Consider the following 144,179-nt stretch of genomic DNA (forward strand, 5'->3'; position numbering starts at 1 on the left):
AGTTACCCCGGCAACCTGCTTAATGAATAGACTGGACCAAGTTCCTCCACTTTAACCGTCTCGAAGTGAAGCGAACCCCCCAGAAAATCCAAGTGAGTATAACCGACGTCTGCTCCAGGTACAGTGGGACCTTCCCTCCACCGTCACCTTGGGTAGAATCCTAGATATTATGGCCACTAAGGTTACCAATCACAACAATTACACCTGGGGGAACAGTCTAAACTCCGACAGCACGCAAGGGCAGAGTAGCAAGCTCCAATCCCCTTACCGGCTCCTTGACAACAATCCAAGGTTTACCGATAAGTGACCCCTGGCTCCTCGACAATGGTTAATCCGAGGTTTACCGTTTGTAATACGTACTGCCTGGCGTCGTTCCCAACGAGGGAGGAATGATCCCCTCACTGGTTCGGACACGAGCTCGTGCTTCTCCTTTAAGAGGAGCTTTCCAGAATGTAACTGAAACAATTGGATTTGTTCTACTCAAGATAGACTATCTGTTTGGTTTTGTAGTCTTGGAGAGTTAAGTACTCACCTACTCCAAGACCCTAGCCTAAGCTATGTTGGTGCTTCAGAGCCCTAGAAAAATAAAGATTACTAGATTGATTTTAATTTAAGCGTTACTTTTAAGGTTGTTTCTTAAGTCAAAAGGTGATGGAAGTGAAACCAGTGGTGTGTTGACTCGACTCGAAACCACTACAAAATGCACCTAGAATGATTTATCCACTACTTTACTTTTTCGATGAATTGCTTAACTAAAAAGTTGAGAGAATGCAATCTTTATAAAAGCAACTTCTTAATTGAAGACAATCAAAGAAACAATTCGTTTGTCTTTTCCAAGCATAAAAACATAACCTCTCTTTACATGCACGAAAAAACTCTTTTCTTCTTTCGAAAACAAAAAGCTACTTGAAACAAGACTTTTTAAGAAGATGTTTTTGTATTTTTCTTTTAATAAAACAAATAAATCTAATATAACCAAAAATCAATCTTAACAACTCTTAAAATCTATGAAAATGCACTCATAAGCAAACTAAGGGCAAATTTACTCTAAGCAATCTTAACGAGGCCAAAACTAACAATGATTATTTCTAAGGTGTTTTACTTGATCACAATCAAATCAAGGACTAGCTTATTGCAGAACCAAAAACTAGCCAAAACAAAACTCTAATCTTTTTGTTCTTTTTGTAAAATGGAAATCAATACTTTATAAACAAGCAATTCGAAATTTGACCCAAAACAACTCAAATGGCAAGTTGCTCACAAAAGGAGACTTTACGACAGGCCCGACTTCTAAGAAGGTTGACTAACCAGAGAGATCTAAGGCTGGACAACTTTCTACTATCAAAGTCACTACAAAGCCTTTCCAAAAATCAAACCCTAGGTCTAAACTTCGTTGAAAACCACTAAAACACTCAAAGCTCACAAAACTAGTTCAGGTGAAAATTCTTGACAGGGTACTAAAGGATCTGGGCAGAAAACACTAAGGAAAAACAAAATCTAAAAGCAATTTAAAGCAAAAATGGAATTTTCTTAAAGTTTACAGGAAGACGCAGGCAACCCGTTGTCACAGGTGCGGCCCCGCTCTGTGCAGACGGCAACAGCGCGTCCAAAGACGCACTGTGCAGTACTAAGAGGGTGCGTCCTTCTGGAAAAATGAAGAAAAACCAAATCTAACTAAATCTAAAGCTAAGCCACCCAAATACTAATTCTCACAGTCAAAAACCAGAAAATAAAAATGATTTTCTCAAAGCAAAGTTCATATAAAGGAAAAGACTCTCTCATTAATGGATTCCCCAGCGGAGTCGCCAATTTGTCACACGGAATCTGTCAAGGGTGCGGACACGACTGACCTTCCTAGAAGTCTAAGACATTCTAATGACAAACAAGACAAAATGGAGTGATCTTTCTCTAAATACACCTTTTACAACATGAAAACTACAAGTGTTTAGGCTTACCTTATTCCAAAACGCTGTTGTTGAAGTCCGTTCTTGACGATCCGGATGAGCTCCTCCTTCAAGTCAATTCCTGCAACCACAAACAATCAAACAATTACCAAGCACTTGCATTTCATATAATAAAACATATATTCAACATGCAGACCAAGGAACACATGAAATAACTCATTAACACAAGCTATTGAGAAAAATAAACCAGTTTGTATTAATAACGAAACAAAGAAACTCTTACAACCTGGCCTTGGTGTTGTGCAAGTTCCTCCCAGGGTCCATCAAGGGTTTTCCTCTACTTTGACAAAGCTCACCCTCTCCCAAGTAGAATCAAGTGAAGACAATCTCTCCTCACAAAGGCTCTAATGGAAGACCTAAATCCTGCAGCATTTACCCAAAGAAAATGTATAGCTCCAACCTCTTCTCCTTCTGGCTCAATGCCTTTATTTATAGTGCTGTAAAGAGGTTATTCAGGTCCACTATCAATGGGATCATCCCCCTCTTTGGGTGGGATAGCTCCCTTATTGATGGGATAAGTTCCCCCTTAATAGAGATACATGAACCAACTGGAGGCGCATCCATTTCATCAAACCGACCTCTAGAATGTTCTAGAAGTAACCACAAGTAACTTTTTCAAGATAAAACTCGCGCATTTTGCCTTTTACAGAGGGACGCACCTGTCCCTTAACATACAGAGCGTCCATGGACGCAGATTTTGTGAACATGGTCAGCGTCCCCGCAGGTAAGGCTAGAGAGAACCTGCGACCCCAGAGATAAACATAGTTTTTACAAGACTTTCTCTCTTCTTTGAGTTTGAGATGGATAACAGAGGCATGAGACTTGCCTAAGAGGGTAGCATGACTGTTGATTTGAGCCATACTAACTGTAAGTAGTCAAGGTGACATTTTTTAGTGTAACACTCCTCCTCATCTTTGGTCTAACATCATTTCTTTCCACTACCTCTAGTGTGTCTGTCAAATCCAGGATAATATCAGACAATGCTCTAATAACCTGTGACTTCTCCATGATTTTTGTCTCTACTGAAGACAACCTCTCATAAATTTCTTCATCTCACTTGATGTCCTCCACATTCATCGCTGTCAATTTACACCCAGTTGACATAGCTGCCACGGTTGGTACCCCCAAAGTTTCATCATCCCGTTTGTCATAAATGTACAACTTCTTCATATGTGACACCATCATAGCCTCATACTGCTTTAAAAATTCCATACCCAATACAACCTCATAGTCATCCATTCACACAATTGTGAAGTCGATCTTCCTAAACCACTCATCAATGTTCACATCCACATTCTCTGCCATGTCGATGACTTTATCTAGTGGAGAGTTCACTGCTTTAAGATGAGGTTGGGTTGGTGAGAAATTCAACCCAAATTTCCTCGCAGCTTCCTCCCAGATGAAGTTATGAGTCACATCACTGTCCACCATTGTGAGTAAAGTGCCTTACCCAACCTTCATGTTAACATATTCCAACTTGTTCCTCTTCAGATCCCGCCTTGGGACAACTTTCGTAGATACTGCAGTGCCCAAAATCTGCATCACCCCAACTGTTGGATCTTCCTTATTCTTCTTCGCATCGGTTTGCGCTTCTTCATCCACCATTGGTCTAGAAGGACAATTCTTCACCATGTGGTTTTCTTCGCACAGCCAACATTTCAAAGGCCTCTTCATCTTCTACTTGTCATTCGATCTTGAATGCTCCTCCTTTGTAGTTTTCTCCTTTGGTTTATCATACTTCTTCTTTCTCTCTTCGGTCCCTTCATCATAATGTTCTACTAGTTGATCAACTGCAACAAATGCTTCTTTTAGAGTTTTTATCTTTTGCCTCTTCACCTCATTGCATGCCCAAGTTTTCAATCCTATGATGAAATTGAACACCTTGTATTTCTCTGCCATGTCAGGTAGTTCCAAGATCGTACTTGAGAATTCCCATTGATATGCCTATAGACTCCCTATTTGCTTAATGTATCTAATATTCGTCCTTGCATCCCAAGTCTCATCTTGTGGGCTAAAATGAGTCTGCAACGCCTTCTTCATATCATCCCAAGTAGAGATGGCATCAACATCACCATTGGAAATATGATCTAACTTCCATCTCCACCACATATTAGCATCCTTACCAAGGAATTGAACAACTATTTTGACCTTGGCTTCATCATCAGGTATCCCCAAGTGCTTCAAGTATTGCTCCATATCCCATAAGAAATTTCCAAGTGCTTTGGAACTCCTCAACCCATCATAATAATCAGGTTCCTTGACTTTCACATGAACAGTCCCTCCAATTGGTCCTTGCCCAATGACTTTCTTCAAAACAACTATTTCATTCCAAGCATCGTCAAGATATTTCTGCAACTTCAAGATTTCATCCAAACCTTGGTCTCTTGTAGCCCTAATGTTCTTGACTTCCTTCAGTATACTCGCACAGAATCTTGAGGTTCTCATGTGCCTCCTCCAACTTCGTGAACTTATCACGAAATTCATCATTCTTGTCTTCCAATGAAGCTACCTTCGAAGCAAACTCCTCCATAAGGTCCAATACCCTATCCATAAAAATTGTTCTGGCATCCTACTAGATTCACCTATCACCTGAGGTTCTTGCACTTGGTTTGCCATCAGTTTTTATTGTGATCTTGTTAAGACCATACACCAATTCGTCCAACTTTGACCCTGTAACCTGTCCCTGTCAAACATCTTCAACTTCAATCAAAGCCCTGCAGAAAGTGGGCTCTGATACTAACTGTCACGCTGCTATGCCGGTGGTAGTCTTTCAACCAATCATAGGCGGGTGCGGTACCGCCATACTTTTTCTTTTCACCAATACTCAAATGTACAGACTACGCCTAACCAAACACTTAGCCAAATTTTACTTCAAGTGTTATAATGCAGCGGAGATAAACTTCAATTAATCTTCATCAAATATAAATGCACAATGGATAAAACATTCACTACATCATCTTAATGGGAGGGGAAACTCCCATAAACTAAAGTTTGCCTAATATCAATATAACTACAAGTTCTGTAATTCAATTGTACATAAAATTACACAAGTTTCGCGTTGCCAACAACCAAGGCCAACACTCCACCACTTCACAATCGTCCCTTGGCATGCCCAACCAAGTTCTGTACTAACTGTACCTTTTCCTTGACCTTCACACACCCTCAACCTTTCACTAGAAGCTCACCCATAGCTTCAACCAATTACGCACATTGTTGTTCCCGTCGTGTAGTGTTTCATGTCATGTCACTACCCAACACACTGCACACCTGCTACCCGAACCAGCTGCACACTCCACCCGGTGCCCTCGTGTCATTCACTAGTCTACCAGCACCTTCGTGCTATTTGCATCAACCCGTGTCGCCCTAGGGTCGGGTCGCACTTATGTGCAGACCCACGCAGGTCTTGGCCCACCCGATACCAACACTCAGCGCTCTAACGCAGGTCTACCTGCATGTCAATGCCGTTGTGTTTTCTACGTGCAGTGACCTGTAACCAGTCCACCCATCACACAAATCTTGCCCTGCTTGCACCTGATGTGCAGTGCAGTCTACCTGTCGGACATGGTCCTTCTACACTTTGCCGAAACCTAGAAACCCCAAACTTCTTCCTAGCAAACAAAGCCCTGTGTCCATGCACTCCACCTATTGCTTTCGGCTCCCTCATTTGTCTTTTGCGTTTCTTCTCCAAGTTTGATGTTTTCTCCTTGCCTTTAACGTCATCTTCCAATGCCTATATATATGCGTTCTTACCCATGCTAACCTTAAGGGTCACGACCCTTCAATGGTCAGCCCATCCAAAGTCATGTCAGCTTGCACATATAATTCATACGTCGACCTTCCATATAAAAATCACATCGCTCTCCATCATATGGTCGCTTGGTCAACCCATGCCAACACTCGCCCACCTCATCAATTTGCTACCTTCCACCACCGCACTTTCCCTGGGTCGCTCGGGTCGACCACCCGCTTACTCGACTCACCCAACCGCATATCGCATGACTCGCCCTACGCCCACACGTCTCGCCCATCCGCTCTATGCTTGCGCCCGCCCGCTATAGGTGTGTGCCCGCTTGGCGCCTTGGACCGACACACTCACTAGACACGTTCATCAAGTCGCACATCCACCCAAGTTGGCTAGTATGGGCACCTATCGCACATGGGCGTGCCCACTACAACTCGGTCACTTTTAATTAAATGTCGCCCCGTGTTGTCACACTTTCCCCGAGTTGGTCAATACGGGTGCTCGTCGCACATGAGCGTGCCCGCCTCAACTCGGGGACCTAAAACTAGTTCTACCATGGTACCGACCTCTTCCCCAGCTGCAAAATACCATGTGAGGAATTTCAAACAAATTCTTGACCATTACACCTTTGTCCCAAGAGTTATTAGACCTTTCAATGGAGGTATCTCATCAATTCCTACCACTGGGGTGGACCTTCCACCAAATCTCTGATATTTATATATACTGGAAATGAAGGTTTCATTGAATGGTTTACAGAAAGCATAGGCTTCATGTTCGACTTTGCACAACAGTTTAATGCCCTGCTTGTTTTTATTGAGGTATATGGGATCTATTTGTTATGACCTAAACTTTTGGAGGCTTCTTGATTTGAAAATATAAGCATGGGAATTTGGAAATTTTGATTCTCTGTAATTTTTCTCATATGGTTTTATAATTTTTATTTCCAACATCACATTGATGATCATTTAATTCCATTTTGAATCCAAAAAGTTGCCTACATCAATTCGAATACCCACAGGTTTCGATGTTCCCCATAGGCTTTGGCCAATTTTGCCACATTGATTACAGATCTTGAGAAAAGTTTGTCAGCAGAGTATTCACATGTAGTTGTATTTGGAGGGGAGTAAGTTGAAATATTTTGTTGAATTGTGATCCTAATGTTTATACCTTCAAGTAATAATGATGTAATAACATTTACAGAAGGAAATTTAATGAAGAATGAAACTTGTATGTAATTTGCAGTGTTAGCTGCTTGGTTTCGATTGAAATACCCACACATTACAATTGGTGCAGTCTCGTCGTCGACACCAATTTTGTATTTCGATAACATCACATCTCCAGAGAGTTTCGACAACACTGTTTCTTCAAGACTTCAAGGTATAAATTTCTTGATTATGAAAAAGTTGCACTTTTGAGTGGATCTTTTAATCTTTTTTAGTTTTTGTGTTACACACATTCTCAATTTTGCATGGTGGAGTGAAAGTGAAAATTGCTTCAAAGTGATCAAAGGTTCCTGGAATGTTATAGATAACTTGACATGCTCCTCACAGCCTAAAATCTCTGAGAATTGTGCTCAAATTTGTAGGTAACAACATTGACTTTATATCAAATTCATGCCATAGTTCCATGTATCACAATACATATGACTAGTAGGACGATGAAATTACATGTAGTATGGTGTATGTTTTAACATAAGAGACCTTCATTGTTACAGATCAAATAACCATAATGATACTATTGAGAATGTAGGTGGGTGGTTCTATGATGCTTACTGCGCCAAAGCCATGAAAGATTATCCATTTCAAGCCAACTTTGTTCAGCATTTACCAGAATATCCTGTGAAGCAAGTAAATGAAGCACCCATTTTACATAAACACTGTATTCGTTTTTTTAAAGAAGTTTTCATGAATTTGAACTATGTAGAATTTGATTATTTGAGAGTTATTGAAATCACTAAATCCATTTATGTAATAAAAAAAAAAATTAAACAAACATTATCTCATCAAAATTTATTTTTTCCAATTCCAACTAAAACTTAAACAACAACTTTGTTAATTTGTATTAACAGAATTAAGAAACAAAGTATGTTTGATTATAATTGATTTATATTGTTTTGTTGTTCCTTGTAATAATAGACCTGCAAGGCTATAGATAATCCCTCTGGTGATATAGACCTCTTAAACTAATTATACGGTGCGGTAAATGTTTATTATAATTACACTAGGGGCAATCGTTGTTTTAACCTTGTGTTGATTGTGCATTTTGGGATCCTATAGTTATGGGCGACATCAAATAATTGACCTGGCCCATTTCTCACTGACCCTTGAATATTCTAGGGATCAACAACTTAGGGGTAATGCTCATGGAGATGATGGCTGCCAATTTTAGGTTGAATATTGTTAAGGGGTTATTATTATTTCTTTTGAAAAATTCTTACAATACCATAATCACCACATGGTATGGAATGAATTAAATGTCTAACAATGAATATGGGATTTAGTTTTTTATAAAAAATTGTTGGCATGGTGGTGAATTGGTAATTTGTTAAAGTATATGCAATGCTAAGTCAATTAATTAAATATATCAATAACTTATGACTGAAACCATAAATTCCAAATCCCAATGAACCCACATAAAAATCTCTATCCAAAAATCCTAAACCCTACTAAGAAGCTCATAGGAAATCTCTATCCCAAGTTTCACTTACTATTAGAAATTAGTTACATAACATAATAGAAACCTGGATTAAAGCATTGCAAGCAAATTCAATCCATTATTTTCCCTAATGTTTAACCTACTCAAAAAATATTCTCAAATCCTACTCATATGAGTGAGGTCATTTTTTTTTTCACTTCACTCATGTCCATCCATTTCTAGAATATTTCCAAAATCGAGAATCTTATCCATGCTTTACCCCCAAACAATCAACTTGTGCGCATTCAGTGATTAATTATATCAAAAGTTCAAGTCATTCATTTCTTTTCAAGATAGGATTTATCAATTTCCGTTTAATGTTTCCTTACATTTCCAAACCATTATATTATAGGTTTTTCCATAAATGGTTATTCCCATGGCTGATGACCCAGAGACCTGTATATTTCTTATTCGACCTTCTGTTAGAAAGACAAAGCAGGAAAGACACAAAATTTCGCACACACACAATAACAAGAGTTGCGAATCTTCTATTGATCAACAAAACTTGATTTGACTTCATTACAATGAACCCAGTGAAGGGTATTTAAAATTTTTCATCTAATGACTCGACCAAAATAACTTAGCATGCACACACACTCTAAGTTAGACTTTACCCAAAATATGACTTAACTAGAACTCACTCAACTTGACTCAGTTAATTGACTCTCCAAATTTAGCCAACTCTTGCATGCGAGAGTAATTACAATTTCCAGAACTCCCCCCTAATTATGACTGTATGACTCAACATAACTCAAACATGACTCAACATGATTCAACTATGCCTACTAGGCTTACAATAGAAATTGACTCAATCACTCAAACATACATGTTGGTCTATGTCTCAGCTAGGCTTACAATGAATCAAAACTTTTACAATTTTGCATTTTCTTTTTCATTTTTTCCATATTTTATATCTTCGAAATTGCTTCATTCTCTGTTGCGCGTTGTTGCTATAGGCTCCATATTTCTTTACTTGTTGCTACTACAATTTTTCTTTGACTTGTCTTGAATTTGATTTGAGTCGGTCTTCTACAACTTCCTCTTCAAAATTCGTTCAACCATGGATTTCTACCACAACATATCATCTTCAAACTATCTTCTTTGCTTTGCTTCTTCTGCTTCATATTCCTAACTTTCTTTTTGCCATATTTCTTGATACTAGAATCTTCTCTTTTCTTGACTTCATTGATAAAAATGGTTTTAATGCATTCTTCCTTGTTTTCAGAAACTTCCATGTCCTTCTCTTCACTTTCATAATCAGGCACTACTGCTTTTTTCTGTAATATGCACACTCAAGATCATTATTCACCATTTAATTAAATTCTTTTATTCCAACTAGTGATTTAAGACTCTCATCAATTTGTTCAATTGGCTTCTCAATCGATTCTTCATTGATCTTCAAATTTGCATCAAACTTATTAGCAACTTTGTTTCGACTTCTGCTCCCATGTTATTCTAAACACCTGCATATTAAAAACAATGTTAAAAACATCTTTATTATATTCTTTAGTGAGAGCTTCCCACTCTACTCTTCCTTCTCTGCCTTTTTTTTTTTTTTTTGGTCTCTATCATTACATCATAATTTTCATTTTCTACCCTTTTACCAACCTTTGTTGCTGCAAATATGTTGTCTTCCACTTGGATTCCATACACAAATGAGTTTCTCTCACCAAATAACAATGTATCAATATGTTCTTTTTGTTGCATAATGTGCAACTAGTAATCACGAGTTAAATTATCTTCATCAAATTTAACATCAACATTTCCAATTGTTGGATCCACCAAACCATTTGATACTGTATTGATAGCTTTATCTATTCCAAACTCAGTTGTTGCTTGTTGACACACTACTTCATGAGAAATTCCAACTTCTTTATAACTTACTGCTACAATGGCAGCTTCAACCTTCAATTCTTCAACAAACATGGCACTTACAATATTGCCACAATCAATCCTTGTTTCACAAATTTCTTTACCATAATGTTCATCTACAATATGGTGGGTTATCCGAGCATGCATTTGTTCATTGACAATTCCAAACCCATCAACTATCGCTGGATTCACCAATTCACATCTCACTTTGCGGTCATCATCCACATGTATTTTGTCATAATGGGATGTACCATCATCTGCACAATCCACGTTACAGTGGATTCCTTGAGCATTTATATGATGTTGCTCTGAGTCACACATAGTGGCTTCAGCTTCTCTCTCTGCAATCTTTGTTACATCTTCTTCATCCATATGCATGTCTGCATAATGGCTTTTAATTTTATGGTCTTGATGACCATGATCCACTTTTGAGTGAGATTCTCCAAGCTTTGTTGTCTAGTCAAAGTTTTTCTCTTCTACTCTCAGATCTACAACCGACTCAATAGACTATAACACATCTTGTTGTTGCATGTTACTCCCCGTTGGACCAAATTCTTCTTCCAAGATCTTCCATGCTTCTTTGGAAGTTGCAGCTTTTGCTACTTTGCACAAACACTTCTTACCCAATGTCTGTTTTATAAAATTCAGTGCTAAAGCATCACATACTTCATCATATGGGTTATTAGACTTGTACTCAATTAACTCTTTAGATTGAAGAAAAGTTAGAATCTTGATAACCCAATGATCAAAATATTTAAGAGTAAACATAGGAGGTGGTAGCAGATCAAAGCTACATCAATCACCCTCAATTTCTTCTTTATCTTCTTCTAGACTTCTCAGTTCCTCGTCTGTGGCCTGAACCTCTCTAAACATGGAAACGATCTTTGCCTCTTCTTTTCGATTCCTTTCTTAACCTTCTTTATGATTCAAGTGTTGTCCTTGATGGCAACTCACTCAGAGGTATGATACAAGTGTTGTCCTTGATGGAAACTCAGATCATAGTGCCGCAGGTCAAGAGAGAGGTATACGCAGGTTGACCGTGATCAAAGTGCGTATACACGCGGGTTAGCGGAGAAAAAGGCTTGTACACGTACACACGCAGGTTCACAGAAGGAAAGGCGTGTACATGTCGGAAACCATGGTTTTGGTCCATGGTATTTGGTCCATGGTATTTGGTCCGAAGTGTCGACCCCTGGTATTTGGTCCATGGTATTTGGTCTGAAGTGTCGACCCCTGGTATTGGGTCCAAGGTATTGGTTCTACATGGTTTTGGACCATGGTATTGAGATAAGCCTAAACCTATATAAGGAGAAGATCATTAGGCCAGAGGAGTAATTCTGCAAGTGACGAAGATCTGATGAAGTGTGAGATCCAGATGCTGGTTATGGGTTGGTGATGCCTTGATTGATCTGAACCAAGGATGCACTCATGTGGAGGAGGATGAACGATGGATCGGGATCTTAAGGCTTGGAATGTTTATCATTATATGGTTTGATTATGGATAGACTAAATCTATTGACGCATGTTTTATTGTATGAAGTTATGATCTGGGTATAACTGATGTCAGGAATAGTTGCAAAGTTATGAGTAAATATTTGCAGATCTGTACGCGGGTTGGCTTTGGTAAAAGCATGTATGTACGCCGGTTTGGTTCATCGTAGTAGCGTATACATTATGAGATATGACCTGGTTATTGTTGCAGAGTTCTGTTGTTTGTTCTGTGTTCTAGTGACTGTGTTGTTGACAGGGTTTTAGTGTTTCAGTATTGGGTGATTCAGAGATTGGTGATTCAGATTATGATGTTGTGCTTCAGGAGTATCCAGTATGAAAATGTATGAAACGTGGTCCCTAGATGATCGTAGGCCAGTGCCTACGTACTGGTAAACATATTGGCCAGTACAAGAGCCAGGGGGTTGTAGCTCCCTTTCAGTAGCAGCTGGAAAACGAGTGAAGGTTGGAGCCTTCAGTAGGCCGGCGCCTACATACTAGTAAATGGATCGGCTAGTACAAGAGCTAAGAATGTTGTAGCCTTCTGCAGGTAGAAGCCTGCGTACTGGTATAAGACTGCACCAGTACTATTGTAAAAAGAAGTTTCTTATTAAAGGAAGATAGAGACAAATTGCAGCAAGTGGTTTTCACCCACATTGGGTTTCCACCTTATATCATGGTGTTCATATGTGCTTATTGTGTGTGATGATCAGTTCTGTTTTACTGCACCTATTTACTATTCATATGGTTAATAATGTTCTGATGCATTCACTGAAGATGAACTAATTGAATCATAAGTTTACTGGATGTACGCTAGTTGCATTTAACACAATTGCGTATATACGCGGATATCCTTAACTGAAGTAGCCTATATGAATCTGAGTATAAAAATGAAAAAGTATATGATGTGCTAATACTGATTCACCCCCCCCCCCTCTCAGTATTATTTCCAACAATTGGTATCAGAGCAGGTCCTTTGTTAAAAGCTTAATCGCTTAAAGGAGATCCATAGAACAATGGGAAAGAAAGCGCGACAAAAGAAGAAGACAGATCAAAGGAACAATGACAGTCTGCCATTGAGTGGAAACAAGTATTCAGATCCTGAATCACCTCAGATTGAAGATGGACAAGCAAATGAAGCATTAGATAGAGTCATAGATCAACAAGATCTACCTAGCAAAAGGGAGAGTGCCCTCAAAGAAGAAATTATCAGCTTAAAAGCTCAAATGGAATGTGCCTTCAGAGTTCGTCAAATGTTGCAGGAGCTGAATGAAGAACAAGAAAAGGAGATTCTCAAACTAAGGCAACAAATGGAAGAAGGAAGAAAGTCTGAGGAAACTTTGAAGAAGCAATGTCTGGAAAAGGAAGAACAACATCAGGTTGAGGTAAATATCTTGAAAGGTAAATTAGAAGAAAAAGATAAGCTATTACGATTTCAAGATAGTACTAAGATCTTGGATGATATTCTTAGTAGTCAAAGGTCTCCTGCTATCAAAACTGGTCTTGGTTTTCATGAATCTATTGAAGGTGAATCTAGTTCACAAAGTAAGACAAGGAACTCTAATGCAAAATCTGAAATGCTCAACAAGGAGATGAGAGGACAATCCCATCAGCGACCAAGGAAAGAAATTCCTGAAAGAAAATCTTTTGCTCCTAACTGTGGAAGTAATAGACAATTATTTCCTTCGATGAATAATGTTGAATGTTATGTATGTCATAATCGTGGACATGTTGCAGCCAGATGCAGAAATAGAATGGTTCAAGGCCATCACACAAAAAGATCATCACGTTCCAAGTACTTCAAGGGATACTATTTTTTTTGCAATATGTTTGGTCACAAAGCTGTTGATTGCTACAGAAGGAATATGAAACATGTAAGATGTTATGCATGTAACAAGCTTGGACACATAGCAAAGGAATGCAGAAGAATATTTTGGACACCATACCAAAAGGAGAAAAATTCATCACAGTTGAAGATATGGAGGAAAAAGAAGTACAACCAGAAAAAGGTGGCATAGTAGAGTACACAGACATGACAAACTCAGAAGAAGCTGAAAATGTGGAACCTTTGTGTTCTAAATCTCATACACCTGTTTCATGAAGACACGTCGCGTATATACGCGAGTTAGATGCTACACAGTCGCATATATGATGTTCTGAACAAAAGCAGCAGTACGAAAGTCTGATATGGTTCAATCAATGTTTGATGATGGCATGGCAGAAGCTCAGGGGGAGCATATACTTAAATAAAGGCATTGTTGGCATTTTGATGAGAAGTTTTTGGTGATGAGGCTTATGTAGCTAAATAATACATCTTGCTACTTATTGTTGGTTGGTCAAAAGAATGGTATTGCAGGTTACAGGTCTGGATGCTAATGACGGATGCTCAAAATACAGATCATATGGTGTATGATAGTTGCTGATAACTATCACCGGTGTGTTTAGGTCCTTGGTCTTTGTGAGTCATATGATGTATTATGTTACCCCACTATGCATGGGATGAATGATGTAATTTGAGTCATGTATATCCCCACTTGGTTGGGTGGATGAGTCAAAATGGTGTATTCCCACTTGATTGGGAGACTGATGTATGTATAGAGTCATGTTATGCTTTTGCAGACCTTGCATGTGCTCAGGGGGAGCATGGACAGATTGGAACATCTTGGCATGTACAAAGGGGGAGCTCGATCAGAGATTTCAGTAGGTACTCAGGGGGAGTATGGACAACAGATGGAGATCAAATAAGAGAATATCTTGGTCTGCCCTTTGCCCTTGATGTCAAAGGGGGAGAGTGACTTGGTATGGTTATTGCCATCAAGTCCAAAGGGGGAGATTGTTGGCATTATGATTCAAGTGTTGTCCTTGATGGCAACTCGCTCAGAGGTATGATACAAGTGTTGTCCTTGATGGCAACTCAGATCATAGTGCAGCAGGTCAAGAGAGAGGTATACGCAGGTTGACCGTGATGAAAGTGCGTATACACGTGGGTTAGCGGAGCAAAAGGCGCGTACACGTACACACGCAGGTTCACAGAAGGAAAGGCGCGTACATGTCGGAAACCATGGTTTTCGTCCCTGGTATTTGGTCCATGGTATTTGGTTCGAAGTGTTGACCCTTGGTATTGGGTCCAAGGTATTGGTTCTACATGGTTTTGGACCATGGTATTGAGATAAGCCTAAACCTATATAAGGAGAAGATCATTAGGCCAAGAGGAGAATGTCTGCAAGTGATGAAGATGTGATGAAGTGTGAGATCCAGATGCTGGTTATGGGTTGGTGATGCCTTGATTGATCTGAACCAAGGATGCACTCATGTGGAGGAGGATGAACGATGGATCGGGATCTTAAGGCTTGGAATGTTTATCATTATATGGTTTGATTATGGATAGACTAGATCTATTGATGCATGTTTTATTGTATGAAGTTATGATCTGGGTATGACTGATGTCAGGAACAGTTGCAAAGTTATGAGTAAATATTTGCAGATCTGTACGCGGGTTGGCTTTGGTAAAAGCATGTATGTACGCCGGTTTGGTTCATTGTAGTAGCGTATACATTATGAGATATGATCTAGTTATTGTTGCAGAGTTCTGTTGTCTGTTCTGTGTTCTGGTGACTGTGTTGTTGACAGGGTTTCAGTGTTTCGGTATTGGGTGATTCAGAGATTGGTGATTCAGATTATGATGTTGTGCTTCAGGGGTATCCAGTATGAAAATGTATGAAACGTGGTCCTTGGATGATCATAGGTTGGTGCCTACGAACTGGTAAACATATTGGCCAGTACAAGAGCCAGGGGGTTGTAGCTCCCTTCCAGTAGCAGCTGGAAAACAAGTGAAAGTTGGAGCCTTTAGTAGGCCGGCGCCTACGTACTAGTAAATGGATCGGCTAGTACAAGAGCTAAGAAGGTTGTAGCCTTCTGCAGGTAGAAGCCTGCGTACTGGTATAAGACTGCACCAATACTATTGTAAAAAGAAGTTTCTTATTAAAGGAAGATAGAGACAAATTGCAGCAGGTGGTTTTCACCCACATTGGGTTTCCACCTTATATCATGGTGTTCATATGTGCTTCTTGTGTGTGATGATCAGTTTTGTTTTACTGCACCTGTTTACTGTTCATATGGTTAATAATGTTCTGATGCATTCACTGAAGATGAACTAACTGAATCATAAGTTTACTGGATGTACGCTAGTTGCATTTAACGCAGTTGCGTATATACACGGATATCGTTAGCTGAAGTAGCGTATGTGAATGTGAGTATAAAAATGAAAAAGTATATGATGTGCTAATACTGATTCACCCCCCCTCTCAGTCTTATTTCCAACAATTGGTATCAGAGCAGGTCCTTTGTTAAAATCTTGATTGCTTGAAGGAGATCCGTAGAACAATGGGAAAGAAAGCACGACAAAAGGAGAAGACAACTCAAAGGAACAATGATAGTCTGCCGTTGAGTGGAAACAAGTATTCAGATCCTGAATCACCTCAGATTGAAGATGGACAAGCAAATGAAGCATCAGATAGAATCATAGATCAACAAGATCTACCTAGCAAAACGGAGAGTGCCCTCAAAGAAGAAATTATCAGCTTAAAAGCTCGGATGGAATGTGCCTTCAGAGTTCGTCAAATGCTGCAGGAGTTTAATGAAGAACAAGAAAAGGAGATTCTCAAACTAAGGCAACAAATGGAAGAAGGAAGAAAGTCTGAGGAAACTTTGAAGAAGAAATGTCTGGATAAGGAAGAACAACATCAGGTTGAGGTAAATATCTTGAAAGGTAAATTAGAAGAAAAAGATAAGCTATTACGATTTCAAGATAGTACTAAGATCTTGGATGATATTCTTAGTAGTCAAAGGTCTCCTGCTATCAAAACTGGTCTTGGTTTTCATGAATCTATTGAAGGTGAATCTAGTTCACAAAGTAAGACAAGGAACTCTAATGCAAAATCTGAAATGCTCAACAAGGAGATGAGAGGACAATCCCATCAGCAACCAAGGAAAGAAATTCCTCAAAGAAAATCTTTTGCTCCTAACTGTGGAAGTAATAGACGATTATTTCCTCCGATGAATAATGTTGAATGTTATGTATGTCATAATCATGGACATGTTGTAGCCAGATGCAAAAATAGAATGGTTCAAGACCATCACACAAAAAGATCATCACGTTCCAGGTACTTCAAGGGATATTGTTTCTCTTGCAATATGTTTGGTCACAAAGTTGTTGATTGCTACAGAAGGAATATGAAACATGTAAGATGTTATGCATGTAACAAGCTTGGACACATAGCAAAGGAATGCAGAAGAATATTTTGGACACCATACCAAAAGGAGAAAACTTCTTCACAGTTGAAGATATGGAGGAAAAGGGAAGTACAGCCAGAAAAAGGTGGCATAGGAGAGTACACAGACATGATAGACTCAGAAGAAGCTGAAAATGTGGAACCTCTATGTTCTAAATCTCATACACCTGTTTCATGAAGACAAGTTGCGTATATACGCGAGTTAGACGCTGCACAGTCGCGTATATGATGTTCTGAAGAAAAGTAGCAGTACAGAAGTCTGATATGGTTCAGTCAATGTTTGATGATGGCATGGCAGAAGCTCAGGGGGAGCAAATACTTAAATAAATGCATTGATGGCATTTTGATGAGAAGTCTTTGGTGATGATGGTTATGTAGCTAAATAATACATATTGCTACTTATTGTTTGTTGGTCAAAAGAATGGTATTGCAGGTTACAGGTCTGGATGCTAATGACAGATGCTCATAATACAGATCATATGGTGTATGATAGTTGCTGATAACTATCACGGGTGTGTTTAGGTCCTTGGTCTTTGTGAGTCATATGATGTATTGTGTTACCCCACTATGCATGGGATGAATGATGTAATTTGAGTCATGTATATCCCCACTTGGTTGGGTGGATGAGTCAAAATGGTGTATTCCCACTTGATTGGGAGACTGATGTATGTATAGAGTCATGTTATGCTTTTGCAGACCTTGCATGTGCTCAGGGGGAGCATGGACAGATTGGAACATCTTGGCATGTACAAAGGGGGAGCTCAATCAGAGATTTCAGCAGGTACTCAAGGGGAGTATGGACAGCAAATGGAGATCAAAGAAGAGAATATTTTGGTCCGCCCTTTGCCCTTGATGTCAAAGGGGGAGAGTGACTTGGTATGGTTGTTGCCATCAAGTCCAAAGGGTGAGATTGTTGGCATTATGATTCAAGTGTTGTCCTTGATGGCAACTCACTCAGAGGTATGATACAAGTGTTGTCCTTGATGGCAACTCAGATCACAGTGCAGCAGGTCAAGAGAGAGGTATACGCAGGTTGACCGTGATGAAAGTGCGTATACATGCGGGTTAGCGGAGCAAAAGGCGCGTACACATACACACGCAGGTTCACAAAAGGAAAGGCGCGTACATGTTGGAAACCATGGTTTTGGTCCATGGTATTTGGTCCATGGTATTTTGGTATTGGTCCATGGTATTTGGTCCGAAGTGTCAACCCCTGGTATTGGGTCCAAGGTATTGGTTCTACATGGTTTTGGACCATGGTATTGAGATAAGCCTAAACCTATATAAGGAGAAGATCATTAGGCCAAGAGGAGTAAGTATGCAAGTGATGAAGATCTGATGAAGTGTGAGATCCAGATGCTGGTTATGGGTTGGTGATGCCTTGATTGATCTGAATCAAGGATGCACTCATGTGGAGGAGGATGAACGATGGATCGGGATCTTAAGGCTTGGAATGTTTATCATTATATGGTTTGATTATGGATAGACTAGATATATTGACGCATGTTTTATTGTATGAAGTTATGATCTGGGTATGACTGATGTCAGGAATAGTTGCAAAGTTATGAGTAAATATTTGCAGATTTGTACGCGGGTTGGCTTTGGTAAAAGTGCGTATGTACGCCAGTTTGGTTCATCGTAGTAGTGCATACATTATGAGATATGACCTGGTTATTGTTGCAGATTTCTGTTGTCTGTTCTGTGTTCTGGTGACTGTGTTGTTAACAGGGTTTCAGTGTTTCAGTATTGGGTGATTCAGAGATTGGTGATTCATATTATGATGTGTTGCTTCAGGAGTATCCAGTATGAAAATGTATGAAACGTGGTCCCTGGATGATCGTAGGCCGGCACCTACGTATTGGTAAACATATTGGCCAGTACAAGAGCCAGGGGGTTGTAGCTCCCTTCCAGTAGCAGCTGGAAAACGAGTGAAGGTTGGAGCCTTCAGTAGGCCGGCGCCTACGTACTAGTAAATGGATCGGCTAGTACAAGAGCTAAGAAGGTTGTAGCCTTCTGCAGGTAGAAGCCTGTGTACTGGTATAAGACTGCACCAGTACTATTGTAAAAAGAAGTTTCTTATTAAAGGAAGATAGAGACAAATTGCAGTAGGTGGTTTTCACCCACATTGGGTTTCCACCTTATATCATGGTGTTCATATGTGCTTCTTGTGTGTGATGATCAGTTTTATTTTACTGCACCTATTTACTGTTCATATGGTTAATAATGTTCTGATGCATTCACTGAAGATGAACTAACGTCTGAATCATAAGTTTACTGGATGTATGCTAGTTGCATTTAACACAGTTGCGTATATACACGGATATCCTTAACTGAAGTAGCATATATGAATCTGAGTATAAAAATGAAAAAGTATATGATGTGCTAATACTGATTCACCCCCCCCGCCCCCCAGTATTATTTCCAACAAGCTACATCAATCACCCTCAATTTCTTCTTTATCTTCTTCTAGACTTCTCAGTTCCTCGTCTGTGGCCTGAACCTCTCTAAACATGGCAACGATCTTTGCCTCTTCTTTTCGATGCCTTTCTTAACCTTCTTTAGTCACACTTTACGACCAATGGTTGTTGTGTTTCCTCTGTCTTATAGTTGCTTCCGTGATTGCATGAGGCTATTTTCCATATCACCTTCGAAAAAAATATGATTTTTAATATGCACCCACTAAAGCACAATCTTCATCCAAAACATTGTTGAATTCAACAAAATACTATCTGCGTAACAAAACACCAAAAACATTTACACATGAATAAACTTTCACAAAACCTTAAACTCCTTCCAAAAAAACTTCCAAAAAAATCCTTTTTTGTTAAATCAATTACACGGCGTTGGCCGATTATTTTGAATGGGCGGACGGAGTTCGGCATATACGCCATTGGATCACCACTCAATATAATGAGATAAAGTGAATCTTCTAATTACATATGGATTAAAATATTTTTTTGATGCAGCGCATTAGGAGGATTCTTAAGAATTTTGCGAGCAACATTATATTTTTCAATGGACTGGCCAGATCCATGCAGTGGTGGACGGTAAGATGATATGTAAATTACTATAAATTTAAGTTTTTTTAAAGTCGTTGAGATCATTTCTTAGTGTTTTCAAAGTTGTTGTAGTGTGAGAATCTATAATTTAAAAAAATAATGGTGAATTTAAGTAAAAAATTAAATGATTAAATTTCAATTAAAATAAAAGAAAATTACCAATAACTTATTTAATTTGTGTTTGACCTTTTCTAATAAATATGAAATTAAGTTATGCTATTTTATATTAAATATTATTATATAAAATCTATTCAACGAATGTTTTTATTCGTTATTTCTTATACTAAATCTCACTTTTAGATAATAAAAAAAATCACGACAATGAAACAAATAAAATGGATAAAGAAATAATTATTACATCACTCTTTTTAAGTCTCAAAAGACAATTAACCATATACAGAAGTAAATTATAATACATAAATTAGCAAATTATAATAACAAAGATTTATATTAAAATATTAAATTTAAAGAAATTTAAATTTATATATTTAATTATATGACCATTTTGAAAATTATAAATTAATTTTTAAATTGTTACTTTGATTATTTTGATTGTTTTAAATTTAATAATAATAAATAGAATATAGAATATCAAAATAGAATATGGTTAATTATGGATGAATCCAGTGAAACATGCTTAACCATGTTCAATTATGGTCAATCAATATCAACCAACATCTACCATGATCAACAATGTTCAACAATGATATTCCATGGTCAAGCATGCTCCACCATCATCAACCATGGTCATAATGGTTAATCGATGTCTCTATGGTGAACCATGATCAACGATGGTTAATCATGCTTGAATATGGCTGACCATGGTCAATGTCTTTAAGGTCAACCATGGTCAACCATGATCAACCATGGTGAACAATGATCAACCATGAATAACCATGGTTGAATTTCATCAACCATGATCAACCTTGATTAAAGTCTCTTTGACCATGATTGACGATGATGGTCAACCATGGACAATCATGGTCAACCATGGAAAACCATGGTTAATCATGGCCAACCATGTTTTACAAAATCAAACATGGTCAACCATGGTCCAACATTGTGCCGTGACAAATATTGTCTCAATATAAGAATCAACCATGGCCGACCATGGTCCAATGTTGCATTGTGACAAAGATTCTCTTGATTTGAAAATCAATCATTGTCAAGCATGGTTAACCATGGTCCAATGTCACATTGTGACAAGGATTGCCTCAATATGCAAATCAACCATGGTCCACCATGTTTATTTTAGTGTTTATAATATTTATTTTAGGGTTTATATACCTTGGCTTTATAATATTAGTCCCTTGGGTTTAATATTATTCAATCATGGTTAACCATGGTCAACCATGGTCCAACATTGCATTGTCACAAAGATTATCTCAATATGAAAATTAATCATTCTCTCAACCATGGTCCAACGTCGCATGATGACACAGATTGTCTCAATATGCTAATCATGGCCAACCATGGTCAACCTTAGTCAACCATGGTCAACCATATTTTATAAACTCAAATATGGTCAATAATGGTTATTCATGGTCAACCTTGGTCAACCATGTTTTAGTATAATCCCTTGGGGTTTTAGTATTAATCTCTTGGGTTTATAATATCAATCCCATGGGTTTATAATATCAATTATAGTCAACCATGGTGAATCATAGCCAACCATGGCCAACCATGGTCAAATGTCGCATTGTGAAAAAGATTGTCTCAATACGAAAATAAACTAAGGTCAACCATAGTCCAACATTGCATTGTGACAAAGATTGTCTTGATATGAAAATCAAGCATGGTCAAGCATGGTCCAACGTCGCATTGTGACAAGGATTGTCTTAATATATAGAGTCAACCAATGTCAACCATGTTTATTTTATGTTTTATAATATTTATCTTTGGGTTTATATACTTTTGGTTTATAATGTCAATTCCTTGGGTTTTTTTTATTCCCTTAGGTTTACAATATCAATCATGGTCACCCATGGTGAATCATAACCAACCATGGTCAACCATGGTCAAATGTTGCATTGTGACAAAGATTGTCTCAATATGAAAATACCATGGTGAGTCGTGGTCCAATGTCGCATTGTGACAAAGGTTGTCTTGATATGAAAATCAATCATGATCAAGCATGGTCCAACGTTACATTGTGACAAAGATTGTCTCAATATGGAAATCAACCATCGTCAAGGATTTTTATTTTAGGGCTTTATAATATTTATCTTTAGGTGTATATACCTTTGTTTTATAATTTTTATCACATGGGTTTATTATTCCCTTGGGTTTATAATATAAATATGGTGGGTTTATTAATCTAAGGGTGCATATTCAACCACATTTATTTTAGTGTTTATAATATTTATCTTAGGGTTTATATACTTTGGGTTTATAATATTACTCCCTAAAGTTTATAGTATAAATCCCTTAGGTTTAATATTAATTAATATATAATAATATAATAATATTTATATTTATTAATACATTACTAATATACTAGTATTTAACATTTGGGTTTATAATAAGGTTTTATAATTACGACTTTTAATATAGGGTTTGATATTATGGTTTATAATAGTAGGTTTATAATATAACATATATTAAGTTGACGCCTACAACGTATATCAACCACATTTACTAATGTGCTTATTTTTACATTTATAAATAAATTATATTTATATTTTTTAATAAATAATAATAATAATAATATATAATTTATTATTTAATTATTTTTAAATAAAAATGAATTAATTATTCATATTATTATTGTTAATTAATTAACTATTATTTATTAATTATTATTAGTAAATTATTATTAACAATATTATAAGTAACAATAATAATAATTATTATTATTATAAAATAAAATATAATAAAAATAGTTATAAAATAATAATAATAATATATTTTTTTTGTTAAGCTTGGCAGGACCTCCTTTTTCTATTTATAAAAAGCAAGTTTACACCACATATATGAGATAGGTGGCCTCAACTTGCCCAGTGGGAAACCAAGTCTGTTGGCCACCTATCCTCATTATAAGCCATCCAAAAACAATATAGTATCAGTCGTTCTAACCAAGCTATATACATATCAGTATCATGATAAGAGTCTATATGTCTATCTATCATAAATATGCACCTTTAAAAGTAAATGCTACTCACAAGAAACAAAAAAACGCCCAAGAAACTGCTTAATCATGTTGTCCTTCTAAGGCAGACTCAACCGGAGCCAGGTCATTGGCTGAGTCACCAGTCATGTTAGCTAGCTCGATGATGCATGGGATGTGCCTTTGGATTCTGTCTAGGCAGATGTCCTTCTTATGCAACTGGAATTGGATCATCTGCAAGTCTTTTTTGTAATTGGGCATGTCTTAGAGAGTCAGAGCCATCCCCACTGAAATTTGCTCCATTGCCTTCCCCATAAGGCTCTTCATGAGCCAGTATAGATAGAGGGTTTCTTTAAATTGGGTGAGTCTGCCTCTGATATTCCCGCGATCTGGAATTACTGCCCGCCAATTCTCCATCTCCTCTTAGAATTCATTCTCCTGTTTTATTTCTCCCTCCCATTCGTCCAGTAGCTTGCGGATGCCTGCATCTGTTCCTTCCCTGTAGGCTGTTGTTGCTTCACTAATGAGGCATTCTACAGGTTTCCTCCCATGTCTTGGTTCTGAAGTGCTCGTGTCTGTTGCTCGAGTTGACTCCCTCCCCCTTCTGCCATGTCCTCTTTCTTGTGAAGGTTGGGCCATCTCTCCTCTATTCCTTGCCTGTTCACAAGAGAAATGAATTAGCTCTTGGTACGTTGTCTCATACCTTTCTAGATTAATACAAGTGACCCACCCCTCATGTAGCCAAGTGCAATTGCCTCTGCCTAGGTATGCCTTCCTTTCTTGAGTTTTCTCACGAGGTTGAGTTTTCCCATACCCCTCTGCCCCGAAATGCTGCGCCACTCCTCTTCCCAGTGTAACCGCACCACTTCTCTGCCACTCGCTTTGCTCTCGCTCTTGCCTTTTGTTTGCCTCACCCCCCACATGGTAGTAACGATTCTCTCGACTATACACAGGAGTGGTTTCATGGTGCCATACCCAGTTAACGCTCATGACTCTCACAACTAGCCCATCGAGCTGGGTCACCATCACTCCCAGTCATGGTTCCTTCTCCTACCCCTCTACCCAGTGCTGTTGCATCACTCCTCTGCTCAAAAGCGTTGCCTCACTCCTCTACCCCTCCCTTGCCCGTCGCTCATGCTTAGCCTCGACCTCACCACCCGCATTGGGATACCGAATTTCTTGCCCGCTCATAGGAGGGGCCTCTCATTCCCAAACCCGGTTATCGCTCATGGCTCTCACCTCCTGCCCAAGCCAGACCACCATCAACCCTAGCTTTTGCTTGTTTGCTCAAACATCCCCCCAATTTCCCTCCCCTGTCATCTCTTGAACCCCCTAGCCATAAATCAACTAAGTTTCCATAGTAAGGGGCTTGAAAGACCAAGATACATACCCAAGAATGTTTCACTGAAACCATTACTGGCAGCTCCACTGCCTTGCTCCTGTGCTCCTCTGTTCACCCAAAATCGTAACAATACTATTCTCACTGTCCCAAATTCCTTCAAATTCCCACTATACCTTGCTCTGTCACGTCACCCGTCCTGCCTTGGCTTCCTCACCTCCTCCTCCGTCTTGGATATACCCGCCACTTCTCCCATCTCCTCTATTAGATTGCATGAGGGAGGCCACTGCACCCATCACCATGAGCGTGTGGGGAGTGGTGGGTGGTACCCTGCCATTAAACTTCATAACTACCATATATGTCCGTTGTCCCCTCCTGCCTCGAGCACGCACCCCGATCGGGGGTATTTTTATTTTGATTCTCAATTTCCTGGTTGTTTTGGTGATATTGCCAAAGGATGTCCTCCAGGGTTTTAAGTCTGTCATCCCTGGGTTGTATTTGCCATAAATTTTCCATTGGTCCATGTTGCTGATTGGAGCCCCAGTTGGCCAAGAAATCTGTTGCTTTGTTCCCTTCCCTTCTTACATGTTTAACCATTAGATAGTTGAACTTGTGTACGAGCTCCCCTATTTCCTAGGTGAGGTGAGTTGTCCTCCAACTTTGGCTCAATTTGTCCCATGACGTGCCATTGTTGAGTTTCCTCATGGTGTTTACGACCAAGCTGGAATCTCCTTCCACCACCACATTTTGATACCGCATTCGTACAACAATTCGTAGTCCATATCTAGATGCTGCGAATTCTGCGTCGTTGTTACTTGCAATCCCACACGAGTTTGCATATATGAGCCACATGTTCGCTTGGGTATCTTGGAATATGCCACCAAATCCTGCTACTCCCGGGTTCCCTTTTGAGGCCCCATCAAAATTCATCTTGATGAATCCTTCACCTGGTATAGTGAAGTGCACCAGGGAATTGATATTCATCCTACCCATTTTTCAGGCATTAGGGGCTACCATTTCCATGGTTAAGTTAAGTTGTCGAAGTATTCTTACTTCTTGAGGAGGAACTTGCCAGTCTTCTGGGCTCCATTGTTCTGCTAGAATCGTCTCCCAGATGTTTCTTACAATTCCTTCCCACACCTAATCTTGTGTTGAGGTTTTGTTTTTGAAAATTCTGTGATTTCGTTCTTTCCAGATGGCCCAGAGGTTGAATCCCAAGTCTAGCCCCCAAGCGCAATTCAGGACTGGACTTGAGAAGATGTTGTTGCACCATAACAAGACTGTTTCCTTTATGTTATGACAGTTCCTATCCATCCTTCCGAAGACTCCTTGCAGTTGGCCCCACTTCTGGTTTGCAAACGAGCAAGAATTCATCATATGCTCTATGTCCTCTCTATCTTGTAAGCACATCCAGCATAAGGACGGACATTGCATTCCTTTCTTCTGTAGCTGGTCCCAGGTAAGGATTCTCCCTTTACATATCATCCATAGGAGCATAAGGACGGACCTTGCATTCCTTTCTTCTGTAGCTGGTCCCAGGTAAGGATTCTCCCTTTACATATCATCCATAGGAAATGGGCTACCTTAGGCCACCATCCTCCCTTCCAAATTTTTTTCCAGAGTAGTGCTTGGCCATCTTGTTCTTGTTCTGATTTTAGCTCGTAAGCTTCTTTGATGGTGAGGGTTCCTTTTGTTGAGTGTCCCCATCTCAGGATATTCAGGTCTGTCCTAATCATTATTTGTCTTGTTCTCATTTCTTTGTTGAATTCTGTCCATTTCTCTGTCTCTATACCCTGACCCCAGTCTTCTATCTTTTTCCATCTTCTCCAGTTTCCTGTCCCTTGCCCTACAGTCTAGAATTGTTCTACATATTGAATATTTTTGTTATTGGTAAATCGAAAAATATCTTGGAGGTCTTTCATGTCTATAAGTCTTTCTCTTTGCTTCCATGAATCCTGCCAGAATCTAGCTGTTATGCCATTTCGAATTTCCCAGAAAGCATGCTGGGTAATGAGATCACGATTTTGTCTTGCTAAGTTCCATATGGCTGAGCCCTTGGGTGGATCTCTGTACTGTATAATTTCTTCAATTCTCTTCAACATATTATAGTTTCTTGTCCATATTTGTTTCCATAGGTCCCCTCCTCCCCCAGCCATCTCCACCATCGTTTTTCTCCCATTACTTGGTTTAAGGTATAGGGATGTCTTAGGCCAAGCCCTCCTTCCATATTTTTCTTTATCAAGCCCTGCCAAGATATAAGAGCCCATTTTTTCTTGTGTTCTACCCCTCCCCATTGGAATTTTTTAAAGATATCCACCATTTTGGTGCAGGCCCCCGTAGGGCCTGCCATACCTGACAACTAGTATATAGGAATTTATTGCAGTACTGCTTTTAGGAGAACTATTCTACAGGCTAGGTTTAGGGATTAGAAAGATCAGTTTCCCGACCTTCCCTGGATCTTTTTAGATGGTTTGTTGCCAACCTTCCATTTTTAGGGAATTTTCTTAGGCGCATTCCCAGGTATTTCGTGGGAAGATTACCCGTACTTAATCCCAGAATCCTAGCCAAATAGGATTTTACGTTCCCTTGGGTATTGAAGAAGATGGTACATGATTTTTAGTTGTTTATTTGGATTCTGGATGCCTTCATAAAGGTGTTGAGGATTTATTTAATTCTTTGGGCATCTCTGAGAGATACTTGGTAGAAGAGCATAATGTCATCCACGAATTACTGGTGTGTTATTGCAAGGTCATTCCCCCAGATCCTTATGCCTTTGATCCTGGACTCCCAAGCTTCCTTCTTAATGTATCTTCCCAATCCTTCTGCAGCAATAATAAACAGGAAAGGAGACAAGGGATCACCTTGTCGCAAACCCCGAGTGGGATTGAATGTTCAGGTAGGAGTCCCGTTTAGTAATATAGAGAATACATGGGTGGATACCATATCGCTTATCTAGTTAATCCATCGGGGGTTAAAACCATAGGCCCTCGGGATACTCCTTAGGTACTCCCAGCTCAATCAATCATAAGCCTTTAAGAGATCCAACTTCACCAGCATGCCTGCGACCTTCTTAGCCTTGAGGGAGTGGACCACGTCTTGGGAGGTGACTAGCCCGTCTAAGATTTGCCTTCCTTCAATAAACCCTGTTTGTTCGGGGGAGATAATATTTGGGAGAAGAGGCTTTTGCCACTTGACTATAAGAGTAGCTATAATTTTATAAATGAGAATGCACAAGGAAATGGGTCTGAATCCCTGAGGGTCTTCTGAATTTGAAGTTTTAGGGATGAGAGCAATAAAGGTGGAGTTTAGACCAGGGCATACCTTTTGGTTTCGTCTTGATTCCTCCACAACCTCCAGGATGTCTTTTCCCATGAATGGCTAAGTGGCTTGGAAAACTTCAGCTGTGAACCCATCCGGGGCTGGGGCCTTATTTTTCTTCATTACTTTGACGATTTCTTCCACTTCATCTTGTGTTGCTGCTCTCATCAGGGCTAGATTTTGCTCTTGAGTGACCTTCTGGGGAATGTACTGGGAGATTCTTTGCGTTTCTTCCGTTCTATCTTCCTGAGGTTCTGTTAGGAGGTCTCTAAAGTGGTTTACGAGGATTCCCTCCATCTCCTCATGTTCCGTGTTGCGATTCCCCTCATCCTCTTTAAGTGAGAATATTCTGTTGCTCTAGTGATGTTGGATCATGGCCTTGTGGAAGAACTGGGTGTTCCGCTCCCCTTCTCTTAACCAATTCACCCTCAAATTTTGTTTCCACATAATCTCTTCTTGCTTACACCTTTCCTCCACCTGGCTAATTATTCGTCCCTCTTATGTCACTGTCTTGTCCAATCTCCCTTCCTGTATATTTTTTTGTTGCACTTCCATCATCTTTTGATTTAATTGTTGTTGATACTTCATGATGTGTCCAAAGTCTTCTTTGTTCCATTTCCTTATTTTTTGTTTCATTTCTTTGAGTTTTAGTTGGAACGTATGTATACAATTCCTCCCATGTTTCTCGCTCTATGTCCACCAGAGCTCGATTTTTTTGATGAGGCCTGGGTCTCTAAGCCAAAAAGCTTCAAACCTGAAGGGTCGATTTTTCGGGCTGGCTTTCAGATCCACTTCCAGTCAGATCGGTCAGTGGTTTGAGCCCATTCCAAGAAGAATCGATGCTTCGATGAATATATCTCTGCTAATTACTTGTTCCGAGATTAGGAATCTATCCAATCTGGATGAAATTTGGTTGTTCCCTCCTCTTCTATTGTTCCAAGTGTGCACCCCATTTATAGTTGTGATGTTGACTAGTCTTTGCTCTTCTATATTGTCCCCAAAGAGCTCCATATCCATGTTTGTTCTCCTCATTCCGCCCCTTTTTTCTGCTAGTGAGGTGATCATGTTAAAATCACCTCCTACCACCCTTAAGTCCTTCGGGTACAGGCTGCTCATTTTTAGTAGGTTCTGTTAGTGCCTAGATTTACCTCAGGCTGAAAAGGTAGGATCCAGGGCCAACGTCAAACCACGCTCAGCCTGGTAGCTAGCCCTACCAGGTTAGGAGAGGGTTCTCTCCAGGTGAATCTCAGCAAATTATGATTGATGAGGGCTTGAGATGACTGATAGAAATACTGATCTTAGGCTAGGTATAAGTGCAAAAGAGTTTGATTTGATAAAATGATGATTTTTTTGGCTTAGATGGAAAGATGGCTTTTGGGTGCGGGGATTGAGGCTCAGTCCTGCAAAGATCTCAATGGGGCAAGGTAGGCAATTGTTTTTGGCACTTAAAATTGAGTGAGATGGAAGGAATATACTGGTGAGGTGTTGAAGAGGGCAAGAGCAATCATGGATCCTCCCCAAATAGCTGAAAACATCAAAGACTAAAGTAAACCTCAAGTAGAGCACTACAATTTCAATGGATTCTACTTACACTCTTGTTTGATTTAGCTGAGAAGAAATAAGAGAGATAATGGCATACAATCACATAAATAAATTCATAATTACAAAGGAAAGCATTGTACTAAGACAAAATTCCACATGGATCCCAAAGAGTGCTGCAAATCCTGGTCTCAATTCCTTAGCCAAAAATGCTAATATGAGTGTACAGTGAAGCTCAAGGCTTTCTCAAGAGTCCAAACATGCTAATGACTGAAAAATCACAAGATATAGGCAAAAAACAACTCATCCTAGCCTCTAGGGGTCGAGCTCACACGTTTAGGAGCTGATCCAACTGATTCTAAACTCAGAACTAGAAACTAGGCAACACAATAACATGCCTCTAGAAACAAGGGAACTGATTCATTCAGTTTCAAACAACCTTTAAACTGATGAATCTACCTCTACAAGTGAAAATATAACATATTTACATCATGATCCATCAATTTTCATCAAATTACATCACAAATTTGCCATTAGGAAAGTAAAAAAAATCAAACTAGGCAAAACTGGGCAAAAAACAGAGCAAAACTTGGTCAAACTGGCAATTTTTCCTCTATGCGCCGCCCCTGATTCTCTATGTGTCGCGCCTGTTTGGACCCACTTTTGGAGGCCTTCCCAATGTCCAAATGAGCTCCAGGTGTGCTTGCTAGAAAGTTCTATCCATCTACTTTCCAACCCAAGTGGAATTTTTCAATTTGGCCTCCATTTTCCCCTCCAAAAGTCCATTCGCCCAAAACTACTTCCAGTGTGTCAAAATAGGGGCAGTGAGGTCATTTGTTGAGTGTTTTTTACCTTTTTGAGGGCTCAAAACCTGCCCAAATTTCTTGGCCATAGGTAGGCAAGCATAATTTTCCATGAAAAATCCAAAAATGCTGAGTTTTTGTGATTTGGAGGCCCCTAGCAAAAGCGAGCGCCACGTGGCGCGACACATAGGGCAGAAAAACCTGTTTTTGTGCCAAAAAATTTCCAAAATGCAAAAATTGCTCCAAATTTCTTGAAATTTGGGCTGAGTCTTCTCTATCAAGCATGATGTTGAGCCAAGGAAGCCTTAGCCAATATCTGAAGTCCTTCATCCTCTTTTCCCCTCCTTGATGCTCTCTTCAACTTTGCTTTCAAACTCCTAATTTTCGCTTGGCACACCAAGTTCCATGACAAGTAATGATATTACAGGTTTCTAAGCATATTCTTTTCATTGATGGCCTTCTCCAGCTTCCTCTCCAAGTGGATATTGACTCTTTCAAGCCATGACTCCCTATCGGCATTGATCTCTTGCTCCAATGAAGTGAACTCCACCCTTCTCCTTTCGGTAGCTTGGCGATTCTCCCGAATGTTCTGCAACTCCATAATCGCCTGCTGGTCCTTAAGTTGCTTATTCCTCTGCTCTAGGTACTGTATAGTCCATTGGGCTCTATCCAAGTTGGTAGACAAGGCATCAATGTCCGCCTGCTTCTCCTTAATGATTTCTCTAAGATTTGTGCTTTGCGGGCCCATATCGGTATCGTCACCCTCAATGAGGATGAAATCAGTCTCCTGCTCACCTAATGGTCCTTCCTCCTGTAGTGGCCTCTTACCTTGGTCTTGAACCTATTGTGCTGATGATGGAAGCGAGGCCCCTTCCACCCCGGGTGAAGATAACACTCGCTTTGTTACTGCAAACAACCGTCTAGTGCCCTTCGGATAGGTGATGAACACTGGCACACTAGCGGTTTGTGTCTCATGGCCCTCATGCTGATAGGAAGGTCCACTTATCTCATGCCCAACCTATGAAGGTCCCTGTGAAGCTTTGAAAAACTCACGAGAGATGAAGTCATCCCAAGTGATGCCCTGTAAACCAAGTTGATGAACGACCACAATTTTGATGAGAGAAAAATGATAAATACTATTGAACTGCTGCTGAGGAGTCTTGTGCTACACAAGGGTGGTCATCTTCTCTATGTTTCGGCACATGAATTAAGGGATGTTCATCATCCGTACCTGGGTAAAATGCATCAGCATCCTGATATGATAAGCATATAAGCGGAAGAATCGGCCCTCACAGCTGAAATACTTCATGATCAGTTTCATTAAAGGAGCATATTCATCCTTGAGGTACCGAAAAGGAAACACTCTCTTGAGCTGTCTCAAAAAGCCAAGCTTAATGTATGGTTCATAATGCTGCCGGTCAATTTTCTGCCTCTTGTTCCATGGCTCTCCAATGTTAGGTATGCCAGTTGCTAATGAAATGGATTCTGGTGTTAATGTGAAAGTGACACCAGCTAGAGTGGCTTGATCACCATGTAAATGCAGTACAAACAAGCGGGCCAACTCATGATGAAACTGAATATTAGCAACCTTCTCACAAAATTCATAACATGACTGATGCTGGAAACAAAAGATGGTAAGAGGGCAGGCCTGTAATTCAGCAAGAGTGGTTGGTTCTTCTCTGATATGTTTGCCACCTCTATGAGGCCTCTGGGGTGCATGTCCCTCTGTAGGTGAGTCACTTTGGGTCTCCTCTTCATAATCATATGAAGGATCAGATGCCATGGCTACTGGTAGATAAACTGTCTTGGAGAAATAGGCATAGATGTGTTAAACTGTCTTGACCTGTCTTTGATGATGTGTTTGACCTCTGCCACCAAGGGAAAATAGTGAAATGAGGGACTGTGGAGGGGGAATTTAGAGAAATAGGGAATTAGGGAATGATTTAGGAGGGGCTAGGGTTTGGGATTTTAAGTATGAGACTAGGGTTTGGTGCATTTGGGATTTGGGAAAGGGAACTTGGGATTGAGGATTAGGGGATTAGGGGTATGTGAATTTGGGGAATAAGGGAATCAATGGAAAAATGGGGTAAGGGAGTGATGGAGGAATTTAAAGGATGAATTTGATGGCAAAACAGTGAATCAAAACCCTAGGCAACAATTTTTCTTTGAGGAATTTCAAATGGTAAGGTTTGATTTCTTTAAGCATTCATCATTCATAAACCACCATGACATAAACACCAAACTTGGATAAAAAACAATGATGAAGGCTCTACCTACTTGTACCAAGGAAAACTCATGCGTTTTTGGGCAATTGGAGTAAGTTCTAGAAGTTTTCGGGCTCTCTGGCTGTGTTCGCCATGCATCCAACCCAATGCGTCGTGCCCAATGTATGCGCCGCACCTGTGTTGTTTTGCACTGTGAAATGCAGCCCAATGCGCCACGCGTGGTGAGTGTGTTGCGCCTCCTGCCCAGTGCGCCGCGCTGGTCAACTTGGAGCGATTTTCACCCAAACTTCTCACTTGCTCACCACAACCACTTTGCTTTGTTTTCTCTTTGCTCTTGGAGTGCAAATGAGCTTTAAACATTTGGAGAAATGATTTATACATGGAGCTTTTCAATTTTAATTTTGCCAAACCCACTTTCATAATGTTTTGCAAATGACTTTATTTTCAAACTCTGTTTTTTAGACTTTTTCACTTCATTTTAACTTTGTGATGAACTAAATGACCTGAGATTTGTTTTTTTTGCAGGTGTTGGAACTACTGGGGCTAAGGAAAGAAACCAGGATTACAGATGAAGGAATTTACAATGAGGAAAACAAAATTTCATGATTTTTGTACAATAAAATGTTATAGACATTTTTGGGCACTGCAACCCCAATCATACATGTCCATAAACCAAGGGCTCCTAAGTCCCTAAAATTGTTGCTTCACACCCTAAAAGGACAAGGTCAGCTGATTACATCATCTCCCAGAAGTTCTCCATAGAAAACTGCTCAGAACTGGTCAAAGCTGGACCATACAGACTGCCGAGTGCAGAGGGTGCGATGCATCTCACCTGCCCAGTGTAAAGGGTGCGATATATATTGGAAAGCCCTTCTGTCGGGTGCGATGGGCAAGAGTAGACAAATGGTAGAGACAGTTTGCAAGGTGGATCGTCATGGAATCTTCCAGAAACTTCTCCTGTGACACTTGCCTCTCTGAATTTGCCCAGGGCTGAGTAAGAGATCATCAATCTCCAAGTGGAATCAAGAACTATCAAAGAGAGGACACTAATCAAAATCCCAGAAGTTGACTCACCCCCCTACAATCATCTATATATGGGTCCCTCATCCCAGAGATCCAGAGGCTGGAATTTTGTATCTTGTAAGGAAGTGCTGTTGGTTTCTTGGTGGAATATCATAGTGTTGGGTGATCTAAGCTTTTCATGAGGTGAAGAAGGGCTTTCATGCTGGGAGGATGATGTTGGGTTAGAACAATTGGTTGTAATCCTCTTTGCTGTTCTTGATATTAATAAAGCTATTCAAGTTTTCCTCCACATTCTTGTATGTTTGATGATATATGCATTTGTGTGGTCAATATATATCTGGTCCTATATTGTTTATGATTGTAGATCTCTGTTCTTCGATAGTATTATGCTGCTTTGATTCCACAGGTGCTCTTTGAAGCTGGGTAGACGAAGGAAAAGTGGCAAGGATCTGTCAGAAGGGAGAGGAACCAAGCAAGGAACTAAGCGCGAGATTGAGGTTGGTGTCCTTTGTTCCCCTCTTATCTACTTCTCATAAAGGAAAGTGAAATTAGTTTTAGTTTGTTTGTTTCTAAGATAGGTACCAGTCTTAGTGGGACTAGCAGCTCCGAGTGGACACTAGATTTCTCGATAACAAAATGGCGACTTTGCTGGGGAACAAATAGATTGTTTGCTTGTCTATATTTTTTTGTTTTATAAACTTACAGACGGAGCCTGAAGTCAAGCCAGCTAGCCTTTGAACTGCATTTGCTATGCAAGTGCAAAGTAGATCAATGTTGCTTCAGTCTATCTCCGGGTTTTGTTTATAAACTGAACAATCGATTTGAAAACCTTCTAATTGCCCTTGTGGTGGCTCTAGTAACCCCATTAGATCAACCTCTGTGATTTATATTTACTGAACATCACTTGCTCGACCTAAATCCCTAAACTAAGCTGCAAACTATGACTCGGAACCCAGTTGAAGTCTCGTCCCTAGACCATCGCACCTTCTCCTCTTGGGAATCTGGATGCATCGCACCTCCCGTGTGCAGTAGGTGCGGTGCATCGCACCCTCCTTGTGTTGCAGGTGCACTAATCAGACAAGACCTCTTCTGGTCTCAGATTTTGGTTTCTGTGTTCACTCTCTTCAGCTTTATTCAGGAGTTTTGTTGTCTGCGATCAGTATACCACTGTGGAAACTCCCTTCCTTTCCATCATTTGACCTCCATTGTGCAAATAACTGTGAATGTTTTTATGTATTGTGCACCATTTTCAGTTCTATTTTACAAAGAAGTAGCATAATCAAACTGTCATCTTTTGATTTGAAAGTGTCGCAAGTGTTGTTTTCAGTCAAAGAAAAGAATTCTATTGTTCTTGATGGTCGATTATACAATTACTCTTGTATTTGATTTGAATTAGTAGTTTTTTAAGTGTCGAAAGCAGTTTTCAATTCAAAATAGCAAAGTGTCGTCATTATCTTCCTTTCATTTTTGAAGAGAAATTTTTTAGTACTGTCGCTTTGAAAAGATAATTCAGATTTGTACTTAGCGTTCTTCTTGTCATTCACACATTAAGAAAGCTAAAAACAAATACATGCATGTGCATTTGCATTTAGACTGATTGTTGGTTTGATTTAGGACAGTGCATATAGTGTGTGCTCTCTGCTCTATGTTGAAAGAATATCATCTCTCTTCCTTTAGTAGCTAGGATTTTCATTGCAAAAAGAAGATTAAATGATTGTTTATCATCTAAGATTGCATTTTAGGAATTGTATATCTCCATCACGCGGTGAACCTGAAAGGCAAATTTCTTAAGAAAGATCAACTATAAAATAAATTCAATGAACATAAAAACGCTTTGGAACCTAACGCACAACATCTAGAAGTTTAGGCTAGAGACATATTCCGGTGTCGTAAACCCTGGTAACGGTCACTTTCACTGTTGGTTGGGTGGTTCCTCCTCTTTGAGACGACAAGTGCCAGTATGGACTTGTGCTCCCACGTACCGTCGAGTATATATTGGGAGACCACAATAGGCTATATCCTTTATCCATAGGAAGCCATGTCTACCGCCCTATCGATCGCAATGCACTGAACACAGCATTCGGGAAGATTGACTGCCGTACCGTAAAAAGTATTCTGCAGTTTTGCGATTGGTTTGGTAATCCCTCTGTCTAGATTTCTAGAGTAGTCTCTTTCGTTCCTTTTCAGACTCCTTAAAAGAAAAGGTCCATCTGAGCACTTGTCACTTCAGGCTCATTAAAAATCGAAGGCGACTAGAGTCATCTTTTGTTTTTTCTCGACTCTTAAAAATTGAAAAAACAAGTTGTGTCAAAGCATCTAAAATTTATTTTAATTGGAATGATATCACCATTCCCGCGTTGGTCTTAGGTTGAGAAAAATGGAGTCCACCAACCAAGGATTTCCCCTTGGAGGAAATCATAGTCCTTTCTCCTCTTGGGGAGATGTTGTTGCATCTCATATGACCATAGTGTCACTTCCAGGACTGATAATTGGCTTGCCAATATGGCTCTTCTCGACCTCCATCGTTCAGAACTCCATAATTCTTGAACAATCGAGTCAGCAAATAGATGATACTAAAGTTACCCCCCGACCTTCTACTTCATCTGATTCTCCCTCTCCTCCTTCCTCTTCACTTGATGAAGCTGGTAAAGCCAAAAATAAAGTAACTAAGAAGGAGAAGAAGCGGAAGGAGAAGAAAGAGAAGAAGAAGAAGGAGCCAAAGGTGAAAAGGGGTAACCGGGCATTGTCTAGTGAAAATCCACACATTGCACCATCCAAGCCTAAATCTCCATGTGTCATTTGCAAAGGAGACCACTATCATCGAGATTGTCCTTGCATCCCTCGGATCTTAAGGGACTGGTCTCCTCGTTTACACAATCCGGTGTTATCAACCTCTGAAGATCATGTTGAAAGTACACCATCAACTAGTGAAAGCGAAGCATTTGGATAGAAAAGGAAATGTAAATTTCCTTGTAAACTGTGTGAAGGCGATCACGTCGTCCACCGTTGTCCCTTCCTAGAAAAAGCTAAAAGAGTCTTGGATAACCGTCCCGCTTCACTGCTATGGCTTCCTCCTGGATACAAGAAACTCTTGCCGAGTCCATCACTAGTTGAAAATCCGACCAATACGCCATTGTGGTTGGTCAAAGCATCTGTAATTGAAGATAAACCCGCTGAATCCATACCAGACAAAATTCAAAAGGTTGAGGCGGCAGTCGACCCGGTCTTGTCTTCAGAAGGTCCATCTTTAGATGATACAATCATCGAAGAGAATGAGAACGACACCGTTCAAATTCTTTTCGTAAACACAGACTCCAATGAACATGGGGGCAATCTACCCGTTCCTTTACTGCAGGAAGGAAGTTCGTTAGAGTCATATCCGGCCGTCTATTCAGTCCCACCTCCAAGCAACCTAGTCGTTTCCTTCGATTGGAATCTACTAGGCAAACCCCGTTTACTGGCTAATGTACCATTCCGAATCATTGTACAAGCTTACAAAATGATCATGGTTGGTACCATCATAGATGAAGGGGCTTTTGTGAGTATCCTTTCTTCAACTGCTTGGGAAGCAGTTGGTTCACCATCGCTTCTGCCTGAGATGAGAAATCTGACAGGCTTCAACAAAGGAACCAGTCGACTATTAGGGATCCTTCCCAATGTGCCCATAACGTTGAGAAGGAAAACCGTTTATATGAACGTAATGGTAGTCCAAGGACCTATAGATTATAATCTACTCCTTGGGCGCGACTATATTTATAGCATGGGAGCCATTGTCTCCTCACTCTTTAGAGTAATGTGTTTTCCGCATGAAGGCCGAGTGGTCCAGCTCGTAGACCAGCTTTCTTTCCCCGGCTCACACATAGCTAATAGTCAAATGCCATCCCTAAATGGTCTTTTCACATAAGAAATGTGTCATCAATCTCCAGTCCGTCCACCTGAAGAGCGCGACTGATTTGGGAGGACATGACTGAAACCCAGGGGGCATGCACCTTGGTCTGTTTCGGCAGGAAAACCTTGGGTATAGGGTAAGTTTCCATGAAGGATTTAAGACTGGTCTGATGCCCGTCCATATAGGAAGAGGGAGTTAGACCGGGATAAGATTCTTTCTTCAAGGTTAGGTGATTGGAGCCTTTGTCTAGATGGACTAAGCCGAGGAAGCGTTTCTGTCTGCTGTGCGGATGGAAACTATCTTGCGAACGTGAAACTTCTAAACGGTAACCTGGAAACTTTACTTCACTATACCGGGGGGCATGCAAACCTTTTTGCCTGAAAGTAAAGAGCAACCATTTATTTTCTTAGTTTGTAGTTTCTCAACCCTTTAAACTTGTAGGATTGGTCGTTCCTAGCTTACATAATGAAAGGATCCCAAGCAAAGTTTCGAATTGTGCAAGCTCCCTAAAAATTGAACCTATCAATGAGACATCCTTATTATACGACTGGCATGAGCAGTTTTTATGAGAAGTTCAAGCTCGTTAAAAATTAAACCTTAGCAATGAGCAAACATTCCCCTAGAGTTTAAGCTCATTAAAAAATGAACCAATCCCCGGTAAATAACCATTGTGAATGCATTCTCATCAGCTTTTGAGCCCTGGTCATGTTCTTACCATCACCTCCACTCTGTTTTAGCTGATCATTCACCTCCATTTGATTGTTTACCCCTTTTGAGGAACAGTTGCGAAGAGTGATCCTGTTAGCCATCCTTGTGAGATTGCTGTGATTGGAAAATTCCAAACCTTACCTGGAATCAGCTGCTACCCGAGATTATCACTCGTTCCTCAAAAAACGAGTCTCCTTTAAGCTCTTTTCACCTAACTCATAAAATATGAAAAGATTACTGAGCAATTGGCCTCTCCAGCTCGTTAAAGCTACCGGAAGTGCTATCCCTCCTCTAGATTTTTATCTTTTTGGACCTGAGGGATTATTACACAAAAATATCGAGCGCTTGTTTTGTTCGGCTCGTTAAAATTACTGAAAATTCATCCCTTTCGTATTATTTTATACTTTTTCGGACTTAAGGGATTATATGACGAAAAAGGATTATTGGAGTTTCCTTTACGTCCCTTTTAGACTCTCTAAAATTGAAAAGGATCGAGTTATCTTTGTCGTTAAACTCATTAAAAGCAAATAGCAACAAACTTGTCCATACAGACAAGAACAAGTTTCACTGTCGCTAGGCTTGTTAAAACATAGCGACGGGTTTGCCCGAAGGGCAGATTATAGAACAAGCATATGTTATCCTCCTCAAGCTTGATAAAAATAAAGAGGTACTGGTCAGCAATGACTGGGGAAAAATTGGGAAGAAAACTTGAAGAAACTTTATTGGTAGCAAGTCGCTCTTGAACATGACACTTTCACTCCACATTCGAGTCGGGTTGGGTTATTCCATTCACTGGTCATATCACCATTGGTCCATCGCACCATCCATATTTGGTGTTAACGCTACCAATCCATGTCAGTGTCTTCGGTATGTTCAAGAGAAGTCGCTTAGAGAATTCACCTGTGTCTCATCTGCTGCAATACATTCATGCTCCATTCTTTCATGACCGCCATCCTGAACCCTGTATCATCAAATCGTTTTCACCTCCAAAAATCATTTACTCCGTTCCGTGTCGTAGATGTAGGATTCATTAAGGCCTTCTTACATCGGGTCACTTCTTGTCGACATCAGCTCATTATCCAAGAAGTCGACTTAGGAACAACCCTTTCAATACTTTGAACCTTGCATGCCTCAATAGCAAGTTTCTCACTTCCGGCAATAGGTTTACATCAATGGCCTTCGACTGAAAGATTTTGCATGGTGTTTGACGCCAAGTCCCCTTTCACACCACGCGAATTGTACTGTAGTACCTTGAGGGTCATCATCATTATCAGTGATTCCTCTCACGCTTGTTAACAGCTTACATCATTAGCTGGTAATCGGCGATGTCTTTCCATGTTCGACTCTAGAACATCTTTCACAGGGGTCGACTTGTACTCTGAGTGAAGATTGGACGAGTTTGAAGACCCCGGATCTAGTTTCATCCATCCGAGCTGCGATATATTCAGGAAAACAAAGACATCAAATGTACATCATTGCTACACAGTTCAAAGGATGATGGCTCTACCAGAATCATCAGTCTGCCACACAGACGGTTGTCTGTCTTATGTACATGAAAATGAATTTATAAAAGCTAAGCATGGGAATGCCCGCCTCAGCTAGATCATGAAAAATATTATGAAGATAATGTGTTGTATTGTATCTTATTACAGGTCGCCTTCCAGCTCGAAAAAACTTCGGATCCTCATGATAAAGCATTTCACCCGACATCAAAAGATTAACGACCTCATGCTTTAGGGGGCAACTGTTATAGACATTTTTTGGCACTGCAACCCCAATAATACATGTCCATAAACCAAGGGCTCCTAAGTCCCTAAAAGTGTTGCTTCACACCCTAAAAGGACAAGGTTAGCTGATTACATCATCTCCCAGAAGTTCTCCACAGAAAACTGCTCAGAACTGGTCAAAGTTGGACCATACAGACTGCCCAGTGCAGAGGGTGTGATGCATCTCACCTGCCTAGTGTAAAGGGTGCAATGCATACTGGAAATCCCTTCTATAGGGTGCGATGGGCGAGAGTAGACTAATGGCAGAGACAGTTTGCAAGGTGGATCGTCATGGAATCTTCCAGAAACTTCTCCTGTGACACTTGCCTCTGAATTCGCCCAGGGATGAGTAAGAGATCATCATTTTCCAAGTGGAATCAATAAATATTAGAGAGAGGACACTAATCAAAATCCCAGAAGCTGACTCACCCCCCTGCAATCATCTATATATGGATCCCTCATCCCAGAGATCCAGAGGCTGGAATTTTGTATCTTGTAAGGAAGTGCTGTTGGTTTCTTGGTGGAATATCATAGTGTTGGGTGATCTAAGCTTTTCATGAGGTGAAGAAGGGCTTTCATGCTGGGAGGATGAGGCTGGGTCAGAAGAATTGGTTGTAATCCTCTTTGCTGTTCTTGATATTAATAAAGCTATTCAAGTTTTCCTCCACATTCTTGTATGTTTGATGATATATGAATTTGTGTGGTCAATATATATCTGGTCCTATATTGTTTATGATTGTAGATCTCTGTTCTTCGATAGTATTATGCTGCTTTGATTCCACAGGTGCTCTTTGAAGCTGGGTAGACGAAGGCAAAGCGGCAAGGATCTGTCAGAAGGGAGAGGAACCAAGCAAGGAACTAAGCGCGAGACTGAGGTTGGTGTCCTTTGTTCCCCTCTTATCTACTTCTCATAAAGGAAAGCGAAAGTAGTTTTAGTTTGTTTGTTTCTAAGATAGCTACCAGTCTTAGTGGGACTAGCAGCTCCGAGTGGACACTAGATTTCCCGATAACATAAAGGCAAAATACTCTGTTTAACACATTTCAAACACTTGGTGATGAATTTTATTGATGTTGAAACCTCCTCATGGCTTGCTGGTTGTTATTAGACACTTGGAAACATTTTTTGACGAAACCCTAATGAAATCCTAGACCTATTTGACAATGAAACCCTAAAGACAACCTTTGCAATCTTTGAGATAAAAAGAAGACTATATATGCTTTTTAATGAACAGACATGAACTAGCAGGTAAATGACATGAGGGAAACTGTAGGAATGCCACTACTGTCAGATGATCCAAGCGCCTAATGGAATGCAAATGACTAGGCGGGACACCTAATATGCAATGCAACAAGAGGATTTGATCTCTGATGGAGGGATGAAGATACCAACACTAACAAGTTCTGTAGAAAATCCCTTCGTTCTCCCAGTATATGGGGTCCGTATACTCCTGTGAGTAACACCCAATCTTCGGATCCTATGACCCTGAATCTTCTAGAGAGGATTCGCAGAATGTCAACCCAGTCTTCGAACCATATTTCTCCTGGGTTCCAAATGATGGCCAATCCTCCTTCACTGCCATTAGCATCTTATCCAATGACTTGGTACTGGGGTTTGTAGTTTTCCAAAATCTCTTTCAACTTTCTTTCGCTAATTTTCATTTCCTGAAGGATCATAATACTAGGTCAATATTTTTTCAATCTCTCTTTGAGGTATCTCTGTTTGCGTCTACTATTGAGGCCTCTTATATTCCAAGTTGCAATAATCATTTAAACAATTTTGGGGGTTGTTGAAAGACCTCTGATAATGGCACCACTCTCCTCGAGTTTACTAATAATTCCCCCACCATCTGTATGGATTCATTCATAAGCCTTCTTCCTCTTTTCATTCCCCCTTTTACCAAGGATCTTGGATCCTGCCCTTGTCCGCCATGAGATCCTGAGTGTTCTAGTTGGGCTATGGTAGTCAATCCTTGTTTTATCTTGTATTGCTGAAAGGTTTCTTTATAGAGTTTCTTTTGGTCCTCTGGAATGAAGTGTTCATCCAGGTGTCTCCACTCCTGTGGCAGTTGTTTCATCACTTTCTCTTCCACACTAAGGTCTTCTTTTTGGGAGTTGATTTCCATTGGATTTTGCTCCACCATTTGCATGTTATTCTCCTCTCTTTGTTTTTCATTTACTTCTTGTCTCTTTGGTTTACTTCCCTCATTCTCTTTCTGCTGAGTTTCTTCCATCTCCTTATTCGTTTCCCTGCTCATCTCCCCCATCTCATATGTTTGAAGGGTAGAAAATCAATTGAGGTTTCGTTGCTCTACCTCATTTTGGTGCACCTTTTGGTTTCTTGGTGATTTCTAGTTTCTTCTCTTTATGTGCAATTCTTAGAAACTGTCTCCATCCTCTTTTCCCATCGCCTCTCCTGCCTTCTTTCATTGCGACTGATTTTTTGGGTTGTTTAGCGGGCAAGCTCGGTACAGGTTCCTGTATTCATGGTATCGCCTGCATTTGAAAGGGATATGCTCATAATCCGGGGTTTGATGCCATACCTCATCATGGTATTCTAGTTCTATGCAGTCTATTAGCGGCTTAGTGATATTCATGTAAACGTAGATTCTTGCATAGGATGTATACCTACCTTTTCTTCTCAAGTCTGCCACTTTGACAAAAGTGCCAATCGAGTTGCATATTCCTTCCAGTATTTTCGGGTCCCAGAAGTCCATTGGGAGGCTGAAGAGTCGGACTGAGATGGGTGCCGCTAGCAGCTTCTCTTGATTTGGGTTATAACACTCCTCTCAGTGTTGCATGAATAGGCTTGCATTGTTGAAGAAATATGGTCCATCTTCAAAGACGCTCTCCTTGTCTTCTAGGTTAGAAAAAATTACCGAGAAGAACCCTTTCGCCCCCAACTTCAGATCGATATGTCCCTTTCGTTGCCATTGTTGCTGGATCCATTTTATCAATTCCTTCTCAGTTGGCCAGGCCCTAATAAACTTGAAAATCAGGGCGTGGTCCTTCATACATCCTCTGTATTCCTCCAGCTTGTTATTAGGTATTACAAATCTGGGTTTCTTGGTTGCTCTAGGCAAGCAATTTCCTCCCAGCCCAGCCTACCATTTTGCTCCCAATACTAGTAAACCCTTCCCGCGATTCTTGTTTCCACCAGCTGTGCCCTGAAGGCTCGTCTCACCTACGACAACACTTCGGTATGAGGGGATCTCTCCCCCCCTGCCATACCACTCATTTCTCTGTCAGCCTTCTCCGATGTCGTTTTGCCTCTTCCCTATTGCAGTCAGTGGAGATGCAGATCTGGCAAGCGTTACCCATGAGCCTAAACCCCAACCGCTCCTGCTTCCAGGGTTTGTAGGTCTGTCAAGTACTAACCGTGTGCTTGAACCGTAGCCGCTCTCGCCATCATCCGTAAAAAAATACAAATGTTTTTCAAAGTAACACCATATATTATTCCTTAAGGAAAGAAAGAATTACATACCATAATAATAATAATAATTATTATTATTATTATAAAATAAAATATAATAATTTTTATTTTGATTTTTTCTGGATTCTATCTCGTCTTTTCTTTTTTCTTTTTTCCCGTATCCATGTTTTCTTTTTCAAGCTCTGTAAGTTTCCTTCTTTGAATTATTTTCTTTTTTCCTTTATTATGTACTTTGTAATTTTTTAATTAATTAAATAATTTTAATATATATATATATATATATATATATATATATATATATATATATAATTTTTTTTAAATTTATTTAATTAATCCCTTAGTTCACTTTCTAACTTTAACTCATGTTTTGTTTATAATTTATTTCATCTATCCTTTTGCTAATATCTTTATGATAATTAAAAAATTCTATAACCCTTTAATTTTAATTTATGTTTTATTTGTTTTATTCATCCTTTAAGTTGTTTTCTTTTGTTTTCCTAATAGAAAAATTATAAAAAAAATAAATTGAATCTTTTCTTTATAATATTTATTAAATTAGAATATTTGTTTTTTTTTTTTATATTATAAGATTTATAAGAATATTAATATTTGTTTTATATTATTTATATATTATTGATGCTCTTTTTTTTTTTTTTTTTTTTTTTCTTGCTTTCTTTTAATTTTTTGTTAATTTCTTTTTGGCTTTATTATTGCTTTTGACAGTTTCTAATTAATTGATTCATTTACATTGATGATGATGACCACGATGATAACAACAACATATTTTTCTAGATGTTTCTTTAACAAATATTAATAATTTATTGTTAAAATAAAAAATGAAATTAATTAAAAATAAATATTTAAATTTACTATAACGTACCTTTTTATATTCTATTATTTTTCTCTGTTAGGATTTTAATGTTGCATCTCTGCTATAATTATGTGATTTGTTGATCTCACTATTCATCTTTGTCATGATGATGAACCTCAGTAGAGGTTCACCCTAAATCATTGATGTGATTTATCTAGTTTTTTTTCTTAAATCATGAATCACAAAAGCCTCCATTATGATATTTTATTTATTTATTAATTTTTTTTATTGTTTTATTATTATTAATTATTATTTTATATTTATATTTAATTTAATATATTTATTTTAAAATATTATTTTTATTATACATTTATCAATGCCTTTTGTTATAGATATAAATGAAGCGTGACCACATTTACTAAATTACTATTATTTTTATTAATATTACTACTATTATTATTAAATATTTAAAGTATATTAGATAACTTAAAATTAAATATTATTTTATAAAAATAATATTTAATTTTAATTTAATTTTAATAATAATAATAATAATTTTATTGTAATAATATTATTTTTATTAATATATGTTTAACAATGGTAATACAAATGAAGCTTTAGGCTATATCAACCACATTAATATTTTAAATGTGGTTGTGCTAGTGTTCAGATTTGTGAAGTTTAGTTTTTCCTTGATTTTAGTGATGTATGGAAAATGTTTTGTATAAACATATTTTTATTATTGCTATAATTATTTATTTAATATATTTTATATAGTTGAAAGATGGAAGTTGGTTGTTTTTTTAATTGGAATGACTTTGGTTAGATTAAATAAATGACTTTAAAAATAAATAGATGATATAATAAATAAAGTAGTATAGTTAGCATTATGGCAAATGTTATAAATGGTATATATGGTTAATTGACTTTGTAAAATAAATCATAACAAGATATTGTTCATTATAAAAAATGTACAAGTCAAAATACATAATAAACAACATTTCATATTACAAATCATAACAATATTCAATAGAAACAAAATAAAATATATTTTTCTTTAGAAATTTAAATTTTATATATATATATATATATAACAAAACAAATCTACATTTTCAACAAAACATAATAAAATAATTAAAAAATATTCTAAATAAAAAATAACATAATACATTTAAACCATGCTCAAGTTTTTCACATTGAATTTGGAAACAGACGGGGATAACAAATCCTTGTACAATAATGGCTAAAATAGTTAACCTGAATTCCTATAGACTCTTTCAAAATACAATCTGAGATGCAAAAGTAGTTAATTTATTTCGGAGAGGATAGAAATAAAATGTATCCACGAAGTCATAGTAATTAATTATATGTAATTCATAAAAATAAATTTAAATATATGTTTATATTTGTATTTATTTTAATTTTAATTTTAATTTTATTGAATTTTTTGTCAAATTGTATGTAATTTTCTAGGTTTGATTTTTGGCTTGAGTAATTGTGACTCAGAAACATTTAATTCTTTAAAATTCATCTAGGAGATCGGACGTGGGTGTCTTTTCTCCCTAGCAGAGATACAATCATCCTCGTAAGATTTGATTCTGTGTTGCCCCGGTTGTACTAATAAAACTTGACATATTTTATCGAATTATTAAATATTTATGAAATTTATAAATTAATTAATTAAAAAAAATAATTTTCATTAAATTTTAAATTCAATTCATAATTTAATAAGGTAAAAACTATTTGTGTAATGAAATAAACTATGAAAAGGAATCTTGAAGTGGCCATAATAAACTGGATTCTAATTATTATATAAATTATTTTTTAGGAATTAACTATGTTGGAAACTTCACACGAAAGCCATATGTGATTTTTAAAATTTATTTGGATAAAAATCTATGAAGTTAATTAAAGTGGAGATGATGATCATGTAATATATGTTGGCACATCAAAGCATTGTAATTATTATATAAAGATGTTAACTGGACTTAGAAATTAACAAGAAAACAAGATGCTCTTTAAAGTTATTTGATTTTGCAAATCTATAAATTTAACTATAGTTGCAACGATTTATATTATCAGTAAAATTCTATCTGGTCTTGTAAAGTAAGAAAACTGAAATTTAACTATCATCTGGGGATGTTTTCTGCTAGCTATACATATGATTCGTTAAACCTATAGTGTAACTACCAATTGTTGACATTGTAGCTTTATAGTTTTCATCGGGTTTTCTGATGCTTCCTACAGTGGGGAAATAGTCTTATTTTAGGTTTCTGAGGGGCGAAGCAAGGGGTATTTATCCTTATTTTTGCATTTTCAGTATTGTCAATTGCCAGCTAGAAAGGTTGTATTTCAATTATTAAATAGTTCCGGCCAAAGCCTTTTTTCTTTCCCCCATTCACTTCCTCGAGTCCAAAAGACTAGGTGCAAAGTTTGTTGTTTGTTTGTTTGTTTTTTTTTTTCTCTTTTTACAAATTCAAGTCACATCAAGTCACATCGAAATTAGTCAAATCCTTTAGTGCATGGACACACTGTTTGGGGTTATATATAGAGAATTTTAGAATAGAGATTTATGGAGGTATTTACAAAAATGCATGATTTATTTATTTATTTTTTTAATTTAAAGATCATAATAGACATTTTTGATATTTTAACTAAACAAAATTTAGTGCTTAAAGCAAGAGTCTAATAAAAAAAAAACATCAGAGTATGACATAAATTTGCATTGGAGGGGTTTGAAAGAAAACTTGATAACATATGTACTTAAGTTAGAATGTAATATGTTTTAAAGACAATGAAGAAACATAATCTAACAAATCACAATACTTTGAAAAAACATAATTCAATACTTATAAATCTATTTAATCCATTGATAAGTGACATTTCTTGTGAATGAGTGGAACAATTAAATTTTCAAATTAACAAAAAAGCAAAACTGAAGCATAACACGAAACAAGAAAATTGCAGAGAGTGTTTCAAAACATTTATGCAATTTAAAAAGTAAAAATATTGTTACGATAATATCACTATTAACAAAAAAGGGGAATTCTTTTGTTTGACATGAATGTTTTTTGAAGCATAAATGTTTTTTGTGCATCAACGTAGTAATGTTCATTCTTATTTCGGCATTAGAATTTAAGATATATAATAATTCACAATACTGTTTATTGACTTTGTTCATCCCTGGATGAGGAAAAAATAATACAAACTGTTTTTTAATGTTTGCATGAATAGAAAATTGTAGCATTTTGTTATATGGCCAAAAATTAAAGTTGAAAGATTGAGGATGATACCTGAGGAGGCAAGACAAACTTGCTAGTTGGAGCTTTGGCTCATTCTATTTTGTTTGTTGTTGTTGTCAGCATCCAAAATCTCATTGTCTTCATTGAGAGTAAAAATTCCATGAATCTGTAAATTGCGCATCATATAAATTATTGTTGTTTTTTTTGCAAATATTCATGGTATGACATTTGAGCTAATTTGGTTAGTATTTTCTTTAGAACTATCCCGTTTCTAAGGCAACAATACAATATGGTATTATTGGGAGTTCTTATAATGCAATTGATAAAATATAGAAAGAGAAAAGGGGTTTGATGTTTGCATTTAATGCAAAATATTGACGTATCTTCTATCGTTGCAGATGATGGCATTGGGAAACTACAGACTACATAGACATGTTCAAATGGTGTAGAGTATGCATTTTCAATGATAAGTATTCCTTGCACCTGTTAGAATCGAAGACTAGTTAACAAGTGTGTAATTAAAAATAAGTAAGTGTGGAATGAAACATAAATAGATTACTGGATATGTACTTACCTGGATTTGTCCGTCGATTTTTTTTTTGAGGTCTTGTTGTATCTCAGTGTCGAAATGTGTTATGAATGTGGCCTGTGTTGTACAAAATGTTTTTTTCTTGAGGTATTTTCTTTTTGTTTAGTTTTTGAAGAGTATAATTGGCATATCTCCATTTTGCAATTTTTGTTCCATTTCATTGTAACTAGGTGCAAAATTTTAATAAACTTGTAGCTGTGATATAAAATACAAAAAAAAAAAAAATGTAATTGTTGATATTGCATACAAACAAAAAGTTGAAATGCATAATACTAATGGGTGACAGGTGCAAGGGTGAGCATGCTACCAATGCCTTATCATCTTCAAAGCTTTCATCTCTAATTTTCAGTGTATATTGCATTCCAACTTTTTGAATTGTTATTACAGGTGCTACAATTGTTCCAATTGGGAATGTTTTTATGCTTTCTCCCAACTGTTTTATTGTTGCATTGGTAACAAATTTGTATTTTTCACAAACGGTGTCAATATTTTCTACAATGCTTGTATTATTTAACAACAGACTATGGTCATAGTCACCACGGTCATAGTTTATTTTTGGCACAACATGGAAATCTGTTACTGTAATTCCTTTTCCTGGTAAGATCTTTTGATTATGTTTTTTTATCAGGTCACTTGGAACAACCATTGTGATTGTCGTCAATCCTTGTTGATTAGTCAAATCAATGCATAGTATTTGACGCGTTTTTGTTGCATTATCCAAAAATCTGTTGTAGACAACTATGGCATCGCCATGAAATAATTTTCAAGATTTGTAGATATTCAATTCTTTAATTGATATTTATAATGGTTGAAAATGCATTTGGGTTGTGTATAGGTCATGGAAATCAAAGTTAATTACAACAAGACAATGCTGATATGTATATTGTAGATGTGATAGATGCAAATAAGAAATGGGCATAGATTGACTTGCCTTGTTGCTTCGTTTTGTAGTTGTTTATGATGTTGTATTGCTTTGCTACTTAGGGTTGCAGGGTATTCATTGCAGTGAAAACGAAAATGGGTGGAGAAAATGAAATTATCAATAATGGACACATGGAAACCAATCTATATATGAAAATAAGGAACCAAAGAGAAGTAGAAATAGTATTTGTAAATACTTGCCTTTTTTATTTTTGGTCGTTGTATCTTTGATCCGTTTTGCTTCTATAGCAAAAAGGAAATTTCATTAGAAGCTTCTTTGCATGTGGATGCAATGGATGCTTCCAAAAGAACACCAATAAATGTTTAAGCTTTAGTGGCAACAAAAAGGGGAAGAAAAATGATTAATTGCAAATATGGAAAGAGTTCAATATGTTTTATAATTCATTTGCATATATATGGTCCATTGTGAGACAAAGTTTGTCATGATATGACCAATATGTATCTAGCTTGTAGATCTTGTAGTTGTTTGTTATGTTAGACCATACATGATCAATGAGCGATGTGACCACATAGTTATTTTTATCTAGAAGGAAATGGAGGTTGTAGCTATGCATATGGTCTGTTAGTGTCTTTTTTATATTGCTACATTAGTGCATGTTAACATTGAAATCTCATATGATGACTATTGGTTTACCACTAGGTATATTGCATAATGATTTTTAAATAATATTTAATATATTGGGCAATGTGGCATAGGGTGTTGCATAAACATTGAAAATTGTATTCTACATTCCATGTAGAATGGTAAGTTCGACATCAATGGTTCTACATGTTCTTCTTGAAATTGCATATGTTCAACAATCATTATGTTTTCTTTGAAGCATGTGAGCCACGGGGGCTTCACTCAATGAACCTTTGACATATCACATGCATTCCTGGAATACTAAACAATACCCTTGATTTGATTACATATTGGAAAATACCTCTAAAAATCACATTATTTAACCCCCTACCAATACGAACCCAATACACCTTCCAAATTTAAAAGACTCCTAATTTCACTAGATATTGTAGGTATCCATTTTTTCATTAACATTTTTTATACCCCTTTATATTTTTCCATTAACTTTGAGCTCCATTTTTTATACCTGCCAATATAAAAATCCTTTACCCGCCTTTATATGCTCAATATATTATGTCATTTTTTTCTCAATATATATCCCCCATTATGAATACACGTGGTATGGTATTTCTCCCCAAGTGAAGCTCTCGTGATGTGAGCAACCCATATTTGTAATAGCATGATATGCAATTGAAGGTTTTTAACTTTTGTTGAAGCATTTCTTGTTTCTGATCTAGGTGGATATTGGTGGACACCTATCTATTCCACCTAGACCTCCAGTTTGTTTCATCAGTGTTCATGATTATAGAAACATTTACTATTTTTAGCAATTTTTTGGGTCTTGATCTTCTAGAGCTGTTTTGACCCCCTAAATTGTATTTTTTTGATGTCCGCCATAGGCTCATAGCCATAGGGAAGGGCTTTGGCAAATCCTATAGTACTCGAAGAGAAATTTTTAGCAAGGTATCGTACGTGCCAAATGGAGATCATATGACCAAGTTATGGACATGTTGACGATGCTCGACCCGTCAACATGTCAGGGGATCTCCCCGATAAGAAGTCCCAAGTAGAACTCAAACTGTTTGGAGTAGGAGTCCTAGAAACCGCTAGTAAAGATATGACTTGATTGCGATATCACACAAAGGTAAGCAAGATATCCTTGTCGAAAGTAAGTGTGTCACCTTGCAGCGAGTCAAGAGAGATGCAAGGGGAGGTTCTAACACACGCTGGGGGAAAATAAGTGTATCTCTTAGAAGCCTATAATAGTACGGAGCCTGAAAGGAACACACGAGCTAAATGACATCATAGGCTAGAAAGAAGAATAGTTCACAATCCAAAGTGATGAGTTAAACCAACAACACGCTTCAATAAGATTCATACAATCACATACGGAATAGTCCATACATAAATGTGTAAGTTAAAACTACATATATTGCTAAAGTAACTAGAATAGTCGAACTATAATAACCACATATGCATGAAATGTGATGGTTTTGTTATATTATATAAAAGTGAAAGTTCCATCCATACATACAACCTTGATAGCCACTAGTCCCAATAGTGGAATGTTACAGTCAACACCCCTGCTCCTCTAAAGAGATGTACTCACCCTGCATTATGGAGAAGCCAAGGCTCATCACAATACTCTCCAAGCCGTCTCTAAGCAATGCCTAGCAAATGCTTGGCTCCCAAAAACATGTTCTATGAGTTATGAGGTTCTATATATAACAAAGGGTGGGGAGACCCTCGACATTCCCTTTAACTCTTGGGCTACCCTCATGACTCTTCAAATTCGTTACATATAACTCGTTACCGTACATATGACTGTTTGAATTTCACTAATGACAATTGGAATTTCACTTTACATTACATCTGATTACAACAGTTACGACTCATAGTAGTGAGGTGGTCGAGAAAACTCATAACACAACTTGACATGACACTATTGACATGTATTGGCTCACTGTGGTGTCCATGTCAGGTTGTTGTGTTGTTAAGTGATGGATGTGTCCTTGAATGTACTTTGTCTTCATCTCTGCAGAGCTTGGTGTTGCGGGGTCTTCAATGATCTTGGTCTTCGCAAGATGGTTCCATGCATGTGTTTCTTTCGCTTGCTACCTGATATGCTTTGTTCGTTCAATTGCGAGCAAGTCTTTTAGCATACGCTCCTTCTTCATCCTGTTTGTCATCGTGCCATGTTCCATCAATGTACCTGCTCCTGTAATCACTCATTACGAGACGACATCAAATCCAAAATCTCCTTGTCTATCAAGATGCATTGTCTTTCAGTTTTGGGTGCAGGTGATCGGGAGGGAGGATAAGACACTAAACATGCAGAGGGCACAACTCAGGCGAGGATGAGAGGCTCCAGAGGACTGTCGAGAAAAACAGATGTCACTGGGAGGCAGATTTGTGCAATCCAAGATAGCAGTCACAACTGCAAGGTGGAACCTACTTGGACAGAACTATGAAATTCCCGAGAGGAAGACAAGGAAGGGTGTCTGGGGGAACTGCTAAACAGTTCTGCACATTTTTCAAGGTGAGGACTGGGAAAGTCACTCAAGGATCAACTGAGAATATGCATAGATTCTCTGAGAGAGACAAAGCTGAGTAGCAAGGGACACTGGAAGGAAATTCTGCACAATTTTCCAGAGCAGGGCATGCTAGGCTATGGGGAGTTGCTGGTCATAACTGCACATTTATGGGAGACAGTGTAGGATAGGCAGTTGTTGCGCAGTTTCCGGAAACAATGCAAAGCGGGGCAACAACATGTGTACCAGCCAGATCTACGCAATTTATAGGGACAACAGGGCAAGCCAACAGGGGGCCTGTCAGTCGGATCTGTGCAATTCTCATAGGGAGAACAGACCAAGCCAACAAGGGGTTTTCCAGTTAAATCTGCACAATTCCTTGGAATAGTGCAGTGACAGGCAACATGGGCCTGACTCACATGATTGCACAGTTTCTACAGACAGTGTAGGGCAGGCACCTGGGCAATTTCTATGTAGTTTTGGGGAGTAGTGCAGTTCAGGTTTTCTAGTTTACCAAAGGGAGGCTTGATGAGTGATCTTACGGGAAGCACAGACTAGATTGGTCTTGGGGAACACTTTTGTGGAATTCTGGGAGATAATCAACTTACTCACTTCCAGGATTGTGCAATCCAGGCTGCCCCGAAGGACAACGTCAAGCTTTGCATAATTTTGGGTAGCAAAGTAGGGCCAATGAGAGCTGAGGCTATGCAGTGCAGCTCAGTCGGGGTCCGGTTGAGGGAAGGTTGTCTAGTCGACAAATGTTTGGAAAAAATGTCTAAGTGTGAGAGCAAGTGAACTCGTGCATACATGACATTGTGATCACACACTTAGCATAACTCAACGACAAGACACCTCAAACCAACAAGACAAACATGGCAAAGCATGACCCTCTACAGGGTTGTCTAATGGAGAAAGCAACAAGTGCAACACTTGGAATAGACATTCAGACGACCGTGATGAAACTTGCGTGATAGTGCTTACAATTTTTTTTGTGAGTGCGATGGGTGTTCACATAGCTAAGACAACCCAAACACACAAAGATAAACCTTTGAAATCAGCAGAACCGGATCGCAAGCATGACATAGAAATCAACATGCCAAAGACAAAAGTTGGTTCAACAAGCGAAAAGGAAGCAAGACACGTAGCAGAAACACATGGAATTAATTTTAATGCTTGCAAACATGCATGTTAATGAAGACATAATGATATGACAATGACAAGAAGTCATTCAAGCTACACTAAGAGATGTACTTCAAAATATGTACTTTACTTACCATAATTACCGTCGAGATGATATGCATCCGATAAAGTTTGCATGAGGTCCCAATATTTTATTATGACTTGGTTTCTTGGTCCTTCTCCTTAGCTCCTTGAGAGTGACGTAGCATGCCACCTTTTCCTGTAGTCACTGAGAGATAGATCAACGTAGTTTCAGTGGACAATGACTGTTGTCAGGATGATTTGCGCAATTTTCTAGAGCAAGGTTGGGTTGCCTGCTCTGCACAATTTCTAAGAGCAAGGTTGTTGGCTTGCTCTGCACAGTTTTCCAGAACAAGGTTGGTTGCCTCCTCTGCACAATTTATGAGTGCAAGGCAAATTGGATAGCTTGGAAAACAATGCGTAGTTTTGAGATGTAGGACATTGTTGTAGGATGGGGTCCTCGGAGGACACCTCTGAACAATTTCCAAGTGTAGTGCAGCCTGGGCAGCTGAGGGGAAATATTGCGCAGTTTCTGAATACAAGGCACTATTGTGGGATGGGTCTCGGGAGGGCACATCTATGCAGTTTCGAGTTGCAAGAGTGATTGGGCAGCTGAGGGATAACACTACGCAGTTTCTAAAGACAGTGGGTTTCGGCTGGGGGAAGGAAATTGGAGGCAATAGCTATGCAGTTTTGGATGCCAAAGGATGTTGGGGTCTCTGTGCATTACGCAGTTCTAGTAGGCAAGGGAAAAATCTTGAGGGTTGTAGAAGAAAAGTGTGTAGTTCTGGAAAGCTAGATGAGGCTAGGTTGCTCAGGAAACCGACTAAGTGTGAGATCATTAAAACAGGTGTAAACAGTGATAGGAATTGACTATGATCACACACGAACACTTAGTGACACAACATAGACCATCTAGAATGTATAAAACATACTTTTCTTGATGCAACAACCTTCATGTCAAGAGTGCGTGAAGTGTGTGTGAAACATGTCTATGTGATGAGAACAACCCATACACACAAAGATTTCCCCTTGAAGCAGAACAAACTTCCCTCTGCATGAAAACAAGTAATCTCGATGCCCAAAGATGATACATACTGTATAAAGATGAGAACATGAACAATCTCTTAAGATCAAGGAGGGGGCTTGAGGTCATTGCCTTACCAATACGTGACCAAGGAACGATCGATCACAGGATCCAAAGTGGGCTCAAAAATTTGCATGCGACCCAAAATTTTGGAGGGTGTTGTAGCCGCTACAACATTGGCAACACACTGGTAGAACTCCAGCTCTCTATATGGACCTTGTCTTGTGAAAAGTGAGTCTAACTCTTTTGTAAGTATTGTTTGATTCTTTGATTGTCATGGCTTCCTCACTAGCTTGTGTGAAAGATGTAGTCCCTACCATTCCCTTGATCAGTCAGCACGCATACCAAGCCAAGTAATCTGAGTTGTTTCGATTGGGAATGAGGGGTATATTGATGTACAAATAATATGATTGTCAGAGTTTTAGTTTCATCTCTGGTGTTGCTCCACTGCCAGTAGCTCTGGATAGTACCTTGGCGAAGTCACATAGTAACACAAGCATTGCTTCGCTGCTAGCGAGCCTGGTCAGTACCCCGAAAGAGTTACTTTCATTACCTCTCTATGCATGAATCATTTCTCTTCTTTCGCCTTAATCATTTTTTCATCATTTTTAAATTTTTTTTTTTCAAATAAATGTGCATATGCACTTATTTATTTAAAAGGCGGAAGAGGGATCCCTATTTATTAAGAGCAGAAGGGGTTTTCCCTTTAGAGAAGTATGTTATATATACCTGTGACATACTTGTTAAGGTTTTCCCCCTCACCTTACTAGAATACTTGACTGAGTTGACAAGGGTTAACCCAAAAAAAAAACCGATTAGAGTAGGTGGTACTAGTTAATAATGCAAACGTTGTTTTTTTTACCAAGGCTCACTTTGAACATAACGCATTTTCCAACAAGGTATCATCGAATGAAGAAAACAAGATATTTTTTAAAGAGAGAGGAAAACAAATAACCAAATGTTGATAGCTATACAAGTCCTCTTATATTTTCTTGGCTTGTCTCGAGAGCCAAACATGGTTTCATGTGAGACTAAACCTATGAGTACAAACATGCAAACAAACAAGAAAGAGAAGAGAAGAAGTAAAGGGAAAGAAGAACAAGTAAGAAAAGAAATAAAGCAAGCAAACCAAACCAATTAAGCAAGAAAACAAAGATGCAAACAAAGAAAAATAAGAAATAAAACACTACTCCAAATCCTAAACTAAACAGTGCATGGGCCTACTCACATAAAGTGATATTTCCAATGCAGCCATCTGAGCATTAGTTGACCCATGTTGGTGAAGGCATGGTTCACAAGAAAGATAAGAATGTAAACCAACAAATAAGAAAGATAAATCAGTGAAGAACAACACGCTTCGAGTTTCAAAGCGTCCACAGGAAAGAAAAGAGTAAATGCGCAAGACAAACATTCTACAGATGTACCATGGTGTTGTGACACATTGTGTGTGGATAATAAGAACATACACTCGTTTAACCTTGACTGATGAGAAAACATGAAGAAATAAGACAACTTGCACTTCGTAACGATGCTCATTATGTATGACTCCTCCAATGCATGAGCGACGGGATCACGTGATTCCGTTGGAGGATATGAAATATGTGGATGAGATTGATCTTCAATGCACATAGGAGAGTGATGAGGAGCCTTGGGTGTTTCAACAGATTTCTGACCAGGAGTTGAACTGACCTCAGGACAGCGAGAGCCTAACATAACCATCAGTGCAGGTTGAAGTGCCTCGACATCTTCAGGGGTTTCCACTTCATCAACAGGTAGATCATTAGAGACCAGTGGATTAGAAAGATTAATAGCAAGTGAATCAATATCGTGATTGAATGAAGGAGTGAAGAGATATCGACATCCATGATAAAAAAAATTGAGATGTTGATCCGCATCCTCATGATATGATGAATCATGCAGAGGGGTTCATGAGAGACAAGAATGTTCACCTTCTATGTTTCCAGAAATGATAGATGAAATACTGAATAGATTTTTAGATAAAGATGTTTCCTTGCCACAATGCAATGACAGGCTAACATCCGCTGTGTCTTGTGAATGATCAAAAGTATAAACACCCAGTTACGGGTTTTCACAAGGAAAATCAAAAGTGGTAGAATCACAAGAGATGTCAAGATAGAGCAGATGAGGTGCAGATAGAAGGAGGTCATCCTTCCCTGTGGGTTCTTCTTTAGATTCACAAACACACTCATGTTGAATCACAGTGTAGGTTGGTTGCAAACCATCAACTCCGTCAACAACCTGATCCTCATGAACAATAAGAGTGGAGTCCAAAATGGGAGAACAAGGCACACTACAATCCAGAGGATCAACAAAACGCGGGGACGAAGGTTGAGGAAACAAGTCCACATGACAACCAACAGTCTTGCAGGCCAAATCTAGGTAGATATTAAGAGCTAATGGGGCGGGAAGATGTGACATTTCAACAGATGTGCGTTCATCTTCTCCCACCTTGCACTATGGAGCTAGAGCTGTTTGAGTAGAAGAGGATGGACAATCACTTGTGACAAAAACCTTGTTCGTCTTATATCTGACAACTCTAACACCGAGGTATGTCGGGAAGGGTTCAAATGATTCTAAGATTTGCATATTTTTGGATATGTGAAGAAGATACTTAAATCTTCCATCAAGAAATTCCTAGTCAATTTCATCTTCAGGAAATCAAAATGAAAGATTAAGAAAGTGTATGTGAAATTTCTCAATGGATTCATCAGGTGATTTCTGCAATTTCAGAATTTCTTTATTGAGTTCTTGACGGTCAAAATGATGGAAAGAATAGGCTAAATCTATAACAAAGTGACTAAAAGAGTGAATGGATTTATCGGGAGGTGTGAGAAGCCATTGCAATAGGTTCCCTCAAAGTGTGAATGCGAACAACATGAAAATCATGTAATCCTCATGGATTTCGTAACTGTGATAGAGACGGGAAAAGACAACACTGTGTTCACGCCAGGTGATTCTTCCTTCACCTCCATATGTGTTTTCTGACAAGAGATCCCAGAACTCCCTCGAGACTTCAAACACATTTCCATAAGACATACATCTTGGAGGGTGAACCGTAACATAAGTCATGATATATGTGCAGAGATTGAAAACATATTTTGAGGGATCAACTTGTCATCTAGCCCTCCTTCTAGTGCCAGAAATGTTGGCGGTGTTGGACTCGCCAACATGTCAGGGGATATCCTCGGTAAGAAGTCCCAACTAGACCTTAGACCGTTTGCAGTAGGAGTCCTAGCAATGGCTAGTAAAGCTATGCCTTGATTGTGATAGTGCACAGAGGTAAGCAAGATATCCTTGTCAAAAGCAAGGGTGTGACCTTGCAGCGAGTCAAGAGAGATGCATGGGGATTTTTTAACACACGGAGGGGGAAAATAAGTGTATCTCTTAGAAGCCTGTAATAGTACGCAACCCGAAAGGAACACACGAGCTGAATGACATCACAGGTTTGAAAGCAAAATAGTCGAAAATCCAAAGTGATGAGTTAAACCAACAACACGCTTCAATAGGATTCATACAATCACATACGAAATAATCCATACATAAATGTGTAAGTTAAAACTACATACATTGCTAAAGTAACCAGAATAGTCAAACTACAATAATAACATATGCATGAAATGTGCTGGCTCTGTTATATTATATAAAAGTGAAAGTTCCATCCATACATACAACCATGACAACCACTAACCCCAGTAGTGGAACGTTACAATCAACACCGCCTGCTCCTCCAAAGAGATGTACTCACTCTGCACTGTGGAGAAGCCAAGTCTCATCACAATACTCTCCAAGTCCTCTCTAAGCAATGCCTAGAAAAAGCTTGGCTCCCAAAATCTTGTTCTATGAGTTATGAGGTTCTATATATAGCAAGGGTGGGGTGACCCTTGACATTTCCTTTGACTCTTAGACTACCCTCATGACTCTTCAACTTCGTTACATATAAATTGTTACATTACATATGACTATTTGTGTTCCACTAATAACACTTGGAATTTCACTTTACATTACATCTGATTACAACAGTTACAACTCATAGTAGTGAGGTGGCTGAGACAACTCATAACACAACTCGACATGACACTATTGACATGTAGTGGTTGACTGTGGTGTCCATGTTAGGCTGTTGTGTTGTTATGTGATGGATGTGAAATTGAATGTACTTTGTCTTCATCGTCGCATAAATTGGTGTTGTGGGGTCTTCAATGGTCTTGGTCTTTGCAAGATGCTTACATGCATGTGTTTCTTTCACTTGCTGCCTAATGTGCTTTGTTCGTTCAACTGTGATCAACTATTTTAACATGCACTCCTTCTTCATCTCGTTTGTCATTGCACCATGTTACATCAATGTACCTATTCCTACAATCACTCATGACGAGACAACATCAAATCGCAAATCTCCTAGTCTATTAGAATGCATTTTCTTTCGATTCCGGGTGCAGGTGATCAGGAGCGAGGAAAAGACACTAAAACTACATAGAGCACAACTCAGGCAAGGATGAGAGGTGCTGGAGGATTGCTGGGAAATACTGTGCAAATTTCGCTGGGAGGCAAATTTTCACAATGCGAGACAACAATGATAGTTGCAAGGTGGAAGCCAACTAGATAGAACTGCGCAATTCCTGGGAGGAAGACAAGGCAGGGTGTTCGGGGGAACTGCTGGACAGTGCTACGCATTTTTCAAGGTGAGGATTGGGCAGGTCACTTAGGGTCCAGCTGAGAATCTGCATAGATTCTCTGAGAGAGACAAAGCTGAGAATCAAGGGACACTGGCAGGAAATTCTGCGCAATTTTTTAGAGCAAGGCATGCCAGGTTGCAGGGAGTTGCTGGTCATAACTGTACATTTCTGGGAGATAGTGCAGGATAGGCAGTTGTTGTGCAGTTTCTAGAAACTATGTAGAGCGGGGCAACAAGATGTGTACCATCCATATCTACATAATTTCAGAGACAACAGGGCAAGCCAGCAGGGGGCCTGTCAGTCAAATCTGCACAATTCTCAGAGGGAGAACAGGGCAAGCCAGCAAGGGGCCTGCCAGTCAAATTTGTGCAATTCCTTGGAACAGTGCAGTGACAGGCAACAGGGACCTGACTCACATGACTACACAGTTTCTACAAACAGTGCAGGGTAGGGAGATGGGAAACTTCTACGCAATTCTGGGCAGCAGTACATTTTAGGTTTTTCGATTTATCAGAGGGAGGATTGATGAGTGATCTTGCCAGAAGCACAAATTGAATTGGTCTTGGGGACAACTTCTGCGCAGTTCTAGGGGACAATCAGCTTGCTCAATTCCAAGATTTTCATAGTAAAGGCTTCCATGAAGGACAACCTCAAGCTATGCGCTATTTTGGGTAGCTGAGTAGGGTCACTGAGAGCTGAGATTGCACAGTGCAGCTTAGTCAGGGTCCGGTTGAAGGAGGGTTATCCTTTCGACAAATTTTCAGGAAACATGTCTAAGTGTGAGAGCAAGTGAACTCATGCATACATGACATTGTGATCACACACTTAGCATAACTCAACGATAAGACACCTCAAACCAACAGGAAAAACATGGAAAAAAATGACCCTATGCAGGACTATCTAATGGTGAAAGCGATAAGTGTGACACTTGGGATAGACCTTCGGACGAGCGTGACGACACTTGCATGACAATGCTTACAACTTTGTGTGTGAGTGTGATAGGCGTTCACATAGTTAAGTCAATCCAAACACACAAAGACAAACCTTCAAAATAACTAGAACTGGATCATAAGCATGACATAGCAATCAACATGCCAAAGACGACAGTTGGTTCAACAAGTGAAAAGGAAGCAATACACATAGCGGAAACACATGGAATGAATTTTAGTGCTTGCAAAAATTCATGTTATTGAATACATAATGATATGACAATGAAAAGCAGTCCTTCAAGCTGCATTAAGAGATGTATTTCGAAATATGTAGTTTACTTACCATACTTACCCTCGAGATGATATGCATCTGATGGAGTTTGCATGAGGTCCTGATATTTTATCATAACTTGGTTTCTTGGTCCTTCTCCTCAACTCCTTAAGAGTGATGCAACATGTCACATTTTCCTGTAGTCACTTAGAGATAGATCAACCTAATTTCAGTGGATAGTGACTGTTGTCGGGATGATCTGTGCAGTTTTCTAGAGCAAGGCTGGGTTTCCTACTCTGTGTAATTTCTGGGAGCAAGGTTGTTGGCCTGCTCTGCACAGTTTTCCAGAGAAAGGTTGGCTATTTTCTCTACACAAATTCTGAGTGCAAGGCTGATTGGACAGCTTGGACAACACTGCACAGTTTTGAGATGCAGGACACTATTGCGGGATGGGGTCTTGGGAGGACACCTCTGCGCAGTTTCTGAGTGCAGTGTAGCATGGGCAGATGAGGGGAAATATTGTGCAGTTTCTAAGTTCACGCCACTATTGCAGGATGGGTCTTGGGAGGACACATCTGCACAGTTTCAGGTTTGAAGACAGATTGGGAAACTGAGGGACAACACTATGCAGTTTTTGAAGACAGTGGGTTCCAGTTGGGGGAAGGACACTCGAGGAAACAACTGCACAGTTTTGGATGCCAAGGGAGGATGGTGTCTCTGCACATTGTACAGTTCCAGTAGTCAATGGAAAATGCTTGAGGGTTACAAAATAAGTGTGTAGTTCTGGAAAGCTGGATGAGGCTAGGTTGCTTGGGAAATCGACTATGTCTGAGATCAGTAAAAATGGTGTAAACAGTGATAGGACTTGACTATGGTCACACATGAACATTTAGTGATACAACATAGACTATCTAGGATGTATAAAACATACTTTTCTTGATGAAACAACCTTCGTGTCAAGAGTGCGTGAAGTGAGTGTGAAACATGTCTATGCGATGAGAACAACCCATACGCACAAATATTTCCCCTCGAAGCATAACAGACTTCCCTTTGCATGAAAAAAAAGTAATCCCAATGCCCAAAGATGACACATACTGTATAAAGATGAGAATGTGAACAATCTCTTAAGATCAAGGAGGGGGCTTGAGATCATCATCTTACGAATAAATGACCAAGGAACGATCGATCACAAGATCCATAGTAGGCTTCAAAATTTGCATGCAAGCCAAAATTTTGGAGGGTGTTGTAGCTGCTACAACAGGATCTGGGAAGTTTGCTTTCCAACTAACCCTAATGGGGCCCACAAACTCTTGGTGTTCCATCTCCTAGGGTTAGGGTTTTGGTTTGTTTAGGGTCTCCCTTTTTTGTTGGATAATAAAAAGGCCCTTGAGCCTCATTGTAACATAGTTCAGAAGCATGTGCTCATCACATATCTTCTCAAAGATAAAATACCATCGCCTGAGCTAGTTTATTTCCATTGTATATGTAAGCATATTTCAGTTCTTTGGTGTTAATGAAATGAAGTTTTATTTTTGTTGCATCTCTATGTTTATGTTTATATATGTGTTATGTTGCATTCCTTTGACACTCAGGGGATTCTTAGAGAAATATTTTGAAAGGATCTCCTGCTCCCTCGTCTTTATTTTATTCAACCATAGGAGGTTGTTGGGGTTTGTGAGGCTGGACTTGCAAAGCTTCAACCAATTCGATCCCTCACTCCTTTTACCCTGACTTCGTTGGGGACATGCAAAGAAAAATAGAGAAAGAGCAGACCACTTTGATACCATTGATCTAGACTTATGCAGGAACACAACTGAACACATATATAAAAATAAACATAGAGGTGTAGCAGGAATAAAAATTCATTTCATTAACACCAAAGAACTGAAATATGCTTACATACAAAATGGGAATAAACTAGCTCATGCGATGATAGCTTATCTCTGAAAAGAGATGTGGTGGTTACATGCCTTTGAACCGTGTTACAATGAGGCTCAAGGGCCTTTTTATTATTGAGTAATAAAGGGAAACCATAAACAACCAAAAAACTAATCCTAGAAAATGGAATACCAAGAGTTTGTCGGCTTCGTTGGGGTTAGTTGGGAAGCCAACTTCTTGGGGTCATAACTTGGTCATTTGATCTCCATTTCGCACATATGATACCTCGTTAGAAATCTCTCTTCGAGCACTAAGATATTTGCGGCAATGAATGTATACTCATCTTCCTACTCCTAGATGGATCTGGGAATCGATCTCCATGGATTATAGGTCAGGCCTTCCTTCTACCATGCATGGAAACGATTGTGTTTTCATGGTCGTTGACAGATTCTCTAAGATGGCCATTCTAGTTGTCTACAAGAAGAGTATCTCAGCAAAAGCCACTGCCAAATTCTTCTTTGAACAAGTATGGGTACACTTTGGGATCCCATAGTCCATTATCTCAAATCAGGACAGGTTGTTCCTAAGTGCATTCTGGTCAAGCCTCTGGTTGTTGTTGGATACCAAGATCACTAAGTACACACACTTTCACCCCGAAGCTGATGACCAAACAAAGGTTGTCAACATGATGATCGTGCACATCCTGCACATGTTCAACTCAAAGAATCCATGCACATTGGATAAGAGCCTCCCCTATGTCCAACACAGCTACAACAGGGCTCTCCTTAGCTCAACTGGGCCCAACCCCTTTCAAGTGGGATTGGGATTCCAGCCACTATGTCCCATTGATTTTGCCATACCATTTGCAGATACTTAGGTAGATTCGACTCATGTCTAATTTGAAGCTGACAAGGCTAATAAATTCATTGAGTGCATTTATCACATCCGCTAGTAGGTCCATGGCATATTGGACAAAGAAAATCAAAATTACAAGCAGTGTCATGATCAACATCAGGTTCCACGCAAGTTCCAGGTGGGCGACAAAATTTGGTTACATTTGCAGAAGTAGTGCCTTGTTGGACCCCACCACAAGCTTTTCCCACTTCAATATGGGCCTTACACCATCAATAAGTCTATAGGAACAATTATTTTGAGCTCAACATTCCACCATTCCTTGGACTATACCTAGTATTCAATGTGGACCACGTGCAGCCATACTTTCCCCCATTGTTTGACACATCTGACGTTGCTGAGCAGTTGACACCAACAAATCTCAACCGAAGTTGTATCAAACCTAACACAATTCATAGGATCATGGAAACACAAATCAAGAACACTTACCAGCAGAGGAACCAACTATATCGAGTCATCAAAGCAGGCCAACTCCTTCACCAGGGAAAGTGGCTCACCAAGGAATAGGTTCAACTAAAATTTCCTCACCTCATGGAGGATTTACATGCAATGGATACCATTGCTTCCTGAAGGGGGAGGGTTGATACAGGTCGATATTAGTGGCTACCCACCTATTCCACTATTTTCCTTGATTATAGCAACATTAATTGTTTTTAGTAGTTTTTCGGATCTTGAACTTCTAGAGTTATTTTTACCCCTTAATTGAATTTCTTTTTATGCCCGATAAGGGCCTACCATAAATCCTATATAATTAGAGAGATATTTCTAACAAGGTATCGTACATGCCAATTGATGATCATATGATTGAGTTATGACCTTGGGGAGTTTGCTGCCTAATTAATCCCAACGGGGCCCACAAACTCTTGGCGTTCCCATCTCCTAGGGTTAGGGATTTGGTTGTCTACAATTTCCCTTTGTTCTTCAATAATAAAAGGGCCCTTGAGCCTCATTTTAACATAGTTAATAAGCATGTAGCCACCACATCTCTTCTCAAAGATAAGCTACCATCACCCGAGGTAGTTTATTTCCATTATATATGTAAGCATATTGCAATTCTTTGGTGTTAATGGAATGAAGTTTTATTTCTGCTACATCTCTTTGTTTATGTTTATATATGTGTTCAGTTGCATTCCTTTATCGCTCGAGGGATTCTTCAAGCAATATTTTGAGAGGATATCCTACTCCTCATATTTCTTTTCTTCCACCATGGGAGGCCGTTGGGGTTCATGAGGTTGGTCTTGCAAAGGTTCAATCAATTCGAGTCCTAACTCCTTATACCCTGACCTTATTGGGTACATGCAAAGAAAAACAGAGAAATAATAGATTGCTTTGATACCATTGATCCAGATTTATGTAGGAACACAACATAACACAGATATAAACATAAAAATAGAGATGCAACAGAAATAAAACTTCATTTCATTAACACCAAAGAACTGAAATATGCTTACATATAGAATGGAAATAAACTAGTTTGGGCAATGGTAACTTATCTATGAGAAGAGATGTGGTAGATGGATACCTTTGAACTATGTTACAATGAGGTTGAAGGGCCTTTTTATTATTGAAAAACAATGGGAATCCCTAAAAATCCAAAACCCTAACCCTAGGAGATGGAACGCCAAGAGAATGTGGGTCCCGTTGGGGTTAGTTGGGAAACCAACTTCCTATGATCGTAACTTGGTCATATGATCTTCGTTTGGCACGTACAATACCTCGTTATAAAGCTCCCCCCGAGTATTACAGGATTTGCGGTAAGGCCTGTATACTTGTCTGCCTACTCCTGGCCGACCCTGTGAATCTATCTCCATGGATTACATGTTGGGCCTTCATCCCCAAACTAATGGCCAAATAGAGGTCGTCAATAGGATGATCGTTCACATCTTGTGCATGTACAACTCAAAGCAACCATTCACATGGGATGAGATCCTCCCCTATGTCTAACATAGCTACAACATGGCTCTCCACAACTCAACTAGACATTACCCCTTTTAGGTGGGACTAGGGTTCCAACCACTATGTCCCATTGATGTTGCTATACCATTTGTAGCTACTCAAGAAGATTTGGCTCATATCCAGTCCGAAGTTGACAAGGCTAATAGCTTCATTGAGCACATTAAACACATCCACAAGTAAATCCATGACATATTGGATAGATCAAATGAAAATTACAATCAAAGTCATGATCAACATCAGGTGCCACACATGTTCCAGGTGGGTGACAAAGTTTGGTTACATTTGAAGAAGGAGTGCCTCGCTATGCCCCACAGTAGGCTTCACTTGCTTTGATATGGGCCTTACACCATCACTAAGGATATAGAGGACAATTATTTCGACCATAACATTCCACCGTTTCTTGTCCTGCACCAAGTATTCAATGTCGACCCGCTGCAACCATACTTTTCCCCATTATTGGACACATTCGATGTTGTTGAGCATTTGACACCAACATAGCTCAACCCAAGTTGTATCGAACAGGACAAAACTAAAAGGGGCATGGAAAAATAGATCAATAATACTCTCCAGTAGAGGATACAACTATATTGAGTTGTCAAAGTAGGCCAACTCCTTCACAGGGCAAGTTGCTCACCAAAGACTAGGTTCAATAGAAATGTCCTCACCTCATGGAGGCTCTACATGTAATGGGGACCATTGCTTCCTAATGGGGGAGGATTGATCTAGGTGGATATTGGTGGTATCCGGCCTATTCCACCTAGACCTCCAGTCATTTTCATCAGTTTCCTTGATTATAGCAGCATTTACTATTTTTAGCCATTTTTCGGGCCATATACTTCTGGAGTTGTTTTGACCCTCTGAACGACATATTTTTGAGGTTTGTTGCAGGCCCACAGATAGCATATTTAAAATCCTATAGTACTTAGAGAGATATTTCTAACAAGATATTGTACATGCCAAACAAATATCATATGACCAAATTAGGACCTTGGGAAGTTGACTACCCAACTAACCCCAATGGGGCCCACAAACTCTTGGAGTTCTATCTCCTAGGGTTAGGGTTTTGGTTGTTTAGGGTTTCCATTTGTTGTTCAATAATAAAAATTCCCTTGATCCTCATTGTAACACAGTTCAAATTCATGTAGCCACCACATCTCTTCTTAGAAATAAGCTACCATTTCCCAAGTTATTTTATTTCCATTATGTATGTAAGAATATTTCAGTTTTTTAGTGTTAATGACATGAAGTTTTATTTCTGTTGCATATATATGCTTATTTTTATATCTTTTTTTTTTTTGCATTCCTGCATAACTCTATATCAATTTCAAATGTGTCTCTTGTAAACACAAAATGTCTATGTCAATCAGATGATAATCATTAAGGACATCGTTGATATAGGTTTCTAGGTTGTGAGTGTTTAGAGAAAGAAATGATGAGCTTGAATATGTGTGCAAATATTGATAATTGTAATTTAGTTCCCATTTTGTAGTCTGATGCAGACAATCCATTTCAATTACTAATTTTTCTTAACTTTTAATTTTTGTTTCTAGAGAGGTTTTAACAAGAAAAAGGATTGCATGTTTCTAACAAGAGACAAGGTTGTGAAGACTAATCCATGACTCCATATTCCAGTAGGATCAAATGCAAGGTTCTCTACACTAGCATTCATATAGTGTATCATTTCATTCCTATGATACCGAAATTTTCTTCCCATTCCTGATTCACCCACCCAACCTTGTTCCTCAAGTGAGAGAAATAGGTGGGCTATATCCCCTTCACCGAGCCTGGTGCTAACCTCTCTATGTTTGTGTGAGGTTGCACATGTGGGTTTATTTATGACACAATCAAGTGTAGCGATATATTATCATGGTAAAATAATTTTATGATTTCTGATTTCCTAGACCCTAATTTATATTTCCTCCACCCCAGTTACGACTAGAGATATGCTAGGTGACAAGAGAGAAGTGATAGGCTCGATATATCTCAGTCCTTATAGTTCCCCTACACAATCTGCATCATGCAGGTCTATATGATAGATGCTTATGAGAGCTCATTTTAGGCACATAAATAGTTGGCTCTTCTGCCTCGATGTCTCCCACCACCCTATGGTGCCTAAATTTGATGCTTATGGTTGCTATGTTGTTGGTTCAACAACGATTAAAATTCTTGCTATGTTTCTGGTTCAACAATCATTAAAGTGGATCCAACCATCATAAGCTTATTTAAGTGTTCATTGTCTGATAGAGCCAGTCGAGGCCTCTTAATAACATCCCTTTAAATATTTACAAATGGAATTCGTCAAAATCGGTTTCTTGAACTATGCGTTCTTATTAACATGAAGTTTTTTCAATTGTTAAGATATTACACATCAACGGATAGTTAAGATTTCTAATTGTTACATTCAATCATCAATTATAATTGCCGAGAATCGGTGTACTTAATAGTAATAATAATGACTCTAAATTTCGTGGATGATACAAGCCGATCAAATATTGATAGTTTTCTACAGGTCTCGGGCACTATTCCTATTACCAGAATTCCAAAGCCAATAGAAGATATGCTTTCTCGAAACCAGGGATTATGAAATTACTTCACCAAAAACCTTATGCGAACACATGTGTCTGCAAAATGCAATTGAAATATTACTTCGCCAACTTCGAAAAATAATAAAAAATATAATTTTGCATAAAAAAAAAATTTCATATGAAAATCTTAGTTCTCTCCGTGTAGATTATGCTCATATATATATATATATATATATATATATATATATATATATATATATATATATATATATATATGAAATTACACATTTTAGACTAAGTTATGCTACATGAACACATACATACCTATTAAGATGTGCAAAAATTTGCAAGGACAAGCATTTCATTTAATGGAAAATTGACATATTATACAACACTAAATTGTTTTGCAAAAAACATCATTAGGACAACAACATAATTCTCCACAAACTATTTTTACTCTGAATCAAAATTCACAATGCTTATATAAATTTTAAGGGCTTCAATTCGATAAAAGAGTAAAATTTTGAAATTTCATTGCCACATTTGGCCCAAAAGTGTAACCCATATTCATGCATTCACCCTTTAACTATAATGTCCATAATTGCATAGTTGATTCTAGTGCATCTTTTAATGTCATGCCTCTATCTGTTGCTAAGGAAATCGATGCTAAAAGGGAAAAGGATTCCTTCGCTAGTATTAAGCAAAAAATTGTTGAAGCTCTAGCATTATATAGTCGAGATTTCGAAATTTTTTCTTGTTTTTCACTTTTTCTTCTAACACCTCTTGCATTCGTTCTCACGTAGAAGGGTGATCAATGAAATGAGCAGTTGATATCATTCATGAGCGCTAGCTTACAAGGATATGATATGAACTACCCCACCATTGATAACCAAGCCTATGCATATACAAAGCGGTAAAGCACTTTAGGCCTTATCTTTTGAAGAGTCATGTCATCATCTTTGTGCCTTATGTAGTGGTCAGATCACTTTTTGTACAATAAGAGTTGGGTGAGAGAAGAGTGAACTTGATGACAAGCTTGTAAGAGTAATATCTTGGATTCAAGCGAGTTCATATAATAAAAGGCCATTTCATCTTGTAGCAGAAGTAATTAATGCACCAGAAGAGGAAGCTTCTAGATGAGAACAGGAAATAAAAATGTATAATGTTGAACAAGTTACCTCCACTAACGTAGCCACGTCTTAGTACATAGATGTGCGACAACATCTTAAGCATGATACCTTGCCCTCACATTTATATACAAGACAAAAAAGGGCCATTTGACTTAAATCTATATCATATCAGTTGGTACATGGTGTGATTTTTTGGAAGCATCACAATGGTGTCATAATCAGATGTTTGGAAGCACTGAATTCAAAAAGGGTATTAAAGGATCCTCTCTACAGTCCCGCTGGTGGAAACTACGCAAGTGATACTACTGCACACAAATTCATGCAGGTTGGTTATTATTGGCCCTCATTATTCAAGCATGCCCATGCATATTCTTGTGAGTGCCTGGCTTGTCAAGGATGTGCTAGACGCTATAGAAAGTTAGTTTCCCCATTGCAACACATTTTTGTTGAAAAACATTTTCAACAATGGGGATTGGATGTCATTGGTGAAATTTTCCCACATTCATAGAATAATCACCCTTTGGTGGATAGAAGTAGTTTCTTTGAAACAAGTGAACGAGTAGGAAGTCATCAAATTCCTCCAACAAAATATTATCACCAGGTTTGGTGTTCCCACATCACTTGTTCTTGATAATGCAACATATTTTTCATCGTTAAAACTTTATTATTTTGCATTAGAGAATGGCATTGTTTTAAAGCACTCATATAACTATTTCCCTCAAGGAAATGGTTTAACCGAGTCAACCAATAAGAATTTAATTTACATTATCAAGAAAATTGTTTTCTCTGAGAAAAGGAAGTAGCATAATGCTTTGGTGAATTCTTTATGGGTTGACTGTGTCACACTAAAACCTTCTTTGAAGACATCCCCTTACTTCCTGACGTACGGAAAGGAAGTTATCCTGCCTCCAAACAAATACCTCCTGACCCTCCAATTGTCTAAAGTGTCTCGGGGTAAACCATGTCTTGTGGTTCAAAGTAGGATAAACACTCTCTTGAAGTTAGAGGAAGAAAGGCAGAAAGAAAAAGAAAAATTTGCTATCTGTCAAAGTTGTGTCAAGCGTTGGTTTAACAAGAAGTCTATGGGGAAGAAGGATTTTAGTGTGGGAGTTCTAGTATTGAATTGGGATAAAACCCACAAATAAAAAGAGTAAACACACTAAATTCCAATCCTTGAGGATCAGACCCTATGTTGCTCATGACAAGCTTGGCCACCATACCTTTCATCTCCAATCTTTAGATGGGAAGATGGAATCTCTTCCTATCAATGGCCAAGATCTTAATCAAGATTTCCAATAGCAGTCAAGGGTTGTGTCCCTACCCTATTATAACAACCCTGGGTTAAAGTTTCATGTAATAAAGGATAATAAAGGAAAAGAAAATAATACCAACGTCATGGGACACGTATTCCAAGCTGAATGGTGGGAAAGAACTTTATTGGGCATCACTTGTGATTCAATAATGGCTATGGAAATTGGAAAATACATTGGCAAAGGAAAAAGAGACATTAATTGGCATTTACCTATGAAAAGAAAGGAAAATAGGAGAAAAGGAAGGTGAAGAGACACAAATATGCATGTAAGGGAAATTAGAGGAAAATGAATAAAAAGGAGATATCAATGATAAAAAGACATAAGAGAAACAATTCACAACTTTTATCAGTTCAATTTTGGCTCTGTCCTTTCAATCTCTCTCTCTCATACACTCTTGCACACTTAGAGTATTCTTGGATCATTTTAGCATTCACTTGGATTTGGAGAAGGAAAGAAAAGGTAAAGCAAAGGGAAGCAAAGGAAAGCAAGGGAGCACAAGGAGAAGGTTCGATCAACAACTTCAACAGGAAGATTTTGCAGGGAACAAGTTGCATGTGTGGTTTCCTTGCTAGAATGTGAATGCATGGTAGATGCATTTTTTATTTGGTTCATTTGTTGTCATTGGTATGGGTTTTTCTTAATTTGATAGTGGTTTTAGCCTTTCCTTGTCATTTCCTAGATAGCCATGGTGTGATGGGATTCATTCTTGGTTGAGTTTTGGATTTCCAGAAGGTTTTGGAACCAGGTAAGGCGGTCTCAGGAAAATCCCAAGGGTTGGGGGTGGAGATGGTTTTCTCTGGGAAACCCTTGATAGGTGGGTAGAGAAAGGAAAATTCCTCAAGGTATGGTGAATAAATTCTGAGGCATCCAAGCTTGTTTTTGTTTTTTGATCTCGAGGCTGGTTTATGTGAGATCACGGTAGCTTGAGGGTGGAGGTGGTTCATCCTCAATATTCCCTATTTGGTTGTCTTTTCTTATCCCATGAGATCCCACATTAATGCTTCGAATATGACACGTGGGTGACTGGCTAAAAGAAAGATTTGGTTAAGCCCAATCCATGGTTGGGTGGTACATGGAAGACCCTCACTTGGTTGGATTTTTCATAAGTTAATATAAGCTACTATTCTAGTGTAATTAATGAGTACATGTACTTGTTATTATGTGGATTTATGGTTGATTTGTCATGGTTTCTATTTTGGTTATATACTGGTTATAAGCATGGTTCTAGGATGTGCTCTAGCCATGGCTCTTGTTCATGATTTGATAGTTTATTAAATGGTTGATGAAGGCATGGGCTAACAAGTGTTATTGTAGCTAGATTGAGAGGGCATTGATCCTTCTTGGTGATTCTCAGATGAATTTCAAAAGTTTATGATCAAATATGCATTCATGACCTATACATTAGAGGAAATTTCAGCCTAAAAGTGGCCTCCTAAGGAAAAATAATAAAATAATGGTTAAAATAATAAAATAAGAATTTTGAATTTTGGAGGGAAAATAAAAAAAACTACCTTCTTTTAATTGTATTTTTAACTTATCTCCTCATAGTTTTACTCAAATTTCAAGTGTAGACACTCATTGGATGCATAATTAAATTATACATCCAATGAGTACCCATTAAGCACACTTTTGGAAACACCCACATTGATAAAAATTGAAGATACATTAAAAAGAGTGTTGAAACACACTTTTTAATGTAACTTCAAATTTTATAAATGCGGGTCTTTTCAGAAGTGCGCATAATGAGTACTCATTGGATGTAGAACTTAATTCTACATCCAATGAGTGTCTACACTGGAAATTTGAGTAAACTTATACGTAGATAAGTAAAAAATACAATTAAAAAAAAAATAGTTTTCCTCTTTTCCCTCTAAAATATTTACATGTAACTCTTTTTAAATTTAAAGGATTTCAATTGTTTTACATATTACAACATGGAAATTACATAAAACATTCATGGGCACTTTTACAGTGAAATTTCCTCTAATAGTTTTTATGTTTACCATATGTTTGAGGAAATGTCTGTCATGTACTACTTATGGTTTGGTCACGATCTTGTTCAAGTTTTCAATGGTTAACCTCATTTTCACCTTATTTATGATTTTAGAAAGTTATGGGCAGTGGTATGGAGGCTTTCATGAAAAAGTAGCATAGATCTCGCGACCACATGCATAGAATAGGGGAATTTTGGTCATATCCGCATGCAGATAGGCTTATGGTTGTAGTTGGAGCCTCATAACTTCATGCACAATGTGTCAAGGGTGTGGTTGTGGTGTTAATTCAGTGAAAAAGAGTTCAATCTCAGGGATTGATCACCTAAGATTGTTTGCAAGCTCCTATGTTGTCTAGTCCCTGAGGGGTAGCTATAAGTTGTTGGTTAGTCAACCCCACTTCCATAACTATAACTTGGAGGTTGGGTCATATCATAGTGACAATCAACTCATGTTTACCCTAGAGAGCTCGCAAAAGTGGGTGAATGTGGGAGCATCATTACAGGGTGGTATCAAAGATTCTCGGTTCAAACACTTGGACTGGATGGGTTAATTGCATATTGTTATACATGCATTATGATAATTATGGTTATCATGCAAGATGTTGTTATGTTAATATGTTGATATCTATATATATATATCATCCTAATATGGATTTATTTATGCAGACGAGATAGCCTCCCCTGAAATGCATTGAGGTATAATTTTGATTATGTTTCTATTTGATTTATCTAACATAGTATGTTTGAAGGAAAAGGAAGGTCAAAGATGACAAGTAGAATGGTGGACTACAATACATGTGACTCTCCTTAAAGATTAGTTGACACCAAGGAGATGAAGATTTTCCTGATGTAGCATATACATTGAGAAGTTTGAAGGAAGAAATCAGAAGTTGCAAGGAAGATAATAATAGGTTGATTGAGACATAGGAAATGCTTGCAAGAGCTCAAGAAAAGTAAACCAAGGTTAAGATAGTGATCCTTTAGAGTCTATCATATTTGCAGAGATGGGGAAAATTAAGGATTAGTCATGAACAAGAGGAAAGGACTAATGGGGCATATGGTATCAAATCTCAATCAAGATACAGGTTGGACAAAGACAATATAGTCAGAGGTTGGATACACCTGATAGGAGAGGTAGTGCTTATGGGTTCTATTCTAGTTTTGGTTCAAAGAGACATCGTTGTCATCACCGCCATCATCCTTATATGAGGAGTGAGAAGCAATATTTTCCAGAGGAGTTCAAGAAAGAAAAACCTCCTACATTTAATGGATAGATGAAGAAATACGAAGATGCAGAAGCATAGCTGCTTGGATGAAGAATTTCTTTGGATTCCATGATTATTTAGAGAATATGAAAGCCAATATAGCAATCTTCAGTCTCAAAGGAAAAGTAGATATATTGTGGGAAGATATGAAGCATGTCAGATGCATCAAGGTAGAAGAGTTGAGTTGGCATGATTTTAAAAGACTCTTCAGAAAGAAGTACTTGTCTAAGAGATATTATGATGGAAAGGCTAAGGAATTCTATGAGTTGAAGATGGGTTCCATGACAGATGAAGAGTACATGACCAAATTTCTGGAGCTATTGAGGTATGTGCTTTATCTTAAGGATGATAAGATAAAGGTCAAAAGGTTCATCAGTGGGCTGTCATTAACATTCAAGGATCAGATTGAGTATGATGAGCCTAGGTCATTGGAGGAAGTCATCAGGAAATTAAAGCATTGTTATGAGAAGTCAAATCATAAGTCTTAGCCTAAGCATGATTGGAAAGGGAACGAGAAGGCTAAAGGAAAATGGCCTCAAAAGCAAGGAAGACCTTAGGATGCAGGTGAGAAAGAAAATGTCGTTCCTTACAAGAAGTTTAATGTAGCTAAGAAAGGACATGGATTTCAGCCTAGGGAGCAACAAAATAAAGGTAGTGGAAGAGAATCATTGTAGTGTTGGATTTGTGGAAAAGATGGTCAGAAGAAGGATTCTCCATTGTACCAAGGTGGTAGGCCACAAATCTACAATGCTCGGTAGGCATAGAAAGTTGGGGATGTTGATAAGAGTATTCCTCAAATTTATGCAGCAATGGATAAAATGGAGGTGGATCATCAGACATCCATTATTGACATGGAAGTTGGCTACAAGGACCAAGAGAAGAGTTCATCATTGGGTGAGATATTGTGCCTTTGAGCTGAATGGTATGCCTACATCAACACATCTAAATGTGTTTCCTTTGGGTTCGTATATCATGATTTTAGGTATAGATTAGTTTTTCACTCACAAGACCAAGGTAGACTACTATGAGAAGGATATTGAGTGTCTAAATGACGATGGAGAGAAGAGAATCTTGTAAGGAAAGAAGAATCATACATCAATGAGAATGGTTACATCCATGTAAGCTAAATGCAATTGCAGGAAGGGATCTGTATTGTTTGCAGTGCATGTTTCCAATGAGAAAGGGGAAAGATGTTGAGGATGATGAAGTCTTGAAGAAGTAACCTATTTTGCATCAATTTTAGGATGTGTTTCCTATAGACATATCAGAGTTACTGCCTCATATGGAAGTGGATTTTTCTATTGATTTAATACCAAGAGCAACACCAGCATCAAAGGCACCCTACAGGATGGTCACTCCGAAGTTGGTAAAATTGAAGTCGCAAATTAAAGAAATGTTTGATAAGGGATACATTAGGCCATCTGTATCACCTTGGGGTACACTAGTGTTGTTTGTAAAGAATAAGGATGGTACTCAGATTGTGCATTGATTACAGGAAGATGAATAAGGTGATGATCAAGAATAGGTATCCATTGTTGAGGATTGATGACTTATTTGATCAACTAAAGGGAGCAATGATATTCTCAAATATTGATTTGAGATCGGGACATCATCAGGTGCACATCAAAGAAGAAGATATCTTGAAGACTGCATTTCGTACCTATGTGTTGCGTCCTTATCTAGACACGTTTGTGATAGTTTTTATTGATGATATATTGATATGATCCAAGAATGAGGAGGAGCATGCAAAGCACCTAGAAATTGTGTTGGGATTGTTGAGAGAGAATCAATTGTATGTCAAGTTCATAAAGTGTAGTTTCTTTTAGACTTAGATTTATTACTTGGGGCATGTTGTTTCCAAGGAAGGTATAGCAGTGGATCCAAAAAATATTAGAGCTATCATGGAGTGGCTAGCTCCTAGTAATGTGGATGAAATTAGATCATTCATGGGACTAGAAATTTATTACACGAGGTATCAAGAAATTCTCAAGGATTTCCTATCCTATTACATCTTTGTAGAGAAAAGGGAAGAATTTTGAATGGACTAAGGAGTGTGCAGCTAGTTTTGAGCAGTTGAAGAATTTGATTACAAATCCTCTAGTTATGAAGATTGCAGACCCCGATAAGTAGTTTATAGTTTATACAAATGCTTGCAAGAAAGGACTTAGTGGGGTCTTGATGCAAGAAGGATAGGTGGTATGCTATGAGTCAAGGAAGTTGAATGAGCATGAGTAGAACTATGTGATTCATGATCTTGAGTTGGAAGCTATCATTCATGCCTTGAAGATGTGGAGGCATTATCTTCTTGGTAGGAGGTTTATTCTGATGAGTGATCATAGTGGACTAAGGTATTTGTTTGACCAACCTAATCTGAATGTTAGGAAAGATAGATGGTTGGCTACTTTCAATGAGTTTAATTTCAATATCAGGTACATTAAGGGCAAGGAGAATTTTTTTGCAGATGCTCTCAGTAGGAGAGAGAAGGTAAATCATATTTTGACTATTTTCTCTTATGGTACAGATTTACACGAGCAGATCTTGCATGAAGGGAAACATGCTGAGAGGTATCAATAGATGAAGTAGAGGTTGTAGCAGCAAGGTGAAGCTGATAGAGAGGAGGAGTATCATCTCATGACATATTGCTTGGTTAGATTCATGAATAGGATTTATGTGCCAGATAATAGTGATTTGAAGAAGCTTATCCTAAGGGAGTTTCATGTCAAGCCATATTCAAGTCACCCAGGATATCAAAAGACTTTGAAAGTTGTTAAGAAGTTTTATCATTGACTGAAATTGAATAAGGAATTGGTTGAGTTTGGTGCTAGATGTTTTGACTATCAACAGGTGAAGGTGGAATGCAAGCATCCAGCTCATCTATTACAACCTATTCTAATTCCAAAGTTGAAATGGGAGGTCATTTCCATGGACTTCATTACAAGTTTGTTGAGGACATCGAGGCAACATGATTCCAACATGGTTGTGGTTGTTAGGTTGAGCAAGGTAGCTCAATTCATTGTAGTGAATTCTACAATCCATCTAGTGAGGTAGCTCAGATATTCATCAGGGAGATAGTGACGTTGCATGGTGTTCCCAAGAAGATCATAGATTCAAATAGAGATGCCAATTTCACTTCCAAATTTTGGAAGGCATTGTTTGGAGGCTTGGGGACAGAGTTAACCTTCAATAAAATATATCATCTGTAGATAGATGGACATACAGAGAGGGTTAGTAGGATTCTTAAGGACATTTTGAAGATGTATGCAATTCATCAACAGAGGAAGTGGGAGGAGTATCTTCCACTGGTGGAGTTTTCATATAGTAATGGTTATCGAGAATCCTTGAACATGAGTCCATTTGAGAATCTTTATGGGAAGAGTTGTAATATTCCTATTAGATGGAGTGATCTAGTGAATAGGGTGTTGATTGGACCAGATATGTTAGTTGAGATTGAACAAGATAAGAAAAATATCAGAAGGAATTCAAAAGAAACACATGATAGGCATAAGAGTTATGAAGATCAATATAGGGAATTCAAGGAGTTTCAGATTGGGGAGTATGTGTACTTGCAGATCAAACCCAAGAGGAGATCCTTGAGGATTGGGAGATGTGCCAAGCTGGAACCGCTATATTTTGGGCCATTTGAGATCCTTGAGAGGATTGGACCAGTGGCCTACAAACTTTCACTACTACCAACAATGAAATTCCATGATGTTTTCCATCTTTCATTGCTTAAGAGATATGTGCAAGATGTTGATCATGCAATTGATTGGTTTGTATGGTAGGTGGAACTAGAGGGAGAGTTCCAGCCAGCTCCTTAATGCATAATGAGGCAGAAGCAACTCATACTCCAGAAACGAGCAATACGAGAAATTAAAGTGCAATGGAAGCACTTTGGGCCCGATGAAGCTACATGGGAGATGGTTGATCAGATGTGGGATTTGTATCCATTATTTTCTGGTTCAAACAAATAATTGTTTGGTATGTATATATATATATATATATATATATATATATATATATATATATATATATATATATATATATGGTTGTAAATACCACAATGAGTTGTGTTATAAAGATCCAATAAGAGGTATGCTTATTTTGCTTTCAACATATGTTATTGTAACTACTGCATCGAGCTATGTTATAAAGCTCCATAGGAAATATGATTTTTTTCAGCGGTTTGTTGGTTCTAGGCATCATAGAACACCAAGGATGGTGTTCTCCCAAGGGGTAGGGGTTTGTAACAACCCCAGGTTAAAGTTTCATGTAATAAAGGATAATAAAGGCAAAGAAAATAAGACCAAGGTCATGGGACACATATTCCAAGTTGAATGGTAGGAAAAAACTTTAGTGGGAATCACTTTTGGTTCAATAATGGCTATGAAAATTTTTAAAGGCATTGGAAAAAAAAACGAGGCATTAATTGTCATTTAGTTATGAAAACAAAAGAAATAGGAGAAAAACAAGGTGAAGAGATACAAATATGCATGCAAGGGAAATTAGAGGAAAATGAAGGAAAATGAAGAAATTGGAGACATTAATGATAAAAAGGCATCAAAGAAACAATTAACAACTTTTGTCAATTAAGTTTTGGCTCTCTCCTTTCATTTTTTCTCTCTCATACACTCTTGCACACTAAGAGTATTCTTGGAGAATTTTAGCATTCAATTGGATTTGGAGAAGGAAAGGAAAGGAAAAGTAAAGGGAATCAAAGGAAAGCAAGGGTGTGCAAGGAAAAGGTTGGATCAACAACTTCAACCAAAATATTTTGAAGGTAACAAGTTGCATGTGTGATTTCCTTGTTGGGATGTGAATGCATGATACACACATTTTTTATTTAGTTCATTTGTTGTCATTGGCATGGGTTTTTCCTCGTTTGGCAGTGGTTTTAGCCTTGCCTTGACATTTCGCGGATAGCCATGGTGTGATGGGATTCATTCTTGGTTAAGATTTGGATTATCGGATGATTGTGGAAGTAGGTGAGGTGGTCTCAATAAAATCCCAAGGGTTGGGTGGATATTTGTTTCTTCAGGTATCCCTTGATGGGTGGGTGGAGACAGAAGAATTGCTCAAGATATGGTGAAGAAATTCTGAGGCTTTGAAGCTTGTTTTGGTTTTGTTATCTTGGGGCCAATTTAGGTGAGATCGTGGTATCTTGAGGGTGGAGGTGGTTTAACCTTTGGATTCCCTGTTTGGTTATGTCTTGGTTTATCCCATGAGATCCCACATTCATGCTTGGAATATGGCACAAGGGGTGTTTGGCTGAAAGGAAGATTTAGTTCATCCCAATGTATGGTTAGGTGGTATCTGGAAGTCCCTAACTTGGTTGGATTTTGGTTAAATTAATATGAGTTATTCTTCTATTGTAATTAATGAGCACATGTACTTGTTATTATGTGGATTTTATGGCTGATTTTTCATGGTTTTTATTCTTGTTATATGTTGGTTATAAGCATGGTGCTAGGATGTGCTCTAGTTATGGCTCTTGTTCATGATTTGATAGTGTATTGAATGGTTGATGAGTGAATGGTCTAACAAGTGTTGTTGTAGCTACCTTGAGAGGGCATTGAGCCTTCCTGGTGATTCTCAAATGAAGTTCATAATTTTATGATTAGATATGCATTCATGACTTGTAGCTTTTATGTTTACCATATGTTTGACGATTTTTTTTTCATTTACTATGCATGTTCTAGTCAAGATCTTGTTCAAGTTTTGAATTTTTAGCCTTGTTCTCACCTATTTATGATTCTTGAAAGTTACAGGCAATTTTTGGTAGTGGTTTGGAGGCTTTCCTAAAAAAATGGCATAGATCTCATGACTGCATGCATAAAACAGGGGAATTTTGGTCATAACTGCATGCATGCAGGCTTATGGGTGTGGTTGGGGCCTCATAACTGCATGCACAGTGTGTCAAGGGTGCAATTGGCATGTTAAGTCAGTGAAAAAGAGTTCTAGCTTAGGTATTGATCACCTGGGGTGGTTTTCAAGCTCATGTTTGGTTTGTAGTCCCTGAGGGATTGTTGTAAGATGTCAGTTAGTCATCCCCACTTCTATAACTGGAATTTGGAGGTCTGGTCATATCATAGTTACACTCAGATCATGTTTACCTTGGACAACTTGCAAAAGTGGGTAAAAGTGGGAGGGTCATTACACCTATGTACATATTTCTCTCCTTATTTCTAGTTTTTCTATTTGTTAATCTCATGTTTTGTTCTTTCTGTTTTCTTTTGTCTTGTCGTCTTGTGTGAAAGTTTTTTTTGGTTCCAATCCATGTCATGAAAGATGAAGAGGGCTATGTGAAACACAACAACATTTTCCTAACTTTCGCTCCTTCTTCTTTGTCTTGGTATTTATCCTTAAGGTTAATGATGTCTTAATGGAAAATATGATCCATTCATAAGGAATCTTTGAGTAGAACCATGTCACTTGTATCTATTCTAGGAACCTCTTTCCTTAGCTCGACATTGTGATTATTCGGGTTTATGCATGATAATCCAATAAAGTAGAGAAAGGAAAAGGGAAAATTAATACCAAGCATATTAATTGTAGAGGTATATAATGGTCTCTCAAGGAACAACCTCTCCTATGCTTAATAAGTTTGGATCCTTCTTCCACCCTATTAAATAAATACGTTCTTAATCACATTAAGATAAATAAATAAAATAAAGGGTGAAATAAGAGAAAGGATTCATGCGCAGAGAGGTGAAGCAAGTAGCTTTATCAGGTTACTGAACAAGATTTCTAGTGGTGGATCAATGTTTGTGCTCCTATAGTGACTTTGTCGAGGTACTAGAAAGGCCTATTGGTAGTGCAGAAAAATCGGAGGAGAAATTAAAACTCTGACAATTTATAACTCGCAACTACTTACTATCCTTTTCTTGAATCAAAACAATTGTGGTACAACAAGATTTGTGAATGTGTTTAATTGAGGAAGGGAATAAAGGGGATTACATCCATAACTGGGTTATGTGGTGAATCTAAAATAATCCACACAATGAATCAATACTTCCCGAGAGACTAGGTCCTATGCAAAAATCTATACCAAAGCAGAGAAGTTGGAGTTCTACTAGTGTTTCGCCAAGTGTTGTCGCTACTACAACACCCTCCAAATTTTGGCCTATATTCAAACTTTGGAGCTTGCTTTAACCATGTGAGCTATCATTTCTAGTGGTAAAAGCCATCCCATGCTTTTCCTCTAAGTTTCCAAGTCCCATTGTGAAGAAAACCCAAGTGTCGTCTTTTAGCAAGGGAAATGTCACACTTTGTGTAAGGGAGTTATAGTGCATTTTAAAGAGGAACCTTTGGTACTAATGGGTCTTATCCATCATAGAGACATGAACTAGGCTCATATCTAAAGTTTTTTACATTTTTTTTTTGGTGTTGTCACTTATGTCACAAAGTGTATCTTATGTGTCGTACTTGGGGGTAAGCGTCGTTTTGTTATCGTTTCAATGGGTTCATGTTGATTTTGGGTATTGAATGTTCATTTTTGTGTCATTGTGGAACTTCAAAATGCACAATCATTGTTTCTAAGGACTACACATTACACAACCATAGTGCTCTCTTTTTTCCTCCTGCTCCTCATAATTGTGCAATCTTATCTCCTAAACAACCTCCCACTATGAAATGCATAGTCACTATCCACTGTCAGCCTCCTTGCCTCTCTAAACTGTGGAATTGTGCAATTGAGGGGTCCAGTTTGTGTCCTAGACTGTGTACTGTGTAGTCACAATGGGCAATCCTGCCTCACTGCATCATTGTCTCCCTCCATTGTGCAGTCATGTCTCTCAATCCTCCAGCCATTGCACATGCGTAGTCACAGTCATCAGTCCCTCAGTCATGCCTCTTGGAACTATGCACTGCACAATCCCTGAGCCATCTTCTTTGTCCTACACTTAGCCCTAGGTCCAATCAGTAAACTGCATGAAGAAAGTTATACTAGGGGGTTTTTAGACTGATGTTGTCTTGTCATGAGTGAATTTAATATGCAAATACTATGTCTTGACATGATAGAATGATGTTTAAGGAGGATTCTAAGGAGATTATTTAGGAAGACACTTTTGAAGCTTCAAAGGAAAGGATGATCATCGAACAAGAAGATGAAGGGACACTAGATTGTGACAGAAGATGGAATACCAAGACCGCATGGAAGACTCCATATCAACAAGCCCTCTTAGAATACGAATATGAAGAGAATGCAACACATGTCATGAAGATACAAAGATAGTAGCAAGAAGAGAAGCTTGACATAATTTCTCTACAATGAGTTCCATGTCATGAGTGCCAAATCATGTCTTATCCAAGTGTCATCTCAATAGTCGTATGAGTCATCATGTTTCCACATCATTTGTAGATGTAATTATGTAATTTTTAAGAAATGAGAAATGTAAAGTGTGTGGAAGTCCAAAGGTCACTTATAGAATGTGAAAGGTCATGTACAAGTCAAAGGGTCTCATGAGAATTTTAAAAGTCATAAGAAAGCTCAAGAGTCACAAGGGAGGTTGTTGATGGTGCTGGACCCACCAACATTCAGAGGATTACCTTGTATGAAGTCCCAACTAGACCTCACACCGTTTGGTGAGGGAGTCCCATCCGGTATGTTGGCTCGATTGCCATTGTCTTAAGGATTTTCCTCAACTCTTGCTTGTCAACACAGGAGAGTGGTTCTCTTTGTCTTCGAGAAGTGAGGTTTGCGTGCCTGGTGAGTGTAAGTGTACTTGTGTCAATGGTTCTTTCGCTGTGAGGGGAGAAGGTGAAGGTGAGTTCTAGGTTGAAAGGGATCAGCCCCAACTCGGCTTGGAACACAAAACACAAAGGACATACACAGCTTCCGACAAAGCAGTCCACTCAGATGCAACAGTCACAACATACAAGGTAAGATAACATGTACATCACTCACGAATCAGTCTGAGACGAGTGCAATGGTTGTTATAGCAAGGTTCATGTGAAAGGCCTGTCTGATGTTCGACAGAGAAGTCGACATGGATGGGACAACTTTAACAGCATATACAACACATTTCCATTAGTAGATTATGTATTACAACAAATGAATTAGTTCATATGTAAAACACATGGTTAAAAGTAACATGCATTACAAGTGTTAAAGATCAGTCTTACAACAAATACAATACATGTGTGAAAACGTGCTGGCTTGTTGATAGGATTCTGAATTAAGAGAAAGTTCTAAGACACATTGTTACACCATACATCACTAACCTCGTCAGCGGGGTGTTGGAGCCACTACTTACTCCTCAAAGAAAAGATTACAAACTCTCTTGGCTATGTGGGAGGAGCTGAGGTGAAAAGTCCCTTCATGAACAAATGAGGGGGGTATTTATATCCAAAGGGTGAAACTGACCCTTGTGGTTGTTCGTCTACCTTCATGACCATTTGACTTCCACGACTTTTCGACTTACATGACTTTATGTTCAACAAGTGGGTCTCTTCAACTTCCACGTTACATCACATTGATTGACAACAAGCCCATAGTGGAGATGTGGGCAACATGACTCATGACTTGACTCGACATGACTTGACAAGACAACGCTGGTACATTCGTGCAGCTGCTGGAGTGCATGTCAAGCTATAGGGATGCTAAGTGACGGATGTCTTCATGGTGTATGATAGCTTCACCTCCGCATGGCAAAGTACGTGGAGAATTCGATGGTCCTTGGTTCGCTTGATGAAGCTCTAGCATGTTGTTCCTTGCTTTCATGTGGGAAGGCTTGACAGGCTCATTTGTTCGGAAGGTGCATGTTCGTCATGTTTGTCCGCTTCGCATGCTTTGTTCGTTCATCCATTGGGTAACCTGTACATCTGCATGTGCTCCCTTCGTTCATCCTGTTCGTTGTTTTGACATGTTTGTGGATGTCCCTGTACCTGCAGTCACTCATGACAAGACGACATCAAATCCAAAACCTGCTAGTCTACCATGACACATGATCATTTGGATGCGGGTGACCGGGAGAGGTAGTAGCGCTGTGATGTGGGATGATGGATATGAGAAAATGCTGATGAAAACTATGCAAGAGTCACTTAGAGATGGAAACATGCAATCTGAGTCAACAGTGACTGACTGCAAGGTCTAGCTCAACTGGGAGGCAAAATTGTGCAAATTTTGGGATGAACAGTCCGAGCTGCAAGAAGGCAAGGTAGGCATGCTCTACGCAATTTCCATAACGAACAGTCAGCAGGGGCTAGACAACCATATTTGCGCAATTTTCCAGAGGAACGGGCCGGGCTACAGGAAGGGTCAGCAGGAAGGGATTGCGCAATTTTTCTGGGGAACTACCCGGGAACCTGGTAGCCAGACTTCCGAAATTCCGAGAGGGAACTGTCAGTTGGCTACTGGGGTCATTGGCAGCCAGACTTGAGCAATTCCGAGAGGGAATTGCCAGTTGGTTGTTGGGGTCACTGGCAGTTAGACTTGCGCAATTCCCAGAGGGAACTTCCAGTTGGCTGCTGAGGTCACTGGTAGCCAGATCTACACAATTCCCAGAGGGAACTGCCCTTTGGCTACTGGCGTCACTGGTAGCCATATTTGCGCGATTCCTATAGGGAACTGCAGGTTGGTTGCTGGGGCTACTGGCAACTAGATCTGCATAATTCCCTGAGGGAACTGCCAGTTGGCTGCTCAGTCACCGGCAACAGAAATTGCACAATTCCTGGAGGGAACAGGCAATCTACTATTGGGAGCTATTGGCTGGGAAAATTGCATTAAGGCCGGGAGGCTGGCCTGCTGATCATCTCTGCGCAATTTCTCAGCTGAGCTGACTGATGCAGAGTTGGATGCCTACTCATGAGCACTGTACAATTTCTGAGATGAATAACCGGTCGACTGTTCAGGTGGCTAGCATGAGTGCTGAATGAATTGCTTGTGTTCAGCAAAGCTTGAAAGAACTAGCTTGGTGCTTCTGCGCTGTTCTGGTTGACAGTTGATCGATTCGAAATCAGGGTGATGGTTCGATTCTCAATGAGGAGTCTGGTCATCAAAACTTAAGAAAAAATTACTAAGTGTGTGAACAGTCGAAAGATGCATAGGTGATCATATTGACCCATACTTGCATGACTTGACGATGAAACGACCAAAACCATCCGGACACACATGTTCAACATGACTGAACGACGGTGCAAGTGACAAGCGCGACACTCGTGATTGATGATTCCTGATTGAGATGATGCTTGCACGATAGTGAATGTGACTCCGTGTGTAAGTGTGACAGATGCTCTCATGGTGAACACATCAAACACATACGAAGCAAAGACTATGAGCATAACCAGAACACAGTCACAAGCATGACTTAGACATCAACATGCAAAGACTTGAATGCAATAAACAAGCAAGGGGAATGTAAAGACTCACACGAGCGCATAGAGTATTGAATCATTGTGTAGGTTACTTTAGTTTCCCCATTTACCACATGGAGATACATGGTTCACCCTATGCCAACTCAGTCAAACATAATCAATAGTTCAATGTAGATCTCAGTGTTTCGAATCTGGGAAGGGTAGTTTAGTTCGCGAGTTGAAGATTTTCAGAGTATAATTTTTAATCTCTCGTGTTGCTCTGCTACCAGTAGGCTTGGACAATACCCCAGGGGAGTCATGTAGGAACACACACATTGCTCCACGGCTAGCGGGTATGGTTAGTACCCCACTGGAGTTGCATGCTTCACCTCTCTGCGCAGGAAGCCTTTCTCTTTTTTCACCTTTGTATGGTTTAAGAGAACTGTGCATAGACACTTATTTATTTTTGGGGTGGAAGAGGGATGCCGACTTATTGATAGCAGAAGAGGTTGTTCCTTGAGAGAAGCATGTAAGACCTCTGACGTAGGTTTGCTCTTTTATATTTTTCCCCTTCTCCGTTTCTACTAATTGGATTAACTTCAACACACACAGAAGAAGGCTGAGTACAAGCATGGGGATTTGCAGTGTGGACACAGGTTCACGGTTGGACCAAAGCTTCCCTTACATACGGTTCGTATTTTCTGTCAAGACTTCATCGCCCAAAGGTTGTAACCAAGCACAGAGAAAATGGACACAACACTAGCCAAGTGATGCAGTGTCACAAGTCTCTTCAAATTTCAGCCACATACTCAATTCAAAAGCTAGAACGTAGTATTTGGCAGCACTTATTTCCAGAAGCAAAAATAGTAATATATCAAACAAACAAAATGCACAAGAACAAAAATAATAATCAGAATAAAAAAAAGAAAATGCAAAGATAATAAGCAAAACAAACCAAATGAAACCACAAGCAGCAAATAGACTATGTACAAGGCATGGGCACGACCCCACCTACTGAACTAATGTTTGAGGACTTGGGCCGTGTGATAGGAGGATCATCAATCCTCCCATCAAGTGATTGCAAATGATGGGTGTGTGAGCCAAGTTTCTTGTGGACTAGTGCTAGTCCACTGGGCTCCTCTACAGGAACCTTGTGGCATTCCAGAAAACCTTCAAGTGAAGACAACACTATTGTCTCGAGTACTGTGTGCAGCATGGGCTCAGATGATGGCACGGGGTAATTGTTTTTACTCTGGGAAGGGTTCGAGTCTCTAAAGTCAATGCATAAGTAGATCTTCCTAAATTTCTTATGTGGAGGATTTAAAGCAGAAAACCAAGTGTGATGATGAAATTTGCAAGTAATCAAAACACTTAAAATGTCAATCAATATATTCGGTGAAAGGAGTACAAATAACATTATGTGTTACTTGTTCTTTGTTGTAATGGCTTGTCTTCTCCTTTACCTAGAATCTCATGTTGGATTGTTCACATGTAGTGGGTACTCAGGTCATCATCTACTCGTGTAGGCCCATTCTGTTACTGTTCAATCAAGCGGTCAACAATTGGTTGCTGCTGCAATGTGTAACTTGTACCAAGATTAGCCATCTTTGGATCATGGTGGATCCCCAAATTTCTCTGTTTGTTCACGGTGTTGGTCTTTTGTGTGTTCATCATGAGTGCTTCAAAATCATTGTTTATGAATCTGAACTTCAAACAGCTTGAAATCATGCATAGTTCCTTGTTTTGGATGACTAAGATGCACTTGGTCCTTAAGTCATCATGTGTTCCTAATTTATCAAGAATCATGGTCCACAAATTGTCTGTACATGGACCGTTTGACGTGCTAGTACTACTGCTACTACTGCTGTTGCTACTACTACTACTAATAGAAGAAAAAATACTGTAGAAGTTTCATTATCATCAGTTGGGCGAGGAAGGAGTCCCAACTGTTTGTCTAATGAGGTTGGGGTTGCTTGTGTAAGATAAAAATCCAATCTCTTTTCCAAGAAGCAGTTTTGAAACATGAGATCTACAAAGGCCAATGGTTTGTTCACGCCATCAAGGGGTGTGACATTGTTTTTCATATACCTCTTAGATAACACACAGATTTGGTTGCATTTTCCCTTGTACGGAAGCCACAGGTAAGACCACTCTATAGAAAACTATCCATCTAGCTTGCTGGACCAGTATCTGCTGAGCAGTAGACCATATGCTTCTGGTATGTTCACAACAATTATGTTGATGCACTGGTGGAATCGACCATCATGGGATAGTCAGATGATCACATCTCGTAGTTCACCAATGGCTGGTACTAATGTTCTATCAAGTTGGATGATTCTTGATGATGTTTCGCTCCATCGTGCATTGATCTTCTTAGCAATGGAGAGCAGCATGACATTGGCTGACGCACCAAAATCAACCAAACAGTTGTGGACATTATAGTTAAAAAATTGAAATGAAAGCAGGAATGGAGGGAAACCTGATTTTTCTTCTTCCATACGAAGTGTATTGAGCATAGTGGATAGTGATCCGGGAGGTGTGCATGCTCCCTTGCTGCTAGAGGCCACACTGTCTATTTCCGTTTGTCCCAATGTGGGCAATAAGATATATCGTTGGCTATGGACTTTGGCTAATTGAAACAAATTGATGTTCACTCGAGTTTTCTTCATGTCATCAACTATGTTGTAATCCAGAGGTGGTAGACTCACCGAGGTGTCAGGGGTGGAATGGATGTTCGTGCTGTCTAGTGGACTATTTTGCAACTTGTTGCTCACAGATGTGTTCTTATCCACCATTGTCTTCCTAGACTTGCTTTGTGTTTGTTGCTTTGAGGAAGCTAGTGGATCGACATTCTTTATCTGCCATCTCACTTTCTCTTGCATCTCCTCAAGTGTTGGGGGAGCCCCTTTACTCCTAATATTGTAGCGATCATTTTTCTTTTGGGGCTGCTTCTCGGTGTTTGTCTTCAAGACTACTTGCGAGCACTCATATGCATTCATCACATGCCTAGAACTTGGTGCTTCATCTGGTGCAACATCTTCATTACCATCAATGTATTCCGGTTGCTCATGTATGTCACCATTCACATTGAGTGTATGGGTACACACAAAGGTAACAACTTACTTCCAATCTGAACAAGGGTTCTCAAGATGAAATGCTTCATGGAAGGAACAAAACTTAGGATAAATGCATTGATCGAGTTGGAACATAGGCTTCTGCGTAGATTTGGAACCAAACCGGCTATTACTTGATGCGCTGATTAATGAACTACTTGCCTATCTCTGTCTAGGCAGATGACTGTTTGTGAATGTGTCCATCTTCCATTGCTTGAGTTCAGACATTTTGATGGTCAAGTTCTTGACAAGGCGAGTGAGGGTCTCAATGTTAGTTGCTTCCTTGTCTCTGCCTTTTCTCGCCGTTGCTTTGGGTTTTATGCTCGCATCCTTGGAGTCCTTCATTGATTCGTCATCCTTGATGACTCCAATTGCGCGTAGGTCTTTCTCAACAACAATAGCCTCTTCACAGCTTTCTAATAGTGTTGCCTTCACAACACGCTTGATGAACTGCGTAATGGTAGTTAGCGGTGCAGATGTGTAATAGTCGACAATGATGGAGTTGTGAGGTTTGGTGTCTACTGCAAACTTGTTCAAGATATGCGTAAACCTATGATTGAAATCTTTCAATTTCTCTTTTCCCTCCATCTTGAGGCTTCCCAATTCTTTGAGTAGCATGGCTGGAGTCTTGTCATTAGCAAACTTTCCAAGGAACATACGTTTGAAAGAACCCTATTTCTATATAGAGTTGGGTGGAAGGCTGCGATACCAAGCAACTTCTCGACCATCCAAGGTACATGGAAACAATCTACATGCTATGTCGTCATAATGTACCTCAAGGGTCTACAACTGTAGGTAGAAGTTGTCTAAGTGGTCTTCTGCCTTCACTGTGCTGTCAGGGTTAAACTTGATTTTCATTCTCTCCGCTCGCTTCAGAATTTTGTAAAGAACATCTGGGAGAGCCAATGGTCCCTGAGTCATCCATTCAAGATTTGGGTCAGCCATCTCTTCGTCCTATTTGTCCTCTTTGTCTTCTTCCTCTCCTTCAGAATCTGATGGTTCTAGATCTGAGTCTGTCGGTTCGTCTCTGCCTCCACTTCCTCTACTACCTTCCCCTCCACCTCCTATACCAGAGTTTGATCCTAAGACCACAAGAGTTCCTTGTTCATCTTCAAAGAAGATTGGAGGTTCCTCTCCATCTTCAATAGCTTCTTCCAAACCTTCAAGAGTAGCAAGGACTACTTCTTCCATCGATGATACAACCACTCTTGTGAGAGTGGCCTTTGGCTTCCTAGATGCGTGTGGAAGGTACTGTATGCTTGGGATTAGTCCATCTACTTTCGCGAACTAGCGAGTGATGGGATGGATGAAGCGAAGGTGTTGATATGAAATTTCATATTCAATTTTGGGAGGTGAGGAGTAACCAACTGCAGAGTCGTGAGAGAGGGGTTGTGAGTTACTGCCTTGACCAGATGGTTGATGAGTGTGTGTGAGGGGAATTTCAGCCATGTACAACTGGCTGCCCTCCTTCTAGCGCCAAAAATGTTGACAATGCTAGACCTGCCAACATTCACGGGATCACCCCAGTATGAAGTCCCAACTAGACCTCACACTGTTTGGTGTGGGAGTCCCATCTGGTAAGATGGATCGGTTACTATTGTCTTAAGGATTTGCCTCAACTCTTGCTTGTGAGCACATGAGAGTGGTTCACTTTTTCTTCGAGAAGTGAGGTTTGCGTGCCTAGTGAGTGTAAGTGTACTTGTGTCAATGGTTCTTTCACTGTGAGGGGAAAAGGTGAAGGTGAGTTCCAGGTTGAAAGGGATCAGTCCCAGTTCGGCTTGAAACACACAACACAAAGGACATACACAGCTTCCGACGGAGTAGTCGACTCAGATGTGACAATCAAAAAATAAAAGGTAAGATAACACGTACAACACTCATGGATCAGTCCGAGATGAGTGCAATGGTTGTTATAGCAAGGTTCATGTGAAAGGCTTGTCTGATGTCTAGCGGAGCTGTCGACATGGACATGACAACACTAACAACATATACAACACATTTCCATTAATAGATTATGTATTACAACAACTAAATCAGTTCAGATGTAGAACACATGGTTAAAAGAAACATGCATTACAAGTGTTAAAGATTAGTCTTACAACAAATACAATACATGTGTGAAAACGTGTTGGCCTATTGATAGGCTTCTGAATTAAGTGAAAGTTTCAAGACACATCGTTACACCATACATCACTAATCCCTTCAGTGGGGCGTTGGAGCCACTACTTACTCCTCAAAGAAAAGATTACAGACTCTCTTGGATATGTGGGAGGAGCTGAGGTGAAAAGGCCCTTCATGTACAAATGAGGGGGGTATTTATAGCCAAGGGTGATACTGACCCTTGTGGCTGTTTGCCTACCCTCATGACCATTCGACTTCCATGAATTTCCGACTTACAAGACTCTATGTTCAATAAGTGGGTCTCTTGGACTTCCACATTACATCACATTTATTTTCAACAAGCCCATAGTGGAGATGTGGGCAAAATGACTCATGACTTGACTCGACATGACTTGACAAAACAATGTTGGTACATTTGTGCAGCTACTGGAGTGCATGCCAAGCTATAGTGCTGCTAAGTGATGGATGTCTTCATGGTGTATCATAGCTTCACCTCAGCATGGCGAAGTGCGCGGAGTCTTCGATGGTCCTTGGTTCGCTTGAGGAAGCTCTAACATGTTGTTCCTTGCTTTCATGTGGGAAGGCTTGACAGGATCACTTGTTCGCGAAGGTGCATGTTCATCGCATTTGTCTTCTTCACATGCTTCGTTCATTCGTATGTTGGTGATCCTATCCATTTGCATGTGCTCCCTTCGTTCATCCCATTCATCGTCTTGACATGTTTGTGGGTGTACCTGTACCTTTAGTCACTCATGACGAGACGACATCAAATCCAAAACCTGCTAGTCTACCATGACACATGATCATTCGGATGTGGGTGACTGGGAGAGGAAATAGGGTTGTGATGCGGGATGATGGCTCTGGGCAATTTCTGATGAAAACTATGCAAGAGTCACTGAGAGATGGAGACAGGCGATTTGAGTTGACAGTGAATGACTGTAAGGTCTAGCTCAGCTGGGAGGAAAAATTGCGCAAATTTTGGGAGGAACAGTCCAGGCTGCAAGAAGGAAAGGCAGGCATGATCTGCGCATTTTCCAAAATGAACAGTCAGCAGGGGCTAGACAGCCATATTTGCACAATTTTCTAGAGGAACAGGCCGGGCTGCAGGAAGTGTTAGGAGGCAGGGATTACGTAGTGTTTCTGGGGAACTGCCCGGGAGACTGGTAGCCAGAATTGCACAATTCCCAAAGGGAACTCCCAGTTGGCTGCTGGGGTCACTGGAAGCCAGACTTGTGCAATTTTCAGAGGGAACTGCCAGTTGGTTGCTAGGATCACTGGCAGCTAGACTTATGCAATTCCCAGAGGGAACTATCCATTGGCTGCTGGGGACACTAGCGGCCAGATCTACGAAATTCCTAGAGGGAACTTCCAGTTGATTGCTGGGGTCACTGGCAACCAGATCTGTGCAATTCCCAGAGGGAACTGCTAGTTGGCTGCTCAGTCACTGGCAACAGAAGCTGCGCAATTCCCAGAGGGAATAGGCAGTCTGCTGCTGGGAGCTGCTGGCTGGGAAAATTGCTTTAAGGCATAGAGGCTGGCCTGTTGATCATCTCTGGGAAATTTCTAAGCTGAGATGGCTAATGGGAAGCAGGAGGTCTGCTCTTGAGCACTGCACAATTTTTTAGATGAACAACTGGTCGATTGTCCCGATGGCTAAAATGAGTGCTTAATGAATTAGTTGTGGGCAACACAGCTTGAAGGAAATAACTTGGTGCTTCTGCGTTGTTCTGGTTGACAGTCGATCGATTCGAAAGTAGGGTGATGGTTCAGTTGTCAGTGAGGAGTCTGGTCGTCAAAACTTCAGAAAAATTAACTAAGTGTGTGAATAGTCGAAAGATGAATAGGTGATCATACAAATGCACACTCACATGACTTGACAATGAAACAACCAAACCATCTAGACACACATGTTCAACATGACTGACGATGGTGCAAGAGACAAGTGCGATACTCGTGATTGATCGTTCATGATCGAGACCACGCTTGTGCGACAATGAATGGGACTCCGTGTGTGAGTGCAACAAATGCTTTCATGGCAAACACATCAAACACATACGAAGCAAAGACATTGAGCATAACCATAACATGGTCGCAAGCATGACGTAGACATCAATATGTAGAGACTTGAGTGCAATAAACAAGCAAGGTGAATGTAAAGACTCACACGGGCTCACGGAGTGAACTCGGGTGTGTGTAGTCATCAAGTGAAACTCTTCAAGGGAGGATCCAAAATTGATGCAGGCCAAAATTTTGGAGGGTGGTTGTAGCCGCTACAACAGAGGTGAAGAGCCACCTCATTCGTTATATATACATCCTCATAGATCAAGCAAAGGAATTTTCATCTTCGCTTCTCTAGCTCGGCATAGGAGAGAAGATTAGGCTTTTGAGAAGCAAGTATTTACTTAAAGTTACAAGTGTTGTATCAATGTAATGGTGTATCTTGGAACTTTCACTTCTTAATTATAAGCTCTTGGATCCAACACACTTTTCATGCATATGTCGTGAATGATTGTGATACTATTATTTCTTTATTTACAGTATATGTTTATGTTAATTCATACTAATGAAAATGAACTATTTCGCCGCCCTTAGTATGATTCTTTGAATTATGTGTATTTTTCTTTCATGATCTTGGTTTCTTTGTGAATTATATTGTATGACTACTTATGATTCTTTCAGATATATGTCTGTGTATTTACTAGGATAGTACTATTACTTTCTCTTAAAGACTCACCCTTTTTTTTTTCTCGTTTTATGAACGAACCATTATACACTTTACAATTGAATACATCACAAGGCTAACATACTTATTTATCTCGAAAGTGCACGCATTTCTCTTGTGTCATTTATTGCAGCCAACACAAATTTTTAAGATAATGGAAATTGGCCATACTCGCCAGTTGGGGCTCCTACTCCAAACATTGTGAGGTCTAATTGGGATTTCATACACGAGTGACTCGCTTACTATTGGTGGCATCCATCACCATCAACATGCACCTAATAAGTATATAATCCATTGAAGATTATATTTCAAAATTTGGGTTACAAGTGGCATAGCTAAAAGGGTGTGAAAAAACAAATTTAAATGAATAATTGATTATCTTCATTCTATCCAAGTTAAAAGGCTATTTTCGTGTATTTATTGAAACATTTTACTTTATTGTGCATGCACTAGAAGATTAGTTTAGAATGCCCTCTGTTGAGCTTCTCTATGAATTCCTTATCAAGAAATAATATAAGCGTATGTGAGTAGATGCTCTTTTGTAGCACTAAGCATTAGTCTCTTTTTACTAATACCGTCAAAGGTAAGCACCAAAATCGATATAAACAAAAGAAATGTTATGCTCGAGCTGGTGAGTCTCCTTCCAAGGCACAATAGAAAAGAAAATCTTTTCCTCGATCTTTCAATTCCAATTGGTCTTCCTCAATTTTCTTACATTGATAGAGTTTGTCTAAGATGTGTTCTTGGAAAACAAAATTAAGATCATTTTCTTAAATGTAAGGCATTTCATGCTACCACACCTCTTGAGTTGTTACATAATGATCTCATTTTGTTTCTACTTTGTTCATTTTTAGGGGCTAAGCATGCAATTTTTTTTATGACTTCTAATGTAATTATTGGGTGTACTTTCTTAATAAGAGTAAGACCTTTTCTACTTGTAATACCTTCAAGGATTTTGCTATGAATTAGTCCTTTTTTTCTATCAAGAAACCATGCATATATAATGTGTAGGAGTATGTACATCAAATATTCAAGGATTTTTGTATAGAACACTGCATTTAACATTAACACTTTATTCCCTACAACCATTACTAAAATGGAATTTTTGAAAGAAATAAACAAACACTGAAAGAAAAGGAAAAATAAATGATCAAATCCAAGAACATAACACCTCATTTTTAAGCCAAAATAGGGAATTGTGACAACTACATTTAGAACTAGATGCCTCATAGTTCAATGTTGCATATAACTCCAAAGGAAGATTGGAGCCATGTCAAACCTTCTGTCTCTACATTTAGATTATTTCATAGTGTTGTGAAAGCCTTGATTGCAGATAAAAGGTGTAAAAGAATAAGATCCATCCAATGATATTTGTTGGTTACTACGAGGATATGAAGGCATATAGGTTAATGGATCCTATTTCTAAAACTATATTATTTCAAATAGTTGTCCATTTTGATGAGCACTTCAACCCCACATCATCCTCTTCTCCACCCATAGATTTCCATGTTAATTTTACGTACAGATCATGCTAACAAATGTTCTCTTGTAGAACAAGAATATTATGGACATTTTGAAGGACAAAATTATCAAAAAGAAAATATACTATCAATGCCAACAAAACATGAGTGTCCTGAATAATAACAACTTGATCAAAAATCCCATTTGAGGGGGAGATTTCATAAAATATGTTAGACCAAAGATCACGCTAGGGGAGGGAGGGGTTAATCAGTGTAATAAAAAACTTATCATTTCAAAACATTTAATTATTAAATAACCATATACCAGTTTACCATAACAATTTGCATCATAACGATAAATGAAATCATGCATGAAGAAGCCATCAATACATCAACACAAGAGGACACAAAATTTTACGTGGAAACCCTTGTGGGAGAAACCAAAATTTATTTTCTTCTTCTTCTTCTTATTCAATTCATTTACATAGATTTGCAGGAACCCACTTGCTGGAGGTACCCACGCCCAAAATGTGTAGGAAACTACTTCCAATAGGCTATAACCTAATTGAGGCACTAACCTAAAAAATGTGCAAGCAACCACTTGCAATAGGCTACAACCTGATTGAGGTACCAACCTTGGAAATGTGCAAGTTTTGACTTATTGTAGGCTTCAACCTGACTAAGGAACCAACCTTAGTAGAGGCACCCACCTCCTTCTTCAACTTTGTGTGGACCATTTTTCACAATATTTCAAGCGAGATCCACATTCTCTTTAAACAATATAAATCAAGCTACTATTGTCACAATGTTGTCATCAACCTGTCATATCTTGTTCATATTTTTTTACAACATGTTCATCAGTCTCGTCACATAAACACTTCCCCCAGAACCTATTCCAGTTGGCATATATGCAACACTTGTTGCAACCTACTCATAAGCCCTCCAAACAAATAACATTGAATATTGACATCAAGAATATATCATCAGGGCTTTTCATGCCTTTAGAAATGTTAACAACTTAATGCTGATCATGATGCTTCTTTCAGAATCAAATTTGATTGCATAATGACCCAAAACTACAAAAAACCAAAAATTAAATTAAAGGTTAGACATAATAGCACAAAATGACACATGTTATACAAATTATCTAGATTCTATAAGGAGTTCTACAAAATGTCCATCGCCAATTAATCAACAGTTCAACATTTTGGCTTTTCTTTGGTGCAAAATAAAAATACAAAAAAATCTTTTCACTGATCTCAAACCCTCAACCTCACGGGGGCTAGCTTACCACCAAACTAATTATGTTATCGATTTCCTCATTGGGACTCAAGACGTTGTAAGTATTTGACTTAACCACAATAACCATTTCTCCACATTAGGGATGCTCAACCAATAAAATCACTTCAATGCTTCCACTTCAAACCCAAACGTTGTCATAATAGCACTAACTAAGTTCTTAAATCCTTTCTCGACAGATGAAAATGTTTCCACAATACAACCAATAAAATTGCATCAATAATTCCATGTTAGAGCCAAAAAATTGCCAAAATACAACCAATCAAAGCACATCAATGCTTCCCCACCAGAGCCAAAAGTTTGTCGACATGCAACCAATCATAACACATCAATGCTTCCGCATCAGATCCAAAACATTGTCAACATACAAGCAATCAAATCATATCAATGCTTCCACATAAGAGCCAAAATGTTTCCAACATACAATTAATCATAGTTCATCAATGCTTCCTCATCAGAGCCAAACATTTCCAACATACAACCAATCAGAGCACATCAATGCTCCCATGTTAGAGCCAAAACGTTGCCAACATATAAGCAATCAAAGTGCATCAATACTTCCACGTCAAAGCAAAAATGTTGCCAACATACAACCAATCATAGTGCATCAACGCTTCCACATCATAGACAAATGTTGCTAACATACAACCAATCAAAGTGCATCAATGCTTCCATTTCAGAGCCAAAAAAATGTGAAAATAGAACTAATTAAAGTGCATCAATGCTTCCATGTCAGAGCCAAAACATTTCCAACATACAACCATTCAAAGTGCATCAACGCTTCCACATCAAAGCCAAAATGTTGCCAACATACAACAAATTAGAGTGTATCAATGCTTACATGTTAGAGCCAAAATGTAATACAATCCATAAGGTTTTGATCGTATCACCTTTTGAAATGCACTTCCTTAGTTTGGCCATGAAGGTCACACCCTCACTCTGCTCTCTATGATATCACATATGCTTATAGACTTCCCATGAATCGTGGCTCTTGATCGAATATAAATACATGTTGTATGCAGAGTCGGGGTATGAAAGTCAACTTATGGGGCCAACATATGACCTCCCATGTGACCTTCTTTAAAAAAAAATGTATAAACCCTTTCCTTATTTTCATATGACCATACTATAGGACTCGAGACTAAGGGTCATTCGTTAACCATATGTTGATATCACTATGATGGCATTCCAGCCATGTGGCTCATTTTAAATGGATCGTGTGTCATCAAAAGTGATGTTGATTGGCCGACTGAGAAATCCATAATGATGTCCCATGTGGCATCATGATAGGGTTCCATGTCATGCTCCATGCCATTCTCACTAGCCACGTCAACAAGCATTACGATGTCATCATCTCAACCCAACCACTAAAGGCCACATGTCACAACTGTCAATTTTCTGTCTGTGATCTATCATTAGCACATCATCAATAATAAAGGGTTCCAAATGGAACCCAATAATGAGGTTGATCAATTATTTCCATGTGTCACGACAATCATGGGCCATCATGGAAGGGCGACCCCTTCATTAACCTCCGGGCATGTTGACATATTACCTAGCGTATATTCAAATTTCAATGATACGATTCTATAAGAGATGCTCAAGATTTAACGTGTTAAACAATGTGCACATTCATGTGATATTTTTTGTAGGCTTCACCACAAAACCATTGATCCACCAATAAGATGCTCGTTGTTTAACCAATTTGGTGCTTTTCAATAAATTTGGTCAGTTTTTGGTCCTTATTACAACTTCCAACATCAATGGATCATGACTTATCATCTGGGAGGAGTTTTTCAACATGTGATATATTTTTGGAAAGGTCTTGAAGAGGACTATCCAACCATACCATTCATAGATTTATTAGGAAATAACAACTTCGACAAAAAATATTAAGCTCAAACAATTTTTATTATACTTGATGAGGGAATGCAAGATAGCAAGTTATCAAACTACTTCCTTTGATTCATGAATGACATTACTGCTTCCTTAGGCACCCCTTTTGACATCAATGACACTTGTTTTCATCAATGAAAACCCTAGATGTGCAACAATCTCTGACTTCCCTTGGTCATGGCATGAAAGAGATCTAATTATCATAAAGCTTCCTTTAATTCATGAATGACACTGCTAGTTCCTTAGGTATCCCCTTTGACATTAATGACACATGTTTTCATCAACGACAATATTGTGTGCAACAATATCCCACTTTGCCATTGATGGCAACACCACTTAGACATTCATAGTCATTGATGGAAATCATAACATGTTGAGAGGATTCTCCTTGCTTGATCCTGTTACTTTCTTATTTGATTTCCTTCTTCAATGTCTGCATTCTCTCCCCCTTTAACATCAATTTCAAAGGAACATGGGTGCCTACCAATGCTTTCATGACTATGTGTGGAGTTGGTCCTATTGGAAATCGAGTCCCCCCATGAGACCATATGCCTGTAAGTTCATGTTAATGTTCTACAATTGTTTATGAACTTTCTTGTGGACCAGATGGAATCTCCCCTTGGGACATTGCTTGCTTTATTAATTATATGTTATGAATATGAATCATTATTATTTTAGTTTATTTTAATGTAATATGTATATTATGATTTTTTTACCATAGAATATTGTTTAAATCCTTTTAATAAAAAGCAAAAGTACAGTAAACAAATTGAATTGAATCAATTTACTATTTTTATTACTTTGTATTTTATATCAATTTTTAATTGAACACACAATATGTTTCATTATTATTATTTTTTGATCTAATGTTTCATTTTCTCTATCATATTGAGTCGGCATTTAAATGCTTATACTCATTTATGGGCACTACAACATCTCCTCCAAAGCAATATTTGTTTTTAAATTGTTTTACAGTAGTAGACATCCATCTTAACTTTAGACTTACCAAACCCAATCAAATTTCTCAAAATCCAACCTTTTTTTGAGTGTAAAACTTGAGAAAATATGTGTACTTGGAGAGATTTAATTACCCTCAACTATTGATAATTTGATTGAAATGCTAAGCACACTTGTAAATATATGTATTGTTAGAGTTTTAACAAAATTGAAAATAAAAATATTTCTATATTTCAAGATATGAAATTTATATATAATATAAATAGTCTTATTAAGAATCAACATAGATCCATCTTCATTGTGGATCTACCCACCAACAATAGGAATTAAACCTCTCTAAGTTGAATCTTTTTGAAAGTTTTAGGCTCAAAAAGAGGTTTGCATCTTGAGATATTTGATCCCCTTAGTGCTTGGTAGACCCGGAATTAAGATGGATGTATGCTAGTTTATTTTCAATTAAACCAATATAGATCCATCATAACCACTAATCTACCAAACGATGAGAAGAATCAGTTTTTTTTTTAAATATTTGCACATCAAAAAATTTAATCTCTCTAGGCACTTGGTTGATCCATGGTTAAGATTAATTTATAATTAATGGATATAATGTTTTGAAAGCCTCTCTCTTTTATATATATATATACATACATATATATATATATATATATATATATATATATATATATATATATAATATATAGATATATATATATATATTTTCAATGTTTAAATTACATTTTTAAATGCATAAATAGATACAATGTTTTAAAAGTTCATTTGAGCACTTGGATTGTATAGATTACACAACTTAAATTTGCAATTTCAACAAATTTCTGTTAGATTTAAACTTAACTAAAACATATATCTAAAAAGAAACCAAAATGTAAAATTTTTAAATTAATTGAGATATTTTGGAATGTCTTAACCATACAAACATTTTGTTTTCAATTGTTTTATATAATATATACCTATCCTTGGCATTGAAATATTACTTAATACATATATATTGAAATATTTTATTTAAGGACTAGATGGTTCATATTAAAATGTTTTTCTTATTAATAAATTTTTAAATCAATATTACTTAATCTCACCTAATTTTTTAAAATGAAATATTTTATTTATAATCTACATTGAATATTTTTATTATTAATAATATATTTTGAATCAGAGATATCAATATTATCACACATCTCCATCTTTTTAGGAGGTAACTAAATTATTTTATCTTAAATTTTTTGGATATTGAAATATTTTACTATAATTAACACATGTATATAGACACAAGGTTTCTTTATATATATATATATGAATTTATTAAATATATTAGTTATATAATTCATGATATTTTTTAAATTAATCAATTTAATTGCAAAAAAAAGTATAACTACTTTGAAGATGAGTTTCAATATTTCATTATGTATACTACTAGAAATATTTTTAAATATTCTATAAAAATTAAAACCTTATCATTTACCTAATCTGATAACAATTAATGATAAAATTACTCTAATTAAAAATATTATATTTATAAATTAATAAAATATATTAAAAAAAAACCTCGCCTCACCTGCCATTTTCCAGTGGCGTGTTCTGCTGACTTCGTGTTTACTCTGACTTCGTATTTAGCTTACTATCGGCTCGACCTCGCCCTTCAGAAACAGAAAACGTGGACATCCAAAATAGCCTGCACTATTTTCTATCATTTATATTCATCATTGAGATTCTACTGAGCATAGTTACAAGACACGGCTAAGTTATACAGGTACTACCAATCTCAACTTGTCTGAACCCAAAAATGATCCAACTCAAACTGGCGACTCAATGTCTTGGTGAAAATGGTGAAACTTGCTATAACTCGGGTGATTCTTTTAACAATATCTTCCGAAACCAAAACAATATCTTCCGAAAAATCATGTTTTTGAAGCAACACCTAAAGCTGAGTTTCGTGCCAAGTATTTCATAGGAGGTTTGGCAATCGTCTTATTGCAGTACTTTTTTATCAAGTGTATTGTGATAAGTGCTTTATAAGTACTCCAGTCGTTTCTGAATCCAGTGACTTTCATTCCATCTTTTCCTAAGCTTCGTTTGATAGGATGTTTTTATCTAATGTAGGACCAGCTCTAGTCCCACCAAAATTCTAGGACAAGAGGGGCAACAATTCTAATCTCAGTCTTCTCTTCTCCAGTAAAGGCTTCACAAACATTCATAGAAGCGGGTTTGTCACTTCCTAGTAGCCCTTTGGGTTTTACGATAAAATTTATTGGATGCTTTGGGTACCCTTCAGACCAGTTATACTGTGATCTTTCTAGGATAATAACAGAAGAATCCAGTACATTAGATTTTAATGACAACCAACATGATTTTTGGTTCTAGGAAGGTCTCTTTAGTTTTTTGTCTTTACAAAAATAACATGATTATTGTTGATGTTTACAAACTATGGTGTAGCTTGGGCACCATTTAACGTTGAGCTTAGGTTTTGTGGGATGAGCAGTTTAAGATTAAGAAAATTGGATTATAATGACAGACAGCTTGATTTTGGTTGCCATCTCCATAGCTTCGTGCTAGCATGGAGCTCAGAACATAGAGAAATGATGCTATAGTTTCTTGATGTCAAGTTGTTGAGTGTTTTTTCTGATATAACGAAAACTAATCAACTTTTTCTTGTTCAGATAATGAAATTTCTATCTAAACAATTATCTTTATGTATGTTAAGTGTTTCAGGAACAATATCATTTTCATCAAGGTCTCATAGTCTCCAAACCTGAAGGAAATTTTAGAGACTATGTGGCAGATGATATTTCCAAGGAAGAAACCTGAATTTCAGAACGTCGAGATGCAAATAGACAGTTGCTGCAGCTGCTAAGACAAGCCAAGCCAATTCTAGTTGTATTGGATGATGTCTGGTCCAGGGAAAATTTGGAAAAGTTGTTATTTGAAAGGCAATGTTACAAAACTCTTGCGACAACTCAAGATCATTTTACCATCCCCACAACAACTTCTACCCAGCTTTATGATTTATCAGTGCTGGATGATGTTGATGTTATGTCCCTTTTCTACTTTTGGGCTTTTGTACAGAGATCTGTGCCAAGTAATGCAGATGAACATCTAGTCATGCAGGTATGAACATCTAGTCATGGAGGTATGTCTTTTACAATATAGGAATGCTTTTCATATGAAATATATTATTGTGCTAAACTTGGTGTGCATGTGGTTGAGTTCAGTGATTGCATTATTATGATGCATTTTAAGCCTATTGGCTTCGCTCTCTGGCTACTTCTTATCTCTGTGCTACTCTTAAACAGAATTTTACAGATCAAGGAAAATTGCGTCATTCCAATCCACAAGCAAAAAACCATATAATTCATATATACTAAAAATCAGTGACGTGCTATCAGGTCGCTCTTGTTTTTCAAATAATTGACTCTTGTTTTTCAAATACTTGTGATTTAAAGCTTATGTACTTGTTTTCATTTAAATCGCTTTACATTACTTAAATCACCTGTGAGATTGCACAATTTAGAAACTCTAATATATTTTGATTATGCAATTTATAATTTTTTTAATAGATTTTTGTGGGAAAATTTTGTTAGAAAAATGAGTTTAAAATATTAAAAATATTGAAGATTTAGACTACTGTTAAAAGTGGACAAGTTTAAATGTAATATATTTCTTACTAGCAACCATTGTTAATATGTGATAATTAAATTGTTGGTAAAATCACAATTTTACATTATTAAAATCACATCTATGGTGTAAAAATTGATTGAGCACCCTAAAAAAGCCCCAAAACATTCATATTATGCAAGCTTCTACAAAAAAATAATTTTAGAATTTCATAATAAATTTTAGACAAAACTACATATATAGGAAAACTTAAAAATATAGAATGTTTAGATTGTGCTATTAAGAGTGGGCTTGTCTTAAAATTCTGTTTTTTTACTTTTCTAGCAACCATCATTGGAGTCTAACAACTAAATTGTTGGTGAAATCATAATTTTACATTATTTACAAAAGTTGATTCAACACTATTCAGTACCCTATTGCATTTACATTTTAACAAAATTTATAATCCCAAAATTTCCAAATAAGTTTTGGGTAAAACAAACTAGAAGAACATATCCATAAAAATTGAAAACATAAAACCTTTAAGCTACACTATTAAGTAAAAATCATATAAATTTAATGTCTAGTAAACAATAATGGGCATCTATCCATGACAAACATCTATCCATGATACATCTCACATTGCTAAAATTAAAAATTTCCTAAAAATTAACTAAATTACAACTTTATTTTAAATTATTATTTTTTATTATTAATTATAAAAAGAATTAATATATCACTTTAGCATATATTTATTTAAAAAAAAAATGTAACAAGATGTTTAATTATGTAGAATCAACTTCCACTTTAACATGAAGATTCCTAATTTATAAATAGACTTTGTTACACTACCATGGGACAATGCCATGGCTTATCAATACCACATTCCCAAAAAAGCGTAACTCATTTTTCTAGCTGATCAATTTAATTAAAAGGAAAAAAAAATCATAACTACTTCAGATATAAATTTCAACCTTTGATTTGTGAATATTGTTATGAATGTTATAGAATATTTCATGAAGGTTAAATCTCTATCATCCATCTAAGAATTATTAATAATAAAATTAAAAATTTTAGAAGTCCTATTCTAAAATAGACATGCATATTATAACACCCTCTCGCTCTGCAACTGTCTTGTGCACTGCAGACACCCTAGTCTGCTCTCATGATGGCATCCCAGGAGGGGGCCCCTACCCCTCCCTCGGACAAGGTTGCAACCTTCCAAGATCTTGTGGCTACTCTCTCGACAAAGCCTGGGAGTAAAAATGTGTAATCAAAGTTTGTGAAAAAGTCTAAGGCCATTCCCTCGATGGTTCTTCCCTTGGGCATCCAAAGAAAAACATTGGCCTTTTTTGACTAAGCCCTTGTGGGAAAGTTCATGGGGATGTGCTTCTTTCCTAGATCCATGGATGCATGGATAGATAAGACCTGGAAGTCAATGATGAAGGGAAATATGATTTTGTATTCTTATGATAATGGCTTCTTCATTTTTTTGTTTGAATTCAAGGAAGATATTGATTTGATCTTTAGAAATAGACCCTATTTTTGAATATCAAGGAATGTACCTGAACAAGTGGTCCTTAGACTTCCACCGAGATGAAGATATCCTGCATGCAATTCTTGTTTGGGTTAAGCTTACATGGATTCCTCTCTCCCGTTGGAGTGACAATTGCTTGAGAGCATTTCGAAATGAAGTCAGAAGATATTTGGATAGGGTTGATCCTAAAGGATCTCAATTTTATTGTGCCAAGATTTACGCGGAAGTTGATCTATAGAAGGCTTTTCCTTCATAAATTAATCTCACTTTAGGGTGATGGATCCATTTTCAGACTCTGGGTTATGAGAAGGTCCCTTTTCAATGTTGATTCTTCCATGAATATGACCACTTCAACATGGATTATAAAAAGGCCCTTGTTAACAAGGGGTCAGATTCACCAATAGGTTAAGAGGATCAATGGAAAACTCAAAGGCCTAGAGGGAACAGAGGCAGATCAACAATAAAAAAGAATAAAAACACCCAAAATAAAAAGGGGGGGTTCATCATAGGAAAATTCGTTTAGAGCCATGCAGTCTCGTTATGAGAATGAACAAGAGGAACCAAACCCTATTTTATATAAGGGGGATTCTGGTGAGGAAGCAATAATAATGGAACATGAAGACAAGGAGATAAATAAAACAAGGGATGTCAACTCAGAACCACATCAATCAAGGTTGATCCTTGTAGACCTCAAAATGCTCCAATAACTAATATTGAGAATTCTCCTCCCTAGTTTGAAAATGTTGAAGGAGGTCCTTCTTCTATAAGGGTTATCACTCAAAATATGGTGCATACGTTAACTTAGGAAGATGAAGGTAGTATCCATGAAACAGGGAGGAACAAGAATAAGCAAGGAAGGTTGCCTAAAAAGATAACACGAGAAAAAAGAAGTAGATCATAACAATAAAATGGGAAATCTTCTAAAGAAAAAAGCATCTAAAGGAGTATAACTAATAGAAGAAGGAGGAGTTTCCCATGAAAATACTCCCAAGAAATTATGAAAGTCTTCTCTTGGAACATAAGGGGTTTGGGAAGCCCCATAAAATACATACTAGTTAGAAATATGGTGAAACAAGAGAAGCTTCAAATCTTCTTTCTTTAAGAAACCAAGCTTGAGGAAAAGGAAGTTAAAAATGTAGCCAAGTCATTTTGGAGAGATAACAACAGAATAGTGAAAGATTCTAGAGGTGCGTCGGGAGGATTATGTATGTTTTGGTCTGAAATCTAGTTTAAGTTAATAGATAGCATGAAATCTCAATTTTGGATAGCCATTCTATTGGAAAGAAGGGATATGGGTGAGCGAATATCCATTAGCAATATATATTCTCTTGTGTTTTGTGGGGAAAAATTAGAATTCTCAGACTCCTTAATCTCTATCAATGAGAGGGCTTGGTTCAATAACTATATAAGGGGAGGTGAATTTAATATAGTTTTGAGATCTAAAGAGAAGAGAGGATAGTGCCTTGTTCATGATCCCTTTAGGGAGTGCATGGAAGACTTGATAAATGATTGGGATTTAGTGGAAATTCTCCCCAAAGTTGGAAAATAAACTTAGATGAATTGAAGGAGTGGAGACAATAGTAGAGTAACCCGATTGGATCATTTTTTAATCCACAACATTGGCATTGAAAGGGGTTGGATTGCACTTCTAAAATCAAGGTGCAAGGAGAATCAGACCATCATCCAATCTCATTGACGATGGATCAAATTGAAGGTTTAGGTCCAATCCCATTCAGATTTAATGCTACATGGCTGAAGGAAAAAGACATTGTGGAATTGATTAGACAATTGTGGAGGATCCTAGTTTAGGGATCACCCACCTATGCGTGGGAATAAAAATCAAAATATGTAAAATAAGTGCTAAGGAAGTGTCTAAAGGAAAAGTATCAACCCTTTGGATAGAAACAAAAGGAGTTAATAAAGCAGTTAGAATTCCATCAAAACCTGATGGAAAAATGTCAAGTGAAACTCTAGCATTTTGAAAAAGAAAAAGAACTTACAAGGAAATTATTTATAGCAAGTAGACAAGAAGAATACTTTTGGAGACTAAAATCTTGAAATTTGTGGCTTCAAGTGGGAGATAAAATCACCTCCTTCTTCCATAGTCACGTTAACTCTTATGAATTGCAAAATTGAGTCAAGCAGATAGCCCCTGAAGGAAGGACGAGGTTGACAAAATTTGAGGATATTAATCAAGAAGACTTTCATCATTTCTAGGCCCTCTGTCAAGAGGATAGAGTACATTACATGTCCCAAGCTCAGGAATTTCTCGAATGTATCCCCTCTTTTTTTCAAACTCTACCAATTTGTCTCTTGTCAAAGAGAAAAGGGAAGCATAAGTTCTAGAGGATATATGGGATTTGGACCCATATAAAGCCTCAAGCCTTGATGGACTCTCCATAAGCGTTTATAGAGATTTTTGGATTATGATTAAAAAAAGATCTATTATGGATGTTGAACAATACATGAACAAAGGAGAAGATTGGGGGCAGTAATGACTCGTCCTTTCTTTCTCTTATTCCCAAATAATTAAATCTAGTGATTTTCACTCTCTTCCAACCAATTTCTCTTTGCAGTTTGGATTATAAAATTATAATGAAGATCATCGCAATAAGACTGAAAAAATTATTGTCGGAATTTGTTTCAGAGAACTAGTGCGGATTTATGGAATAGAGACAAATTTTGGATAATATTATCCTTTTTGAGGAAGCAATTCATTCTAACAAGGAATCAAGTGAGATAGGAATGGTGATTAAATTGGATATAACCAAAGCCTTTGACCAGGTAAGGCATTCCTTTCTTTTCCTAACGTTTGAAAAACTAGGGTTTTGCAATGAATTTATAAGGGGGTCAAAGTGTGTATTGGTTCCCCTTGGATAATTCCATTTGTTAATGGTTGGCCCACTCCTTTTTTTGTTGCTTCTCAGGGGCTAAGACAAAGCTACCCTTTTTGATCCATAATTATGCAAGAATGCAACAAAATACGTATATACACATAAACACAGAGATGCAGTAGAAATAAAACTTCATTTCAATAATATCAAAGAACTGAAATATGCTTACATATGAAAATAGAAATAAACTAGCTTGGGCGATGGTAGCTTATCTCTGAGAAGAGATGTGGCGGCTACATGCCTCTAAACTATGTTACAATGAGGCTCAAGGGACTTTTTATTATTGAACAACAAGGGAAAACCCTAAACAACCAAAACCATAACCCCAAGAGATGGAATGCTAAGAGTTTGTGGGCCCCATTGGGGTTAGTTGGGCAGCGAACTTCTCGGGGTCATAACTTGGTCATAATTTTTCCATTTAGCACATACAATACCTTGTTGGAAATATATATCCAACTAATAGAAGATTTTCTATGGGCCCTTGCCTAGCATAGGCCTCAAAAAAACATTGTTTTAGGGGTCAAAACTACGTTGGAAGTTCAGGACCCGAAAAATGCCAAAAAATAGTAAATGCTGCTATAAACAAGGAAATTTATGACACTGAATGGAGGTCTAGGTGGAATAGGCTGGTGGCCACCAATATCCACCTGGATCACTTTGTCTCCTCTTCTTTACATCATCATGGCTAAAAGTTTGAGCAAGGATTTGTGAAGAGCCAAGCAAGAAGGCGAGTTTGTGGGTCTAAGTATTGTGTGGAGTGCCAAAGGGGTAAATCATTTTCTTTGCAAACAACGCCCTCCTTCTTGGGGGAGCCTCTAAAATAATAGTTCTTTGTTTTAAAAATATTTGAATTCATATCTTGATTTATCAAGTGGTATGGTCAACAAGAGGAAATAACAATTATACGGGTGGAATTTTTGTTGAAATGACACTAAATGAGTTGTTAATGATCCTAGTGTTTCCAACTGTCACAAAGTGGAGATAGTTTAAATATTTAGGAATTTCAATTTCATTTGGGGAAACAAATGCATAAAAATGGGAGATAGTCCTGTAAAAAATAAAAAAAAGGATCCGATCTTGGTGCGCTCACTGGTTAAATGTGGTTGGAAAGATAGCCAATTTATATGGGTTTAGGTCTTATCACCCTAAGGGAATAATCCATCAAATTAGCAACCTTTTGAGGAAATTTCTTTGGAAAGGGGGGAAAATAATGAACATAGATTTCATCTAGTGAACTGGAGTACAATGCGTTTACTCAACTTTTGATATTTTAAATTTACTATATAAAAAAATGAATACAAGAAAGTGATATAGTTATTACCATGACTGTTTAATAGGTAATAATTTATTGAAATTTCCAAATTCATAATTGAATTTTTAGGGTTTATTATATAACGCATTTAATATTTGGTAGTCATGAGGAGATACAAAAAAAATCTAGCCATGTTAAGGGTTGGTGTGGCTGAGGTTGATGTGATCCTCGAGCAATTTCGACGACATATATGCCCCTGGGCCATGATTACTTACATAACAGGATAGTCCCACAAATCACGAGCATGTTAGAAATGTGTGTGTGTGTTTTATTTATTTATAATAAATTGAAGAATGTTTTTAAGAATTAATTAGTTGAAAAATTCAAAATAAAATTAGATGTTTACAATATTGTCTTTCTTACTATTTATATTGAAATATAATCACCCATTAGGATTATCCTAAGTAGTTGGTACTTACGTAAATAATGACACGCACTTTAATTTGAATCCTGGCGAACCTTGCTCAATATAGTTTTCTTGACTACTGTAATGAGGAAAACAAGCATTGTTAAAGTAAGAGAAAATTCTCATGAGCTTCATAGTGAAACTAGGCATTGGCCAATTCCCAAAACACCATGGAATGAGATATTTTGTCACATTTGTGTCGCTAAGAGGGTTGAAGATGAAAAATAATTTCTCTTAGATTGCCAAACTTATACATACATCACATCTAAATTTCAACATATTTGTTGCATTGCCAAACTTTTTTCACCTTCCAAGCCAACAAAACTATGGTAATTTTGGAATTCTTCTCTTAATGGTTGCATACTTACAAATGCCCAACATATGCAATCCAAAGGTTTATCTAAACCTGAAAGGACTATAACCACAATGGTGGAGTGAGTGGTCTACCATGATCCCATATGCTCAAATTTATTGATGCCACAAGAGTCTATAGATTTTTTCATCACCCATAATACAAGCTTTGTTGTTTTCTATATCACCTTAAGTTTGTTGGATGTTTTAACTATTGATGCTCTAATCTAGAGCCATCCTATTCAATTTGATGTTATTCTCCTATCCTTGCATATCTCAATCAACTTACACTATGTTATCTCTTCATCCTGTATCTTTAATTTTCTAAGGGTTTCCATATTTAGATCCATGTTTTTAAAGATTACAAACACTCAATACAATTTGCTTAGACAATCAGGTACTTTGTCATTACATTCACCCACTTGTATTGCCCTAATTTGAGTTCACCTTTGGCAAATTGTCATATTTATATTTGATGCATCATCATGCTCAATCATAGAAGAAGAAGTGAGATGTAGGTAGAAACCCTATAGAAGCAAGAACTAGGATGAGGCATATCATCCATAAAATTATGAGGTAGTAGGGAAAGAGAATGAAGCAAGCGCTGGGGAATATAAAGGTAATGGAGTTCAACAATGTTGTTTCTTATGCCAATCCAATTAGGTAGCTACCTTTTGAATCATTGGCTTATTCCATTATCCCATAGTTTTCTCTTGACCTTACATAATTAAAATAATGACTTACGAGCATACATGCAAGTAGAGTTATGCCATTGAAATACATTGTAGTGAAATTGTATGACGAAATTCCTTCTTTTTCAAAGGCTCAAGTGACAAGCTAGAGATACATGCGATTTGAACTAGAGTAGATTTGTTTACAATTTCCCATTCTATATGTAAGGCAATACCAAGCAAGAAAAAATCATCTTTTCTACATCATGTTCCTGTACACTTTCTTATTATTAACATTATTACCCATAGTGATGAACAAAGTGTTTTTTCTCACCCTATAACAATTACACCCACCCTAACAAGTGTGGATGTGTATATACTTCAAGGAAATTCAATCCTATGCAAAATAGATCTTTCTATCTCATCAGTATGAAATTTATGTTGTGTGTATACACTTTGATAAAATAGTTTTAATTACCTTAGTACAAATAACGTATTAAGATTAGCCTCTCGCACAATTTTAGTGTGCATCCCTCGACTACAGGAAATCCTAAACTACTTCCACATAACTAATCTTAGATATTCTCTCAAATTGTATACAATCTTATACTACTTCCAGACAACCAATCCTAGATTCCCTCCCATTATAAATGTTACTAGTGTCTTCGCGATTTCCCTATGGTTGGGTAACATTTCATTAATCATCTAAGAGAGGTCCAAAGCGCAACAAGGAAGAAAGGGAGATAGGGAAACTACACATCTAGACTACCTTGGAGAAAAAGCACTAATAAGAGAGAGTCATACTAAAAATATGCATCAAAGAAATCCCATTGTCAAACAAATTTTCCTTGTGAATAGTTTTTAACTATAATAGTCTTGGAAGGAAGGCATTAGTGATGTTGAAGGGATAGATGTAGTGACAAACAAGCACACAGTGAAACTTTGCAATGTTAAGCAAGGAATAAATCCAATAGTTGTCAATAGTTATGCAATATATTTATAGCATTTGATATACCACGTTTTGGTTACATAAAATTTCAATATAGCTTAGAAGTTACTAATAATTAAGTCGTAGGTGTGGTCTATTTGAATTTTGGCTTGAGGAATTTTGATTTTTAAATAAATGAGTGGACAATATTTGATTTCAACATAATATTATTCATCTAATGCATCATCCAATGAATGATATGAAAAGGAGTTGAACAAATTTCCACTTACAAACCCAAAAATAACCTATTAAATTTAAATATAGTTTACTTATCCTTTCTAACCGTCATCACAATTGAATCATTTGATATGATTCAATTTGGTTTCAATGAATCGTTTGATTTGGTTTCAATGCAACGGCAATCGATAACTTTGGGCAGTCCAACACCCAAGAAACCTGACATATTTGAGTCTTATACCATTTGCAAGAAAATACGTTTCCCATTATTTTTCAAGAGTAAGGTTGAGGAATTTTGGTTTTCAAAAAACAAGTGGACAATATTTTGATTCCAAGAGAATATTTTTCGTCTCAAATGAAAGAATAAGAAATTTAAGTTAAATATAATTTATACTCTCAACATTGGAATCGAATCAAATGGTTTCGTTTGGTTATGCTATGAATACCTAAACTGTCGATTAGGTTTTTTAAACTCTTCAATACTGACTTCTCGTATTAATTGTATAGTATGCAATTCCAAAATATAAGCAGTGTAATAACAGGGTGACTGTCTGTCATCCCTTTTAAATTTCAATGGGTCTTCATCTCCGAATTTCCTTATATTTCGCTCCTCTTCTTCTTCCTAAGTCTCTCTTTATATTGGTGTCTTACAAGCCCAAACCCATCAGTTTCTTCCTAAAAAGACGTGTCAAGCCCTGAAAAAATCCCTTTGTGCCCATCTCTGATCAAAATATCACCACTCTCACCATCCCCACAAGATTCTTGAACCATCCAGAATGAGAGCCGTTGCGGACACCTAGTCTGCCGTTTTCACCCTTAATAAACTGATGGGTATACATGATATTGTTTTTTCAAATCTCTCTCTCTCAGAATTTAGGGTTTTGTTGAAACAACTAACCGACACGCAACAGTCGGATTCCATGTATAAGATTGGCTAGTACAACCAATATTGTTTCTGTGAGTGATTTTCAATTTTGCATAAGATGTGCAGGTGACCCACATAACAATTAAATGGACGTAAAATTGAGGAGTATTCTCATCGTAATGATTGCAAGATACTAAAGGATTGAAGTCAAAGGGTCGATGCTAGCTAAGGACCCATAAGCATGGTTAGATATTTTTTTATCACTAAAGTTATAACATAGAACATCTTCGTTTGATCATAAATGGTTACTATATAACCTTATGTATTAACTATATATATTTTATCCTAGTGAGGAGGATAGTAAATGAACGTTTCACTACTTATATTAACTAACTTATAAATGGTTATTAACTTCATAATTTTTTAAGATATATGAATTACGCTTACAGGATAAGATAGAAGGCATTTATAATATGAAAATCGTATTGAACTCGATAGCATCTTAGGGAACCAAGTGCATTACTTTTAACAAAGTAGGCTGTTTATAATTGTTATAACCGGATAGCAAAGGTTAAGTGAAAAATTCCTTATAAAGGTTAGGTGAAGAATTCCTTATAAGGTAAAGATCAAACATTTCCAAGTTTCAAATTATGGATTTCTCTAATTGGTATTAGAAACTTTGTCACCCGTTCGCAACAAAATAAATAAATTGTAATAATGCAGGTTATTATAGTTAATTACCTTATTATTTAAGGTGAATAAATTGTAATAATGCATGTTATTATAGTTAACTAAGTTATTAATTAAGGTGTTATATAGTAGATACATTTTTAAAATTAGTTGAAGGTATGTGAGGTATTATATTGTTTTTTTTAATATATTTTTATTTATGTATAAAAATAAGTATGATTTATTTAATAGGTGGATAATAGAATATGGACTTTGAAATTATATTTGAAGAAATATTTTTCTATAATAACAGTAACACAAAGCAAGGGTTATATAAAACCTTGAATCACTCTATCATTTTTAAGATTATTTATGTGTAAGAAAAATGTCAAAGTTATGAATGATGTTATATGCAGGATAAATAAATTGCATATATGCACTATTAATGGGCATTCCCATTATTATACAACTTTAAAATTTATTGGTATCAATAACAAAAGATAATAATGAAGAGGAAAATAAAAATAAAAAACTGTGGTGCTTAGTTAGGTGTGAGTGTTACAATTGGTGTGAAGAGGCATTGTCCCTCACCTTGCTAAGACACTTCCCTCAACCAACTCTACAATGGAACATGGAGACTATGCAGGGTTTGTTGCACCCTTGATCATGCGATAGTGGGACAACCTAAGGTCATTCATTGGGAAATTCCTATAGATTTAAGGAGATATATAAAAACGCTATCATAATGAAGGAGTTAGAAAAAAAGGGCAAGAAAGTACTTGGTAGGTAATGGTGGTGCTACTTTAATGAAGAACAACAAAAGTAAAGTGATCCTCACACCAATTACTCTAAATGCATAGCTTGAGAAAGGATGAAATGTGAAAAGAGTAGAACTTATGCCTTAATCCATTACATTTTAAATGGCATGAGATCTATTAAGAATAAATGATGGAAATCTCAAATTTGAAAAGAGTAGAACTTATGCCTTGTCCATTACATTTTAAATGACATGAGATTTATTAAGAATACATGATGGAAACCCTTATGAAGTCTAATGACATAAGATCTAATGTGGAAAAAAAGCCCTTATGAAATCAAACAACATGAGATCTAATATGAAAAAAAAAAAAAAAAAAAAAAACAAAAACTTATGAAATCAAATAACATGAAATCTTCTATAGATAACATATTGCAAACTTTTCAAACCATAAATTTACTAAACTTAAATATCTAATGATATAAATACTATAAATAATAAAAAAACACTTACATAAATTAAAAAACAAAACAATTATATAATTATGATTATCTGAATCTAAAAAATACATATATTTGTTTAGTATTTACTTTACTCTAAATTATATAAAATTACAAAATTATAAAAAATAATTAAAATTAAATTAAATGTTTATTAAAATATAATAAATATAAAGTATGTATATAAATTTTAAAAAATAAATAAATTAATGTGAAATGACTAGAAAACGTTGCAGGTCTAAAATTCAAAATTAAAATCCCAAGACTACCGAATCATAACAATATTAACTTGAAATAATATGCATTTCATTAAGTTAATAAAAAAAATTAAATAACAAAACAACCCAAATTTAATAATATTTTTATATTTATATTTATAAACATTTAAACTGATAATTTTAAATTATAAATAATTTACATGGATGAAAACACAATAATGTGATTAGACATATACATGTTATTCATATACCAATAATATTATTTCTTACTTTTAAAATATATATTTATTTAATATTTTTTTTATACAATTTCAAAATGTCTACATTATTAAATATATGATTCATAACATTCTAACTTTCCACTTTTCTTGGTCGCCTTCCATTCCTTTTCCAGAAGTCTGAAACTTTTCCTTACCTAACAAAAACTCTTTTAATTATTTATGTATTCAAGCTTATGTGATCTTTTAATTATTTCTCTATTCAAGTTTATGTGATCAATAATAAATTAAATAAAGTTTTATGGTAGAAATCATATGAGAGAACCAACAAGTGTGGTTCATCATTAGGACCAGATGCAGACCATGGCAAAGGCTTAAATAGAGAGCAATGTAAAGACATAATTTCAAGTAACAACTATATTTGAACAATAATGTTTAAATTATAATATTAATTTATTAATATATTAAAAACAAATATTATTAAGTAACTGCTATAGTAAACGGCTAGTTTCTAAAAAAATATGTAAGTAACTGCTATAGTAAACGACTAGTTTCTAAAAAAATATGTAAATAATGATATTATTTCATTAATATATTAATGAAATAAGAAACATAAAAATATTCATAATGATCAACCTTCCAATTTAACAATTCTTCTTAAACACACATCAGAAGAGATTACACATAATTTGTGTCAGAAGATTACACCGACGTTGTTGTATGTGTGTTGCAACGTTGAAGAGTTTGGCACGCAACAAGGATTTATACCTAAAACCTTTATATTCTCAAGTAACAAAGTGGAGACATGTTTACTGATTTATTGAATTAATAGGCGTATTTTACTGTTTAGTATAAAGGACAAATATGATTAATTTTTTCAGTTTTGTCCTTTAAAAGAAAAGTATATTTTTCCTAATATTTAATGTAAAGTTTATAGATATATATACCCCCAATATATATATATATATATACAACAAGGATTTATACCTAAAACCTTTATATTCTCAAGTAACAATGTAAAGTTTATAGATATATATACCCCCAATATATATATATATATACAACAAGGATTTATACCTAAAACCTTTATTTTCTCAAGTAACAAAGTGGAGACATGTTTACTGATTTATTGAATTAATAGGCGTATTTTACTGGTTAGTATAAAGGACAAATATGATTAATTTTTTCAGTTTTGTCCTTTAAAAGAAAAGTATATTTTTCCTAATATTTAATGTAAAGTTTATATATATATATATACCTCCCAATATATATATATATATATATATATACAAACCCTGCGCGCCCCCCCCCCAAAATATATATACAAAACTAAAAAATAAAAAATATGGTTTATTTTATATTTATATATATATTGATTGTATATATAATATTTTAATATAGGTTATGGTAACAAATATATTTTAATTTTAATTTTAAATATATTTTTATATTTTATTTTAATGTAGATTTTAAATTATATATTAATAAAATAATTAATTATGAAAACATTTAAATACAAAAATGTGTAATTTACTTTATTTTTAATATGGAATTGGAAATAAATATTTAAATTAATATAGATATATTTTATTTTTTTAATGTGAAAGTTTCATTTTAAATATAAAATTTAGAAAGAAAATTTGGAAAGAAACAAATTGTCCTTGCTTAAATTCCTCTCGACACTCTCATGAATCCAAAGTTGAAAATAAATCATCTTAACCTTCAACCAATTGTTAAAATTATATGGACTTCAAATAATTTAGAATTTCAGCTTTCCTTATCATTCAAATAATGTATGGTTTCATTTTAATTTTTTAAGTCTCACAATTTTTACCCACTATCAAATAAATTGTAAGATTTTTGAGATACACAGATCTAGATCTGCAAAACAATAAACAAGCTTGCAAGAGAAGGAAGGAAGCAAGCAAGAATTGAAAAAAGAATAAAAAATTGATTCTACAATATTAGTTTTAGAATAAATACATAAAAGCAACTAAGTTAAGCTTAGTTGTACATGCAATAACTAAAGCTAACTAAAGCTAAGTGTGCTTTATCTTATGTTAATGTGTACATGTGCCACATGCAAGCAATAAGTTAACTGGAGCTAATCTAGGTGCATGTACACCAACACAGCTAGTCTAAGTGCATGTACACCAACACCCCCCTTAAGCATAACTTAGGTGAGTGTGATGCAAATTGAATGAGTCCCGGCAACACGGCCATTTTAGGTACCCATATACAATGCATAAAAAGGAGGAAAGAGGGAAAACCTAGTGGGAAGAAAACCCCCCCTCAAAATATAATGCAAAAGTAGAGAAAAGACAACTGCTAGGCAGTCGTGTCCTTTACCCCGAGACGATCTCGCAGGAATCGAAAATTCTGCTCAGTGAAAGTCTTGGTGAAGATGTCAGCAATCTGCTCGGAACTAGGACAGTACTGAAGATCGATGATCCCATCATGATTGAGTTCTCTAATGAAGTGCATGTGGATGTCGATGTGTTTGGTCCGCTGCCGCTGCACTGCTTCCTTGTCCCTTTGTCGCTGCACTGCTTCCTTGTCCCTTAACTCCGCATTGAAAACATTCAAGACCAGGCCTCTGAAGGAAGTGATATTGGCGTTTATAATATCGAGACCCAGTGCGTCCATTGCGTGCATTAATTTAACAAAACCACCCACTCGCTTTTCACTGAATATTCTCAGGTTGAAAACATGTGCATCAACCTGGCTCACTTCAATCTGCATAGTTTGAACTGTTTCTTCAGTTGCATTTCCTGGACCTTTTGTCAGATCTATCTTAGCAACGCATCTCGCATGGGCTTCGTCATCTAGGGTTGTTTGACCACCATTTTCCAAATTAGGCGGAGTTGTAGGGTTTCCCGCTTGAACGTCAATTTCATCCAACTCTTCTTGGAGTTCCTTCACCTGCTGCTGCAGTTCCTTGATATACTCAATAACATCCCCTAATATTGAGGCCCTGTCCATCTTGGTGATCTTGGGAACCAATGCGCGTAAAGCATAAAGCCTTTCGTTGAGCTTTTTCCTCCGCTTGCGTTCAGCTACCAAGTTCTTGGAGAGATGTCTTCTGCCAGATCGGCCTGCAGCTTTCTGGTCATCGTCATCCTCCATTTGATCGGTGCAGTCTGAAGAGTCTGCTCGTGAGATCTCTTGTTTGACATCTTTATCCTGAACCTCTTTTGACAAACCACTCATATGAGGGGATTCAGTGAGGCCATGCCCGCGAGGTAGTGAATTGTTCCTCATCGGTAAGCCTGCCTGTTGAATGTCTTGCAGAGAAACTGGATCGATATGCATGGCGGGTGGCTTTTCCGCATGATTAATGGAATCGGCAGATCCTTCATAGAAGTCGTTCTTCTGCTTAATTTGGCCAGAGGCCGCCACTTGTGGCTGCAACTGTTGCCCGAGGAAATTAAGATGCGGCGTGACCATGTGAATAGACAGTTGCGACTCTGATAAAGCCCTTTCTGCGTCCCAAGGTACAGAAGAATCTCCTGTAGCTGCAGGGAGCCATGGTAGAGTACCGGCAGCTTCGCTCACGGATCCAAAGCCACAGCCACCGAGGCTTGGACCAGGTGAAGCACCGAATAAATTATTCGTATCATACATCTGAGGAAGCCACGGATCGCACTGCGTGAATACAAACTGCATAAGAGCTGCGTTCTCTGCGACCTTGCGAGATGCAATCTTCAAATTGGTTTGCATGTCATAAATGCTCACGGAATCTGGGGTAAATTCCACTTTCCTTCCGCTGCCTGTGTGTGTCATCTGATACACTGAGAGAAGATTCACAGAAAGCCTTGGAATATGCAAGACATTTTCAAAACTTCCATCTTCGAATTGCACTCTTCCTTGTCCAGTTGCTGCAACTGCAGAATTATCCCCCATGAGAATGGGAGGACCTGAGTATGCATGTAGAGAAGAAAAGGATTCCTTTGAAGAAGCCATATGATGTGAAGCTCCTGAATCGATGATCCATTCTTGTGGTGCAGAATGAAGAGCAATCAAAGCATGCCCATTACCTCTTGGATCTGGTGCTTTTTCTCCAGACTTCTTCTTAGCATTCTCAGGAATGTGGTCTCCAAGATTGTGTTGCTGGAGTGTCTGCGCCATAAGATCTATAGTCTTCTTCATGCATGCAGATTCAGGATGAAAACCATGGTGGCAATAATTGCACATTGATTGCCCTTTCGTTCCTTTCCTTTCCTTTGAGCCAGATGATCCATCAGGGGGTTTGGGATGTCCTCCCTTTCTTGGATTAGGATCCTTCTTCCCTTTTCCTTTCTGATGGTCTTTGGAATTTGCCTTTCCTTTTGCATGCACAGTAAGTGCATGCGCTTTGGAATTTTTAAGTGTGCCCATTTTGATGAGCTTATCTTGCTCATGCATCAAAGACTGAATAAAAGAATCCAGTGAGGGCATCTTCCAAGCTGCACCAGTTGTAGATCTGACTGTGTGGAATGTAGAGACGAATACTGCATACTCTGGACCAAGTTTTGATAAAATGGAAAGAATCAACTGATTTTCTTGCTTGGATTTGTCGATCCCGCATCCTTTCAGCTGAACCAACAAGGCTTTATACCTTGTGAAAAAATCTTGAATGTTATCAAAGTTTCTCGATCTAATGAGTTTAACTCATTTTCGAGAATGTGACCTTGCATTTCATCTTGTTTTCCAAACAATCCTTCCAATTTTTTCCATACTTCATTTGGAGTTGAACATGATTCAACATGAAATAGCAGTTCCAGAGAAATAGATAAACATAGGATGCCGAAGGCCTCGTCCATGCGATTGAAATATCTTGTTTTCTCCATTGCCGATGTTGGTTCAACTTCCGTTTACATGGTTATTCGAAATAAGCCTCTACTTCTGAGATAAAGTTGAATCTTTGGCTTCCATTCGAAATAATTATATGGAGTGAGAATTGCCAATTGTGGAAACTCCAATTTAGACTCCATTCTTTGTTGTTGCTTCAATCTTCTGAACCTGCAAATAAAATTGCTTGTGCACTGATTACAAATCCCTGCGCTCTGATACCATGTAAGATTTTTGAGATACACAGATCTAGATCTGCAAAACAATAAACAAGCTTGCAAGAGAAGGAAGGAAGCGAGCAAGAATTGAGAGAAGAATAAAAAATTGATTCTACAATATTAGTTTTAGAATAAATACATAAAAGCAACTAAGTTAAGCTTAGTTGTACATGCAATAACTCTTGGGTATTTTTAAATGGGAAAATACCAAAACCAACAAAATATTCACCACAGAGACAATGCTCTGTTTCTTCTGTCCAGGATCCTTTGACAGGGAACCTCTTAAAACCAAATTAACTCAGAAGACAGCATTACACAGTTGCAAAACATTTCTATTAATTTAAGAACTGAAAGACTGAAAACAAAGCTCTTTTGCTCTCACAGATTTTCCATTGCTGTGGAAATTACATAAACTTCAGTTTTACAATGGGGAACAAAAGCATTACATCCCCTGTAGTATTCCAAATTATCGCACTGCTGTGCACCAAAAAAAACGCCCACACCACTGTGCGCTACCGCAGCCACAATACACATTACATAAAAAAACTTTTTACACACAGACTTACGTAACGATATATAAAACATATATAAAAAAAAACTATATAAAAACATATGCCCATAATGATATTAAACATATGCCCATAACGATATTAAAGGCATCCATCTAATCTACGTAAAAGCATTAAAACCATAACTTTTCTTCCGCGGCGGTCAACGAAACAAAACGACACAAAAAAAATTCATTTTGACGCGGGCGGGATCGGCTGACGTCACTTCAGTGCCACGTGTCGCCACCTCATTCGTCGGGCCCGGTCGTTAAACTCCGCGCAGCTTCGCGGAGATCTGAGCCTGCAGACCCGATCCAACGCAATTCGCACACCACTCTTCCGCAACCAGCACGACCTTTAGCGGCCGGGGAGAGGGCGGTTTCGGCGCCCGTACATGGGACGCGTGGCGCGCCTTGATTGCGGCGGCACCCCCACTACGGAAACCGCTTTCGGCGAAAGGTGGTGCGGGGAGACCACGGTGGTTTTCCGAAACCACCGCGCTGTTGAAATTAATAATTTAACACTCCCCTTTAATTTCAACTGCTGGGCATTAGGACATACCCAAGCACTTCCTCACATAGAGGGATTCCTCAGTACTGCTGTTACAAAGATATCTTCCTCACATAGAGGGATTCACCAACTGCTTCTGATGCAGTTCATAAACAAACAAAGTTGTCTTCCTCTTAATAGAGGGATTAACCTGAAACTGTGCTTAAGAGCACCTTCCTCATGACAGAGGGATTCACCAATGACTATGCTGAAAAGCATCATCCTCTTGATAGAGGGATTTACCATGTCACTGTGCTGAAAAGAACCTTCCTCTTTAACAGAGGGGTTCACTAAGAACTTCACTTCCTCTCACGGAGGGATTACTGCCAAACACTGCTTTAGATGCAGTTTCAAAACAAAACATTCATTGCACTGTTGTGCATACTCATTACATTGTTCTTTTATGCTGATGCATATTCTCTGCTGCACTGTTGTGCCATCTTCTTTACTGTGTCTACCCCACACTGCTGTGTCTACACTTGCACTGCTTGTGCACTTTTCAAAGACAAAATACTCTGTCTTTTCTGGAACAATTACACTGTCCCAACTTACAAATTTACACTGCTGTGTGTAAATATTTCTTACATTCACTGCTGTTGCATATATTGCATTTCAATTCAATGAACAACACATTCATTACAGTTACATATACTGCTGTAAAGAAAAATTTCTTTTACATCTGCTGCTGTCCATTACCTTTCATTTCTTCAACAAAACTTCATGCTGCTGCATTTTCTTATTTACTGCTGTCCATACCCATAACCATAGACTGTCATCCCTGGGTTTTTTATTTGCTGCTGCGTTGCCTCTGCAATTTGCACTGTGGCTGCCTTTTGTTTCATCATACTGTTGTGTGCCTATACACTAACTCTTTACTCTCCATTACTTGCACATAGAGAGTAATCATCCTCACGTTGTTTTGCGCTGCATTCTCCACACAACAAAAAAAATTAACACGGGCTGCTGCCTTTTCTTTTTACACCCTTGCTTCACACAATCTTCATCTTCATTTTTTTATTTTCACAATGCACTGCTGTGCAATTCCTTTCATTTTTCTATTGCCACACATTATCATTCACCCATGTGCATTAAAAATCTGCTGTCCATGTTTTTCTTTATGCGTTTCTTTGCATGCTGCATTGCATATGAAAAAAAAAACATTACATTTTTTGTGTATTGTACTCACTCTGTTGTGAGTATGTTCTCTCACATTACATAGAAGGAAACTACCTTCCATTGCTATGCATTTCAATGCATGTGCTCCATAACAAAAAAAATTCAAAAACTACTGTTTTATGTTCTGTCTTCCCACTGCTGTGAGGGTCTCCATGCTCTGCATACTTTTCTTCTTGCGCTGCTGCACTTCACATTTGAGCGCTGCCCCTTTTTCTTCTCTGCTTTTATGGCAGATTTAACTTCATATTTTTCCCTTATAAAAGGTCTTCATCAAAGAGTGACTGTTAATACAGTTCAGCAAGTAAAAATTACAAGCTCCCCTTTAATGTGTGCTTGTCTTATTTTAGCAGACTCTTCTCAAAACAAATTTAGATCCACTGGGGAGTTCAAGGGGTTTTCAGATTGCCTTTCCTTCCTTCTCCATACTTGTGTAACTTTCTTCTTTTGCATGGGTCTAGCTTGTGTAAGAGCCCATGTCAAGTTACAATCTCATGCCATATGCCCAATTTTATGACACTTGAAACATTCAACATTGTTCATGAATAAAAATTCATGATTTCTTCTTGTGAAATTATTTCTTGGAGATTGTCGGGGACCACAACATCTATCTCCATGAAATGCTCTACAGTCTTTTGCCATATGACCAAAGTTTGAGCAAGCATAACAATAACCATAAAATGGACTTTGATACCTGGGAGATGGTGGCTTCCTTGATGTACTTCTGAAGCCTTGCTGCCTTGAGATCCTTTGCTGATAACCATTGCATCTTGCCTCCTTGACATCAGCTACATTTCTTCTTGGAGCTGGTTTTCTGCTTGGAGCAGGATTTCTTCTATTGCAGCCTTCATTTTTCTCCTTGCCTTTGCTGGAACTAGGAGCATCACCATCTCTTTCTGGCTTCTTCACATCTCCTTTGCTTAAAGCATCCTCATCCTTGTTTGAGGGTTCACCTACATACCCAAGTCCTGATTTATCAGATGGAGATCTGTGATAGCTGAGCATGTCATCCAAGGCTTGAGAGCTCTTCATGATTTTGTTCATCCCTTCAACCTTTTTCCTGAGGAGGACAATCTCTTCTTCTAATTTTTCACATTCATCATTCTTCTTTGCAAGTTGTTCCTCAGTTTCTTCCTTGCTACGAGTAGCTTCAGCTGCTACAATTTTGAAGGAGATAATATCTGTCTTCATTTTGGAGATTTCTTCATCTTTTGCTTGATTGCTCTTCATTTTCTTTTCAGCTCCTTGTGCCTGCTTCCTGGCTTCTTGTAGTTCGGACTTAAGGGAGGAGACCTCTACCTTGTACTGTCCAATCTCTTCCACAAGCTTATTCACTCTCTTGTGTCTTTGTTCAAGTTGACTTGTCAAGGCATCTGCCTGCTTCTTTGCTTCATTCAACTGATTTGTCATGGATATGACTTCTTCATGATGTTTCCTCTTGGATTGGTCAAGCTCCTTCTTAAGCTTGGTAAGCTCTTCATCCCTTTCTCTTACCTGAAGCTTGATGAGGTCAAGCTTCTCATTCTCAGTTTCTATGATGGGTTCTTCTTGACTCATTGTCATGGTCAGTGCTCCCTTTGCATGAAGGTCATGCAGTCTGTCCCATATATCCTTTGCTGATGTATATTTTCTTAGATTCCTCTTCACTGAATCAGGGAGTCCATCCAAGATAGTCTTTGTTTCTTGTGCATCATACTCCATGGATTCTTTATCCATCTTGCTGTCATCAATCACTGACTCCCAGACTTCAATCCCCTCAGACATTAGGAAAGCCCTCATCTTTATTTCCCATACATCAAAGTTTCCATCAAACTTTGGGGTTTCAAATAAAATGTATTCAAATAGATTGCCTTCTATTTTAGTAGAGGAGGGAGACACATTTTTAACAGGCTTGGAGGCTTTCTTCTTTGACCTTGCCATTCTTATCTAGGCTTTAAATACTTGACTGTGTTTTCTTTTAAATCACTGACTGTTCCTTCAACAGTAACACAAAGGAAAGCTTTGAGAAATACCTTAACCCTTTTGGCTGTGGCTTCACACTGCTGGAGAGCCCTCACTGCTGCAACAAGAGTCCTTCCTTCAGCATCTTTGAGCCTTCAAAGAGCCTGGACTAGCTCTGATACCACTCTTGGGTATTTTTAAATGGGAAAATACCAAAACCAACAAAATATTCACCACAGAGACAATGCTCTGTTTCTTCTGTCCAGGATCCTTTGACAGGGAACCTCTTAAAACCAAATTAACTCAGAAGACAGCATTACGCAGTTGCAAAACATTTCTATTAATTTAAGAATTGAAAGACTGATACATATTTCATCCTCTGTGCAAAGAGGGATTCACAAAACAAAGCTCTTTTGCTCTCACAGATTTTCCACTGCTGTGGAAATTACATAAACTTCAGTTTTACAATGGGGAACAAAAGCATTACATCCCCTGTAGTATTCCAAATTATCGCACTGCTGTGCACCAAAAAAAACGCCCACACCACTGTGCGCTACCGCAGCCACAATACACATTACATAAAAAAACTTTTTACACACAGACTTACGTAACGATATATAAAACATATATAAAAAAAAACTATATAAAAACATATGCCCATAACGATATTAAACATATGCCCATAACGATATTAAAGGCATCCATCTAATCTACGTAAAAGCATTAAAACCATAACTTTTCTTCCGCGGCGGTCAACGAAACAAAACGACACAAAAAAAATTTCATTTTGACGTGGGCGGGGTCGGCTGACGTCACTTCAGTGCCACGTGTCGCCACCTCATTCGTCGGGCCCGGTCGTTAAACTCCGCGCAGCTTCGCGGAGATCTGAGCCTGCAGACTCGATCCAACGCAATTCGCACACCACTCTTCCGCAACCAGCACGACCTTTAGCGGCCGGGGAGAGGGCGGTTTCGGCGCCCGTACATGGGACGCGTGGCGCGCCCTGATTGCGGCGGCACCCCCGCTACGGAAACCGCTTTCGGCGAAAGGTGGTGCGGGGCGACCACGGTGGTTTTCCGAAACCACCGCGCTCTTGAAATTAATAATTTAACAATAACTAAAGCTAACTAAAGCTAAGTGTGCTTTATCTTATGTTAATGTGTACATGTGCCACATGCAAGCAATAAGTTAACTGGAGCTAATCTAGGTGCATGTACACCAACACAGCTAATTTAAGTACATGTACACCAACATAAATCTAAATACCGTTTAATTTATGCTTTCATTTTTTTTTAACGAAGCCTCAAAATTTTTACAACAATCAAAGTTAAAAATGTGCAAACATGTTGGGATGGATATCATTTTCATACTCTTCATTTTTTTAAAACTCTTATTTGCGCGTGTTAACCCATCACTAAACTTTATAATAAATATCTTAAATATTTTAACGTCAAAATAACTTAAAATGTTTGAACGTTAAATAATGTATGGTTTTATATATCTACACATCTCAATTTTTTTATTCACCATCAAATACGTTTAAAAAACCACATTCTCATAAACGTCAAATATTTCGCTCCAGGTCTGAGAGGCATCCGGTTGGAAACCATGGAAATAATCAAATTATCGGTCTAATATGGTTATGGATAAGTGAAGAGTTGTAATATTTTGTGTTTTCAAAATCCAAGGTCCCATTAATCTAAAACAGAATCTTCCAATACGCGTATATAGACTTTAAAATAATTTTACGAAATATTTCACAATCCAGAGGTTCCATTAATCTAAAACAGAATCTTCCAATACGCATACATAGACTTTAAAATATGTTTACGAAATAAAGAAAGGGAATTGAATCACTTAATTATCCAAAAACAAAGGATCGTGTTAAAGCCATTGAACCACATGTACTTGGCCAAAGTCAACTTCACTTTGCAGCAAATAAAATTTTTATTAATAAACCTATTAATTTATAGATGAAAAAAGTACATTTCATATTGTACTTCCTGGCTGAACAGCAAGGACAGGACCACTTGTACGGTTGTAACAAGGAGGCATCTTTAATCAAATATCATGGGATATGTGACGTCATATCATTTAGTGATTTTGATTGTTTTTATGTATTTATTAATTAAAATTGGCTGTAATTACATGAAAGGTGTTATTAAGATGTGTTTTGATGGTTTTTATGTGTTTATTTAATTAAAATTGGCTGTAATTACATGAAAGGTGTTATTAAGATGTGTTTGGCTGGGTAGATTTAGCCAATCAAATATTTCAAATTTCATTTTTTTTAGTTTAATTAATTTTTACCACATTGCTCTCCAAATCATGCAGCTCGGACTCAATAATACTCTCCAATCGTCTCTCAATAATACTCTCCAATCGTCTTATGAATTGTGGATAGTTGCATCAGATATCAAATCTTCTTCTTGTGATTTCCTGTAATTGTAGGATATGGCATGCATAAAATTATTGTATACTATTACTATTTAAACGTACGGTTAATGATGATAATGGCGGACAGGGAGCCACCGTTGTGACATACAAAATGATCTCACACACAAGTATTCTATTCTCCAACATAGTTGGCCCACCAGAAGAGGTGGAATTATGATAATGGCAGATAGGGAGCCACCGTTGTGACATACAGAATGATCTTGCACACAAGTATTCTATTCTCCAACATAGTTGGCTCACTGGACGAGGTTGAACTTTTTGATCACCTAAAAGTTCATCTAATTCCAACTGTTTTTGGACATCCTCATGTATGCCATATGGAGAACAAATATTTTTAACAAATTCATTTTATTTTAATGTCTCTATTGAATGCAAATGAATAGGAAAAAGAAAAACATTAAACTATTCTAATAGAGATTAGATGTGATGGGTTTTGTAGTCCATAATTATACATTTTCAGACTTGCATAGAATGAGTGGTACTGGTGATAGCTACGGCTTCAGAAGTGATCAAGGGTTCAAAATAATTGTGCATTTATTGTGTGGATGCTTTAGACAGAATGAAGCAGACCACCATTGCAATCCATCAAAATTAAATGGAGTTTTATTTTTAGTTAGAGTATTTTAAAGAAATGTAAGCACAGAAACAACTGTAGCATTCAAAAAATGAGAGCCCAAACTAGAAAAGGGCATTATTAGAGAAATTTTGACGTCTAAAATGGGCCTAGTAAGGAATATTGCAAAATCATAGTGGAAATAATAAAATAATATTACATTAAGTCATCGAATTTTAGAGGGAAAAAGGGAAAAAAATACTTTTTCAACTCATATTTTCAACATATCGCCCTACAGTTTTACTCAAATTTCAAGTAGGAGCACTCATTGGATGTGAAATTTGTTTCCTCATTCAAGGAATACCCATGCTGCATACTTTCGATGGACCTTGCTACACGAAAAATGAGAAATACATGAAAAAACTTAATTGCAACCACATTTTTCATGTATTTCTCATTTTTTATGTAGCAAGGTCCATCGAAAGTATTCAACATGGGTGCTCTTTCAATGATGAATTAATTTTTGTATATAACGAGTGATTGCACTTGAAATTTGAGTAAAACCATAAGGAGATCGGTTGAAAAAGTAGTTTTTTATTTTTATTTTTTTATTGTTTAAGATTTTTATTTTTTTACTCCAAAAATGGTGAATCATCCTCCATGCTTGACACCATCATATTGAATCCTACTGGTTGTTATAAAGCTGATTTTAGTTGTACATTTTTGTTTTGAGGCCCATTTTTTACCTCAAAATTTCTCTGATGGGCATCTAAGTTTATGTATAAAGAGAACATAACCAAAGTCACGAGTGGTGTAACTCCTATTGTTCGAGTGGCGTGTGGTGGTGATTTTCATCTTTGTTCTTCTTTTTGTTTTGTCGTGTGGTAGTGATTTTCATCTTTGTTTTGCTTTTTCTTTTGTACGTCGAATCTACAACTACTTTACAAATTTATTTTTGTGTCTCAGTCACAACATTTGCATATACTATATATATTTATGGAGGCTAAACGATAACGAATTCACATATTTTCCCATCTTTAATTTGTATTTTAAATTGACATTTCAGATAATTTTGTAGATGTAAATGTTTACAACGAAGGTGTTTTCTTTGCGGGCTTGGGGTGAGCAAACACTGTTCAACCTAGTCAATGTCGTTGTTTCATTTTCTTTGTCCTCCCTCTAAATAAAAGTTTACACATGGTACTACAAACGATGTCATGGAATTCACTAAGAAGTTCGCCATCATTTCTTTCTTGTGGAAGTGTTTCGCCTATGCCTTTTTTTCGACGATGAGGGATTATAGATGGTTAGGATGAGAAAATATTTTTTTAGTCTTGTGATTTAGTTAAAACCCTATTATTTCAAGTTACTTTTACTATTTATAAAATGTTGAAGTAATGTGGTTGTTTTTTAATGGCATGTCGAATCTTTGAATCGTGTGGCTTTGCTCCATTAACTCTAGGTTGGTGAGAGGAGTGGACACTCTAAGAAGTTGTTGTTACTGGAGAAGTTAAGTCTCTAGAAGGCCATCAACCTCCATAGCCAAGCTTCACTGTCATCATTCTTGAGATTATCACTATAGCATTTGTACAAAAACCATCCTTTAGGTATAAAAACTCACCAGTCAATGGTCCATCTATTGCTAGCATCGATCCTTCATCCAATTAATTGGGTAGTTATGCTCAAATGATATGGTTCAGGTCTAGTATTTTTGCTTTGGTGGAATGAGCCTGTTGACATGGCGGATTTGGAGCATGAGGGTTATGTCATTCTTAATGAGTAGCAGTACTCACAACTGTTGGAACCTCCCTGATATTTGTAGGGTGGTTTGTCAACTGTCTATTTTTTTAAATGAATAATAAAAAAATGGTTTCATTGTTTTGAGGCAGCCAAGAAATCAGAATGTCTTCTTTCTTCCAAATTCTAAGTCACCATTAGAAACTTACAATATAGTTATTAACAACTCATTTCAAGAGATTCAAATTTAGTGCATAATTGTTTTCACATATTGTAATAAAATCATAACTGGCTCCTTGTGTTTTGGGGCTGTGTGATCTTTTGTGACTTCCCCAATTTGTTATTGATTCATTCCTCTTATTTCATTTTCCCAATTTTTTATCGACACATTTGTCTTTTATTGACGCATTATTTTGTGGGTTTTGATATGATAATTTAGCATAGCACTATTTTTGTGGGTTTTGATATAATGATTTAGCATAGCAAATGATCTGCTACTTCAAAAGGCTTTCAATGTGTTGGACAAATATTCCACATTCAAACAATGCACTCTTGAGAAGATTGAATATGGGTTTTTTCAAACAATAATTTGGTAAAATTTTGTAGTTAATCATATCCATTACCATTATCAAACACATAACAAATTAATTTAATAATCTAAATCAATTTTAATTTCAATGTAAAATATAAATTTTAACATTATTATTTCTTAATGAATTAGGCAATGATCTATGATGGGTTCTATAGCTTTAACCAATCAATTAAATTGTTAATTAAAAAAAAAGTTCATATAATACAAAGTTAACTCAAGTCTTTATAAATTAATGTGTATAATTTTTTTTCCTTAGATTTTAATTTGAAAATTTTAGGATTCCTCGGACTTGGCGTCCCAATTCTTGTTAAGAATCTTCATTTAAGCTAATTTTCACTGAGATCAATTGTATATGCTACGATGGGGTCCCCCGGGTCAGTTTTGGGGTTTAAATAACCCAAGTTTTGTTATAGTTTTTGTAAATAATGTAAAGTCTCAGTGATTTATGGATGCGGAGCGCGTAGATGAATAGGAGACAAAGGGGTTTAGCCCCTTGTTTTATGTAAAGTTTGAGTAAGTTTTGAGATTCACCCATGATTCACAGACCATGGCATTGTATGAAAAATGCTATAAATATGTATGTCTTAGAGAGTCTAAGGCATGATGGATGGGAAGTGATAACAAAGAGAAGTAGGTAATATAGAAGAAAGGCTCTGCAGCTAAGTGTGTAGAGGCTTAGGTAGAGTCCGCAGCTGAGTGCGTGGACACCTGCAGTTATGTGCACAGGGTAGTTTTGAGTATGTAACCTTGAATTGAAGACCAGTAAAGACAGTTTCCGAAGAATTCTTTCATATTTATGTTTATCTCTGTTTCTATAAATATTATATGTTGTCGATGAATGATGTGTTTTATGGAATATTGATTAAATGTTACGCGATTCTCTTGAATAAGTGTTAATGATATACACAATGAATGTATAAGTACTTTCATGAAGACTTTGATGAATTCTCTGATGTTTATTAATAACTTAAGTAAATCTGTGCGAACCCTAATTTAGGACTACTCTCTGATGCGCGTAAGTAGAAAAATTGACTTTTAAAGTTCCACAAGGACAGATCGTAGACCTTCGCGAAGGTCTGAAGGTTATTTAACGGAGTTGCAAAGACAAGCCCTGCGAGTGTATCGATGTGCATGAAGGCAGATATGAGGCACTAGAAGACATCACACTAGTCTCTGGGTGCAGAAAATTGGTTCTTGCATCCCCCCATACTGTTACGGGTGACACTTGGACTTGCACTATGCAAGTTGTTGCTGAAAGGACCAATAGTGTAGAGTTTTGTTGGTTGGTGCAACTAACTCTGAACTTGGGTCAGGACCCCCTAAGCCAACAAATGGTTCTGTTTCCAGGACCGAGATCTTCTTGAAAGAGATGTGTGATGTCACATCATTGGAATCCGACCAAGAAAGAAATTGAAAAGTGGTTGGATCGGAAGATTCACGAGTTTGCGGCGCAAGAAAATAGGAATCCACACCTGTCAAAGGAAGAGTGGTTGAACATGTATCTGTATACATAGATACACAAGATCTTCTTCTACACCTTTCCCATTGAATTGTATGAATGGTTAGATAAATTGAAAGACAATCAAGGAAGGTGGAAGCTCGATAGTCCTATAATGTGGACTCCAGAATTAGTGTGACGGCTAGAAACCTATGAAAATAATATCGCGTGGGCTGTCAATCATTGGCTCGATTTAATTCTAGGAGGATTTGTTACAGAATATGTAGTTGATACCTCAGTCAGCTATAGTGAAGTGGAGCATTGATTTTCCAAAGGACCGTAAGGTAGGTATCTAATATCATTGAATACTTGGATTAAAATATTGTTATGTGAAAAATGGGTGATGCCATTACCTTGATGTTCGAAGCTACGCGAAGTGGACGACTCTTTAGAAATCACGAAGAATCAGAATCAAAGTATAGTCCATTGATTGGACCTCCTCCAAGTGATGATGAAGGGGCATAATGGACTCTGCCACGAAGCATTGTTCAGCTAATCACTCAGGGGATTCCTCGAGTAAACCATCCGTCCACTCCACCTCCGCCTCCACCTCCATCGCATACACCTTCGCCCACACCTCCACCTCCACCACCACCATTCAACATGGCGAACACAATGAAGCTTCCAATTTTCAAGGGCATAGGGAGTGAAGATACAGAGCAATTTTGGTTTGTTGCAAATGCTGTGTGAACAACGCAATAGATTACTGATCACAATATAAAGAAGGCACAGTTGGTTACCACTCTACAAGATCGCACACTAACTTGGTATATTAAGTATTATTATGATAATCCTCTTGCATTGATACCAGAGTCTAAGGCAACTTTAAACAAGAAGTTTAGTAAGCCTAAGTCGACTCATAGTGAGTAATCAGATTCAAAAAAATAATGATGATGGTCGATGAGATGCCTTGGGAATTAGATCAAAGGTTGAAGTGTCAAATTTGAGAAGCTTACATGCAGCTCACAAATAGTTAGCATAGCAAATGGTTTATAGCTTCGCTTTTGCCCCACCTGAGAATTGCTCTGTCACAGCAGAAGATAGGAACGCAGGCAGAAGCCTTGGAAATTGGGTTGAGGTTGCATGCATCACCTATTAGGATGCCACCTTGGGGGTATAATAGATCCACTCTCAGTTATAGAGCATACACCTAGAATTACAGAGTTTGAAGAAAGACAAGGAGACTAAACCATAAGTGCATGCATAATTATGATGTTTGAAGTGCAAGAGCCAGGGGCACGATAAAGACCACTGTATCGTTGTGGTGCAGGAAAATTCTTAGTGTGGACACAAATTATTCCTCTATCCCGAGAGAGCAGGTCTAGCCACAAACAAAAAATCTATGGAAAATATCCTTAAGCTAGAATCAATCAGGGAAAATTTTAAGAACCCCCCCTAAATTTCTATGTATAATAAATGGGCGAATCTCCATGGTATATAGGAAAAATGGAAGGCGATTTTATCAATAATATAATATGTATATATAATTTTTTGGCGAATCTCTCACCAGGCATGGCAAATATTTTACTCATTTATAAAATCTTGTAAGATCTTGGTGAGTCTTTCACTAAATAATAAAACTGGTAAGGTCCTAGTGAATCTTAGCATTGTGAACTCTTAGAGAATTTTTTAAAAAAGTATAAAACCATATATGACAAGAGCCACATGGTGGCAATATCACTTTTTTTTCACATTTCCACGAAATGGAACTTGTTTATAAAATTATAAAAAAGCCAACCAAGTCCCTTATAATATGCAGGTAAGCTTATAACAGAGTCACAACTCTCTCAGAACTCAACTCTATAGTGTAATTAAAACCTTTGGAAATTGAATCTGACAACTCTATAAAAAGGATTAGTGAAATAAAAGCTTTTGTGAATGAGCCCACTAATTATCACTGCTAAACAATCAATCCAGACTATGAAGTCTTCCATCTTGATCACAATTGTGCTCACGATCAAGGGAGTGCGACCACCTAGCCTGACATAATGGCCATCATAGCTTCCAATAATCAACAACCACCTTGCAAGGACATCCTAGCTCATGTCTCATGAATTTTATTAATCAATCTTAGCTAATATAAATCTTATAAAGATAATATTATAATCCTCTCCGGATTCACTATTAATACAAGGGTAGAGGAAATTTTCTAGCTCAAGGCACTAGCCAATACCAACTTTGGTATTTGTGACCCTTTTGTGGGGATGCACCTACCCTGCCCCATTGGGTTTCTGCCTTGTAACATAGTTCAAGGATCACAAGACTTTCCAATCTTCCTACTCCATTAGACACACTTTATATTCTATACACAGTGAATGGAAAAGAAGCATCATAGAACACACAATTTCACAGAAGGAAGAAAAATCTTAGCCAGTTCAATATCAAAATCTTAACCACTGATTAATAAAGAATAACAAGTAGTGTAATGAATTGTTCCGAGTTATTTACATACAAGTTGTAAAGAATGTAGTGGAATGGAAAATATTACTTAGGCAACCCTTCAATATTTTCTACTAATATGTCTGTGCATGTACATATGAAATTAAGAGCATTGTTGAATACAAAGTTTCCTTTTCTCTTACCTCCATTTTGACAAATCAGTGTGAAATCAGTGTCACTTTGAATCTCCTTTCTTGTGTGGATCTTTTGACAAACCAATGTGAAATCAAAGTCACTTTGAATTTCCTTTCCTGCGAGGGATCACATCCACAGTTGATTAGTAAACTATAATCAACTATATATTATGTTCAAGAAACTAACTGCAATCTACAGTGGAAACAAGACCTCAATTCTTATTCTGAATTTGAATATCTCAGGACAACATAAGAGATAAAAATGCACATGGCCTTAGTAGCTATAAAACAATCACTCCATCATTACAAGACCACCTAGATTTCAGCACTTAATCTAAATAATGGCACTAGTTGTAGTGCTTATTTGCATTAACACCATGGAAAAGAAACAACAATGTTTCAAAGTACACTTACTAGAAAAGTTGTAACGTTCTGAGAATATTTAATGATAGCATCTGAACCTCATATCTATGGTGGGGAAACTAGGGAACCCAAATATTGGAAGATATCTCATACCAAATCTGAGAAAAAAAATAAAAAAGGGAAAAAATCAAAATCTATAAATCAAGCAATGAATTGTTTAAAAATCAAATACAATTCCTTTAACTAACAGTTAAATTGTGGTGATATATTTAAATATTTAGTAAGAGGGTAACTTCAAACCATGGAATATTACCTTTGTCATTACTGTCGTCCCTCAGTGACTGCGATTACAAATCAATACTTATGGAAAGATTGTAAGAAATTCTGTGAAATAGTAAAGCGTAACCTCTATTTTCAAGCAACAAAATCAAGACATTGTTACATCAAGAGCCATAATTGATACATAATCAATGAATCAAGTCCTTAATGGCACAAGCTTGTTTCACAACCTCTATTTTCTCAATAACAAAATCAAGACATTGTATGTGGTTATTGCCAAAAGGAAACTGCGTTCTAATTTGGAAGAGGATCTTATCAAAAGACATGGATTTATTCAAAGCTACAAAGCCTAATGGGTTACTGAAAAATAAGTTGGAATATGGGATCATGATACTTAAATTGAAAAAATAAGCTTTCCTTTTAGAAACATTACAGTTATACAATGTTTTTTGAAAGCATTAGAATTTGAAATTGGGCCTTTCTATCAAGACAAATTTTCATTAACAGAATGTACTTTCCTACTTGAAACGTTGTAGATATCCAAGAAAAACTTGAAAAGCATAAGAGAACTTAGCATAATGTAATTTCCTTCCTTCCTTAACATTCTTAAAGAGTTGAGGTTCCCCAAGTCATCAGGTAACTTTCGAAGGAAATGACAGTTAGTAATAGTCCAATTCACAACTGAAGATGTGTCACAAATACAAGGGGGCATCTCCTCCAAATCACAAAAGTGCTCCAGGTTAAAATCTAGCATTATTGGAAGCTTAATGCTCGACTGGTTGTTATTGAACCCAGACATTTTTCCATTCTTCACTAAAAGCTTAAAGATAGCTTCTCTAAGTTCTACATGACTTTACTATGCTCTTGAAGTGGGGGCACATGTAGGCTCTCCAAGTGAATAGTCTTAAACTAAGTGAAGATAAGGCCGATAGATCATTCAATGTGGATCTCTTTAACCCATAATTGAATACTATGTCTCTCTTGAACCCATAATTGAATACTATTAGGACTTTCAAATTTTTCATGGAACTCAAAAATGTTGGAAGAAATTATTTGCTTCCAAAAAGAGTAAAACTAAAGCCTCTGCTTGAGGACAATTGATGTCACACCACTAACACTTCTCCATGGAATCTATATAGGTAAACCACAAATGCAGAATTCCATTAGAATATTGTGTTTATTGAATACACAAATGAAATCATTGCATTTCTTTAAAATATCTTTTGAAATCAAAATTACTGAAATTACATATCGATAACCTAGTGGGTGTAGGATAAAATTCACCCATGTCATTCATAGAAAGCATGAGAAAAAACCTAATACTATATATAAAACCAAGAAAAATTCAAATTCATCACTTCTAGGGACCTCGTAACCACCCTGCCATTACACAAGTATGTTCCTGTTTGTAGTTGGAAAAATTACCCAAATTACAATCTGTTTACTCTAGCATATGTTGGAAAGTTATAGAAGGATGACCAGTGCAATCAATCCATTCCTTTTAGCCCTGTATTTGTTTCAGTTTAAAACAAAGGTATACAAATATACTTTTCCAATGTCTATGCTTTAACCATTCAGCTTAAGATGTTTTTACAATATAATTTCCTAAGTCTATTTAATATCTTCATTATCATAAAAACCAACCTATATCCATCTTAACTCCACATCTACCACTCTTAGGGGATGAAATCTATTTATCCCTTTGAGCACTTGGTAGACCCAGAATTAAGATGGATCTAAAGATGATAGAATTTCCCCTTTGAATAGTCTATGCTCACATGAATACCATGGTATTACCATGGGTCAATACCATGGGTTATCATAAACCTGGAGCTTAAAAATTACTATTAGTAATTTATAAAAATTAATAAAACTAATAGTTGAATTTTATTTTATTTTTTAAAATGTTTAACATACATTAAATTACAACATCCATTTTTACTCTTGATCCACCAAGCCCTGAGAGGGATCAAATATTTTTTCACTCTATGCTAGTTTGCATATCACGATATTTGATACCTCTCGGGGTTAGTAGATCCAGAGTAAAGATGGATCTATGCTTGTTTAATTCCCCCATTTAAATAGGCTACATTCCAGGTGAATACCATGGGTCAATACCATGTGCCATTTTGGTGAATACCATGGGTCAATACCATGTGCCATTTTTATTTTTATTAATACTAATATTAGGGTTAATAATGTTTTTTTGCATGGTATTAATAACAATCTAGTCCATGGTATTTGTCCCATAGTATTTTTCCCATAGGTTTCACCTAAATATAACGCATTTTTTGAGTGTTCGTAAATATAAGGTGACGTATGGAGTAAATATAAAAAAATGTTTTATTTGTTTACCATACCTCTCGTTTATTTATATTTTTATTAATTTACCATACCTCTTTTACAAATGTGGTATTTGGCCCATAGGATTCACTTAAATAAAACCTCTTTCTCGAGCCTTCATAAATAGAACGAGGGTTATGGACCAAATATAAAAAGTGGTTTTATTTATTTACCATATGTCTAGTTTATTTATATTTTTATTTATTTACCATACCTCCACTTTACTTATATTCTTATTTGTTTACACCCTTGCATGTATATAAGGTGACTTATGGAGTAAATATAAAAAATGTTTTATTTATTTACCATACCTCTTTTATAAATATGGTATTTGGCCCATAGGATTCACTTAAATAAAACCTATTCTTGAAAATGGGCGAATGGAAGGTTGTAACTCCTAGTTTCAAGGGCTAAATTTACCTTTTTTACCCTCTCCCTTAAAATAAGGTGGGCTATTTGAGGTCATTTGTAAAAATGTGCTATGATACAAAATATTTTCCCACTAAAAATTTAAAACCCCTTAATTTCGCCAAAGGGCGAACATTCGCCCCTAAAATTTTCTATGGAATCAATTAAGAGGGCCTACCTCTTAGAACGTTATTCCGATTGGTGATGATCCTGCTTCCTCACTCCATTTATCTTCCATTACCTTCCTTCGAGTACTTGAAACAAGCAAACAAACAACAACAACAAACGTGATACCATACAATATTGTATTCAAACTACTTAATATGTCAAGGAACATTAAGCCATAAAGATGTAAAATAACACTTCATGTAGGAAATCAATCAATAGTTGTATTCATATAAATCAGAAAGAGATTACAGTCAATGCCTTGATGTTGTTGGTCTCCTTCGACGTATCCAGGTTCCCACACTTCTGCTAGCATCTCATGGATAGCCCCAACAATGGACATTTTAAGGCCTCCTCCCTCTAGTCTCAAACCAAACCAAAACACATTATTATCCCTCAAACATACACACACTACAAAGCTACAAGCTATAGATGTCTTGTTGATCATTCAAATTCACTCCAAAACTAGTTTATCTTGGGAAGAAAGAGGTTTATAAAGATTGAATGGATGGGAGATGGTTCCTCTCATCATGGGAGAAGGTCTTATCTCTTAAGTTTGTTCCATCCTAATAGGGGAAAGGACCCCAAACTAACTTCTTCGGCTCCATCCATCCCAACCATCTACCAAACCTCTGTTATGAAGCTTCTAGAGCAGGAAGCTTCAACTCCATATTTAAAAAAAATTCCAAAAGAGGATCGGCGTGACTGGAAAAGAGCTCAGTCCCTCCGTACGACGCTAGGGCTAGTTTTAATCTCTACAAATCGGTGTGAGGAGGAAACTGCTCAGTAGCGCTGGTCTTGTAAACTGGAATAAAAGGAATATTCTTGGGAAATGATGCAAACAGAAATTATTTTGCTCATGAAGAGGGCATAGTGGGAGTTGCTTCATGATGGGAAAGCATGTCGGGTTCACTGTAGAGGTCCTCCAAGATCATGGACGGGGAGTACATGGACAGTGACAAAATGTTGTGTAACACCTGTGTACGGGAAGCCTCAACAGGGTCGAGCATGGGGACTACTCTACGGTGTGCTATTTGTCAAGCTACTGGACAACATGTGATGAATAATTTCCATTTACTTCAAAAGTTCGTCTAGAGATCTCGGTAGTTGTTCTGTAAATTCTGCAAATCTGTGGGCCACAATGAGCACCATTGTCGAAGCTATGAGTTGATGATGGAAAGAACACTTACATATTAGATGCAAGAAGAAACTCGGCCTCTAGATCAGGGCACTGGAGGCACGCGCAGAGGTTATCAGGGATGAGTATGGGGCCAAGGAGGAGGAGGACCTAGTAGAGGCTAAGGTCAGATTATATGTTACAATTGCGGACAACCAACTATGCATGAGAATTCTAGAATCAGACATGCCTATCATGTCAATACTGCAACAAGTTTGACCATACTATAGAAGAGTGCCTGGTGTTGATAGCTAAAATGCAAGAGAAGAAAGCGTAGCCTCAATAGCCTACACAGAACTTACAGATGATGGGAGCTGAGCCCTGCGAGGAGGATCAAAGCATTAATACAGTGATGAGAAGTGGAATAACGACTGGCGATGACAAAGCTAAATAGCTTAAAGAGGACGTATGGGTCCACCAGGCCCTAGAGAAGGAAGTTGGCTTTGATCTAACTCACGCTAAGGAAATATTTATGGAGGCCAAGAAGAGCTTCACTGAGGCCTCCACCTTAGGAAGCCAGGACAAGATGCAAGAAATTAACACACCTACAGAAGTTGATCCCTCTGTACTCACTATGTTTTTGGAGACCTGCATAAAACTTCTATGCTATAAAAAAGCTATGGAAGGCCTGCAAATTAATAAACAAATGCGCCAGCAAAGAGAAGGTCCCTGATGGACACCGGGTGGTTAGAAAAATTGGCAAACATAAGGCATGAATAGGGCACGAGATGAGGCTCATCGCCCAGATAGGTGACCATGAGATGGACCAGGTCATTTTGGATTTGGGGTCCAATGCAAACGTATTACCAAAACAAACATGGGAAATAATGGGGAGACCTGCGTTGCAGTGGTATCCGATTTAGCTTAGAATGGTGAACCAGCAGAATATCATCCCCATGGGATGATTATATGGAGTAACAGTTGATATAGAAGGTCCAAGCACGATGACCAACTTTGACGTTATAGAAATCGCCGATGAGAGTAATCCATACCCCGCGCTCCTGGGAATTGACTGGGCCATTGATATGACTGGGGTCATCAATTTGAAGAAGAGGACAATGTCGTTTGAAAGAAAATTGCTTCGGATTGTAGTACTGTTGGACCTCGAAAAAGGGACATGATATATTGAACCAGTCCGCAATTATGAGGAAAAGGATGATGAACTAGATCAAAGCTACAAAGTAACAACATGAGATCAGGACTGGATCAATCTAACATCGGGAGAGTTCCTACACCTTTGATTTAGATGAGGAGTTAGAACATTGGCAGAGTTGCTTGCATGAAGTGTCTACATTGCAATGCAATATGATGAGGAATTCGTTGCGCTGTGTTTGGTCAGAGGTAAGGAAATTACCCTATTATGATGGTTTAACTAACGCTGATCTATTTTTGGATGAATTTGAGTGCGAAGCCCCTGAGGGTCACCACTTACAAGAATTCAAGTTGGCACTATGTGCTGTGCCTGCATGATGGTGGGGTATGCATAAGGATAGTTTTGTTGCATGGCAAGATTATAGAAGAATGATGAAGTTGTGGTTTGGGCGTGTTAACACCAGAATGACTGAGAAATATAATGGAAGGGATGATCCGCGTGATCACCTAGAAAAATGGACTAAAGCATAGGGGACAAAACCACAGGTAGAGTGAATACACATATTTTCCCATACTTTGGATACAATTCCCATGAATTGGTATCTAGAAACAGAGCTCCGCTATGGCACCGCGGAATGGAATATATTGAGGGAAGGGTTCTTATTGACCTTCAGCTTTGAAGACGACTTCGCAGGCATCGATGAAGTGTTACAAGAGATTAAGGCAGTTATCTTCAGAACACCAAAGAAACCCATGGAATGGACCCAACCAGATTGGAGCACCTAGCTATCCCATGTGCTGGAATGCTATAATGTGACTGCAGAAGAGGAGGATGAAGATCCAAGAAACATTAATTTTCCAGAGGCAGAAGGGCATCGTGAAGTCAAAGGCCCACAAATACAAAACCCCAGCATCTCTGCACCTTTGAAGACCAAGAAAGTAAACATTGGCACTAAAGCAAAATCGAAGTTTGCGAAAATTGGAGACTATTGGGACGATACTACCTTGGATAAAGTTGTTGAGTTACTCCACGAATACCAGGATCTCTTCCCTGCTAATTTTTCAGATTTGAAGGGAATATTTGGCGATTTAGGCATTATGAGGATCACTCTGAAGCCAGACACGAAGTCTATTAAATAGAGGTCATATCTCCTTAATCCTAAATAAAAGGAAAAGGTTCGCCAAGAGCTGGAGAAGATGGTAGAGGTAGACATCATAAAACCTGTTTAAGAATCTAATTGGGTGAGCCCAATGGTGGTTCAGGAGAAGAAACAAAAAGGTGAAATAAGGATTTGATTAGATCTATGGAAGCTTAATGATGCATGTGTTCATGACCCATTTCTGGTGCCATTTATAAATGAAGTGTTAAATAATGTTGGAGGCCAGGAAGCTTATTCCTTTATCGACGAATTTTCTGGGTATCAACAGATCAAGATAGGAGAAAAACGACCTCCACGATGGAGAGGGGTTGTTTTAAATACACTATGATGTTGTTTGGGCTTAAGAATGTGCCTACGATATCTTCCCACGTAGTCATAGCAGCATTCAAGGAGTTCATTCATAAGTTCCTGGAAGTCTACTTTAATGATTGGACGGTGTTTGGATTAGTGAAGCTCCATGTAGCAAGTTTGTGCCTGATTTTGGATACATGTCGCAGATACCAGATTGCATTGCATTTGAAGAAATGCATATTCTGTGTTCCCTTTGGGATATTTCTGGGTCACGTGGTGTGTAAGCAAGGATTGATGGTGGACCCTGCAAGGGTTGTAGTAATTGTGAGTTTGGAGGCCCCAAGGAACACCAAGCAGCTGTGTGTGATGCTGGGACATATGGGATATTATAGAAAATTCATCAAATATTATGCTCAAATTACTACACCCATGGAGAAACTATTGAAGAAGGATGCAACATTCTAATGGGACGAAGAAAGTCAGCGCAACCTAGATGTGTTAAAAGAAAGGATGGCCACTACGCTGATTTTGGTATTCCATGATTGGAAAAAGGAGTTCCATGTACATGTGGATGCCTCTTGCATTGCGTTGGGTGTGGTGCTAATGCAGGTCGGTGAAGGAGAAATGTACCATCCTATAGTCTTCGCGAGTAGGAAGTTATCGAAGGCTGAGAAGAATCATTCAACGAATGAGTGCGAAAGATTAGCCATGGTGTACATGCTACAAAAATTTAGGCATTATCTTTTAGGAGGGAATTTTAAGATGCATACAGATCATTTTGCCTTGAAATACCTTGCCAATAAGCCTGTGTTGGGGGGCCAGATCTGTAGATGGTTGCTATTATTCCAGGAGTATGACTTTGAAGTCATTGTGAAGTCGGGATGGTTAAATGCAGGACCTGACCATCTGTCACGGATCGAAATAGGAGAGGAGCCTAATAATTTGGAGGAAGGGTTTCTAGATGCGCAACTCTTTGTAGTGCACACCGAGGATGATCATTTTTATGATATTATTCACTTCTTGACTACGGGGATGGCACCCGAAGGATATATAAGTCAGCAAAAGAAGTAATTAGTAGTGCACACGACATATTTTTCAGTTATTGTGGGACATTTGTATAAGATGGGTGCAGATGAAATATTGTGAAGATATGTGCTAGGTTTTGAGCGGGAAGCAATCTTGTTGAAGCTCATGGGGAAGCTACGGGAGGTCATTATGCAGGCAAGTCAACTGCGCAAAATATTTTGCGCACAGGTCTATGGTGGCCTACATTACACAAGGATTCCAAGGCATATTGTAAGGCATGCGATGCATGTCAAAGAACTGGAAGACCATCGTGACGGGACAAGTTACAACTACATCCTCAGGTATCTTTGCAGCCATTTGAGAAGTGGGTGATTGATTTTGTTGGGGCTAGTTCAGTCCCCAGGAAAGAAAACAGGTGCGAGCTATATTATCACCGTGACAAAATATCTAACCAGATGGGCGGAAGCTTAGCCGGTTAAGGATTGTACAGGGGTTACAACAACAAAGTTTTTGTTTGAGTATGTCTTAACCAGATTTGGCTGCCCGAAAGTGTTGATGAGTGATAGGCGTACAAAATTTCTGAACGAGACGATCAATGTGTTGACTGAAGAATTCTAGGTATACCATCAGAAGAGTACACCGTATCACCCTGAGGCCAATGGGATCGTTGAAGCCTTCGATAAGATTTTGGAAAATGCACTGACGAAGATCTACAATGAACAATGCAATGAATGGTATGTGCACGTACTTACGTAGTATGGGCTTACAATACTAATTGTAAGAAGTTGATAGGGCAAATGTCGTTCAGACTAGTATATGGTGTCAAATATGTAATGCTAATGAAGTACATTATGCCTAGTTTGTGCATAGAAACCCTGACGATATGGCGGATCATGAGGCCTTGGAGGAACGACTCACGCAACTGATGGAGCTTGAAGAAGATCGCTTTTTGGCAGGATTTCATCAACAAGTATAGAAGGAACATTTAAAATCATGGCATAATCACCATATCAAGCTTCACACATTCAAGGTAAATGACCTTTTCCTGTTATATGATAGTAAGTTCACTAAATTTTTGGGTAAATTGTAGATGCATTGGTTAGGGCCATATATTGTCAAAGAAATTACAGATGGAGGTGCAGTTCATCTCGCGAAGCTGAATGGGGAACCCTTCTCGAGAAGAGTGAATGGGAGTAGGTTGAAGTTGTATACAGGGGATCCTACATAATGACTATATGGCAGCAGGATAGTTTTATTGCTCCAGGCAATTGCAAGGGAGCGTGGGACTATAAAATACACTACCCAGTTTGAAGGACAACACAGCGAGCAGGCTCCGCAAAGAATGACTAAGATACAAACCATAAAGTTGTGCTCGGGAATTTGCGTCATGGAGGAAGGTATCGCGTAGCACAACATGAAAGTGGCCATTGGAGTTATTTTTCATGACTTGATGACCAAAAGACAGTTAAGTGGAGCATGGTGGTAGTATTTAAGGCAAAAATATTTGAATATCTGTCGCCAAAACAACATTTATTGTCATAATTTGGGGGGAACGGTCGGATTTGAATTCAAAACCCCCTATAAATTACACGTGCCAGTCCAATAGAGAACACTTTTCACTCTGAGAATTGTTAATGAATTTCACTATCTGTTTCCTATGAGCTGAGTGTTTTTGGAAGATTTAGTTGCAAGCCCCTTGTTTCCTGAGTTTCTTGAGATAAACCAGAAGCTTATTCTTGAAAAAATGTTTGCACCAAGCCCTGTTGAAACCATTTAGTATTGGCGATGTTGCCTTTGAGACCACTGCCCCGGACGTTGTAAGTATGGAAGCTCCTACTCCTATGCCTATGGCATCGAGGTCATCTAGGCCAAAGCCTACCCCTTCCAGAGAAACCCACCCAGCCAAATCAAAGCAATCCGTGAAGGAAAAGTAGAAGAAGCTAGTTCCAGTGCGCACATCCCTAAGGAAGCATACCGAAACACAGAAGTAGAAGAAAGATAAGTAGCCGGAGAAAGTAGTGGACTTGGAGGCGGAAGAAGCCCAAGGAATAAAAAATATCGATGTTGAAGTAGCGAAACCCATAACAAGGCTACTTAAGTATATCCCTCTATGGAAGGGAAAAGAAAAGGTCATGAAGGACCCAGATGCTGCGAAATTCACAATATCCACACCCCTACTACTTGAGCAGGTCCCTTTTGAAGGCCCGCGACTCGCAAGGGTCTCGTTTTTAAAAATGAAGGATTGGGACCTCGCAGACCATGCTAAGTTCCCACACTTGGTGACAGAAAAATATAAAAGGAGGGTCTATTATGCAGAATCCGGTGTTACAACGTTGGAAATGGAGGAATGGATCTGCGGTGTCGAGCACTCAGGGTTGCTCAATTTGCTATGGGTGCCACATTACCACCACACCCCCATCAATATGATATGTGTGCAATAGCTGCTCACATTGGTGCACGATGGTTGTTTATGGCTGGGAGGGCCTATCCCCATTACAGACATGCTCATTCATAGAATCACGCACTTGCCTTATAAAGGCGTGAACCCGGCTAAGAAGTTTAGTAGAGAGACTGGGGAAAAAGACCTCGCAGAAAGGATGAAGAGGGATTACGGCCTCCTTAAGAAGTCACAAGGGTATTCAATTATTTTTATAACAGACTCGACAGTTCAATTGGTAGCCCAGAATTTAGCAGGGAAGGTGATGTGAAAATGTCGTGTGGATGAAGTTATGGCGCTAGTAGTTTCCCTGGCTGCACAGTGTGTGAAAGGCGTACAGATTAATTAGGCAAGATACCTCTGTCAAGAGTTCCTAGCGAACTTCTGAGAGGCCCAAGATGAAACCAAGTCATTTCATTACACTTGGTTGTTGCTCTGAATTGTGCTCACTACATGGGAATTGCCGAAGGATAGCCAATTTCCTCCACTCGAGGAAGGATTGCCAGAGGCAGTGAAATTCGCGTCCTTATGGTCTACAAAGGATGCTGGACATATTACGGAGACAAAGATAATTTGTGTTCTTATGGAAATGTCTCTCTGCATGGCCATCAATCTGTGTTTAAGGTTGTCCCCAACCTTTTTCACGCAGTTGTCACCCTACGTGGTATTTAAGGTTGACTTCCACAGAGTATATATCTAGGCGCGGAAGGATCCAGAGAAGAAATGGCACTAGTTACCCTATTTAGTGTCAGAAACGGACGTCGAGGAGGTTGTCTCCAAATGGCCTACAGAGTGGCGCCCTGTCAGACTTATCTGCTAGACCAAGCACGGGTGCAGAAAGTTCTGCCGCGTAGAAATGAAAGGAGGCCGCTATGAAGGCTGTGCATACACTAGCAGAACAAAAAGAGAAGGAAGCTACAGAAAAGGCTCGTGTGGAGCAAGAATGCACTACCAAGGAGCAGGCAGAATAAGAACAATGCAAGTCACAAAAAGGTGAAAGGTCACCTTTGCTGGAGACGAAGGAGGCAGAACTTTTAGGACAAGGTGGCAGAGGCGATGAGGGGTAGAGCACCCCATTTAGTTTGAAATGGCGTGGCAAGGAGCAACAGTGTGGAATGTGGAAAAAGTAGAAATCGAATAAAACACAGGTTGATCCCATGGTGTTAACAGAAGGCGATCTTGATGAGATCGACGATAAAATTAGGGATACCATGACTGAAGTGTTGCAACTGTTTGAGAAGCAATACATGAAGATGTTTGGGAGCATCCAAAAGGATCTGCGTGAGCTGTAGATCCAAGAAAGCATAATACAGGTGGGCACCAGACAAGCGAGCGCGGAGTAAGCGAGCCTGGCAACCGGGACAAGCCAAGCAACAGAGATAGTAAGGATCATAGGCCTTAGAACTATACCATTTCCAGATGGGTCCATTCGCGCAGAGTTCATCGATGATTGTATCATACTTAGGACCATCAAGAACATAGGATTGAATATAGCGGCACTCTCCAACAAGACCGTCCACGCGCTGCATATGGGGGTGGCAGATGAATTGAGAACTAGGGAGTCGCATGCCTTCAACCTTATAAGTGAGTACAAAGTCAACAATGAGCAAATGTTTACTGAAAAGCACATGATTTGAAAGAAAAGGATGCATTTTAG

General features: G+C 37.8%; 1 protein-coding gene and 1 pseudogene across 1 annotated transcript; one reads left to right on the forward strand and one right to left on the reverse strand.

The window, feature by feature from the left end:
- The first annotated feature begins 6,261 nt into the window (after nucleotides 1-6,261).
- LOC149221493 (uncharacterized) lies at nucleotides 6,262-7,780 on the forward strand (annotated as a pseudogene).
- A 2,999-nt stretch (nucleotides 7,781-10,779) lies between these two features.
- LOC149221494 (transcription factor ABORTED MICROSPORES-like) lies at nucleotides 10,780-116,832 on the reverse strand. The gene is made up of 2 exons (XM_089387392.1): nucleotides 115,633-116,832; nucleotides 10,780-10,902 (listed from the first exon to the last, which is right to left on the reverse strand). Exons 1-2 carry the CDS (start codon nucleotides 116,830-116,832, stop codon nucleotides 10,780-10,782), a joined length of 1,323 nt encoding a protein of 440 aa, XP_089243518.1.
- Between the last annotated feature and the right edge of the window lie 27,347 nt (nucleotides 116,833-144,179).

The sequence above is a fragment of the Pinus tabuliformis genome, chromosome Q (genome assembly GCF_031772625.1).
Source record: "Pinus tabuliformis cultivar Carrire ecotype Pingquan chromosome Q, CPIR1, whole genome shotgun sequence".
NCBI classification, from domain to species: domain Eukaryota; kingdom Viridiplantae; phylum Streptophyta; class Pinopsida; order Pinales; family Pinaceae; genus Pinus; species Pinus tabuliformis.

Bases quoted from the DNA above. Each gene is read 5' to 3' on its own strand.
- LOC149221494 (XM_089387392.1), bottom strand. From the start codon at position 116,832: ATGCAAACCAATTTGAAGATTGCATCTCGCAAGGTCGCAGAGAACGCA. The intron at 10,903-115,632 runs GTGCAGCGGCAG...TTTATAAAACAG, and splicing joins GACAAAGGGACAAGGAAGCA to ACATTGGGTAAGAAGTGTTT.